The 112,297-nt window shown below is 43.5% G+C and overlaps 5 protein-coding genes and 1 pseudogene across 13 annotated transcripts; 3 read left to right on the forward strand and 3 right to left on the reverse strand.

Moving 5' to 3' along the window:
• The first annotated feature begins 5,429 nt into the window (after nt 1–5,429).
• dnah3 (dynein axonemal heavy chain 3) lies at nt 5,430–56,417 on the forward strand. Its single transcript, XM_014158986.2, has 61 exons — nt 5,430–5,684; nt 6,048–6,149; nt 6,297–6,504; nt 6,660–6,705; nt 6,812–6,980; nt 7,277–7,469; nt 7,740–7,935; nt 8,507–8,632; nt 10,922–11,117; nt 15,668–15,847; nt 16,543–16,679; nt 16,830–16,935; nt 20,800–20,978; nt 21,218–21,402; nt 21,657–21,780; nt 22,109–22,262; nt 22,509–22,653; nt 23,542–23,753; nt 24,061–24,152; nt 24,669–24,783; nt 28,775–28,891; nt 29,153–29,332; nt 29,440–29,576; nt 29,971–30,172; nt 30,261–30,353; nt 30,479–30,589; nt 32,176–32,290; nt 32,418–32,616; nt 32,807–32,915; nt 33,930–34,220; nt 34,384–34,475; nt 34,591–34,810; nt 36,109–36,243; nt 36,388–36,499; nt 36,661–36,902; nt 37,666–37,766; nt 38,091–38,196; nt 38,431–38,560; nt 38,753–38,989; nt 39,462–39,565; nt 39,760–40,054; nt 40,931–41,110; nt 41,366–41,489; nt 43,030–43,186; nt 43,333–43,476; nt 43,699–44,058; nt 44,894–45,200; nt 45,366–45,531; nt 45,857–46,073; nt 46,728–46,910; nt 47,133–47,331; nt 47,564–49,705; nt 49,966–50,191; nt 50,368–50,612; nt 50,862–50,978; nt 51,147–51,304; nt 51,969–52,136; nt 53,473–53,615; nt 54,679–54,883; nt 55,067–55,204; nt 55,277–56,417. The coding sequence occupies exons 1-61, from the start codon at nt 5,619–5,621 to the stop codon at nt 55,628–55,630; spliced, it is 12,192 nt and encodes a 4,063-aa protein (XP_014014461.1). The 5' UTR covers nt 5,430–5,618; the 3' UTR covers nt 55,631–56,417.
• A 2,170-nt stretch (nt 56,418–58,587) lies between these two features.
• Nucleotides 58,588–62,527, reverse strand: lyrm1 (LYR motif containing 1). Of its 2 annotated transcripts, XM_014158982.2 has the most exons (5): nt 62,454–62,527; nt 59,523–59,671; nt 59,374–59,434; nt 59,196–59,227; nt 58,588–59,080 (listed from the first exon to the last, which is right to left on the reverse strand). In XM_014158982.2, the coding sequence occupies exons 2-5, from the start codon at nt 59,664–59,666 to the stop codon at nt 58,967–58,969; spliced, it is 351 nt and encodes a 116-aa protein (XP_014014457.1). In that variant the 5' UTR covers nt 59,667–59,671; nt 62,454–62,527; the 3' UTR covers nt 58,588–58,966. The 2 variants fall into 2 exon arrangements, with proteins under 2 accessions (XP_014014457.1, XP_014014458.1); XM_014158983.2 differs by lacking the exon at nt 62,454–62,527 and having other exon boundaries at nt 59,523–60,116.
• Nucleotides 62,286–73,732, forward strand: dcun1d3 (defective in cullin neddylation 1 domain containing 3). Of its 3 annotated transcripts, none has more exons than XM_014158981.2 (4): nt 62,286–62,352; nt 64,510–64,595; nt 65,143–65,695; nt 71,357–73,732. In XM_014158981.2, exons 3-4 carry the CDS (start codon nt 65,244–65,246, stop codon nt 71,904–71,906), a joined length of 1,002 nt encoding a protein of 333 aa, XP_014014456.2. In that variant the 5' UTR covers nt 62,286–62,352; nt 64,510–64,595; nt 65,143–65,243; the 3' UTR covers nt 71,907–73,732. The 3 variants fall into 3 exon arrangements, with proteins under 3 accessions (XP_014014456.2, XP_014014455.2, XP_014014454.2); XM_014158980.2 differs by lacking the exon at nt 62,286–62,352 and adding an exon at nt 62,726–62,929; XM_014158979.2 differs by lacking the exon at nt 62,286–62,352 and adding an exon at nt 62,750–63,129.
• A 95-nt stretch (nt 73,733–73,827) lies between these two features.
• Nucleotides 73,828–106,355, forward strand: katnip (katanin interacting protein). 5 transcript variants are annotated; one of them, XM_045702531.1, is made up of 28 exons: nt 73,828–74,269; nt 74,727–74,825; nt 77,351–77,430; nt 77,861–77,940; nt 78,326–78,495; nt 78,910–79,025; nt 79,184–79,285; nt 79,565–79,714; nt 80,266–80,521; nt 82,289–82,429; nt 82,536–82,693; nt 82,912–83,018; nt 83,977–84,073; nt 84,288–84,497; nt 85,198–85,335; nt 86,390–87,251; nt 88,045–88,857; nt 89,908–90,122; nt 90,250–90,325; nt 90,475–90,652; nt 93,190–93,355; nt 93,682–93,872; nt 99,751–99,815; nt 100,149–100,259; nt 102,315–102,547; nt 102,930–103,090; nt 103,867–103,952; nt 104,328–106,355. In XM_045702531.1, the coding sequence occupies exons 3-28, from the start codon at nt 77,422–77,424 to the stop codon at nt 104,384–104,386; spliced, it is 4,950 nt and encodes a 1,649-aa protein (XP_045558487.1). In that variant the 5' UTR covers nt 73,828–74,269; nt 74,727–74,825; nt 77,351–77,421; the 3' UTR covers nt 104,387–106,355. The 5 variants fall into 5 exon arrangements, 4 of the variants coding, with proteins under 4 accessions (XP_045558487.1, XP_045558489.1, XP_014014451.1 ...); XM_045702533.1 differs by lacking the exon at nt 77,351–77,430 and adding an exon at nt 76,008–76,049 and having other exon boundaries at nt 77,861–78,495; XM_014158976.2 differs by lacking the exon at nt 77,351–77,430.
• LOC106579343 (cyclin-dependent kinase 5 activator 1-like) lies at nt 91,125–92,347 on the reverse strand (annotated as a pseudogene).
• Nucleotides 106,356–106,433: 78 nt separating the features above from the next.
• On the reverse strand, nt 106,434–109,963 carry cox6b1 (cytochrome c oxidase subunit 6B1). Of its 2 annotated transcripts, none has more exons than XM_014158985.2 (4): nt 109,668–109,963; nt 107,823–107,936; nt 107,341–107,441; nt 106,434–106,671 (listed from the first exon to the last, which is right to left on the reverse strand). In XM_014158985.2, exons 2-4 carry the CDS (start codon nt 107,926–107,928, stop codon nt 106,618–106,620), a joined length of 261 nt encoding a protein of 86 aa, XP_014014460.1. In that variant the 5' UTR covers nt 107,929–107,936; nt 109,668–109,963; the 3' UTR covers nt 106,434–106,617. The 2 variants fall into 2 exon arrangements, with proteins under 2 accessions (XP_014014460.1, XP_014014459.1); XM_014158984.2 differs by having other exon boundaries at nt 109,590–109,922.
• Nucleotides 109,964–112,297: the final 2,334 nt, after the last annotated feature.

A 112,297-nucleotide genomic window follows, 5' to 3' on the forward strand; every position in this document is an offset into this window, starting at 1 on the left:
TGGAAGAAAACGGAAGAAAACGAGAAGGGACTATTCAGATGATGACAGTTTAAAATACAAGTAAAACAAAGGAGAGAGTAGGAGGGAGAGGAGAGGTTCATATAAATGCTGGTTCAGAGGGAGGGTAATTAAATGCTTAGTCATAGAACAGTAGCTCTGGGTTTTTGTGTTTCATTTCCTATTGTATCACTTGAAAAAGAAGAAGAGAAGAAGAGGAGAGCAGCATAAAAACAGGTCACACTTTATTTGGATAATCCGGATGTTCGATCTGTAGATGCTCTACAGATGGTCATACTATCAACAAACTATCTTGATAAGCAACTGCTTGCTAAGGTTACGGTTAGGTTTATAATAAGGGTTAGGGTAAGGGGATGGACTATCCACATGAAGTGTAACCTAAAAACATCCCTACATACCATGGCCCATTCTCCTGAGTGGTGCAGCGGTCTAAGGCACTGAATCTCAGTGCAAGAGGCGTCACTGCAGTCTCTGGTTCAAATCCAGGCTGTATCACATCCGGCTGTGATTGAGAGTCCTATAGGGCGGCGCACAATTGGCCCAGAATCGTCCGGGTTTGACCGGGTAGGCCGTAATTGTAAATAAGAATTTTATCTTAACTGACTTGCCTAGTTAAATAAAGGTAAAAATATATATATTTTGACAGGACTTTTCTTGTTAGCTCGAATGATTAAGTGTCACTCTTTGAGAAGGTATGGTCACACAAATGTCCAAGGTGACGAAGGTCCGGATGGATATTGTCATTTATCAGCGTAGTAACCCCCCCCCCACCAACACACACACAAACTGTCCATGACACAAACTGCTCACACACCTCTTGTTGGCGGAGAGATCATTTTGCAGTTTTAAAACTTATTTCCTGTAATTCTGAACATTTTGCCATGGGGCTGAGCTGAGAGAAAATGTACCCGTTTTAAAAAGAATTTCCTGCAATTCTACACATTTTGCCATGTCTTATGTGTGTTCATATGATCAGTAGCGACCCGTCATTTAGGGCAGGTGGGGCAGGCAATAAAAACAATGCCTGTTTTGCATGTTATTTTGGCATTAATACGTGTCACATATCAGTTTGCAAACAATGTAAAAAAAAAAATAAAGTCATTGAGTTAATAAATCCGCAGACCATCTTGGTCTCTTTTTTGCTTTCTTGAGTAAGGCAGCTCCAAAATGCAGGTGTTTCAGCGTAGCTCAGTTCTTTCTGTTGTGGTGGGGCAGCCAGTGGAAAATATGGAGAGTAGGGGTTGGTAATGTAATCTAGTTGCGCTGAGATTGGCTCATTGTTCTGTCACTCATGGGGACACCACATCACCGCAAAATCTACGGCTAGAGCTCGCAAATTCAAGCCCCTTGGGTGCTGCCACAGCGTTACATTAGAAGTGCCCATCCAAGAAGGCTCAAGGTCATTGGCCACAGATAAAATTACGTCAAATCACGTTATATCTACCGTAGCTTTGATTGGACATCATACTTTCAAAATTTTAGCTAGCAAGCTAGCAGTCATCATCATGAATCAAGTCGACAATCTACTGGCAAATCCTTTACATTCCCTGTCATATGAATAGAAATTATGAACAGAAATTAGAGATAAAACGTATCAGTGTTCATCGGCCATTGGACATAAATATTACACAACAGGTTGGAAATTGCATATTCAACAATGAGTGGTTTGGAAGGAATCAGTGGCTAACTGCAAACATTGCAAAGCAATCACTAGCCTGCTATTCAGTGGAGTGGGTGTGTGGTCCAAGTCTGGATTTAAGCGTCTCTTTTCCAAGTTTAAAAAGATGAACATTCAACACTGGCCATGCTGTCAATCCAGCATGACTATGGCCGCACTTAAAACAACTGGAAACTCAGAACTGGGAAATTTCAGACTTCAGTGAGTTCGAGAAAATGGGAACTCTGAAAAATATGTTTGAACGGTAATCCAACTCGGAATTGCAAGTCGGGAACTCAGGCCGCTTTCTTGAGCTCCGACCTGAAGATCGCTGACATCATCATGATTCGACTTTGTTTTTTTCAGAGTTCCCAGTTGTCTTGTTAGCACCATAAATCCAGAGAATGCCAGACTTTGATGATAAAGTTTGATAACAAAATTTGCCCACGAAGGACCGCCGCGCCACCTTCCTGTTCAAGTAAGTACAGCATAAGGTGAGTCCAAAAATGTCTTTGATGTTGCTGCATTAATTATGTAATATCTCAGGGAGATATGTATACTCTAGTTAAGAAAGTAATACTAAGTGTATGTTGTGTAGTAAGATGTTAGTAGCCCATGTTCCTCATCCTAATCATTTGGTCCCTTTTCCCCTCATAACTTAGCCTACTGTTCTGACTTGGTGATGCACATGTGGCCTATAGCCTGTTTTAGAGTAATGTCATCATCAAATATTGTAAGAGCTTTCATTGTCTACTTATATGCCCCCTTTATTTATCCTACGGTTCTGACTTGGTGTACAGGGAGAATACTGTAAGAACGGCCCATGTTCTGAATTCTGTCGCTGTACATTTCAAAAGTGCTAAACAAATAGTTACGGGTTGCCTCTTATCCGCTCGTCGTCCCCTTATGCCATAGTTTGTACATCTCAATTGCCAGTAGAAACCACATTTGTTTAAGCAAATCAACCATATTAACTATATATTTTTTTAAAGGCAGTAAATGAGGCTGAATGAACTGTTTCGCTGCCAGACAAGGCTCTGTGTAAGGGTGTTTAACTGGCGGCAGAGAAGTCAGATGCAGGAGAGAAATAACTGTGTTTCCAACGGTGCAGTTTATTTACAAAACCCACCGGGAAACATAATAATAAAAATCAATGGGTAACATAACTCGACGCACACCCGTACAGACATACACAAACACTTACAATAAACAATCACCGACAAGGACATGAGGGGAAACAGAGGGTTAAATACACAACATGTAATTGATGGGATTGGAACCAGGTGTGATGGAAGACAAGACAAAACCAATGGAAAATGAAAAATGGATCAGCGATGGCTAGAAGGTCGGTGACGTCGACCGCCGCCCGAACAAGGAGAGGGACCAACTTCGGCGGAAGTCGTAACACTGTTGATAGCCAGGTGCAGCACTGGTAAGGTGTTGGGGCTGTTGTTGTGACTCAGCTGTTGGGACAGATTTATGTAGGCCCTAACAGTTTGTGGGCACCGTTTGTCACCGTTCTAGTGCAATTCATGTATTGTTCAGTGTTGCGTTGTTTAAATCAACAACAAACAAAAAAATGTACATGCTAAAATCGGCACTGCATATGACAGCTGAGTTGCTGAAGCATTACAACAAAGTAAGTATTAAGTTAAAAGCCCAACTGAGTTCCTTAACTTGGGTGTGCCGGGGGGGTTTATTTTTCATTTTAAGACCCGCCGTAAGTACCATAGTGAGAGAGGAAAACCACAGCACATTACCGATGGGGTTCTTCTAAGCAAACTGATTTCTGGTCTTAGTCAATCATCTCTCTCTCGCTCTCTTCAAAACCACAGTTTCCTTATCTTTCTTGCCTGCTCCCTCCCTCCTTCCCTCCTTTTTTTTGTATTCTTCCCCTCATTCATTCCCCCAGGGTTTCTCTGAAATCCCTTAAATAATAGACACAGAGTGAAGGACTTTGGGGGCGTGTGATGGATCGCCCTCCTTCTCTTTCCAGGCCGCTTATATTCTTGTTGTGCTACCTACTACTTATCCATCATCCCTGTAATGCCACATTGCTCTCAGGCGAGAGTGTCTAAAAACCTATATTTACATCAGGCAAGCATGAAAAGACAACTTTTTCCTTATGATTCGTTTTATGGTACATCACAATGAAAATGGGTCATAGGCCTGCTCTGGGACTTTTATTTTGAAAATCTCAAATCCCCTGAGGTCTGTCTCATCTATCATGTTTGTGCATAAAAGCCATTCCCCGACAGACAAACCTGGACGTGCCCATGTATGGCCAAATACTATAGTTGAACTTGAATGAACTCCCAAACTATTACCTGTAACCTGTATGGCCTTAAACAGAACTTTACATGTAAAAGTCACACTCTCAATGTAAAGCTGAGGTATGCTACAATCAGCACTTATTGGCCTCATTGGTCACTCATAATAATGGAAAAATGATGGCGAAATAGTAGTCACTCTTGCTTATATGAATTAAGACTGTGCAAGACTAAAGGAATTATTATCACGAGTTTCATTAAATCACCTGTATTCAACTACCAGTAATTTACACCAGAGGAGCCTGAAGGAACACAACAAATCATGTAATGTCTATTTGTTACCAGTCCAGTCCTCTTCTTTTCTTGTCTTGAATAGAGTGCCACTGGCAGTTATATTAGCTTTGTGTCAGACAAAGCTAATATAAATGTTACTCTATACAAGACAAAGACAGAATGTCAAGTTCCCAAAACCTGCTTTAGTAATTTTTAGCACAAAAAAGAAGCAATGTTTTTCAAAAGTCTAATCAAATGTCTATCTCTGAGTGAATCTAATTTTGAACACAGTTGGAATGACCCTGTCTCGACAAGTTCGGGCAGCATTTGACGTAATCTGCTTGCACCATGTTGGGTGTTGAAGGTGATTTTTTTATTTTTGTAAGAGATTTAGCCACAGGTATCCAGAATGCACAGCACGGGCTGTACCAGAGAGGGGTCAGGACAGCACAGAAAATAAATGTCTCATATTGCACTCACTATAATTTCATCACTATGGTAATTCATCAAAAGCAGCATAAGAAAACCCAAAACATAAGCAAAAGCAGGCATCATATGCCTACCTGAAATGTAGGATGAGAAGTCATTTTTAGTCTACTCTCTCGTGAATTGAGATGCAGGTCTTCAATGTCACTGTGCAACCTATAAACAACAATATTCATCTTCAAATATCCCAAAGTTTGCTTTCTTTTAAATCTCAGAGAACAGTTTAATAAGCTTGTCCTCTGTTTGCCACATCAGCGCAACCAAACCCTCACTGACCCCACTACCACGAACTAGCTTGTTGTGACCCCTAGTGGCCATTAGAAACGTTTGGTAAATCGATGTTTGTCCATGTTTGTCCTTTGTCCATCTCCCTATCAACAATCATCGCATGTTGAAGCGTAATATGATTGCGTTTATGGATGACTGCATGCACAAATAAATCTTCAAATCCCACATGTATGGCTCAGCAAAGTGTATTCTGTCAAGTCTCTCAGTCAGAACAAAATCTTATGACAGGCTAAGAACTGTCTTTCTAATCCAGCTCAAGCACAATATTTGGTACTACTTGCTGGTCATTCGAGTAAAAACATTTGATTGAAACATATACCTAAAAGTTTTCGTGCCTCACGTTGCTAGGTAACGACAGTTGTTACCATGGGAGAGAAGTCCCCGGATAGAGACATTGTAGCTGATTGTAGTTCTTTAACTACAGAATAGTGTCATCAACATTGATTTTCCCATTATTATATTAGCCGGGTAGAATGGTGGACTACAGTAGCTGCCTCGCCTACAACTCCTCATGACAGTGGCTGTATGAGTTGGTGCCAGAGGTGGTCTTTCAAGCGGTGTGGCAGTGGCACTTTGAAAACTTTGTGAGAAATGTCACAAACGAAGCTTTGTGATACATTTTAGGAATGGCATTTGCTAAGAAACGACATGTTGACAGAATGGAAATACTGTCGCGAAAGCACCAGCGACAGGTAGGCTAATTATGACATACTGTAATGGAACGTTTCGTGTGTATTGGAATGTTTCAAATCATTCTGTGTGGATAGAATTGCATCGCACATTGGTGTGCGCAGGTTTTGCAGTGGGTTCGTGTGTTTTAGACATATTTCAAAAGGTTTAGTCTTAAAACATGTTATATCCGCTCTATAACCACTGCCTCTAGCTTGACGTTACTTATTTAATTGACAATTTCCTCAGTTAACATGGAACGCTTAAAAGAGGTAGGCTATGCTTTGTTTTGATAACTAAATTATGCGTACAACATAAGTGTGCTTGTGAATGTAGTGGCCAGAGAGCCTTGCTCAGCTGAGTGAGAGTTTCTATTTGAACTGCAGATGGAGGATGATTCTATATATAACATGAGTCATGCAAGAGGACTACCTGGTCTCCCACCTCAGCCCCAGGCCTCTAGTGAAGAACCGTCAGAGCTTTACCAAGTAAGACCTTTATGTAAAGAAGCCAGTCCCTAAAGTGCTATTGATAGGTGGAAAGGTATTAATTACTGTGTTCCTTTGTGTGCATACCTATTAGGACAATTCCATGTAATTCCTGCAAGTTAACTCATTACTTTTAAATTGTTCCAGATTGTTCTCAGGCACAGCCATCACCCACCCATCCTCCAGAACACCTCTTGGACTCTGGCTGTCCCTTATAAGGAGCAACGGCACCATCGCACCCCCAGTGAGTCCATTGGGAACAACTACAGCCCCCAGGCTCGTCACCTGAAGATCAGAAACCTACAGAGGAGACCTGGAACCGTCAAAGACTCACTTGGGGATGTACCTGCACCTTGTATCCTTTTGACATTTTCATATGCGAATAATTCTTATTCTGATTCATCCCATTGTTGCTACTTTGCTGACCACCTGATCGGTGCTGAATTGAGTGGCATCAAAACAATAATATCCAAAACAAGATAGAACATTTTATCTTAATTCTCATTTTAGCATCTAGCCCAGCTGAGAAGAGGAAGAGACTCGCCCCCAGGGGATGGTAAGATACCTATCAAATACATCAACATTAAGTGTTGACCACTGAAATCTGGACAAAGGGGTGTCATTGAAGTGGTCTTTGTAATGCTTTGTCATCTCAATCCCAGGGATTCAGCTCCTGACACCTCGATCTCACCTGGACTTAAGCTCAGCCCCAGAGAGCCTCTGCCCCCCATCAGCCGACCCCTGACCCCCAAACAGCAGCTGGACATCATGCGGAGCCAAGAGGAACAGATGTGGCCTTTTGAGACAGAACCTACAGAAAGAGACCTGGAGGTAAGCATCCAGAATAGAATAGATAAGGAAATAGAATAGATAGGGAAATAGAATGGAATATGGAAGGAAATAGAATAGATAAGGAAATATTGTATATTATATAGAATTACATAGAATGTAATCGAATAGAGGAGAATAGAATAGTGGGAATAGAATAGAGCAGGCAATTAGAATAGTATAGCCTCCAGTCCATTCAACCAATTTAGTCAGTCAATTGTTCCATTGCTTTCACTCTTTTGGCAGCTTGTTAATTTTGGATGTTTACTTGATGTGAAGTGTTTTGCTGGTTTCTACAGAGGTACGTGTACTACATTAGTAACGGCGTCCACAGCCCAATGCTGGCCCACCAGCCTCCCCAGCAGATTAAGAACATAATGAAGCTCCTGCCCCCTGGCATTCAGGACAGCAGCAGGGACATGGAGATACTGAAGGGGAATCTGCTAGACGAGGTCAACAAAGACTACGGCTTCAGTCTCAGGAAGAGCATAGGTAGCAGGAGGATTTGTTACATGACTGCAATGTTTCTTACATGTACTGCAATACTACTTTCATGTATTAATACACTACTTGTAATGAGTGTACTAATAATGTAGATAGTCATTTTAATTTTACTATCCAGCAACAATTTAAAAGAATATAGCCTACACATATTCACAAACATTCCTATCAAAGCAATGTGGTTGTCTATCAAATCACCCTTCCCCCACTGAAAGTTCCCTTGCCTCCATGTTTTCTGTCTCCCTTCTTGGATCCAACCAGTTGACTACATCCTGAGGGACCCGTCGGAGAGGCAGCGTTTGTTCATCTCCAGCATCCCCAGGCCCTTCCCCAGGAGGGTGATCCGAGGGCCCGTCCCCTGGGTCTGCAACTACAGCCAGGCCCACACCTGGCAGAGCCAGCACCTCTTCACTCTCAACCCCATGATGGTCCACCTGCAGGACCTCTGGGTGAACAGGTAGCCTAGTAGCCTGAGCAAAGACTGGCTTAAAATGAGCATCAACTGTAACCGTCTTCCATTTTGTGTCAGGGTTTGTAGTTCCAGTAAACTAGGTAACAAAATGGTTTGCATAGGTTTACATTCCCCTAAATCACAGATCACATTTGGTAGTAGGTCTATGTGTAGGCAGAATACACAGTTGCTCTGCAAACCAATCTCATAATGGCATATAAACTGTTTACCAAAAAAAACATAATGAAGCAAAACTAAGCTCAGTACCATAAAACAAGCTAAACAATTGTTTAAATGCTCTAAGAGCTAATCTCCTCTCTGTGGGTCAGAAGATGGAGTTTCAGATACAGTTTCTTAATGGACTTGCCTGAGCCTGCATGGTGCTCTGTTGATCTCCTGTTTTGACCTGCATTAGTTGATCAAACCAAGTGAATCACCATGAACCCCTACTGTTAATAACCATGTCTTAAATGTCTCAAATAAGAGTTGATGGGTGTGTGAAATTAAAGTGGACACACAGTTCAGATAATACAAGTTAACTCTTATGTCTCTCTGTCTTTCTTTCTCATCCTTTCAGTTTCTCCTCCTTGAGGTTTGTGAGACTAGGGGACCTTTTCTCTGCCAACTTCCCCCTGCTGCCCACCGAGTTTGAAGACCTGATTCAGAGACAGTGCCAAATCACCAGGGACGACCTGGCTAATAGGTTAGTAGCCTACTGTCTTCAGTCAGTCAGTCAGGCAGTTAATCAAACAATCAGTAAAACAGTCAGTCAGCCAGCCAGACAGATGGGTAGAGAGTCAGTCAAGTCAGTCAAGTCAACCAGATAGACAGACAGTCAGAGCCTGCAAGACAGTCATTCAGCCAGGTAGACAGACAGGCGGGTTGACATACAGGTCGGCAGGTAGGCCAAGGTCTGCATGGCTAATCCCGGTGTTGTAGTGAGAGTCTCATGTTTTCTCCTTGTTCACTGTGTCATACCCCTGTCGTGTCTTTCTTCTCACTGAAGGATTCCATTGCAACCTGCTGTGTTTAGAGCAAGGAACCAGTAAACATGATTTGTGGCTGAAATATGAGCCATTGAAATTTCACAAAAATGTGTTGATTTTTATTCTGAGTTTGTGCCTTCTTGGATACCATTGTTCTCTGATAGTTCAGTCTCCCTTGCCAACCACAGTAGAGCCAAAGGAGATCATGTTCTGGTATGACGCTGTTGAAATGCCAAAACATTGCACCAGTTGCTAGGTTTCGTCCTTTTTCTGGAGGTGGAAACTACGCCATAGAGTAACATACATACAGGGGTATATGTGTAACAACAATAGTACACACATACAGGGGACCAGCAAGCAAGCACCTACTGTATCAGACCACTGTCGGCGTCAGAATGCTGGTGGCAACTTTCCTATCAATCATTGGTGGCAAAATGGTGTCACACCGCTGCCAGAAAGCCTCTATTCAATCACCGGGGGCATATACACTGAACAAAAATATAAACGCAAAATGTAAAGTGTTAGTCCTATGTTTTATAAGCTGAAATAAAAGATCCCTGCCATTTTGTATATGCACAAAAAGCAAATTTCTCTCAAATGTTGTGCACAAATTTGTTTACATCCCTGTTATTGAGCATTTCTCCTTTGCCAAGATAATCCATCCACCTGACAGGTGTGGCATATGAAGAAGCTGATTAAACAGCATGATCATTACATAGGTGCACCTTGTGCTGGGGACATTAAAAGGCCACTGTAAAATGTGCAGTTTTGTCACACAACACAATGCCACAGATATTTCAAGTTTTGAAGGAGCATGCAATTGGCATGCTGACTGCAGGAATGTCCACCAGAGCTGTTGCCAGAGAATGTAATGTTAATCTCTCTACCATAAACCGCCTCCAATGTTGTTTTAGAGAATTTGGCAGTACGTCCAACCGGCCTCACAATCGCAGACCATGTGTAACCACACCAGACCAGGACCTCCACATCCGGCTTCTGAGACCAGCCACCCACACAGCTGATGAAACTGTGGGTTTGCACAACCGAAAGAATCACACAAACTGTCAGAAACCGTCTCAGGGAAGCTCATCTGCGTACTCGTTGTCCTCACCAGGGTCTTGACCTGACTGCAGTTCGGCATCGTAACCGACTTCAGTGGGAAGATGCTCACCTTTGATGGCCCCTGGTATTCTGGAGAAGTGCGCTCTTTACAGAAGAATCCGGTTTCAACTGTACCGGGCAGATGGCAGACAGCGTGTATGGCGTTGTGTGCGCGAGTGGTTTGCTCATGTCAGTGTTGTGAACAGTGGGGGTGGGGTTATGATATGGGCAGGGATAAGCTACGGACAACGAACACAATTGCATTTTATTGATGGCAATTTGAATGCACAGAGATACCGTGACGAGATCCTGACGCCCATTGTCGTGCCATTCATCCGCCGGCATCACCTCATGTTTCAGCATGATAAAGCATGACTCCATGTTGCAAGGATCTGTACACAATTCCTGGAAGCTGAAAATGACCCAGTTCTTCCATGGCCTGCATACTCACCAGACATGTCCCCCGTTGAGCATGTTTGGGATGCTCTGGATCGACGCGTACGACAGCGTATTTCAGTTCCCGCCAATATCCAGCAACTTTGCACAGCCATTGAAGAGGAGTGGGACAACATTCCACAGGCCACAATCAACAGCCTGATCAACTCTATGCGAAGGACATGTGTTGCGCTGGATGAGGCAAATGGTGGTCACACCAGATCTGATACACGCCCCTACCTTTTTTTTAAGGTATCTGTGACCAACAGATGCGTATCTGTATTCCCAATCATGTGAAATCCATAGATTAGGGCCTAATAAAGTTATTTCAATTGACTGATTTCCTTATATGAACTGTTACTCAGTAAAATCATTGAAATTATTGCATATTGTGTATATATTATTGTTCGGTGTACATACAACAATCCCTCATTTGGACTATATGAGACCCCATTGTCTGTGTCTTGCAGGTGGCTGCCACGCTGTGTGTCCCTGTTTGTCACCTACAAGGACCTTTGGCTGCCCCTGGTGCCCCAGAGTGACCACGTGGCCCCAGTCAGTGCTCAGGAGTTCTTCTCCTGCGTGGCCGCCCTCATGTCCCTGCAGCTCCGGAGCTTGATCATTGCCTCCCTGCAGGACCTGCTCCAGTTCTTCACCCTGCACCAGGTCTGAGGTCTAACCACTCAACTCTGTCAGGGTTCAACCACGGTTCAACTATCTATACAAGGGGTGTCAAACATAGCCCATTCAAAACATAGTAAAATAAAAGTCAAACATAGACCATTCAAAAGCGAGCCCATTCAATCCGGCCTGTTATCCCCAGAATTTTTTTCTTGTGGGACGATCTCAATCAACATTCAAATGACTAAAACCAAATCGAAACTGTGTCGAAGTAATGATGGACCTACAGTTGAAGTCGGAAGTTTACATACACTTAAGTTGGAGTCATTAAAAGTTGTTTTTCAACCACTCCACAAATGTATTGTTATCAAACTATAGTTTTGGCAAGTTGGTTAGGACATCTACTTTGTGCATGACACAAGTCATTTTTCCAACAATTGTTAACAGACAGATTATTTCACTTATAATTTACTGTATCACAATTCCAGTCGGTCAGAAGTTTACATACACTAAGTTGACTGTGCCTTTAAACAGCTTGGAAAATTCCTGAAAATTATGTCATGGCTTTAGAAGCTTATGATAGGCTAATTGACATCATTTGAGTCAATTGGAGGTGTACCTGTGGATGTATTTCAAGGCCTACCTTCAAACTCAGTGCCTCTTTGCTTGACATCATGGGAAAATCAAAAGAAATCAGCCAAGACCTCAGAAGAAAAATTGTAGACCTCCACAAGTCTGGTTCATCCTTGGGAGCAATTTCCAAATGCCTGAAGGTACCATGTTCATATGTACAAACAATAGTGCGCAAGTATAAACACCACGCAGCCGTCATACCGCTCAGGAAGGAGAAGCGTTCTGTCTCCTAGAGATGAATGTACTTTTGTGCGAAAAGTGCACATCAATCCCAGAACAACAGCAAAGGACCTTGTGAAGATGCTGGAGGAAATAGGTGCAAAAGATTCTATATCCACAGTAAAACGAGTCCTATATCGACATGACCTGAAAGGCTGCTCAGCAAGGAAGAAGCCACTGCTCCAAAACCACCATAAAAAAAGCCAGAGTCCGGTTTGCAACTGCACATGGGGACAAAGATCGTACTTTTTGGAGAAATGTCCTCTGGTCTGATGAAACAAATATAGAACTGTTTGGCCATAATGACCATCGTTATGTTTGGAGGTAAAAGGGGGAGGCTTGCAAGCCGAAGAACACCATCCCAACCGTGAAGCACGGGGGTGGCAGCATTATGTTGTGGGGGTGCTTTGCTGCAGGAGGATCTGGTGCACTTCACAAAATAGATGGCATCATGAGGGAGGAAAATTATGTGGATATATTGAAGCAACATCTCAAGACATCAGTCAGGAAGTTAAAGCTGGGTCGCAAATGGGTCTTCCAAATGGACAATGACCCCAAGCATACTTCCAAAGTTGTGGCAAAATGGCTTAAGGACAACAAAGTCAAGGTATTGGAGTGGCCATCACAAAGCCCTGACCTCAATCCTATAGAAAATCTGTAGGCAGAACTGAAAAAGCGTGTGCGAGCAAGGAGGCCTACAAACCTGGCTCAGTTACACCAGCTCTGTCAGGAGGAATAGGCCAAAATTCACCCAACTTGTTGTGGGAAGCTTGTGGAAGGCTATACGAAATGTTTGACCCAAGTTAAACAATTTAAAGCCAATGCTACCAAATACTAATTGAGTGTATGTAAACTTCTGACCCACAGGGAATGTGATGAGAGAATAGAAAGCTGAAATAAATCATTCTCTCTACTATTATTCTGACATTTCACATTCTAAAAATAAAGTGGTGATCCTAACTGACCTAAAACAGGGAATCTTTACTGGGATTAAATGTCAGGAATTGTGAAAAACTGAGTTCAAATGTATTTGGCTAAGGTGTATGTAAACTTCCGACTTCAACTGTACATTTATAGTCAGTTCACTCTGTCCCTCTTGCTAAGAGTCATCGAAAGCTAGACATTTGGGGAGTATCAAAAATCCCAAAAGCGATGGATATTGGACTATTTTTAGGCAAATCTTGACGGCGAGGAAATATAACCAATTTTAAATGCATCCCACTGCATCTCGTTGAAGACGAATGCGACGTTTGGGTTAAAATTAGTTTAAAATTAAATCTAATTACATTTTATTGGTCACATACATGTGATTAGCAGATGTTATTGTGGGTGTAGCGCAATGCTTGTGCTTCTAGCTCCGACAGTGCAGTAATATCTAATAAGTAATATCTAACAAATTACACAACATTTAGGTCAGGTGAACAAAAGGACTTGGCATATACAAGATGGCACTGATAGAGATGGCAGCTTCGCTTCAGGTCCTTAGCTGTGGAGTTTTCTGTTTTTTTTATGTATTATTTCTTACATTGTTAGCCCAGAAAACCTGCAATGTTATTACATACAGCCGGGAAGAACTATTGGATATCAGAGAGACGTCAACTTACCAGCACTACGACCGGGAATGTGACTTTCCCAAAGCGGATCCTTTGTCTGTACCTCTCAGGGCATTTGAACTGATTCCAGAGGCCGACCCAAAATAACGCCGTCGGAGGAGAGGGTGCCGGAGCGGTCTTCTAGTGAGGTTTCGGATGCGCACACACCACTCACCGCTTCAGAGTATATTACTCGCTAATGTCCAGGTCCTAGTTAACAAAGTTGACGAAATTAGGGCAAGAGTTGCTTTCCAAAGAGATATCCGGGATTGTAACATACTCTGTTTCACGGAAACATGGCTAGTTGGGGACATGCTGTCGGAGTCCGTTCAGCCAACGGGATTTTCAGTGCATCGCACCGACAGGAACTAACATCTCTCTGGTAAGAAGAAGGGCGGGGGTGTATGTTTCATGATTAATGACTCATGGTGTAATTGTAACAACATACAAGAACACAAGTCCTTTTGTTCACCTGACCTACAATTCCTCACAATCAAATGCCGACCGAGATTTCTCCTCGGTTATCGTCACAGCCGTGTATATCCCCCCGCAAGCGGATACCAAGACAGACATCAAGGAACTTCACTGGACTTTATGCAAACTGGAAACCAAATATCCTGAGGCTGCATTTATTGTAGCTGGGGATTTGAACAAAGCTAATTTGAGAACTAGGCTACCTAAATTCTATCAGCATATCGATTGCAGTACACGAACGAGTAACACACTCGACCACTGCTACTCTAACCTCCGCAAAGCATACAAGGCCCTCCCCTGCCCTCCTTTTGTCAAATCTGACCATGACTCCATCTTGTTGCTCCCCTCCTATAGGCAGAAACTAAAACAGGAAGCGCCCGTGCTTAGGTCTATCCAATGCTGGTCTTACCAATCGGATTCCACGCTTCAAGATTGCTTCGATCACGTGGACCGGGATATGTTCCGGGTAGCCTCAGACAATAACATTGACGTATATGCTGACTCGGTGAACGAGTTTATAAGGAAGTGTATAGGAGATGTTGTACCCACTGTGACTATTAAAACCTTCCCTAACCAGAAACGGTGGGTTGATGGCAGCATTCGCGCAAAATTGAAAGCACGTAACATCGCATTTAATCATGGCAAGGCGACTGGAAACATGATCGAATACAAACAGTGTAGTTATTCCCTCCGTAAGGAAAACAAGCAAAGCATCAGTACAGAGACAAAGTGGAGTCGAAATTCAATGGCTCAAACACGAGACGGATGTGGCAGGGTCTACAGGCAATCACAGATTACAAAAAGAAAACCAGCCCCGTCGCGGACACCAACATCTTGCTCAGAGACAAATTAAACAACTTCTTTGCGTGCTTGGAGGATAATACAGTGCCACCGACACGGCCCGCTACTAAAGACTGTGGTCCCGTCGATGTAGATAGGGGGGTGCACCCTCTGCTGTTTCCTGAAGTCCACAATCATCTCCTTTGTTTTGTTGACTTTGAGTGTGAGGTTGTTTTCCAGGCACCACACTCCCATAGCCCTCACCTGCTCCCTGTAGGCTGTCTCGTCATCGTTGGTAATCAAGCCTACTACTGTTGTGTTGTCTGCAAACTTGATGATAGAGTTGGAGGCGTGCTTGGCCACGCAGTCATGGGTGAACAGGGAGTACAGGAGGGGGCTGAGCACACACCCTTGTGGGGCCCCAGTGATGAGGATCAGCGGAGTGGAATTGATGTTTCCTACCTTCACCCCCTGGGGGCTGCCCGTCAGAAAGTCCAGGACCCAGTTGTACATAGCAGTGTCAGGACCCAGGGCCTCGAGCTTAATGATGAGCTTGGAGGGTACTATGGTGTTGAATGCTGAGCTATAGTCAATAAACAGCATTCTTACATAGGTATTCCTCTTGTCCAGATGGGATAGGGCAGTGTGCAGAGTGATGCCGATTGCATCGTCTGTGAGTTTGATGCCCCAGCTCTATAGTTACACACATGGTTTACCCTAACTCAATTACACCCGTTTGATGAGACCAGATCCACTCTACACTTGATATAGAAACACATACTGTGCCTATATATGTCAATTACATTTACATTTACATTTACATTACATTTACATCAATTAGTTCATTATAAAGAAAACCAATGTTATTGTTTCTGTTCTCTATGATTTGTTGGACAGGACGGGAATGACTTTGGTGAAGTGTTTGACGAGATGCGCTTCGTGCAGCCTCAGGTGCTGCTGGTCAAGCTGAGGGTGGAGGAGCCTCACATTGTCTTCCTGCCCAGCCTTCAGGAATGCTGGGAGCTCATCCACCGGGGCTTCATGGAGATCATCAAGAGCGCCCAGAAACTCCCACGGGTATAAAAAAAAAACTCTCAGCCTTCTGTCCTTTCAGTTCTTCATTATTAATGTTCAGTTGTTTATCTAATCTGTTAAATCTATTTCTGGAATTAAAACATTTCCAATATTAACAGTTTAAAGGGGCAGTGCAGTCCTGTTTTGTTATGATATTTCCACCCTATGAGGTTGAAATAAAACGTTGAAATTGTGAAAAATATGATAATGCCCTTTTAGTGTAAGAGATTTTGAAAATAAATCCTGGAATTTCAGCCTGTTTAGATGGGATGGAGTTTTTGGCCCACATCATGACATCACAATCTGATCAGATTATTCTGACCAATGACCAGTCATCTTTTATTTGCATATGTATCCTCATACTTTGAAGGGGTAAGCGGGGTAGGCTCAGAGTCTAGGTGTTCCTAACCACACAGACTGATAATTTAAATGGCAAAAGGAGGCTCAGGGAAATAAATGATTAAACAAATATTTTGAGTTATTTTCATGGAAAAAACTCACAGTGATTTATTAAACATACAGTGATGATTTAAAAAATGTAATAAAAAAAGACTGCATGTGCGCTTTAAAATCGTTTATTCACATTTGTACACATTGAATGTGACCTCTGTCTACAAAAAATATATATCATTAATCTGTTCTGGTGCTCAGCATGGAAAGGATTGTGACTGACAGTTTGTCTGGTCTTCTCTGTACAGGTGGAGTGTAACCTATTCCCAGAAATCCAGGGACAGGGCCTTTATCTGCACTCCGTCAGACCTGACGAGCTGCTGGTCACAGACCTGATCAATAGAGCCAAGAGCATCTTCCAGAAGAACACTGTGGGACCAAAGAAGTATGGGGACATAACTAAACCTATACTACCTAAATTTCAGTCAACTATCTGACATTCTACTTTCTTCCAATACTTTTATGTTAACCTGTTTGGTGGAGGAAGGCTCTTTTAAGAAAATTACTCATTGCAATGTTTCAATATGATCTCCAGGTACCTGAACGTGTATAAGAAGTACAGCAACCTACTAGACAACACTGCAAAGCAGGATATAGTGGCATTCCTCAAAGAAAAACACTCCCTGCAAGGTTTTACTAAGGTAGATTTGCCTCTCTGCCTTCCTTCCTTCAAACACTACTAGTAGACCTACAGTACCAGTCAAAAGTTTGGACACACCTACTTATTCAAGGGTTTTTGTTAATTTTTTACTATTTCTACATTGTACAATAATAGTGAAGACATCAAAACTATGAAATAACACATGTGGAATCATGTAGTAACCAAAAAAGAGTTAAACAAATCAAAATACATTTTATATTTGGGATTCTTCAAAGTAGCCACCCTTTGCCTTGATTACAGTTTTGCACACTCTTGGCATTCTCTCAACCAGCTTCACCTGGAATGCTTTTCCAACCGTCTTGAAGGAGTTCCCACATATGCTGAGCACTTGTTGGCTGCTTTTCCATCTCAATTGGGTTGAGGTCGGGTGATTGTGGAGGCCATCTGATGCAGCACTCCATCACTCTCCTTCTTGGTCAAATAGCCCTTACACAGCCTAGAGATATGTTGTGTCATTGTCCTGTTGGAAAACAAATGATAGTCCCACTAAGCGCAAACCAGATGGGATGGCGTATCGCTGAAGAATGCTGTGGTAGCCATGCTGGTTAACCTCTTACATCTAGACGTTCTGCTAGCGGAACACCTGCTCCAATATCCAATGATAGGCGTGGCGCAAATTACAAATTCCTCAAAAATCCAAAAACTTCAATTTTTCAAACATATGACTATTTTACACCATTTTAAAGACAAGACTCTCCTTTATCTAACCACACTGTCCGATTTCAAAAAGGCTTTACAGCGAAAGCACAACATTAGATTATGTCAGCAGAGTACCCAGCCAGAAATAATCAGACACCCATTTTTCAAGCTAGCATATATTGTCACAAAAAACAAAACCACAGCTAAATGCAGCACTAACCTTTGATGATCTTCATCAGATGACACGCCTAGGACATTATGTTATACAATACATGCATGTTTTGTTCAATCAAGTTCATATTTATATCAAAAACCAGCTTTTTACATTAGCATGTGACGTTCAGAACTAGCATTCCCACAGAACACTTCCGGTGAATTTACTAAATTACTCACGATAAACGTTCACAAAAAACATAACAATTATTTTAAGAATTATAGATACAGAACTCCTTTATGCAATCGAGGTGTCCGATTTTAAAATAGCTTTTCGGTGAAAGCACATTTTGCAATATTCTGAGTAGATAGCTCGCCATCACAGGCTAGCTATTTTGACACCCACCAAGTTTGACCCTCACCAAACTCAGATTTACTATAAGAAAAATTGGATTACCTTTCCTGTTCTTTGTCAGAATGCACTCCCAGGACTTCTACTTCAATAACAAATGTTGGTTTGGTTCCAAATAATCCATAGTTATATCCAAATAGCGGCGTTTTGTTTGTGCGTTCAAGACACTATCCAAGGGTGACGAAGGGTTACGCGCCCGACGCGTTTCGTGACAAATAATTTCTAAATATTCCATTACCGTACTTCGAAGCATGTCAACCGCTGTTTAAAATCTATTTTTATGCTATTTTTCTCGTAAAAAAAGCGATAATATTCCGACCGGGAGTCGTTGTTTTCGTTCAAAGACGAAAGAATAAAAACATGGAGTCGCCTCGTGCACGCGCCTCCATTCTCTGTTCTCTGATCGACCACTATCTAAATGCGCTAGTGTTTTTCAGCCAGGGCCTGCAAAGCCACCATTCAGATTTTTGCCGCCTTCTGAGAGCCTATGGGAGCCGAAGGAAGTGTCACGTTACAGCAGAGATCCCCTGTTTTGGATAGAGATAATCAAGAAGGCCAAGAAATGGTCAGACAGGGTACTTCCTGTACAGAATCTTCTCAGGTTTTGGCCTGCCAAATGAGTTCTGTTATACTCACAGACACCATTCAAACAGTTTTAGAAACTTTGGAGTGTTTTCTATCCAAAGCTAATAATTATATGCATATTCTAGTTTCTGGGCAGGAGTAATAATCAGATTAAATCGGGTACGTTTTTTATCCGGCCGTGAAAATACTGCCCCCTATCCATAACAGGTTAAGTGTACCTTGAATTGTAAATAAATCACAGACAGTGTTACCAGTAAAGCACCCCCACAGCATCACACCTCCTCCTCCATGCTTCACGGTGGGAACCACACATGCGGAGATCATCCGTTCACCTACTCTGCGTCTCAAAAAGACACGGCGGTTGGTTTCTTTGTAGCAATTCGAACATGAAGGCCTGATTCACGCAGTCTCCTCTGAACAGTTGATATTGAGATGTCTGTTACTTGAACTCTGTGAAGCAATTGTTTGTGCTCCCGCTCCCCCTGTCTGGCATTCGAGGGCGCCAGGCTGCCTTCATTACGCACACCTGTCACCATCATTACACGCTGCAGCGCTAATTGAACTCACGTGGATTCCTTCACTTTGTTGACTGCCCCGTCTATATCTGTCTGTTCCTCCATTGGGTCCCCGTGTCAGCGTTATTGTCATTATTTTTCCCCTGTCCAGACACTTTTCCTGTTCTGTTTCATGTCCGTTGTTTATTAATGTTCACTCCCTGTACTTGCTTCTCGTCTCCAGCGTCGATCCTCACAGAATGCTGACACCACTAAAGGAAGCATCAGGGAGTTTTTGGTTTTTGTTTTAGTTGGTGACGTCGGGTCCTGGTGCGGTCGCCGTTAGACCCGGGGGTGCCTCAGCTAGCTCGTCCGGCTTCCACGCCTTAGCTGGCTCGAGAGGTCTTCTTGCCTCGGTCGGCTCGGCAGGCGCCCACCCCACATCATGCTTCAGCCGGCCCATCAGGCTCCCACGCCTCAGCGGGATCGTCAGGCTTTCACGCATCAGCTGGATCGTCAGGTTCCCACGCCTCTGCCGGCTCGTCAGTCTTCTACGCCTCATCCAGCTTGTCCTTGGACTCACCTGGACTCTTTCACTTTGTTGATTGCCCCGTCTATATCTGTCTGTTCCTCCGTTAAGTCCCCGTGTCAGCATTATTGTTGTTGATGTTGTTATTTTTCCCCTGTCCAGATGTGGTTCATGTTCTGTTTCATGTCCGTTGTTTATTAAATGTTCACTCCCTGTACTTGCTTCTCGTCTCCAGCGTCGATCCTTACAATTTGGGCTGCAATTTCTGAGGCTGGTAACTAATGAACTTATTCTCTGCAGCAGAGCTAACTCTGGGTCTTCCTTTCCTGTGGCAGTCCTCGTGAGAGCCAGTTTCATCATAGTGTTTGATGGTTTTTGCAACTGCACTTGAAGAAACTTTAAAAGTTCTTGAAATTTTCCAGATTGACTGACCTTCGTGTCTTAAAGTAACGATCGACTGTCGTTTCTCTTTGCTTATTTGAGCTGTTCTTGCCATAATTGTGGACTTGGTCTTTTACTTAACAGGGCTAACTTATGTATACCACCCCTACCTTGTCACAACACAAATGCTCAAACGCATTAAAAATCTAATAAATCCCACAAATGAACTTTTAACAAAGCACACCTGTTAATTGAAATGCATTCCAGGTGACTGCCTCATGAAGCTGATTGAGAGAATGCCAAGAGTGTGCAAAGCTGTCATCAAGGCAAAGGGTGGCTACTTTGAAGAATGTAAAATATAAAATATATTTTGATTTGTTTAACACTTTTTTGGTTACTACATGATTCCGTATGTGTTATTTCATAGTTTTGATGTCATTACTAATATTCTACAATGTAGAAAATAGTAAAAATAAAGAAAAACCCTGGAATGAGTAGGTGTGTCCAACCTTTTGACTGGTACTGTATAACGTAAGAAATATTCAACCATTTAACATGGATTGCATTGTCAAGCTGTATATAGAGGCTATTATTCGAATGGCGAATTTGGAGATCGGATGATAACGGCTACTTCTACCTACCCCTTCTCAGAAAATCGAGGGTGTGCAGCAGTTGTGGAAGGAGATTGCCTCAATGCACATCACGGTGCCCCTGTCCATGTTTTGCCTGGACGTTCTGAGCCTGAACAAGGACCTGTGTGACCGCGCTGAGAGGCTGAAGGACAGGCTCATCGTCTTCGAGGTGGACGAGAACCGAGAGCTCAACAAGAGGTGAGAGAGGGACGAACTCCTTATGTTTTAGATAGAACTACACTACCCATAAGGCCACACTTTACGCAAAAATGACTGGATGGTAAATCCACTCATTCACAGTTGACTCAATTATGTAACGCTCCTACTATTGTGTACTAATGTTACTACTACCTTTGAAGTTTTTGACTTATAGCAAAGAGCTAAATCTCCCTTAGTGTTGGAAGAAAATAATCGGAAATCCGATTTTCTTTTCCTAGCATCTGTCACCGCTATGACGAGATCGCTGCAACCATCACAGGGGCCCCAGGCAACACAGAGGAGCTGGTGGCCCTGAACCAGTACCTAAAGCACACCAGCGAGGTTACCGTCCACAAGCTGAAAGATGAGATCAACGAGGCCGCCAACCGCCTCAGCTTCCTCTTGGACTACGCCACCCTGCCTCGTGCGTAATGGAGGACATCCGTCGATAGTTTACATTTGGGGATTTGGGTATAGAATTGAGATGCACTGAGCAGATATGTTGTTTGGTCATGTAGAGTAGAACACCTGTCGTTCTAGGAAACACATTTCTGCATTGGGATTTAAATGGGAAAATCTTATGGATAATGCCTTTGAAGTGTTATTGCTTATTGTGGTGGAGGTTTTGCATGTTTAGTTCTATACCTACCATGATATCTCTGTGCTCTCTCTCTCCAGACGATGATGTGAAGTTGAACAGTAGTGTGTTCCACTGGCCAGAGCAGATCCTGGCTGTGTTTGAGATCAGTAAGAGCCGTCTGGCCACCAGGAGAGAACATGCTGAGGACCACCTCCTCAAGAGGTAGCTACACACCAGTACACATTGACAGTCCTGACCCTAATAAGGCTAATCCTCATCCCGAACCATCATGTCAATTTTACAACTGGAACCTCCAATACTAAACCTTGCATGGAGACATCTTCTCTTCTATTCTCTTTTCTTTCACTTCTTTCTTCTCTATCTCTCTCTCTCTCTCCCTGCCCTCTTTCTCTTCACACTCTTCAAACTTCACCGTAATGCCCTAATACTCTTCACGAAATACTCACTAAACCTAAACAGAAATACTAGACCAAAACCACAGACGTCTTATGTCTCATGCTGAGTCTCCTCTCCTGTCTCTCCTCCTCAGGACAGCAGAGTTTGACCAGATGTTGCAGTGTGTGGGGAAGGAGGTGGAGGCCTTCAAGAAGAAGGAGCTGATGAGTCTGGAGGAGATGAAAAACAACGTGGAGAAGCTCAACGAGCTCACCTCCTGTCTGGACGCCGCCGTCACCGAACTGGACGTGAGTGAAAGGAGAATCGGAAAATGATTCAAACTGAATCGTTTTTTTTCTGTTTATGAATTGTTTCACTTCACTAACTCAGTTTGGACCTGCCTTCACTGAAACTGCTTGTAATGAGGAGCGATATGCAAAACTAATTTGTCAGCCATCGGATCACCTTGTGGGTTTTGTTGCTGTGTTTGCTGCTTTTGCAACTGAATGACTTTCATATGGTATTGGTTTGTCGCCTTCTCCTCTCACCTCCAGGACATCAACAAAGAGGAGACTCTGCTGGAGAAGGAGCAGAGCCAGTTCCCCATGCTGCAGACCCTGATGGGCAACAAGCAGCCCTATGACCAGCTGTGGACCAATGCCCTCAACTTCCAGAACAAATCAGAGATCTGGATGAATGGTACAGAACTACACACTGGCCATGTTGTAAAACATTTATCAAGATGTATCATAGTTTTATGATAAATGTCAACTGCTATTATAACTTTAATTGTTCCACGCATAAGATTTTTAATAGAAAGAACTGCCGTAATAACTACCGTAATTTCCGGACTATAAGCCGCAACTTTTTTCCCACGCTTTGAACCTCGCGGCTTAAACAATGACGCGGCTAATATATGTATTTTTCCCGCTTTCAAATTTTTTTTCTCCAAAAAAACACATTCTGTGACGTGCTCAGTTTTTTGGCGGCATGAAGCTTTCATTAGACCAATGAAATTGCCGAACGGGTTAAGGTCAAACAACTTTTTTGTTTACTGTTTAGATTAAATCGAGCGCTCTCAAACTTCCCATCACTCTGATTACGGTAGTCATTTTGTCACCCTCATCATGGCAAAGACACGGAGAAATGCATATGATGCAGCTTTCAAGTTGAAGGCGATTGATCTGGCTGTTGGAAAAGGAAATAGAGCTGCTGCACGGGAGCTTGGTCTTAATGAGTCGATGATAAGACGTTGGAAACAGCAGCGTTAGGAATTGACTCAGTGCAAAAAGACAACTAAAGCTTACTGCTAATATTTTTTTTTTTTACAAGCTGTGTTTCGTTAAAGCCTATTTATTTTTGTTACAAACCGTGTTTCATTAAAGCCTGTGTAAAGTTCATTTGTTTCAATGTACCAGTAGGCAAATATATATATTTTTTTAATTCAGTGGGTGCGGCTTATATTCAGGTGCGCTCAATAGTCCGGAAATTACGGTATATATTTTGTTTCTACACATTGTGGTCCTAAATGATTGTTTGTTTGTTTACTTGTTTGTGTACTTTCTCATCTTGCGCCTCACTCCCCAGGTCCCTTCCTCCACCTGAATGCTGAGAAGATCTCAGAAGAGCTGATCACAATGTGGAGGACCATGTACAAGCTGACCAAGTCCTTCTCCGACCTGCCAGGGCCGCGCCGCATGGCCGACAGCTTCAAGATCAAGATCGACAAATTCAAGCAGCACCTGCCCATCCTCACCACCATCTGTAATCCAGGCATCAAGGACCGTCACTGGGAGAGGGTCAGTACCCTGACCTTCCCTCTCTGGAGCTCTGAAGCAGAGCACCAACACTGAACCAGGAGACAGAATATAATGTGTTTTTAAGGATTTATGTATGATAACACATTACAAAACACTGTCAGCTTGTCCTAAAATTGGAGTTAGTCTGAAAACGGGACGTTATTATCATTAACAGTCAGTAGCCAAAGTACAACTCTTGTCAGTACCAGACAGTTCAACCTCAGATAAGATGGTCAGTGAGTCCTGCATACCTGTGATCCATGAAGCTGAGATGAATAATTGGTGCTTCTCTGTGTCCTGTTTTCAGATCAGCACCATCGTGGGCTTCGATGTCAAGCCAGATGTGGACACCTCACTGTTTAACATGGTGGAGCTGGGCCTGTCCAAGTTCTCCGACAAGTAAGAACCCCTCATTCCCACACTACACTCTGCCTTAGCATTGCGATAGATAGGAGGGAACTGAAATCCGAATAATTGTTGGTGAGAAACAGGGACTGTATTGGTGGTTTATTACCATAATGAGATTCAATGTGGTATAGTGTTATACCAGTAGCACCTTACTCGTTAATACCGTGGCAAGGAAACAAAACACAAAGCGGATTTTACTTCTTTAGGAAACCAGCCCTAATATTGGAAACAAGCATCATTATGTTGTCATCCAGAGTCACATCCATTTATTTTCCAAACTATAGCACACAATATTTTACATACAGCAGGTTTATAAAGGACCAAAGAGTATAGTCTGCTTCGTGTTTTCATTTTTGCTATGGAAAGAATATTGCGATACTGGTATCGTCCCAGCCCGAGTGATATTACCGTTTTCAGTGTGTTTCTGCTCTTTTCCATAAATGTGTTATGTTGTGATTTGCTACACAATGTGAAGCTGTCTCTGACTTTTCCTTCCTGAACTCTCAGGCTTGAGGAGATAGGGGCGTCTGCTAGTAAGGAGTACTCTCTGGAGAAGGCCATGGAGAAAATGAAAACTGAATGGGCTGAGCTCCGCTTTGCCTTCACTGCCTACAGAGACACGGTAAGCAGCAGCAGGCACGCAAATGCACACACACACACACACACACACACACACACACACACACACACACACACACACACACACACACACACACACACACACACACACACACACATACAGTATTAACTAATTACAGAATTTGTCATCTGGACTTTTAAATTATTAAAAAGTAACCAAGTATGCCAATATTAGATACTATTACACCCTAGACAGGATCAACTTTCTTAAAGGCCCAATGCAGCCGTTTTTATCTCAATATCAAATAATTTCTGGGTAACAATTAAGTACCTTATTGTGATTGTTTTCACATAGCTTCTTAGCGAGAGCAATTTCTCAAGCAAGAATTTTGCTAGGACTGTCTGGGACTGGTGTGAGGGGTAAACTGAAAATTTGCTGTTACAGGCAGAGGTTTGGAACTCTCTTATTGGTCTATTAACTCATTTACCACCTGGTGATGTCATCAGGTAGGCCAAATTTCCCACCAAAACAAACAGCTCTTACACTAAATGGCCATTATCATAATTTTCACAATTGTACAGTATTATTCCAACCTCATAGTGTGGAAATATACAGTACCAGTCAAAAGGGGTTTTCTTTATTTTAACTTTTTTTTACATTGTAGAATAATAGTGACATCAATAATAAGACATCAAAACTATGAAATAACACATATGGAATCATGTAGTAACCAAAAAAGTGTTAAACAAATGAAAATATATTCTTCAAAGTAGCCACCCTTTGCCTTGATGACAGCTTTGCACACTCTTGACATTCTCTCAACCAGCTTCAGAGTCTTGAAGGAGTTCTCACATATGCTGAGGACTTGTTTGCTACTTTTCCTTCACTCTGCGATCCAACTCATCCCAAACCATCTCAATTGGGTTGAGGTCGAGTGATTGTGGAGGCCAGGTCATCTGATGCAGCACTCTATCACTCTCCTTCTTCGTCAAATAGCCCTTACACAGCCTGTATGTGTGTTGGGTCATTGTCCTGTTGAAAAATAAATTATATTCCAACTAAGGGCAAGCCAGATGGGATGGCGTATCGCTGCAGAATGCTGTGGTAGCCATGCTGGTTAAGTGTGCCTTGAATTCTAAATAAATCAATGATGGTGTCACCAGCAAATCACCCCCACACCATCACACCTCCTCCTCCATGATTCACGGTGGGAGCCACACATGCAGAGATCATCCGTTCACCTCTGCGTCTCACAAAGACTAATGTCCATTGCTCGTGTTTCTTGGCCCAAGCAAGTCAAATCAAATTTGATTTGTCACATGCGCTGAATACAACAGGTGTAGCCTTTACAGTGAAATGCTTACTTACAAGCCCTTAACCAGCAATGCAGTTTTAAGAAGAAAAAAAAGTGTTAAACTATTTACTAAAATAAACTGAAGTGGTGCAGCCGTCTAACGCACTGCATCACAGTGCTAGAGGCATCACTACAGACCCTGGTTCAATTCCAGGCTTTATCATACCCGGCAGTGATTGGGAGTCCTATAGGGCCCAGCGTTGTCCGGGTTAGGGTTTGGCCAGGGTAGGCCGTCATTGTAAATAAGAATTTGTTCTTAACTGACTTGCCTAGTTAAATAAAGGTTAAATTTAAAAATAAATATAATTAAAAAAAAATATATAAATAAAATTAGAAAAATAACAAATAATTAAGGAGCAACAAGCAACAAAACAGTAACGACGCTATATACAGGGGGTACCGGAACAGAGTCAATGTGCGGGGGCACCTGTTAGTTGAGGTAATATGTACATGGTGGTAGAGGTAAAGTGACTACGCATAGATAATAACAGAGAGTAGCAGCAGCGTAAATATGGGGGTGGGAGGGGGACAATGCAAATAGTCCGGGTAGCCATTTGATTAGCTGTTCGGGAGTCTTATGGCTTGGGGGTAGAAGCTGTTATGGCTTGGGGGGGTAGAAGCTGGGGGTAGAAGCTGTTATGGCTTGGGGGTAGAAGCCTTTTGGACCTAGACTTGGTACCGCTTGTCGTGCGGTAGCAGAGAAAACAGTCTATGACTAGGGTGGCTGAAGTCTTTGGCAAATCTTTGGGCCTTCCTCTGACACCGCCTGGTATAGAGGTCCTGGATGGCAGGAAGCTTGGCCCCAGTGATGTACTGGGCCTAACGCAATGCGTAGTGCCTTGCGGTCGGAGGCCGGGCAGTTGCCATACCAGGCAGTGATGCAACCAGTCAGGATGCTCTTGATGGTGCAGCTGTAGAACCTTTTGAGGATCTGAGGACTCATGCCAAATATTTTCAGTCTCCTGAGGGGGAATAGGTTTTGTTGTGCCCTTTTCACGACTGTCTTGGTGTGTTTGGACCATGATATAGTAGTAGTTTGTTGGTGATGTGGACACCAAGGAAGTGGTTTCTTTGCAGCAATTTGACCATGAAGGCCTGATTCACGCAGTCTCCTCTGAACAGTTGATTTTGTGATGTGTCTGTTACTTGAACTCTGTGAAGTATTTGTTTGGGCTGCCATTTCTGAGGCTGGTAACTCTAATGAAGTTATCCTCTGCAGCAGAGGTAACTCTGGGTCTTCCTTTCCTTTGGTGGTCCTTGCCAGTTTCATCATAGCTTTTGATGGTTTTTGCGATTGCGCTTGAAGAAATTTTTGAAAGTTCTTTCAATTTTCCTGGATTGACGGACCATGTCTTAAAGTAATGAAGGACTGTTGTTTCTCTTTGCTTATTTGAGCTGTTCTTGCCATAAAATGGACTTGGTATTTTACCAAATAGGGCTATCTTCTCTGTACCACCTCTACCATGTCAAAGTTAAGTTGTAGTCGGCTGCTTTGTTCTGGAAGTGTTTGTTAGAATGGATCCTTCAGACGTTCCAATGGTTGCTTGAAGGGATCTTTCTCGTGTCTTTTGTCAAAGTTCTAGACTACATTACATTACCCAGCTGCAGACTGAGAATGTTTGGTATAGTCTTTGCCTTCTTCACTCGTCGAGTGAATTCAGCTCACGCTGTCGGTCACGCTGGTCTGTATTTAAATTGCAACCATTTCAACGTATTCAGCTCGCGCTGCACGTATACTGGTCTGTTGTAAATTTTGTTAGCAGTCCTTTTATGCACTCGCCTTGGAGGGCGGTTCTATCACGTTGCCACAATGTCTGTGCTCACGTGGGCGTGGTCACTGACTCGGCAAAAGCTTACCTGAAAAACAATTCTCATCTAGAAGGCCAAAATCACATTTAATCTTTTCACAACTAGTTTCATATTTAATCATATGTTTTACAACATTTAGAAGCAAATCTGATAACTACATTGTGAAAGCTCTTGAAGATACAGTTATCTTGCTATACCATCCGTAATGACATCACAAAATGCTAAATTATATAACATGATTATTGTTTCGATCCCCACCAACCATTCCCCACATTGTTTATGTTAGAAATATTGTTTCAATATCCAATCATTTATGTTAAAGTACTGCAAAGTCTCTCTCTATTCTAACACTCAGACATTCCATTCTCAATACTGCAAAGGCAAGAGAGAGAAAGTTTACGATAGGTCGTTAAAATCATAAAACCGCCCCCCCCTTCCTCTCTGGTGGGAGAGGGGGTGGGGGGGCTCTCTTTGATCCTCACTCAGGAGGAAAAGTCATGACAAGGTGTTTGAGAGAATACCAAGAGTGTGCAAACCTGTCATCAAGGCAAAGGGTGGCTACTTTGAAGAATCTCAAATATTTAACACTTTTTTGGTTACTACATGATTCCATATATGTTATTTCATAGTTTTGATGTCTTCACTATTATTCTACAATATAGAAAATAGTCAAAATTAAGAAAAACCCTTGAATGAGTAGGTGTGTCCAAACTTTTGACTGATACTGCATATAAAACACAGGGAAATCATGTTTTTTTACAGCACTGGGCCTTTAATAGGCCAGACTGGTTCAGTTTGATATGTGCTGTGTGATGTTGGGTGTGGAAAGAAGCCATCTCTTATTCCGCATGTGTGTGTGTGCGAGTGTAGGGTACGAGTATTGTATCTGCAGTGGACGACATCCAAGTGCTCCTAGACGACCACGTCATCAAGACCCAGACCATGCGAGGGTCACCCTTCATCAAGCCCATAGAGGCTGACTGTAAGGTAGGATCATCACACTGCCACCTGTCATCTCTGGTCTACTGGATTGGGTGACATCCCAGTTGAGATCATTCATGGCCATGAAAATTGATACTAGCCAATATTCTCCTGTAATGTACGTTCGCATTGTACATTCATTCTAAGGGTTTTTAAATCTTTCTGTTTTTCTCACTCCTTCTTTCTTCTTTCTCTTACCTCTCACTTTCTTTATCCTTTTCACTTCAATCTCAAATCTCTATTTTCCCTTCTCCCTCCCGTTCTCAGCAATGGGAGGACAAGTTGCTGATGATGCAGGACATCTTGGACTCCATGTTGAAGTGTCAAGCTACCTGGCTCTACCTGGAGCCCATCTTCAGCTCTGAGGACATCATCGCCCAGATGCCTGAGGAGGGACGCAAGTTTGCCATCGTGGACCGATACTGGAAAGATATCATCGCCGAGGCGGTGAGACACACACACCCCCGAAATTACTGTGTGTGTGTGTGTGTGCGTGCCTATATGTGTGTGGGGATTTCCTTATCTTGACTAATACCCTGTATGTGTGTGTTCAGATGAAGGACACGCGTGTGCTGGTGGCTACAGACCAGGCCAACATGCTGGGCCGTCTCGAGGAGGCCAATGTATTTCTGGAGGACATCCAGAGAGGCCTCAACACCTACCTGGAGAAAAAGAGACTATTCTTCCCCAGGTAACTCGAACAACTATTAACATTCTCTTTGAAATTGCATGTCACTTTGACATACTCTTAAGTATAAGTATGTTAATGCTCACATGAAATGTGTGTATTTTAGCATTTACGTCAATCTTGTATGTATTCATGTCTATGGGAGACTTGTGAGTTAAGATTGTGCAGCCCATTTAGCCCTTGAAGAGTCAGGCTCTTGGAGAACTGTCAGAACTGTCAACTGATTTATTATTTAACTGGTACATCTCAATTCAATCACAGTGAATGGCTTATGCTCCAATCAAAATGCAATGAGTCAGAGGATGTGTCTGAAAGAGCACCTTATTCCCTTTATAGTGCACTACATAGGGAATAGGCTGCCATCTCGGACTTACCTCTGACTGAATCTAATCCACAGGTTCTTCTTCCTGTCCAACGATGAGTTGCTGGAGATCCTGTCAGAGACAAAGGACCCGAGGCGTGTCCAGCCCCACCTGAAGAAGTGCTTCGAGGGCATCGCCAAGCTGGAGTTCACCGAGGACATGGAGATCACTGGCATGATCAGCTCTGAGAAGGAGTTAGTGCCGTTTAGCACCAAGCTCTACCCTGCCAAAGCTAAGGTACTATTGTAGGACACACACACGCATTCAGGCACACACACACCTACACACACACGCTGATGTGACTGTGTGGTGTGGTCCCATGCAGGGCATGGTGGAGAAGTGGCTACAGCAGGTGGAAAGCATGATGATGACCAGCGTTAGAGATGTCATCCACAAAGGAGTGGACCAGTATGTCGAGGTACAGTAAAGACATAAATCCAATTTAGAAAATAAAAAAATGTCAATTGAAATGTTTTTGGACAATTACAGTTCAAATGTATTATTTTTTATTTATTTATTTTTTTACGCATGATTATTTTGCAGGTCCCCAGGAAAAAGTGGGTGTTGCAGTGGCCTGGTCAGGTTGTTATTTGTGCCTCGTCCATTTTCTGGACCAGTGAGGTCTCTGAGGCCATCGAGACCAATACCCTGCACGTGAGTCACATAATACATAACATTACCAAAGACAGTACAGTATGAAGATAGGCAGAAACTGCATCTCCTATGGAAATCCCTGATCACTCTTGTAGGCAAGTCAAGGCGACGTTGGCTAGCTAAGCTCATGCACAGAAACACGTCGTCGGGTCTAACAGTCGTCTTGCGTCGAACTGCGCATGTGCAGGCCGTCAAATCAAAGGCACACCTTCGATGTAAAGTTTTTTTTTGCAAAAATGAAAACGTGTCAGTTTGTCACTTTCATGAGGTTGGAGTAATAACATGTTCAACTGCTTAAGACATTGGGTCCAATCTAGGTTGTGCCTTTAGATTTCGAGAAAATTAAGTACATTTTTTACAATTAGATTTAACCTTTATTTAACACGGCAAGTCAGTTAAGAACAAATTCTTATTTACAATGACGGCCTACACCGGCCAAACCCGGACGACGCTGGGCCAATTGTGCGCCACCATATGGGACTCCCAATCACGGCCGGTTGTGATACAGCCTGGAATCGAACCAGGGTGTCTGTAGTGACACCTCAAGCACTGAGATGTGGTGCCTTAGACCACTGCGCCACTCGGGAGCCCAAGCAAGAATGTTTCACTTCTCTCATTGACTTCTCTAACCACAAACCCCTGCTTGGTCTGCTTCGCAAGCGTTCCTGGAAGTCTTGCGATGTTGCGCCTCTGTGTTTAGAAATTCAGTGGTATTACTCTACATCCTTATTCACCTAATGTAGCCCCGCCTACTTGACCCAGTTGCTGATCAAACGCCCTTGTCTTTCAACTTCCCTCTAATTAATTAACAGCTTTGCACACTCTTGGCATTTTCTCAACCAGCTTCATGAGGAATGCTTTTCCAACGGTCTTGAAGGAGTTCCCACATATGCTGAGCACTTGTTGGCTGCTTTTCCTTCACTCTGCTGTCCAACTCATCCCAAAACATCTCAATTGGGTTGAGTTCGGGGGATTGTGGAGGACAGGTCATCTGATGCAGCACTCCATAACTCTCCTTCTTGGACAAAAAGCCCTTACACAGCCTGGAGGTGTGTTTTGGGTCCTTGTCCTGTTGAAAAACTAATTATAGTCTCACTAAGCGCAAACCAGATGGGATGGCGTATCACTGCAGAATGCTGTGGTAGCCATGCTGGTTAAGTGTACCTTGAAATATAAATAAATCACTAACAATGTCACCAGTAAAGCACCATCACACCTCCTCCATGCTTCACGGTGGGAACCACACATGCGGAGATCATCCGTTCACCTACTCTGCGTCTCACAAAGACACAGCGTTTGGAACCAAAAATCAAAAATTTGGACTCATCAGACCAAAGACTGCCAAGAGTGTGCAAAGCTGTCATCAAGGCAAAGGGTGGCTACTTTGAAGAATCTCAAATATAAAATATATTTTGATATGTTTAACACTTTTTTGGTTACTACATTATTCCATGTATTATTTCATAGTTGTGATGTCTTCACTATTATTCTACAATGTAGAAAATAGTAAAAATAAAGAAAAACCCTTGAATGAGTAGGTGTGTCCAAACTATTGACTGGTACTGTATGTGTTGATCCATTCTAAGGCCTATGTGGATAAGAGCAATGCCCAAATAGCTGTCATTGTGGAGCTGGTGCGTGGGAAGCTGAATGGAGGGGCCAGAATGACCTTAGGATCTCTCACAGTCATTGATGTCCACGGTATGTCCCACTTTTTCCTTTATATTAGTTCTTCTTCTTCTTCTGAGTTCACCCCAGAGGAAGTCGGTGTCAAATCTCTCACACACACACTTTTTCTCACTCACACACTCTCTCCTCTCTCTCCCAGCTCGGGACGTGGTAGCTAAACTGGCTGAGGACCGTATCTCCTCCCTGAATGACTTCTCCTGGATCAGTCAGCTGAGGTACTTCTGGGAGGACGGAGACGTGCGCCTGCGTATGATCACCACCACTGTCAAGTACGGCTACGAGTACCTGGGCAACTCCGGCCGTCTGGTCATCACCCCACTCACTGACCGCTGCTATAGGTCAGTCATCAACTGTAACCCCGACTTGGTTGACTTACCACTAACATAGTAATGACCATGGTTATAATGCATACATGGGCACAGTTGCTGGACATAACTTTATTCCATATGGATATTGAAAGGTACTCTATGTCTATGAAAAGAGAACAGTCATGTCATGTTGGAGGTTGCATGTTACATGTTCCCATAGGACACTGATGGGTGCCCTGAAGCTGAACCTGGGAGGAGCCCCCGAGGGCCCTGCAGGGACAGGCAAGACTGAGACCACCAAGGATCTGGCCAAAGCTCTGGCTAAGCAGGTACATGATCATTTTTGTATTTTTTAACCTTTATTTAACTAGGCAAGTCAGTTAAGAACGTTATTTTTTTATATACTTTGTTTTTATTATAGGAACGCAAAGTACAAATAAAGTTTAAAAAAAAGAACAACAAAAAAGATCTGTCAGTTACAGTGCACATCATACCTTCATCATATTAGTTACATTGACATCTTTGAATTAGACCTTTTTCAAGTACGAAACCCATTTTTCCCAGTATTCCTGACCTCTCTCCTCTTGTGTTCTTAAAGCAAAGGTCATACGCTCCATGTGGTGTATTTCTTTTACAATGTCTATCCATTGTGTCACTGTGGGAGGGTCTTTTTGTAGCCATTTCCTAGTGATAGCCTTTTTACTGGCTGCCAGTAGGACCTTCAAGAGGTACTTTTCTCTGTTGTCTAAGTTATCAGGTATTTCACCCAAGTACAAAGAAATGAATGTTTGTTCTATGTCAAATCCCATTATTTTTCCAATGTTAGATCTTATTTCTCCCCAGTAAGTTTAGATTGCGGGGCAAGTCCAGAAGATATGAGAGTGATCCAACCTCAGTAGACCGCATTCCCTCCAACAAGGGTGTAGGGAGCCAGTCTGTTTTGATTTCAGTTTAGGTGTTATGAAGAAACATATAACATTCTTCCAACAGAATTCTCTCCATGACCTTGAGTTGGTGGAGCTTTGTTGAGTCTCTAATATGTTAAGAACATTCTTATATACAATGAAGGCCTACACCGGCCAAACCTGGATGACGCTGGGCCAATTGTGTGCCACCCAATCACGGCCGGTTGTGATACAGCCTGGATTCATACCAGGGTGTCTGTAGTGACACCTCAAGCACTAAGATGCAGTGCCTTAGACCACTGCGCCACTCGAGAACCCTACTAATGCATTACTGTCTTAACTTTTCACCCAAAGTTTGTTCAGTCTTCAGGTATCATATTTAATTGCATTCATTCACTACAATTTGATTTGTTATATCTTGTTCTTTGCTTCTCTCAGTGTGTGGTGTTCAACTGCTCTGACGGCCTGGACTACAAGGCCATGAGTAAGTTCTTCAAAGGACTGGCACAATCCGGGGCTTGGGCCTGCTTCGACGAGTTCAACCGAATCGAAGTGGAGGTGCTGTCTGTGGTGGCCCAGCAGGTGCTGAGTATCCAGCAGGCCATTGCTAGGGACCTGAAGACCTTCATGTTCGAGGGGACCGAGTTGTCCCTCAATCCCACCTGCTCCGTCTTCATCACCATGAACCCTGGCTATGCAGGCAGAGCCGAGCTCCCAGACAACCTCAAGGTACAGTACACCTACCACTGACTATAGGATCAACAGTAGTTATTTGAAACTTAAAAGGGATAGGTCACAATTTACATTGTATAGTTCAACTAGTTTTGCATTAGGTTTATTGCAAGAAAAACAATGAGATTGGGAGTGTGGAGCTGTCAATCTTCTCTTGCAGGTTCTTTTCCGTACGGTGGCTATGATGGTGCCTGACTATGGTCTCATTGGTGAGATCTCACTTTACTCTGTGGGCTTTATCGAGTCTCGTAGGTATGAATCATACTGATATATAACTAATCTATTGTGGTTGTCTTGTCATATACATAGTTCTTTAACTTCTCACGTTGACTCAACAAAAAAAAAACTTTCTTGGTGTTCCTATCAGTCTTGCCGGGAAGATTGTGGCAACCTACCGCCTGTGTTCAGAGCAGCTGTCCTCGCAGCATCACTACGACTATGGTATGCGCGCCGTGAAATCAGTCCTGACTGCCGCGGGGAACCTAAAACTGAAGTACCCGAAGGAGAACGAGAGTGTTCTGCTGCTCAGAGCACTGATGGACGTCAACATGGCCAAGTTTCTGGCCCAGGATGTGCCTCTGTTTCAAGTAATGTTGCTTATGTTTCAGGATTATTCAGCTTTGTCACACTGATTTGGTATACCCTGATTTTGTATATCTTATCAGGCTGTTTTTTTACATAATTTCTCTATCTAGGTAACCAATGCCATCATTGTCACACAGCAAATTCTCCAGTGTTAAATCAACACTGAGAGTTAAATTTAACACAGTTCCAGTGTCCATACGGGTCCACACTTTTCAGTGTTAAATTACCACTGCATTTCCCAGTGTGCCTTTCGAGTGATGAGTTACCACCCATGACTGTATTTGTTAGTGAGAGAGAAATGGTGGTTGCATTCATTCATGTAATGTAATGTTCAGTCCTGTGGCCTTTACCAGATGAGATCCTAAGCAAATATGTTATCATTCAAATGTAATTATTACAATAAATATTTCATAAGGCCTTATTTTGAGCGCCTAGTTTTACCTTAATACAGTTGCCTCAAACTCATTGTTTACAGGCCACATCAAGCCACATTATGCTGGCTAGCAACGTGATGTGTAATTCCTATTAGAATCCAGCCAGAGTGGGGATCTAAAATATTTGTATTCACCTACAACTTGCATTTAGAATGACTGCCAGATTTGGGAAGAATAAGATATGAGATTACCTAAAGCATCTTAACTGGAACAACCATTTCAGTAACGGGTGCAACACGTCCAAGTAACAGATTGGATTAGTATAGAAAAATATATGTTATTTATATTTGAGTAGCATACGGCAGGTAGCCTAGTGGTTAGAGCATTGGGCTAGTAACCGAAAGGTTGCTAGATCGAATCCTCGAGCTAACAAGCTAAAAATCTGTCGTTCTGCCCCTGAACAAGGCAGTTAACCCACTGTTCCTAGGTTGTCATTGTAAATAAGAATTTGTTCATAACTGACTTGCCTGGTTAAATTAAAAATTAATCAACCATGCAAAAACATAGATATTGAAATAAACATTTCTAAAAATACACCTGCAATAAGAGAATGCTGGGAAATCTGATAATGATGGGTGTGGTTTTAGTTTAACTCTTGTTATTAAAACCAACACTGGGGTTCATTTACACCAATAAGTGTTAATTTAACATTTACAGTGCTAATTTCACTCCGGTATTAACAGTAGAAATGTTACACTGAAAAATCAACGCTAGGTAACACTATGCACCTATGTCATCATTACAAACTGAGTAATTTTATGCTTCTCCACAGAAGCAAATTCTGTCAAAGCTTTCTTTTAGTGCACATTTAAACTGTCGTATCTCTGTCTTTCACACATGACTGTATTTTTTAATTATATCCATAGGGTATCATATCGGATCTCTTCCCTGGGGTGGTCCTTCCCAAACCAGACTACGATCTTCTCATGCAGGCCCTGAATGACAACATCACCAAGCTCCAGCTCCAGCCCGTGCCCTGGTTCATCGGCAAAATCATCCAGGTCATCCAAAAACAAAATGGCAGCATTTCTCTGTCCTTCTCAGAGACACTGATGCCTCAACCTCACCTATTATTCGAAGACATTGTGGTTGAATAAGGATCAATGCTGTAAGAATTTCTCCCTTTGGTTCTTTCGTGTTGATAGGTGTATGATATGATGCTGGTGCGTCACGGTTTCATGATCGTGGGAGACCCTCTGGGTGGGAAGACCTCTGCCTATAAAGTCCTGGCTGGGGCCCTGGGTGATCTGTTTGAAGGTCAGTCCTACCAGACAGCAACTTTATGACATCGAAAGTCCACATTATCAAGCCATAAGTAGCGTCAGTTTTGGCAACAACAAATAAATTGCACCAAAATATGATTCACACTTTATATTCTATTTTTATGGTCGCCATGTTTCCATCCTCTTTACTCCCAGCTGGTCTGATGGAGGAGTTTGCGGTCGACTACCGGATCATCAACCCCAAGGCCATCACCATGGGCCAGCTGTACGGTTGCTTCGACCCGGTCAGCCACGAGTGGTCAGACGGGGTGCTGGCCGTCTCCTTCAGGGAGCAGGCCGTCTCCACCTCGGACGACCGCCAGTGGATCCTCTTCGACGGGCCCATCGACGCGGTGTGGATCGAGAACATGAACACCGTGCTGGACGACAACAAGAAGGTAAGGAGTTAGCTTCATTAACTAGGTTTCCATTCAATTGGCAACATATTTTCATGCAAATATTCTAAAATCTACAAAAAAGATTTTCCCACCAGAGATGTTTTTCCATCAAATTGACTTATTGGGGATAGAAGGCCAAGCATCGATCATCATGTCACCAGAATAAGACCCTTAATATTTATTGGAAAGGAGCATCAAGCTCATCACCTTGCACTTTCACCACCCTGTGAAGTTCATCATAACTTATTTAATCTGTAGCCTAATAAACTGTATGCTTTCCCGAGTCGTATTGTGATCCCAAGTTTATTATATCAATATTTGCGCATAAAAGCGTTTCCACCGCCATTTCTCGCATTATTAATTTTATCGACACAAAAAGATCCCACCTTGTCTGGTGTATTTTGTTTTGTCGATATTTGGAAAGTTTACCGACAAAGTCGCTGTTTCTATTAAATAAAATGTATCTGACATGTACTTTACTCTCATAAAAAGGTTGGATGGAAATCTGGTTATAGAGAGACATAACATATAAGCTTTATAATATGAAGTTATAAAGGCGCATACGCGCTGATATCAACTACTGTAAGCATGTCGGCTTTGAGTAAATTGAGTTTTCTTTTTACTTCTTCCAGTGACTACAAGTGACCTTTTACCATGATTTGCCCTCTTTGGACAGTAGTACAGTGTCCATTGATTAAATAACGAGTGCCCTGTTTGTCTAGTGCCAAACACTAAGGTAGGTTTTGTACTTTGTTCTCTGTAGCTGTGTCTGATGAGTGGCGAGATCATCCAGATGAGCGCTAAGATGAGTCTGATCTTTGAGACGGCCGACCTGGAGCAGGCCTCCCCAGCTACGGTCAGCAGGTGAGCGGGGGTGGGGGTTTTCGAGAAGTAGTGTCCTCAAATTCAATATGTTGTGGCTTACTGTATTTTGTGACTGGAAGAAAGGAGCAAACCGTTCTGGTTGGTTGTTGAGTCAACCAGTGGTAGTATAGCAAGTTGGTTGCTGATTGTTGATACTTTGATGAAGAAATTATTGTTCTGCTTTTAGGGGTGGATCTTAAGTTCCACTTAACTTGAATGTTCACTTAGTCATCCATTAATGTCAATGGATTTGACTTAGGTGGAAGTTAGGATTTGCCCCTTAATGAATTGCACATGGCTGTCTGACTGTCCTTGTATCTTCAGATGTGGTATGATCTACATGGAGCCTCACCAGTTAGGCTGGGCCCCTCTCAGAGACTCCTACATGGACACCTTGCCTGAGAGCCTGAGCACTGAACATAGAGACCTGGTGAGAACAGACACATAAAAAAAACCACTGTTTTCTTTTTTGTTTTACTTAAGAAAGGTCAATTTGAATATTCCTATATAATTATCCCCATACAGCATAATCAATGATTTGTACCACGCATTGTCCACTGGGTTATAAGACACATTTTGGTTGAATGCATTCAGTTGTGCAACTGACTAGGTATCCCCTTTCCATTGTATTATGTGTGACACACCATCTCGTGTCTTTCTGCAGATTGTAGACATGTTCAACTGGCTGGTCCAGCCCTGTCTGGACTTCATCTCCAGAGAGTGTCGTTTCCTGGTGTCGACATCCCCCATCCACCTGGCTTACAGCCTGATGAGGCTCTACACCTGTCTCCTAGGTCAGCCAACACACAGCTGTTTCATGATACAATGTCCGAACTATGAAGTCCAAACATAAACTGTGTTATATCTGTCTGGAGACGGTTTAGAAGACCTTTCTTATTGATTGATGAACTTGACTGCATGTACTGTATGTATGTGCGTGACTGCGTTCCTTTGTGTGTGTTGCTGCGCATGTACTGCTTCACCAGACGACATTGCGTCATCGGGGGCCGATGGCACGGAGCCCATGTCCAGTCAGCAGGTGACCATGTGGCTGCAGGGCCTGTTCCTATTCGCTGTGGTGTGGAGCGTGGGCGGGACCATCAACGGGGACAGCCGCAATAAGTTTGACGCCTTCTACAGGAACCTGATCATGGGCATGGATGACAACCACCCCCGGCCCAAAAGTGTCAAACTGACCAAGAACAACGTTTTCCCTGAGAGAGGTGACATGACCCTATCAATGAGTTGTGCTGTGACTGACAACCATACCTGACAACAGTCAGGCATTGCTGCTTAAGACATAACTTTTTAGCCGTGCTTTTACCCAGGGTGATTTTAGTTCTCTTAGGCATATGATCTACTTGATTTAATTCATCCCTTTCTAAGCTTCTTATTTTATCGCCTTTTATTTATTGCTGCGTTAGTCTCTCGTAACCACGGTTATCTTACTATTGTTTTACTATTTCAATTTATCTCTTAATTTTATCGGTCTATCTTGATTTTACATTTGCACAGAAACGTTTTTGTTTTATCTTCTTCACGTTGTATTATTTTATTTGTTAAGCACCTTGAAATGCATTTGTTGTAAGAAATGTGCTATATAATAACGTTTGATTGATTAATTATTGTATTGAGCAAGTGAAAGAATCAAAGGTACAATTAGTCATATTTTTCATATTTTTCCCTCCTCTGTAGGCACCATCTATGACTACTACTTCCACAAGCAGGGCACAGGGCAGTGGAATACATGGACTGATTCCATCACCAAGGAGGAGTCCACTATTGCCGCTGGAGCCAATGTCAGTTGTTTACCTGAGAGTGTGACTGCTTGACGGGGTCAAATGGAGCTGTAACTGGGTGGCCATGTTCTGTAAAATCTCTCTTCTCCTTGTCAGTTTACTAGTGATTGGAGGGGTTCAAATGGGAGTAACCAGGTTGTCATGCTCTTTAACTGAAATTCCCCTTCTCTCTCTCTCTCTATTCCCCTTATTAGGTGTCAGACCTGATCATCCCCACCATGGAGACAGCCCGTCAGCTGTTCTTCCTGCAGACCTACCTGGCCCATGAGGTGCCCATGCTGTTCGTGGGGCCCACCGGCACGGGCAAGTCAGTCATCAACAACAGCTTTCTGCTCAAGCTTCCTAAGGAGCGCTACACACCCAACTGCATCAACTTCTCGGCACGCACCTCAGCCAACCAGACCCAGGACATCATCATGGGCAAGCTGGACCGCCGGAGGAAGGGCGTGTTTGGGCCACCCATGGGAAAGAAGTGTGTTGTCTACGTGGGTAAGGAATGAGTAGGGCACTCAGTGGAGCACGTTACTGTGTCCTTGCTACTCAATGCTTAACACAGGTGCGTCTGACATGGCCCCCTATTCCCTATATAGTGCACTACTTTTTCCCCTCAAAAGAAATAGGAAATAGGGTGCCGTTTTGGACACATCCAGTGTCTCCCCTACCATTTCACCTCAAAGAGTGTATGAATCCTCAGTTCCTTGGTTCCTCACGTCCTCTCTCCTCCCCTCCTCAAAACCAATGACTGTATATGAATGGACAAAGCCATTGATCACGTGACACCATTCATTTCTATATAAAGACTCAATAGCGCATTTGAAGCCAAAAAAGTTGGTTAAGATGGCATCTCATGGATAGATAACATGCGCAGTTTGAGCTACTCCAGGAAGTGACATTGCAGGTTAGCTTAGTGCTGCGCCCTCTCATTGAGTATTTTAAGTCGAGTACCGACCAAGGTACTGCAGGCTGCAATTAGCAACTAAATTATCCTTAGAACTTCTTCTGTGTGTGGTTCAAGGACATACATCTGGTGTAATAGAAGCAATTGTTGGTACCATGATTGTCTTAGAATTGTTCATTTATTTACACAAAGATTATCCACGAAGATTGTCATTTTCCCATTCACTATAATGGGGGATCCTGTTTTCTGCAAACAATGCCTGCAGTACCACGGTCAGCTTTGAACTTTGTGGCTTTAATGAGAGGGGGCAGTCGTTCTCCCCTGCTCAAAACGCATTTTTGAAGGTCAGAGAGGAGGAACCTTGAATTTCCTTCTCCAATACATTTTAAAAAGTGGGTGAGGAGAGAGGATGTGAGTAATCAAGGAAATACAGTTGAGATTCACCCTAGTGACCTTTGATCTATCAGATGACCTCAACATGCCTGCCAAGGAGATCTATGGCGCCCAGCCACCCATCGAGCTGCTGAGGCAGTGGATCGACCACTACCACTGGTACGACAAGAAGGACACCTCCAGGATTGACATTGTGGACATTCTGTTCGTATCCGCTATGGGGCCCCCTGGTGGGGGGAGGAATGACATTACAGGTACTCTTTCTTTGCCCTTCAGTACTGGGTGGTGTTCAGTAAGGCACATCAATTTGTGTTTCTTATTGAAAAAGTTGTGGTATTAGCTCTCCATTTTAAAACATTTTCTCACGTTTCGATCGTACTGAACAAGACCCTTTGCTTCAGTGATTTTGTATGCATAAATTGTTTTACCTTTCAAGTAGGTAGGTTTTCTCAAGGTGCATATCATTTTGTTGTAAAAGTTTACCAGTTAGTTTCTCTTTTAAATCATAGGCCGCTTCACTCGTCATTTGAATATTGTTTCTATCGACTCCTTTGACCATGAGACGCTGAGCAAGATATTCACCTCCATTACCGACTGGCATTTTGGCAAGGGATTTGATGCTGCTTTCTATAGGTGAGATGTCTAAAAGGTATTCTAACCTAGAATTGAGAGGCTATGCAGTTCTAAGGCCCATTTATGTTTTAGAGTGATGGACTTGGTGATGAACAGAGACATGAATTAATATCTGTTAAATGAATGAAATGAAAATGATATCTGTTCAATTAAAATGGCCCCTAAAAGGCTTGTAACCAACGATTTATGTAACCAACTATCTCTGTTGTTGAGGAAAGGACATATGTGGGACCAATGGATCATCTCACTCAATGGAATACATTCTGACCTCTGACATACAGTGCATTCGGAAAATATTCAGACCGTTTTACTGTTTATACATTTTGTTACATTATAGTCTTATTCTAAAATGGATTAAATAAAATGAATTACTCATCAATCTACACACAATACCCCATAATGACAAAGCGAAAAAAACAGGTTTGTAGATTTAAAAAAAACAGAAATAACTTGTTTACATAAGTATTCAGACCCTTTGCTATGAAACTTCAAATTGAGCCCAGGTGCATCCTGTTTCCATTGATCATCCTTGAGATGTTTCCAGAACTTGATTGGAGTCCACCTGTGGTAAATTCAATTGATTGGACATGATTTAGAAAGGCGCGCACCTGTCTATATAAGGTCCCACAGTTGACAGTGCATGTCAGAGCAAAAACCAAGCCATGAGGTCGAATGAATTGTCCGTAGAGCGCCGAGATAGGATTGTGTCGAGGGCAGATCAGGGGAAGGGTACCAAAACATTTCTGCAGCTTTGAAGGTCCCCAAGAACACAGTGGCCTCCATCATTCTTAAATGGAAGAAGTTTTGAACCACCAAGACTCTTCCTTGAACTGGCCACCCGGCTAAACTGAGCAATCGAGGGAGAAAGGCCTTGGTCAGGGAGGTGACCAAGAACCCGATGGTCACTCTGAAGGAGCTCCAGATTTCCTCTGTGGAGATGGGAGGATCTTCCAGATGGACAACCCTCTCTGCAGCACTCCACCAATCAGGCCTTTATGGTAGAGTGGCCAGACGGAAGGACTCTAAGAACATGAGAAACAAGATTCTCTGGTCTGATGAAACCAAGATTGAACTCTTTGGCTCGAATGCCAAGCGTCACATTGGGGGGAAACCTGGCACCATCCCTACGGTGAAACATTTTGGTGGCAGCATCATGCTGTGGGGATGTTTTTCAGTGGCAGGGACTGGGAGACCAGTCAGGATCGAGGGAAAGATGAACGGAGAAAATTACAGAGATCCTTGATGAAAACCTGCTCCAGAGTGCTTAGGACCTCAGACTGGTGCGAAGGTTCTCCTCCTAACAGGACAACGACCCTAAGCTCACAGCCAAGACAAGTTGACCAAGTCTCTGAATGTCCTTGAGTGGCCCAGCCAGAGCCAGAGTTTTTGCTTTGTCATTATGGGGTATTGTGTGTAGATTGATGAGGGGGAAAAAAGCAATTGAATACATTTAAAATAAGGGAATAACATTACAAAATGTGGGAAAAGTCAAGTGGTCTGAATACTTTACGAATGCACTGTATGTTGTCTTTGTGTCCAGACTGGGGAAGATCATGGTGCAAGCCACCATGGCTGTCTATCAGGATGCCATGGAGAGTTTCCTGCCCACTCCCTCCAAGTCCCACTACATCTTCAACCTCAGGGACTTTGCCAGGGTGATCCGCGGGGTGCTGCTCAGCCCACCCACGCACCTCCAGGCAAGGCCAGACGACAACAGCTCATAACGTTTATACAACTTCTATATACATTTTTTACTAAATACTTTACCTTATAAAAATACAAATGTATGGAGATTCTAAATGTTTTATATTCATTTATGTATGATCTGTTTCTGTGTGAGCAGGAGGGAGACAAGCTGATCCGCCTGTGGATCCATGAGGTCTACCGTGTGTTCTACGACCGCCTCATCGACAACGAGGACAGAGAGACATTCTTCAACATTGTCAAGGAGAGAACCTCCGGCTACTTCAAGCAGAGCATGGATAAGGTAAGTTCCACATTACACTTTTTATACATTCACAGTTCTTCATTGTTGGATGATCATTGTCTTTCAAAGATTTACCATGTATCTTCTGTCAGGCTTCTGCGTTAGTGTATGTGGGATTTATTTTAAGGGACTGAATTGAACTTAGTCTGATGGTTACTAGTTCAAGAGCAATGCACATGTTATTACCTCTAAATCCATTCTACTGTCCCCTGTTGTATGTAGCTGCTGACCCACCTGACGCCTAGCGGCAAGGTTGTGGATGAGACGATCCGCAGCCTGTTCTTCGGAGACTACGCCAAGCCCGACTCGGACGCCAAGGCCTACGACGAGATCACCGACCTGCACGTTCTGACCAACGTCATGGACTACTACCTGGACGAGTTCAACAACATCAGCAAGGCACCCATGTCCCTCGTCATGTTCAAGTTTGCCATCGAGCACATCTCGCGTATCTGCCGTGTGCTCAAGCAGGACAACGGGCATCTTCTCCTGGTGGGCATCGGGGGCTCAGGACGGCAGAGCGCCACCAAGCTGGGCACCTTCATCAACGATTACGACCTCTTCCAGATTGAACTAACCAAGGTAACCGGATAAAGAAAACTCTGAAGGTTAATGAATGTAGCTTAGTGAAAAATAGCGCCACCATGTGCTGGTCTCCGATAGAGGTGCCGGTTTAAATATATAGGTAAGAGGACTGATAATGACCAGCAGTAGACAGGGATACAATCCACACTTTATTGCCACACCAAATAGACACACAACTTTACAGAGGAGGTGGTAGTGGTAGTGGTTAATGGTCAACAACGCTCTAAACACCAGTCATTGAGTCCAGAAGAAGGATTTTCCATTTGGAAAGGTTCCAGATGTGAGTTGGGGTGGAGGACAGGAGTTTAGAGGTTGTCTCAACCTGCCCTCCTGGAAACAACTAAAGAGTTCAGTGGCAGACTCGGGTCTCCAACCCCAGGCTAGGCACTGATTGGCTGGCTGGGTCAGCTGACTGTTCCCTGGCAACCTGTGCCCGAACACATAGGTTTGAAGTGGCCTTCTGCAGCAAGACAGTAGACACAGGTTGGGGGTTGGTAGCCTACCTCAGCTGTAATGAGTCACAAAGTTTGTCCCTAAATCCCAGGGCCAGCGGGAGGGTTTGAAAGAAGGTTCTGAGAAGTACTCACGGGTAACTGAGGGTTTTCTTCGACTTTCGAGGTCATGCTAATTAGGCTACGTATCTTGTGTAGTCTTGATGATGGTTTGCATTTGTATATTGTATGTATTATATGTATTCCCATTTGGATTGTATGTTAAGCACCTTTAGTGACCAAAGTACAGTCAGTCCTGCCCATTCTTTTACCCGTCTGATAAAGTCCATGAAAGTCTGGAAATAAGTCCATGAGTCCAATTCATTAATTTATTCACCAAGAACTACGGAGTGTCGGAGTGGCGCGACGACCTAAAGCGGTTGATGCTGAAGGCGGGCCTGCAGGGCAAGAACATGGTGTTCCTGTTCAATGACAGCCAGATCAAGGACGAGGCCTTTGTGGAGGACATCAACATGCTGCTCAACACAGGCGACGTGCCCAACATCTTCCCAGCCGACGAGCGCGCAGACATCATTGACAAGGTACAGGGTATCGCACGCGTGGAGGGCAAGAAGATCGACGCAACACCACTCTCCATGTACAACTTCTTCATCGAGCGTGTCAAGGCAAACCTTCACATTGTGCTCGGTGGGTACCTTCAACATTTCATACATTTAGTATTATTACCAGGTTACCCCCCATACTTAATCTCCTTACTGGTAATTGTGATTTCAATCCCACATCCCACATTAGAGTTAACTTGATTTAAGAGTCTTCATGTCTAAACAGTGATGGTGTTTGTCTTTGGAATAGCAATGAGCCCGATTGGGGATGCCTTCCGAAACCGGTTGAGGATGTTCCCCTCCCTCATCAACTGTTGCACCATCGACTGGTTCCAGGCCTGGCCTAAAGACGCTCTGGAAATGGTGGCCAACAAGTTCCTGGAGGACGTGGAGCTGGAGGATAACGTCAGGCTACAGTAAGAAACTGATCCACTCATAACATCCAGCTAGTGTGTCTCTCTCTGTAGATTTAGCTACAAGCTGCGAAATAGCTATTAGCTGCTAGGCTACTAGTAGTCTATGGTAGGCTACTGGACTAGCTAATAGTCAACAGACTAGGTACTTAATATTCAATTTCTCTTCAGGTTTCTGCAAATTGATGACCACACACTTAATGAAAATGTACATGAGCTTGACCCATGTCAATTTATTGTGACCGAAAGGGACATCGTTTAACAGTCACAACTCCCCTCCCATTTCATGGATTTGTTTTACCAAGTCAGTGATTTGTGTGTCTCTCAGTGTGGTGGAGATGTGTAAAACCTTCCAGGAGAGTGTGGGAGGTTTGTCCGAGAGGTACTTCTCTCAACTCAGGAGACACAACTATGTGACGCCAACGTCGTACCTGGAGCTCATTCTCACATACAAGGTCCTGCTCAACTCCAAGAGGAGTGAGGTGGACACTCAGAGAAACCGCTACATTGTGGGTCTGGAGAAACTGTACTTTGCTGCATCTCAGGTAGGATAGTTTAGTGAACTAAGTCTACTTACATAAGTCCCATTTCTATTTGCTGAGTTACAATGCCTTGGTACAGAGTTAACAGACAACTATGGCCTATTTTGACACGTGATTGGCAGAAGAATCCCCATTGTGGGAATTATGAGGCCTCGGTATCCCATCATCACATCTTAAAGATGCACTGTGCAAAAATTGGTCCGCCATTTCATTGTTGCTAAAATGTGAATTTCTGTTTATGTGACAAAACAAGTATAGAGTAGAGAATCATTGTACCATCTAAACATTGTGAAATGTATTTTCCATAACCAAATATATTGTATTTTCAGCTGTTTTGAAGCTGGTGTACAAAACCGAAAGTAAAATATGTTTAAACAAAACTTAAGAACGGGCAGCATAGAAATAACGCACATAGAACAGATATCGCTTCTTAGAGACTTGCTTTTGATGAGAATTACAGATCTATAACTCACATTTCTATGTGAATAAGTTACATATTGCAGCTTTAACCCTTTAACGTACAATAAGGCGTAGTTAATCAATACAAAGAGCAAAAACTCACATTGTAAAGTCCCTAAATTGACTAACATTATGTTACAAGCCTTAAGCACTCTGCCCCTTCCATCTGAATGACTCCACTCCATGTTGGCTCCACAGGTATCGATAATGCAGGAGGAGCTGACCGCTCTGCAGCCAGAGCTGATCCAGACATCAGCTGAGACAGATAAGATGATGGTCAACATTGAGAAGGAGACGGTAGTCGTGGATGCTAAGAAAGAGCTGGTGTTGGCAGACGAGAAGGTGGCCAACGATGCTGCTGCAGCAGCCAAAGCTATAAAGGTACGTCTACACTGTCACTTTACAACACCTTGTATCATTCCGATCGACTCACACTAGAATTATAAAGACGATATACTGTAAATTACATATTTGGCGTTGCACGTTCCAATTACAATTAGCTCGGTATCTGTAATGTTAGAACTGCTAGTAAGGAAGAAAATGTTGACATATGACAGTAGTTTCTATATTAAATGTGAGTGACTGCCTGCTGTTTGTTTTCAGGATGAGTGTGAGGGTGACCTGGCGGAGGCCATGCCTGCCCTTGAGGCTGCCTTGTCAGCCCTGGACACCCTGAAACCCTCAGACATCACAGTGGTCAAGTCCATGTCGAACCCTCCAGGTCTAGTCAAACTGGTCATGGAGTCCATCTGCATCATGAAAGGCATCAAGCCAGAGAGGAAGCCCGATCCTGGTGGCTCAGGTAAGCACTCATTGCATTGTAAAGAAGACACTGTTATTGTATAATCAAATTGTAATGTACTGTATGGGCCTAGTTTAAATGTTTATCATCAAACTGATAATTTATGTAATATTAAATTACACAGATGAAACAGGAAATTATGCACGAAAGCAGATACTTTTCTGTAAATATGTTTGAAAAAACATGGGCTTAATTATGTTTTTTTTTCTATGTTTGATTATTTGTGTTACAGGTAAGATGATTGAGGACTTCTGGGGCCCCTCCAAGAAGCTCCTGGGAGACATGAAATTCCTGGAGAACCTCAAAGCCTATGACAAAGACAACATCGCTGCCGCCAACATCAAGAAGATCCGCGACAAATTCATCGACAACCCCGAGTTCCAGCCCTCCATCATCAAGAACGTCTCCTCTGCCTGTGAGGGCCTTTGTAAGTGGGTGCGGGCCATGGAGGTGTACGAGCGTGTGTCCAAAGTGGTGGCCCCCAAGATAGAGAAGCTGAAGGAGGCTGAGGACGAGCTTGGGGTGCAGATGCAGATGCTGTCCGTGAAGAGAGCTGAGCTGAAGGAGGTGGTGGACAAGCTCCAGGACCTGAACAACACGTTCGAGGCCATGTGCAACAAGAAGAAAGACCTGGAAGAAAACATTGAGCTGTGCTCCCAGAAGTTGATCAGGGCAGAGCAGCTGATTGGAGGGCTGGGTGGGGAGAAGGACAGGTGGACGGAGGCTGCCCGGTTGCTGGGGATCAGGTACACCAACCTGACAGGCGACGTGCTCCTCTCCTCCGGCACCGTGTCCTACCTGGGGGCCTTCACCGTGGACTACCGTGTGGAGTGCCAGCGGGAGTGGCATCTGCTCTGCCAGGCCAAGAAGGTGCCATGCTCCGAGGACTTCACCCTCAGCAACACCCTGGGCAACCAGGTGTCCATCCGGGCATGGCAGATCGCTGGCCTGCCCGTCGACTCCTTCTCCACTGACAACGGAATCATCGTGTCCAACTCACGCCGCTGGCCCCTCATGATCGACCCACAGGGCCAGGCCAACAAGTGGATCAAGAACATGGAGAAGGCCAACAAGCTGGCCGTCATCAAGCTGTCAGACGGCAACTATGTGAGAACACTGGAGAACTCCATCGCGTTCGGCACCCCTGTTTTGCTGGAGAACGTTGGAGAAGAACTTGATGCAGTACTGGAACCGGTGCTGCTGAAACAGACCTTCAGACAACAAGGTGTGGAGTACATGAAGCTAGGTGAGAACATTGTGGAGTACTCCAAAGATTTCCTCTTCTACATGACCACCAGCCTGAGAAGCCCTCACTACCTCCCCGAGGTGGCGGTTAAAGTCTGCCTGCTAAACTTCATGATCACCCCACTGGGTTTGGAGGACCAGCTTCTGGGCATCATGGCCGCCAAGGAGAAACCAGAACTAGAAGAGAAGAAGAACCAGCTGATCCTGGAGAGTGCTGCCAACAACAAGCAGCTGAAGGAGATTGAGGATAAAATCCTCAAAATCCTGTCTTCCTCAGAGGGTAACATCCTAGAAGACGAAACGGCCATCAAGGTCCTGTCTTCCTCCAAGGTGCTGTCTGAGGAGATCTCGGAGAAGCAGAAGATTGCTAGTGTCACAGAGAAGGAGATTGACGACACTCGCATGGGCTACCGGCCTGTGGCCGAGCACTCGTCCATCCTGTTCTTCTGCATCTCGGAGCTGGCCAACATAGAGCCCATGTACCAGTACTCGCTCACCTGGTTCATCAACCTCTACCTGCAGTCCATCGCCCAGAGCTTGAAGAGCGACGACCTGGCCACCCGCATCGAGAACATTGTGGAGCATTTCACCATCAGCATCTATAACAACGTGTGCCGATCGCTCTTCGAGAAGGACAAGCTGCTCTTCTCCTTGCTCCTCACCGTGGGCATCATGCAAGGCAAGGGCCAGGTGGACGACACCATCTGGCGCTTCCTCCTCACCGGTGGCATCACTCTGGACAACCCCGACCCCAACCCCGCTCCTGAGTGGCTATCCGACAAGTCCTGGTCAGAAATCGTAAGAGCATCCAAGCTGCCAAACTTAGAAGGTCTCTTCGAGCACGTCCGAGACAACATTCCCAAGTGGAAGAAGATCTACGATTCGGGGAAGCCTCATAAGGAGCAGCTGCCTGACAGCTGGAGGATGCTGGTGGGGATGCACCGCATGGTGGTGCTGCGCTGCTTCAGGCCGGACAAGCTGGTTCCGGCGGTGCAAGAGTTCATTGTGGACAACATGGGGCGCAGCTACATTGAGCCCCCGACCTTTGACCTGGCCGGGAGTTACAACGACTCCAACTGCTGCTCTCCTCTCATCTTTGTGCTCTCTCCAGGATCTGATCCCACTGCGGGTAATTTATTAGAGATACATGTGACTTTTGAGCTGTATTCTGTGCTTTAACTTAGGTTTTGGATATTTATTTGGGTTTTTTGTGTCCTGCTCACTTAACTTATTGAATTATGATGCATCAATAAATTATTCAAACTAAACTAGTCTTTAACCAACTTTACATACATCTGTTATACATCTGCATTAAAGAGGTCACATCTGATTGGATTTTTCAGTGCTCAAAAGTTCATACCAGTACTTAAATGTTCCTTTGGTCTCCAGGTCTGCTAAAGTTTGCTGACGACCTTGAAATGGGGGGCAGTAAAACCCAGACCATCTCCCTGGGCCAGGGCCAGGGGCCCATCGCAGCCCTGATGATCAATGCTGCCATCAAGGATGGCACCTGGGTGGTGCTACAGAACTGTCATCTGTGCACCAGCTGGATGCCCGCCCTGGAGAGGATCTGTGAGGAGGGCATCACCCCCGAAAACACCAACCCCACCTTCAGGTCAGCCGTTTCAGGGCAGGGGGAGTTTTTATCTATTATAGCCATTGGCCAGGCAGTTGGTTTGTAATACCCTGGTTGTAATATTCTGGTTGCTTATGATCCTATACATTTGTATTGCCTACAAATAAAACCAAGAGCAACAAACTAAACTAACACTATCATTGCTAACTTCACAGGTTGTGGTTGACCAGTTACCCGTCTGACAAGTTCCCAGTCAGCATCCTGCAGAACGGGGTGAAGATGACCAACGAGCCGCCCAAGGGGATGAGGGCCAACCTGTTCCGCTCCTACGTCAGCGACCCCATCTCCGACCCCGCCTTTTTCAACAGCTCCAAGAAACAGGAGGCGTGGCAGAAGCTGCTGTTTGGTCTCTGCTTTTTTCATGCTCTGGTGCAGGAGAGGAGGACCTTCGGACCTCTAGGTGAGACTAACACTCTTCTATGGTTCTTTTTTCTTAAAACAAAATGTCTTCCCCTTCTCAGTCACTGAAATTGTATTTTGGTGTTTTCGCTCATCCTATACCCTTGTTCCTTCTCTCTCTCTGGGGAAACACATTTTCCTCCAATATACGTCATGATGAACGAATGTCACTGCATTGAATATCCTCTCTTATAACTTGAGTTAAAGGGTCAAAACTTGTCATTGTTCTTTTTCCGCATTTGACCCCAAGGTTGGAATATCCCGTATGAGTTCAATGAGTCTGACCTGAGGATCAGTATGACGCAGATCCAGATGTTCCTGGATGAGTATGAGGAGATTCCTCTGGAGGCCCTCTCCTACCTAACTGGTGAGGCTCCCAAAGACACAGCTGTGTGGATTAGTATAGAGGGAGAGGGAGACTGTATCACATAGCAATAAAAGAGGTTCATTCTCTGTTTGTATCAGAGCATAGGAGGGTTTACTAACCTGAACTAGTGGAAGACGGACACATACATTTCCTCTCTCTCCCTTTCAGGTGAGTGTAACTACGGTGGCAGGGTGACGGACGACAAGGACAGGCGTCTGCTGGTGTCTCTACTGTCCATCTTCTACAGCAGGGAGCTGATTGAGCAGGAGGGCTACCACGTGTGTGAGGGAGACATGTACTATATCCCCCCTCACGGACCGTACCAGGTACTACTGTCACCTCCGTCATATCTTTACCCATTTATCAGATGGCGGACTGTCATATCCATTGTCGATGCTATCTTTATGCTGTTGCCCTTAAGGTTCAGATATTTGTTGTCGTCTTAATGATTCAGGGGTCAGGAAGTGCATTGGGGGTAGAGTGATCTGATCCTAGATCTGTGGTTAGGGGCAGTCTACTGGTATCTGCTTAGATTTTGTCACACCCTCTTGTATGGAGCCTCTGGACCACATTGCCAGGTCAAGCATAAATTGGCATTTAGACTGCTAAATAATTTGTGAAATAGTTAAACAAATAGCTACCTGAACTATCCGCATTGACCCTTTTTGCTCTTCACATACGGTGCTGCTACTGTCACTTTATTCCTAGTTATATGTACATATTACCTCAATTACTTCGTACCCCTGCACATCGACTCAGTACTGGTACCCCTTGTATATAGCCACGTTATAGTTACTCATTGTGTATCTATTACTTTTATTATTAAGTGTTTTACTTTTCTATTATTTCTTTATCTTCTTTCTCTCTGCATTGTTGGGAAGTGCCTGTAAATTAGCATTTCACTGTTAGTCCACACCTATTGTTTACAAAGCATGTGACAAGTACAATTTTATTGGATTTGAACTTATTTGTACTGTTTGTCTTTTCAAGACCTATGTTGATTACATCCGCAACCTACCCATCGCGGCGGAACCTGGCGTGTTTGGACTCCACAGCAATGCTGACATCACCAAGGACAACCAGGAGACCAATCAGCTGCTGGATGGAGTGCTGCTGACACTTCCCAGGCAGACTGGAGGCGGGGCTAAATCCCCTCAGGTTAGTTGGACAGTGGACACTAAGGTTGAATGGCGGGAACCCGGTTACTGAGATTTACCGGGATTTACTGTCCAAAACAACTCCCTTTTCCCAGGATAAATAACTGTGAGAAACCGGTAAATTATTTACATGAACAGCATGGTGTGAAATGGAACTGTTAAATAAATGCGAAGTCTAAATCTGGCGTCTCTATGGCCTCTGCATGATGAATCACCAACGCTCAGGGTGGGGACAGACAGCCCATCTCAGTATGGGGCACAGTTCACAATACATGTAGACTTATCATGTCATCATGGTCATTTTCTTGTGACAGGTAAACCTGCATTTGCTGCAGCAAAGCCTATAATACAGAAATATAAAGACCGAATGCTCATCTAATTTACCCATGCCTGGCTTTCGGGGGTCACCTTTATTTCTTAATTGTGAAGATTCGTTTTTTTTAATTGAAGCTGCAGTTTTAAAACAGCGAAACACTTGAATATCGTTGCTTTAAATCAGTACAAGCGCAAGCAATCTCTCGCAGTCTTTCTCTGCCTCCATCAATTCCATTCAAATCGCATCCAAAATAGATCATCCTGTTCTAGATTGATATATAGCCTTATATATAGATGTCCTAGCCTACCTCTTTCAGGTAATACATTTAATGCCGTATTACCCTTATATTCAGCCAATTAATGATGGGTTATGCATAATAAGCTTCTAACTTGTGTCTCTTGCGCAATACGCACGCACCTGTGCTCCGCTGGCCTCTCTCCTTAAAAAAACGCTCCTTAGCTCTTGGAGTCCCGTGCAGGAAAAGCTAGACTAGAATAGCTTGCTGGACATTACTTTTTCTAGCATTTCTTATATCAATAGACTATTTGAAGAGGGACGGAAGCTCTTGTTTGCTGACGGCACAATCATTTGGGCTTTTCTGAGCTTGGGATTATTAAATATCTTTAATGTAGGGCTCATAAAGTGGATTTAATGTATAACTCATCAGTCTCAGGTAGCATCAGGGCTGATTTTTTTTATCAAAGCTCTAATCAAATCCAGAGAGAGGCTTATTTAGATGCTTTATAACGCTTTTTAATGACACTTCCGGTTTTGGCAGGAAATACTACCTAGGAGAAAAGTGATTTATTCTCCGGATGGAACATTTGTAAAACACCGGGAAAATATTCAACGCTAGTGGACACTTCTCTGTGTGATCAAAACCTGTACATTCTCACAGACCGGCACTTTGTGGATAAAAAGTTGTGATGCCTCAGAACAAGCCCTGATATGTCAGCTCTGTACAAAAGCTTCAATTGTTTTGAATTTATTATACTGGTAGTTATATCTCTGATTACTACAGGAAGTGGTTGATGAGCTTGCAGAAGACATCCTGTCCAAGCTGCCAGCAGACTTTGACATCCAGATGGTGATTAACAAATACCCAGTGATGTATGAGGAGTCCATGAACACTGTGCTGAGACAGGAACTGATCCGCTTCAACAGGTAAATATCATGATCTGGAATAAAGAAACAGGGGTCAGGAAGTGTAGCGTTTCAAACTGATACAATGAATGCACTCATAAAATACTTACTCTACATCTGGCCATGGCAATTGGAGTCTTATGGTCAATTGATTAAACGCAAAGTAAAATGTTTTGTGTCCCACATAGGGTTGCAAAGGGAGGGTATATTACTGGTAACGTTCAATGATTTTATAGACTTTATCACGTGACATCTAGTGGCCTTTTTGGATACTTCAGAGTATCACAGGTGTCTGTAATTATCTCTGGCCCTCTGTGTGGCCTTATCTGTCTCACTATTGTTTGTGGAGATATGCTCTGATGAAGGTCGACTGACCGAAAGCTCAGCCTCTATTCAAATAAATGGGCATCTGACTGGAAGTGTGCAGAGACTTTTTTCCCCTGTTTCTCCAGTGTAGCATTTTGCCTCCAGCACCTTCACTAATCGGTTTTGAGTGTGCAGTATTTTCTGCCTATTATCTACATGGAATTTATCATCACATGTAATGTTTATAAAATAAGATGATTTTAAAATTAAAAAATTGAATGACAAAGCTGTAAAACATTATCCTAAATATAACCCATCAACTCAGTCAATATCATTGGTTTTTAATAAAAGGGTTTCAGCATGAAATATCCTTTACATTTTTATACACTTTTACTATGTCAATTTGTCTTTGTTGTAAATATTTTGGCGCTAAACTGGTGGCAGTTGTGAAAAATAGTCTTTAGTTGGTAGTTTCATTGTTGATTAGATGTTTTTTCATTAATTAAGCTATTTTCTCTTGAACCATATGGTCTATCCACTAGAAGTTATTTAAGTATAAATTACCAACGTTGCCATAGATTACAATAGATTCGTTAAATTACCGGTAGTTTTACAACACCAGTCCCACATTTAATGACCACTATAAGCAGTTGATTGGTACTCTGTGTACAGGCAGTCATTACTACACAATCATTACATGCCTTTTTGGCTATGGGGAATTTGGGATTAGCAATTATGTGTTCATAACATGCTGATAATGATGCTTTGACCCCCGCAGGTTAACTCAGGTGGTACGCATCAGCCTGATAAACATTGGAAAGGCTCTCAAGGGTCAGGTGGTGATGTCTTCTGAGCTGGAGAACGTCTTCAACAGTATGGTGGTGGGCAAGGTGCCAACCATGTGGTCGGCTAAGTCCTACCCGTCTTTGAAGCCTCTGGGCAGCTACGTGTCCGACCTCCTCGCCAGGCTAAAGTTTCTACAGGTCAGTTATGATCGCCAAGAGAGTGAGGATCCTGAGCTGCTCAACCCCAACAATACACATTCAAATGTGTTTGTATGTTCAATTAAAAGTTGTTTTGAGGACAGGGATTTTGTTTCCTGTGAAACTGATACTTCTGAAAGACACAAATACTGATTCATGGGAGTTGGGCTGTGTGTTTGACAGGACTGGATCAACAATGGGCCACCACCAGTCTTTTGGCTCTCTGGGTTCTACTTTACTCAGTCCTTCCTCACAGGAGTATCTCAGAACTTTGCCCGAAAGTATACCATCCCCATCGACTTCATCGGCTTTGAATTTGAGGTAAGGGAGTACAATGTAAACCTCATCTTTGTGTTCAGTGAATGCATGGCATGACTTCCCTGTCTCTATCAGATGACCAAGCAAGAGACCCACATGGAGAACAAGCCAGATGATGGGGCCTATGTGAAGGGGTTCTTCCTGGAGGGGGCACGCTGGGACCGGGAGAAGATGGTCATAGGAGAGTCCCTCCCCAAGATCCTCTTCGACCCCCTGCCCATCATCTGGCTCAGGCCAGGAGAGATGTCAAAGTTCCTGCATGAGAACATCTACGTGTGTCCCGTGTACAAGACCAGCGCCCGGCGCGGAACCCTGTCCACCACGGGCCACTCCACCAACTACGTAATGCCTATCGAGCTTCCCTCCGACCGGCCGCAGAAACATTGGATCAACCGCGGGGTGGCCTGTCTGTGCCAGCTGGATGACTAGGCACAGCTCTGCAGACATCTTGCAGGATGTTAGATATGAGAGACAGACAACCAACTCACTCCTTTTAAATAGCTATTAAAGGCAGAATTGTATGCTGGATATTTTCAACTCGATTTCTTGATATTTTTGAAGATTGCACAGGCTGTCATATAGCCTGGGTACCAGTCTCTTTAGCTAACATTCCACTCCTTGACACTCCTTGTCATTGCCAAAGAGACTGGCCTCTCAACGTTCAATATGCAGCCCGATTTACGGCACAGTTGCTGGTTGGTTGTTGGAAACAACATTCATATTTTCCATGACAATGTTATGGAACATAGGGCAAATTTGGCACAATATAGAATTATAATTTAAACAACGGCAACAAACAAAACCGTTACGACCTGCTGCGGTAATTTCCTGGTGAGAAGCCGTGTCAATGCAAGATCATGTTGTTCAAATTGGCTAGAGAGGACTCCATAATGAGAGTGAAATGATGATGCGTAAAATATTAGCCCACAAGAGTCAATCGAGCTATGTTTGCTTCAGTTGCATCCCATTAATGAGAGGAAAGAAACGCAAAACTGGCACCTGTCGTCAATGTTTTGTACAACCAGTTTGGTCACTTATTTTGAGCAACTAAAAAGAATATACACTACCGTTCAAAAGTTTGGGGTCACTTAGAAATGTCCTTGTTTTTGTAAGAAAAGCAACAACAAAAAATGTCCATTAAAATAACATCAAGTTGATCAGAAATACAGTGTAGACATTGTTAATGTTGTAAATGACTATTGTAGCTGGAAACGGCAGATTTTTTTATGGAATATCTACATAGGCGTATAGAGGCCCATTATCAGCAACCATCACTCCTGTGTTCCAATGGCACGTTGTGTTAGCTAATCCAAGTTTATAATTTTAAAAGGCTAATTGATCATTAGAAAACCCTTTTGCAACTCTGTTAGCACAGCTGAAAACTTGGCAGGTGTTGTTACACGTGGTCTGCCACTGCAAGGACAATCAGCTGTCCATCCTGTCTCCCTGGAGCGCTGTCTTAGGCGTCTCACAGTACTGACATTACAATTTATTGCCCTGGCCACATCTGCAGTCCTCATGCCTCCTTGCAGCATGCCTAAGGCATGTTCACGCAGATGAGCAGGGAACCTGGGCATCTTTCTTTTGGTGTTTTTCAGAGTCAGTAGAAAGGCCTCTTTAGTGTCTTAAGTTTTCATAACTGTGACCTTAAGACACTAACAGCTTACAGACAGTAGGCAATTAATGACCATCCACAGGTGCATGTTCATTAATTGTTTATGGTTCATTGAACAAGCATGGGAAACAGTGTTTAAACCCTTTACAATGAAGATCTGTGAAGTTATTTGGATTTTTACTAATTATCTTTGAAAGACTGGGACCTGAGAAATTGACGTTTCTTTTTTTTTGCTGAGTTTATATTAGAGGAAAGAAGCACCTTGCTCTTGCTTGCTGGATATAAAATAGGCTACAGCGTTCACAATGAACTGGTGGGGAAGTTCAGGGCGAGAGCTTCTCTGGTATAATGTCATCACATTAGGGCTGGTGGTAAAAATACAATAAACGGGAATCCTTTGTGCTCCCCGTGCCCAATGTTTATGTTCACAATTAAATGTATTAGACCAGAATGCCCAATGTTACATTGTTTCCAATCAAATGTATGAATTAAATTAGAACGTTTTCCTATCAGTTCAATTTGCATAAACATTGTGATTGGATGATAGCTGTGAAGGTTATCGAATCCTCTGGTCTCCTGGAGCTCATTAATGATAGAACGTTGATATTTGAATATTGCGGAAAGGCCGGTCTCTTTGGTAATGACAAGGACTGGAGTGTTAGCTAATGACACTGGTACCAGGCTAGCGAAGCCAGAAACAAAAAAGACATTACAACCTGTGTTGTAATTACACCTTTGGGATGGGATTGGAACGCCAACTGCGAGCCAGGCCTAATTGCCCAACATCAGTGCCTGACCTCACTAATGCTCTTGTGGCTGAATGGAAGCAAGTCACTGCAGCAATGTTCCAACATCTAGTGGAAAGCCTTCCCAGAAGAGTCTCTGTGCAGGCCAGTCAAGTTATTCCACACCGATCTCAACAAACCATTTCTGTATGGACCTCGCTTTGTGCACTGGGGCATTGTTATGCTGAAACAGGAAAGGGCCTTCCCCAAACTGTTGTCACAAAGTTAGAAGCACAGAATCATCTAGAATGTAATTGTATGCTGTAGCATTAAGATTTCCAGTCACTGGAACTAAGGGGCCTAGCCCAAACCTTGAAAAACAGCCCCAGACCATTATTCCTCCTCCACTAAACTTTACAGTTGGCACTATGCATTGGGGCAGGTAGAGTTCTCCTGCCATCCGCCAAACCCAGATTAGTCCGTCGGACTGCCAGATGGTGAAGTGTGATTCATCACTCCAGAGAACACGTTTCCACTGCTCCAGAGTCAAATGGTAGCGAGCTTTACACCACTCCAGCCGACACTTGGCATTGCGCATGGTGAGCTTAGGCTTGTGTGCGGCTGCTCGGCCATGGAAACCCATTTCATGAAGCTCCCAAATAACAGTTGTTGTGCTGACATTGCTTCCAGAGGCAGTTTGGAACTCAGTAGTGAATGTTGCAACCAAGGACAGAACATATTTTTTTGTGGTTGCACATGAAATCTAAATCAGTTTTACCTTTAAAACTGGAAAGCCGCTAAAAAAAAATCTGGCTTTTGTTTTAAGAGAGTAGCCTACTAATCTTTAACTGGTTATAGTAAGACATTGTTCCTATCAGTTAAATCTAACAGTTGATAAACTGAAGGTGGTGGTAAATGAATAAAACCTTTGTGTGTATGCACTCTAATGCACTTTACTCAATAAATCCTTAAGTCTATTTTTCAACCCGACAAGAGTTCATCTGAATTTTTAGTAATTCCTTGAAAGAATGAATGCAGAGGAGTGGTGCTTTTCAAAACTCAATTTATTGAAATTATAAATATATTCAAAATAGTATCATAAATCTTAATGGCTACCCATCTTACAGGACAGACAATGCTGACATCCACAACAGCTCTTGTCAGGAATCACATGCATAAATATACTTGGTACAGTATACTGTTGCATAGACGTAATGGATTGAATGCTACAGTGCAATTTACAATGCAATGTGCTTGATGAACATTGATTTGCGTGATGAACAATGGAAATAAATGACTTTTTCCGCCAATATATAAGATGGATTTTCAACTCAACTCCTGAGATCAGCCAGTGACTCTCCTCCTGTCCTTGGTAACATAAACCCTTCACAAGAATATAGAGTTCATCTAGTATCAGCTGTAGTATCAGCTGTCCTCATGTGACTGTAAGTAAACTGGCTTGGCCTGCTTCCTCATGCGTTGCTTTGCTTTCAGCTTACCGCCTTTCTGGGTTGCCAGTCCCATTATAGGCAGGTAGATCTGCAATGAAGGGTATAGAAGCAAAATAAAACCATTACATTAGATAATAGTGAAATTACACAATATTTCCTGAGATATATAAACATTTCTTCTGGTTTAGATGTCTGTCACTTACAGGTCTTGGATAGGGATTCCTGTAATAAAGACCTGTGAAACAGAGTGGGGAAAAACATCACTCAGATTCTCACACCAAAGCATTTAAGTGTGAACTCTAAAACATTTCTGATTTGTCCAGAGATTATTACTAAATGAAAGAATTTGAAAATGTCAACCAGGCTTTTCTTGACACTCACCAATTTCTATCCTTGCCTCACATTCTGCTAAGCACTTCTTTATTGATTCCTGATCTGTCAACTGAAAGGGATACACAGAACAACAGATTAATCAAACAGATAAAGATGATACTGAGCTACACAGACAAACATAGGGTATGTCTTTTTACCTGTTGGTTCTGTCTGAAGAGGGTCTGGGTCTCCTGGACAATGTACCTTCTGTCGCTCACAGTGTCTTGTGGGACTGCACCCCAGGCGATCCGAAATACCCTAATATACAGTGACAGGACCTGATTACGTGTGACTGTCGTCATTTGGTCTAAAAACAATACAAAGCAGAGAATAGAAAAAATATATGCAAGGAGTAACTTGCCCTATATAATTAACACCAGACTCAATCAAAGGATCCAGAGTACCGCAAAAGACTGGGGGCCCCGTTTGAATTGATATAATCTCTGATCAAACATCATTGAATAGGTGAAAACATATACGCTGGTATTACATTGCTTTGAATGATTACTTAAACAGAGGTAGGTTTAGTGCTGGAAATGTGGGTAAATAATACATGTACATGCATGTTTCAATAAACCACTAGGTGGCAATATAACATCTGAAATTAAGTAATAGTAGCAGAGACTAGATAGTTCTTATTATAAACTGACAGCTGTGGTATATCAGACCGTATGCCACGGGTATGACAAAACATTTCTTTTTACTACTCTAATTCCGTTGGTAACCAGTTCATAATAGCAATAAGGCACCTCAGGGGTTTGTGATGTATGGCCAATATACCACGGCTAAGGGCTGTATCCAGGCTCTCCGTGTTGCGCATAAGAACAGCCCTTAGCCATGGTATATTGGCCATATACCACACCTCCTCTGGCCTTACTGCTTAATTATACCTTAGTGGACTAAATAACTACTTGCTTCTTCTACAACTACAGCCCTTCACTGGTTTCCACAAATACAAAGTAAGGGAAAGGAAAGGGAAAGGGGGATATCTAGTCAGTTGTACAACTGAATGCATTCAACTGAAATGTGTCTTCCACATTTAACCCAACCTTCTGAATCAGAGAGGTGCGGGGGCTGCCATAATCGACATCCACGTCTTAAACATAGGCTATAAAGTAAAAATGTATGAAAACAAAAATTAACTTTTTGGTCTTCATTTAAGGTTAGCGTTAGGCTTAAGGTTAGCAGTGTGGTCAAGGTTATGGTTAGGTTTAAAAATCACATAGGGTTTATGATTTTTGTGGCTGTGGTAACTAGTGACGACCGTTCCCCGGTGACTGGTTAAAAATCAAATCAAGTTTATTTATAAAGAGCTTTTTACATCAGCAGATGTCACAAAGTGCTTATACAGAATCCCAAACTAAAACCCCAAACAGCAAGCAATACAGATGTAGATGCTGTCTTATGTAGACTAGAATTATGCTGTGTTCAAAACAACCGGGAACTCGGAATCTCCGACTTCAGTGTGTTCAAGACAACTGGGAACTCGGGGAAAAAACAAGCTCTGACTATGAAAAATCGTTTTGAACGGTCATCCAAGTATTAATTCCAACTCGGGAACTCGGGCCTCTTTCTAGAGCGCCGACTTTCCGACCTGAAGATCACTGACGTCATGATTTGACCTAGTATTTTTCAGAGTTCCCAGTTGTCTTGAAAGCACCATTCAACCTCAGGATGCTAAAGAAATGTGGCTTGTCACCTGAAACCCCCACAAACCTTTACAGATGCACAATTGAGAGCATCCTGTCGGACTGCATCACTACCTGGTACGGCAACTGCACCGTCCACAACCGCAGGGCTTTCCAGAGGGTGGTGCGGTCTGCACAGCACATCCCCAGGGGCAAACTACCTGCCCTCTAGGACACCTACAGCACCTGTTGTCACAGGAAGGCCAAAAAGTTCATCAAGGACAACAACCACCCAAGCCACTGCCTGTTCACCCTGCTACCATCCAGAAGGCGAGGTCAATACAGGTGCATCAAAGCTGGGACCTGAAAAATAGCTTCCATCTCAAGGCCATCACACTGTTAAACAGCCATCACTAACACAGAGAGGCTGCTGCCTACATACAGACTTGAAATCATTGGCCTCTTTAATAAATGGATCACTAGTCCCTTTAATGTTTACATATCTTGCATTACTCATCTCATATGTATACACTGTATTTTATTCCATCTTGCCTATGCCGCTAGGTCATTGCTAATCCATATATTTATATATTCTATTCTATTCCTTTACTTAGATTTGTGTGTATTAGGTAGTTGTTGTGGAATTGTTAGATTAGTTTAGATTAGATTGTTAGATATTGCTGCACTGTCGGAACTAGAAGCACAAGTATTTCGCTACACTCGCAATAACATCTGCTAACCATGTGTATGTGACCAATAACATTTTATTATTTATAATGAGCTGATTAATGTTGAAAAGTGTACTTTTCTAGGAACTCGGAATAAAACGAGGTCAAATATTGACTTAGTGATAGTGATCTTCAAGCCGGAGCTCTAGAAAGACGCCAGAGTTTCCAACTTGGAATTCCGAGTTTGATGACCGTTAAATTATTTTCCCAGTAGGCGCTTTTATTTTCCCAAATTCCTAATTGTCTTGAACGCACTTAAATCAGAGATTTCCGAATTCCTAGTTGTTTTGAACGCGGCATATATAGCTAGTTAGTTATCTAATGCCATGTTCAAAACAACTGGGAGCTCGGAACTTCGAAATGTCCAACTTCAGTGCGTTCAAAACATCTGGAAAATACGAACTCCGACTGGGAAAAATCGATTTGAACAGTCATGCATCTTTCTAGAACTCCAAAGTTCAATGACGTGATGATTTACCTCGTATTTTTCCGAGTTCCCAGTTGTTTTGAACGCGGCATAATGGGGTCTGTGCGTCACACATATGAATATGGCTAACGTGAGCTAGCAGGGTAACAAGGCAAAGTACCTGGCTAATGACACGCTTGTCGTTCATTTAAAACGAACGTCTAGGGTAGGAATATCTAACGCTGTATGTTTACATTGCAATAACACCATGTCACAATGCTGACTTATCGAATAGTAGTATTATCTGGCAATTATTACTTGACCTACCTGCTGTGCTGTTAGCTTTTTAACAACATGTCGCATCGAAGTGACGATTAAATTGACGTAATTTGAGAGGTGTGTTCGCAGCAATTAGTGTTGCAAAGTCGCTGCGAAACAATTAAATAGTCAATTTTTCATTCACTTTTCAAAGCCCTTCAGGTTCAACCCCAAAGACGATTTCACCAAATATTATGTTAAGTCCTGTTCGTTGGGTTTTAGCTGTATTAGTCAGGTTGCCAGCTACTACAATTTTTAACTAAATCTAAACAGGGGACCCCATCCATACAGATCAGTGGATGGTATAGTTGCTAGCTGTCTAACTGGTGCTCTGTTGGGAGGAAGTGATGCAGGGAAATCCACTCAATGACTAAAGGGGAAACACAAAGAAACTATAAGCCTTACGTACTGGTTCATCCGACTTTTTTTTTAGTAGTCAATTTAAAGTAAAAGACAGTCGTATAGGGCGGTTGTTTGCAAACCAGGTGCGTTCTTATCAGGCAAAAGCCAACTTAAACGCTCGTTTTTGTTTATGGTGCTGACTTGCTACCTACTAGCATTAGCTGGCTAGCTTTTTAGCTAAGTGGGGCTGATTGTGTCGTTGTGTCCTAAGTTCGCTATTTGTTTTACTGATGTTATTGGAGTGATGTACGTGATTTTCTCGACAATCAACTATTTTTAAGAGGTAACGTTACCTATACTGTTCGTGTTCTAAAATAGTTTATATTTTTATGGCATACTAGATTGCTAACTTTACAGATAACTAGCTAGCTACATGATGACGTGCTAGCTAGCCAGTCGGTAGCTAAGTATGATGATGGCGAAGTGTAACCAGCCACAAACGAGGCTATATTATTAACAGGGAACTTAGCTGCTGTTGTTGTTGTTAGACAGTCAAGTTGATTATGTTACCTGTTTTCTTTGTTTGACCAGCTATGTTAGCCAACGTTCAGATGCAAACTAGAACTGCACAGCTGAGCTAGCTACCAAGTTTAAAGATTCTTGTTGACAGTGTTATTTTGATAAATGGGTTGCTAACAAAATTGTTAAATGGCTAGATATTCCCCACAGTATATACATGCCGATGTGTTCCTAGTCAGCTAACTACAACAATAAAGTCCATCATATTAGAATGAGGTGAACGTGGTTGAAAGCACTGCAGGCTTTCCAGGAGGTGTTTTGCCTGTACATGTCCACGGAAGTTTCATTCCTCATGAATAGTTTCAATAAATGTGATCAGGGGCTTTTCGTTTGTTGCAAAGTGTTTCATCAAATCATGAAAGACAGGCACAAAATAAAACACCAACTAGTTGAACAAGAATGGTAGTATAGTAGTTGGCTTATGAATCTTGCAACAGCTGGAAGCCATCATGAATTCCTCATTGAGTAACAGAATATTTCAAATGTAGGCCTATGTAATTAAAAGGTCTCTAACAAAGGAAAGGGCTAGGCATATTTATCTCTATAGTTTCCTGCATTCAGTGGTGGAAAAAGTACCAAATTGGCATTCTTGAGTAAAGGAGCCTTAATAGAAAATGACTCAAAAGTGAAAGTTGGCCAGTAAAATACTACTTGAGTAAAAGTCTAAAAGTATTTTGTTTTAAACATACGTAAATGTAATTGCTAAAATATACTTGCGTTTCAAAAGTAAAAGTATACCTTTCTTTTCAAATTCCTCATATTAAGCAAACCAGGTGGCACCATTTACTTAGATGTTTTTTATTTACCAATAGCCAGGGACATGCTCCAACACTCCAACATAATTTACAGATGAAGCATGTGTTTAGTGACTCCGCCAGGTCAGAGGCCAGATACCCCAAAAAACAAAAGTAGTACTTTCAAGTATTTTTACTTAAGTGCTTTACACCACTGGCTACTTTCAATTAAAAGTAGTTCATCCTTGACACAATGCTACCCTGCTGTGGAAATGCATGTAGTAAATGACTGCTTTCTCAATCTGAAATGACAAATTCACAGCAAGTTTATACACTGAATCTACATGTGGGCGAATGATACCCCTGTATCACATTATGCTTATTGTGACAAGATGCTGTGTGTCTTTCAGCATTGCCGATGTTAAGGTCACCACGATGGAGCAGAAAAAGATGACACCTTCATCTAGAGTGATAAAGGCGTTCTGAGGAAGTGTCTGTAAGTACTTATTATCAGAACCAACCCATTTCTTAGCTATTGCTGAGCTATTCTGGTAGCGTATTGTGCAGGCCAGTAGTATGTATGAGCCGGACAACGTACATTTCAATTTTAGTGTTTTATCTGGTGGTTGTATCTTCTGGTTTTTAAGGTAAACAACATCTTGTTGTAGCTGTAAGTATTTTAGTCAGTTATATGGTAACCCATGCTGTATTAGGCTCTTCTCTATAAGTAGTTATTCAGCCATCTAGTTGGATATGAACCCTCCTCTCCATGGTACAGTACCAGCTTCAAAGCTTCTATGGTAACTGGGCCAGGCTTTAAACTGCCAGACACTTCACCCTTTTCTGTTGGTGATGTATCCTACTTCTATGGTCTTCATATGATTTTCTTATTTTACAATTTAGCAGTTGTCTTCTCTAGTAATTATTACCTCAGTGTTGTGGCTTTTGACCCTTTGTGACTAACGGGTTTGTTGATTCAGTGACTCATTGTCACTGTTGTTGTTGACCCCATGTGACTGTGTTGGACTCCTCCTCTGTTCCAGGGCCCAAGGGCATGTTGAGACGTCTCACCAGGCCAGAGCAGAGGCGTCTTGGTGGGGCCTGAAGGAGGGGAGGACAGACTGAGAGGACCAGAGAGAGAGACATGGGCCAGTGCGTCACCAAGTGTAAGAACCCATCGTCCTCGCTCGGCAGCAAGAGTGGCGACAAGGAGCAGGGGTCCAAGTCCCACCACAAGAAAGGCGGGGGAGGAGGGCACAAAGAGGAACCTGGCACTGTGTGCAGCAAGGCCTCCAGCGAGCACATGTTCAACGGCACCAAGACCGCCATGGAGGTTACCGTGGAGACCACGGTGATCCCTGCATCGGCCATGTTGGGGGACCTGAGGAAGGAGGACCGCTCGGTGGCGGATAGGGAGGGGCCGTCCTTGCTGCGCATCGAGGACCTCTTCTGTTGCTACAAGGACCCGCATGAGGATGCCATCTTGGAGGAGGGCATGGAGAGGTTCTGCAATGACCTGTGCGTGGACCCCGCCGAGTTCCGCGTGCTGGTCCTCGCCTGGAAGTTCCAGGCGGCCACCATGTGCAAGTTTACAAGGTAAGAGACGGGTTGGGGATGACATCGGTCGGAGTAGGGATGAGACAGACGATGCTTCATCAATGTGTTTTAGCCTGATATTCAGAAAACATGTTCTGAGAAGATTCCTCAAGTCATTTATTGGTCCAAAAGAGACCTGATTAGCCTGTAATATTGATTAGCATGGCTGATTCAATGGCTGATGTTAGACATCTGATCAAATTTCTAAAATGGCTACTGCTGCCCTGCACTGTATGTTTTAGGCTAGCTTCCCCTCTCACTGTGCAGTGTTTCATTTAACATTGGTCTGGCTGGCCACCCCACCCCCACTTCTCTCAGCTTTCAGCAGCTCTGCAGCTCACTTGCTAGCTGACAGGTAGGGGGCACACAGGAAATCGAATCAGACTCTGACACTGCACTCTGTAATGAGTAGGGATTCGACAGTGTCTTTCTCTGATTGTCTATTGCTCAGATGATTTTGTCTTCTCAATTTTCATGTAATCTTCTACCTAGTCTGAAGATTGTACCTATTACCGTCATTTGACCTATTAACAAATGTTCTCATCTGAGCTACCTAGAGCCAGAAACTTGAAAGGTTTACTGTTGCTTTGCTGTTCACACCAAGTCTGATGTCATGTCTGCTGAATAAAAGGGGGTGGAAAAGTAAAGTATATCTGGCCAGGCACTCATGCTGAGGTGACAGCAGAACAATGTGACAGGATGTGGTTAAGTTAGTCAAATCCAATGTTATTCGTCACATGCTTCGTAAACAACAGGTGTGGACTAACAGTGAAATGCTAATTCACAGGCCCTTCCCAACAATGCAGAGAGAAAGAAGATAAAGAAATAATAGAAACACAATGACAACACAGCTATATACAAGGGGTAGGGGTATGAGGTCATTGAGATGGATATGTACGTATAACTAGGAATAAAGTGACAGATAGTAAAGAGTAGCAGCAGTGTATGTGATGAGTCAAGAGTTAGTGCAAAAAGGGTCAATGCAGATAACCAGGCTAACTATTAAACTATTTAGCAGTCTTGTGGCTTGGGGGTAAAAGATGTTAAGGGCCCTGTTGGCTCCAGACTTGGTGCATCAGTACCGCTTGCCGTGCAGTAGCAGAGAGAGCAGTCCTATGACTTGGGTGGCTGGAGTCTTTGACACATTTTAGGGCCATCCTCTGACACCGCCTGGTATAGAGGTCCTGGATGGCAGGGACCTCGGCCCCAATGATTTACTTGGCCGTACGCACTACCCGCTGTAGCGCCATGCGGTTGGATGCTAAGCAGTTGCCATGAAAAGCGGTGATGCAGCCAGTCAAGACGTTCTCAATATGTAGCTGTAGAACTTTTTTTGTGAGCATTAATTTAAAAACCTTTACTGACAATTTAACACCTTTTTGAACATGTTTTCCAAAACAAGTCCTTAAAAATCTCATTACCGCAATGGTCTGAAAACGTCAAGACCATTAGGAAAGTTAATACATTTTCAGATTTTTAAAATGGATTATTGACAGTCATGCACAGTTACTTGAAACTCTGAAATAATATATATTTTTAAATGAAAATTTATTTGATTTTGACTGATTTCTCTCATTACTGCAACACCTTCCGCAATCTACAACCTAATATTTTTGATATTTCATTGAAACCTGACATATTTTCTAAATTATGTGTCAAGCCTGCATTTAAAAGCAAACTACTATTTTTCTTTTCATTAAATGAACACTTGTTGCGGTAATGATACATATGTTTCGGAAATAAGGTTGTTGATTTCGGTAATGATAATAACTATACTAAGACTGGGTATGGTTAAAAACATAACATTTAATGTAGAAGATAAATGAGATAATATTGGCACAATCATGGTTTCAAGTTCAATCAATTTAATTTTGCAGTGATTCAACAGTACATAACATACATAGGCTAAAACAACACATACAAGAACATTAGAACAGCACACGATATCGTCACTACACACACTGTACGTACAGTGTCCCTTGGGGATTATGTTTTTATGACTCCAAGCCGGTGCAGCTCCTTTATCTTCAAGCCAAAGTTTTCATGCGTTTTACAAGCACATGTTTCTCTGTCTGTGACTCTTCGCTGGCCAATCCAAAATGGCTTAAGTTTAAAGAATTGAGCCTTGGAAAGGTTGTGCCTTGGGTTCTCAGACAGAAATCTTCTATAAAGATTTTCCATAGTGTCCGTTAAGCCTCTCTTACAGAATATCTGGCCATTTTTCAGAATTTCTCTGGATTTCACATTTATTACAGTGGAGACTTCATCTTGATGAAGGGAAGCGGCTGACAAGTTTGCGCATTAGTCTTCTCTGGCTGTTATTGGGTAATGTTCTCTAATGACTTCTCTTTGTAGTTTTCTTCTGGACCTCTCTTCCTTCCATGTTGACAATTACCTGCTCCCTCTTGGCCATCATCTCAAGTGTTTTCAGTCTTTTCTTTAGGTTGACCATCTCTTTGGTCCTCTCCAGCAGCTTCTCTTCTGTGTAGTGCAACTTTGACCTCCATTTTGATAGTGATTTGTTCCTTCTGTTCCTCTTTTTGGGTGATTCCTTTGGGGTAGATGTCGTCATTGGTCCTGGTGTCTGAAGAGATGTCTCTCTTCTTTTAGGAGTTGAGTTGATGGCAGGGACATTTATTTATCTGCTGATGTGAGAAAGTCTGTTCTCTTGGGGAGGCTGTGTCTTGAGGATTTTGAACAACTTCTTCATTTTTCTTCTTGAATATGTTGAAGTGTATCATCTTCCTGGCTTGATGGTGTTATGTCCAAAACAGCGTTTAGCTGTTTCTTTCTTCTCTAATACATTTTTTGAGTTTTCCCGCCACAGTTTTTCTTTCTTTTCATGTTGCTTCTTTGTCAGATCTTCAGTTTTCTTGATTTTACAATTTTGCTTTCGTTTTTGATATCTGGAAATGGGATATCATAAGGTGAATGCACCAATTTGTAAGTCACTCTGGATAAGAGCGTCTGCTAAATGACATAAATGTAAAAAATGTAATGGAAAGGAAGCATGACATGAACTGAGCATGTCTCAAAACATGGGAAAAATCTTACTGTTATGGACACGTCATCCTATAGTAGAGACTGAATAGCTTACTGACTGTGTGTGTGTGTCCTATAGAAGGGACTGAATGGCTTACACTTAGACTGTGTGTGGACATCCTATAATATAAACGGCTTACTGATTTTGTGTGTGGATGTGTGCACGCGCAAGTGTAGACTTCCTAACACTGTAGCGCATTGACTTCCTATAGACACTGTATGAGGGCATAGGCTTCCTATATACTATATATATGCTAATTACGCTTGCTGTAACCTCTCCAACCCCTAACCTCTCTCTCCTTCCTTCTGTACTCTTCCAGCAGTTCTGGGTTGGTGTAAACTTTTTCTCAAAAGTTTGTCAGCGTAGCCTTCGCTAAAGTATTTTTGTCACTTGCTGACTGTCTGCAATTAAACAGGACATAAAGCAAAATATCAACAGTTAGTAAATAATATTTAAATTCATATTTAATTATATTTAAAAATATAGTCTGTATGATTAAATTCTCATTACCGAAACAGTTCTCTCTACATTGCAGCATTAAATGAGAATGGTGTTGTGAAGGATGAGGAACCGTAGCATGTTTTGCTAACAATAGAGAAGACATGATGACTAAGCAAATTTTTACTCAATGTGCATAATTAGACATTAATGAAGTATATTTTAATAGAAAATTTTAAATCTAACGTTTTTCTAAATGTGGAAAACTACCTGTATCGGTAATGATAATCAATACTGTCATGTACGCAGTCTGCCAAGAGAATGTTTAACTTTTAACTGGAGATATATAAAGAGATCTACTAACCTGGTAGCCATCTTGAAGGTACTGGCAGATGTGTTGCTTCATTCAAAATCAAACTTTATTTAAAATTCTCTGTGTGTGTGTAAACAGTCCTTCAAGGATGAGAACATCAGTCATGGACACTTAATTTTTCCAATATTTTTTCATTATTATTATACATGAATATTCAGTTAATAATTTTTTCTGTCATTTGAAAACATCTAGTAGAACATCCATTTATTTTTTTTCAGAATATTTTCATTTTACTCTTTTTAATTACAACATAACATACTTTCCAACAGAGCTGGACGCATTGCGGTAATGAGAATTTTAGCAGAAAATGCAATAAAATACAAAATGAAATTACTCTTTGCGCAAGGTAGAGAACACTTATCTTTATGATATTTTGTTATATTACTAAATTACATGTTTATATTTAAAATCATTACTGCCATGGTATTTTAAGGATTTCATGAGAATGACCCAATAGCGAAACAGTCCTGTAGTTTAGCATCCGCTTCATTGGACCACTTCCGTATTGAGCGCGTCACTGGTACTTCCTGTTTGAGTTTTGTAAGCAGGAGTCAGAAGGATAGAGTTATGGTGAGATTTGCCTAAAAAACGGTAAGAGAGAGCTTTGTATGCATCTCTGTGTGTGGAGTAAAGGTGATCTAGAGTTTCTTCGCCTCTGGTTACACAGGTGACATGCTGGTAGAAATGAGGTAAGACCGATTTCAGTTTTCCTACATTAAAATTACTGGGCACTAGGAGCGCCACCTGGGTGAGTATTTTCTTGTTTGCTTAAAGCCCTGTACAGCTCGTTGAGTGCGGTCTTAGTGCTAGCATCAATTTGTGGTGGTAAATAGACAGCTACGAAAGATGGATGAAAACTCACTTGATAAATAGTATGGTCTACAGCTAATGATGTATTCTAACTCAGGTGAGCAGAACCTCGAGACTTCCTTAATATTAGAGATCGCGCACCAGCTGTAGTTAACCTAGACCCCCCCCCCCTGAGCTTACCCGACGCTGCTGTTCTGTCCTGCCGATGCATAGAAAAACCAGCAAGAATATTATCCATGTCCTTGTTCAGCCAAGTTTCCTTGAAGTATAGGATATTACAGTTATTCCGGCCCTGTTGATTTGATCGTAGCTCGTCCAGTTTGTTCTCCTGTGATTGTACCCGTGTGGCTCAGTTGGTAGAGCATGGTGTTTGCAACGCCAGGGTTGTGGGTTCGATTCCCACGGGGGACCAGTACGGGGGGAAAAATGTATGAAATGTATGCATTCACTACTGTAAGTTGCCCTGGATAAGAGCGTCTGCTAAATGACTAAAATGTAAATGTACATTCACCAGTAGAACAGAGGGTAGAGGCGGCTTATTCACTCGCCGCCGTAATTTCATCAGGGTGCCCGCACGTTGGCCTCTAAATTGCCCGTCTCTTTCTCTTCCGCATGTCGGGGATTCGGCCCGAGGTGAGCAGGGGCCCGTAAAACGGCCGCTATACAGTCCAGCGCCATTCTCATCAAGGGGGCTTCTTGCCCTTTCTCTCCTTGTGCTCTAAAGCATGCTCCTCTTTATCAGAGACTTTAAAAGGCAGTTATTTCTGTTTTTACTTTACCTGACTTCTTTATGTTGAGGCCCATGTGATGTTTATCAGAGTTAGCTTAGTTGGGAAGCTTTTGCCTTCTAACTACTTAAAATTGCCCAAGTTGTCTTTGTTGCAAAAAATGTAAGAAACTGAAAGGTTTTGCTCCCTATGACTCTTTGCCCTGAGTCAAAGGTTGATATTATGTTGCGTTCTATAATGCAGCCCTGTTTCTCCCCTCCTGTCTGTAGGAAGGAGTTTGTGGACGGATGCAGGGCGATCCAGGCGGACAGTCTGGAGGGTATCTGCACCCGGTTCACCTGCATGCTGCTGGAGGCGCAGGGCGAGGAGAGCTTCAAGGACCTGTACCGCTTCACCTTCCAGTTCGGCCTGGATGCCGAGGAGGGCCAGCGCTCGCTTCAGCGCGACATCGCCATCGCTCTGTGGCGCCTGGTCTTCACGCAGGACATGCCGGCTATCCTTGAGCACTGGCTGGACTTCCTCGGCGAGAACCCGTCGGGCGTGCGGGGCATCTCGCGGGACACCTGGAACATGTTCCTCAACTTCACACAGGCCATTGGGCCTGACCTGAGCAACTACAGCGAGGACGAGGCCTGGCCCAGCCTCTTCGACACCTTCGTGGAGTGGGAGATGGAGCGCAGGAAAAAGGAGGTGCAGGAGGAGCAGTTGAAGAGGGCAGAGGAGGAGAGGGGATGCACTGAGACCGAGGGCTCTCCCTCCAGCACAGGCGGACTTGAAACAGAGAGCGGATGGGGCTCACAGACCTGGGTGGGCCACTGACTATGGAATTCTGGGAAGGAAGGCAGGTCGGGGTTGGTGGGTTCTGACCTCTTAGTGAACTGTACATCTGTGAATCATTGGATGACAAATTAGTATTAACATTACCATTATTTCTCTCGCTCCTTTTCTGTTGCGGTGGGACAGGGTTCCCTTGCACCCTGCTTTATTTCTGGTTATTGAAAGGGCTCTAAGAACTGTATTGTTTTTAAGCACGTCTATTTAAGTTATTTGTTTTATTTGTCTTTAATGTGCTTTTTTAAAAGTAATTTGGACATGTGGTCCATTTTAATCTTTCCCAACTCACAAAGAAAGCTCAGTATATAAGGTTGCTTTAAAAACCAGGTGCCAGAAAGCCATACCAGTCTCATTTTCCAGCTCGCATTGACCTGGAAACACTGGTGACTGGACCTCTCACCCAAAGATGTAGGCTTATTAAATCCTCATATTGCATTAAGAAGAAGGGAAATTGGGACAATCTATTTGTCCTCAAATAACTCCTTATTACCAGAGACTGAGCTTTATCTTTATGGGGTCAGTGAAATCAACTTGATTGAAATTGTTTTATTTTGGAACAACATTTGAGTGTGGATGAATTGGCTTTCATTTTGAAATGTGGACTATTTAAAGGGTTATATTCTTGGCTTTATTGCCTGTAGTTGTGATGACCAACCAAGATTTGTTCAAGACGTGGTCGTACTCGAGTGTGCATAATGTCCTAAAGTAAAAATTGAAGTGAAGTGACAGTGAAAATACCTTGTTACTATTTTTATTCTATTTATCTAAATAAATTTGTTGAAGCTATATTCCAATAAGTCCTTTTAAATTTCAAGTTGATTTCTTTGAAAATAATCACACCCTTTTTTTCTCTCTCTTCTGCAGTGTAATTTATGAAAAAGTTGTTGAGTGCTCTAGACCGCGGTAGTGTCTTTAGCTTATTCTAACTACCAGGGCTTGGTTCCATTTTGGTCCCTAGCCCCTGTCCCTTTAGTGTTCACAGATCCCAAAGGACTGAACACATGTAAGCAATATGGTATTGGCCACCACCCCACCAAGCCATTCGATGGACTGTGGACTTCTACCTGAAGTTATAGCTTGCACATATGTAGTCATTTCAGATCTGTGAACAGGACAGAATGTGACTGTACCTGGGCTACATTCAGGACTGTTGTGTTAGGTTCATTACAAAGCTTTTGTCCCTACCCCCCTGTCCTTCCATGGAGGGCCGAGTATCTGCGGGTTTTCTCTACTCTCTTGTACTTGATTGATTGAATCGAGGTCACAAATTAGTAAAGAACAACCCTCACCTGGTTGTCTAGGTCTTAATTGAAAGAAAAAAAGAAAAACCCACAGACACTAGGCCCTCCATGGAATGAGTTTGACACCCCTGCTTTAGGGACTCTGTTGTTAGTTAGAATAAGCTAAGACCTTACCAAGTTTGCAACAATCTTACACCATTGGACAGCTATTAAATCTAGTTTTGTGGGCATGTCAAGAATGTGTGTCGGCTGCTAGCGACTGTTGTGTTAAGTGCACAAAACACAATGGCCCTCCTAGTCACCATGCTTGTAATGCTCTCATTCATGTCTGCAGCTTCTAAACCATTCACAACTGTTGAATTATAATGAAACAGAGCCCAGGCCTTTTGGTGACAGCGGATCATTGTTAACCAGGTGTATTGGCTCATTGAGTGTCTGCAACTGAGTCCAGTGTGGTCAGGGGGTGCCCTTGTGAGGTTTACATTTTCCTTTGCCCTTTTTATATAAAATGCATTGATTTATAATGAATAAAACCATGTTCCAACTTTTGACAGTGGACCACGAAATGCATATGGTGAGTTAAATTTTGTTTTGGTGGTGTCATTGTCCTGTTTTGATGGAGGGTTTGCAGTATGGCTTTTGAGGACATTTGAACACGACTCGGGCATCTGATCTGACAAATCTGCTATTTTCTAATATGTCCCAGGATGCTCCTTGCCCTGGTTTCTACTTTTCAAACAAAATGTTTTTCTTTAGAAATATAACTTTTTATTGATACCCTGGTGAAGTTTGAGAAAATTGCAAAAAAATTGTAGCTCTGATATGGCCATAATAGAGTATAATCTATTATGGTTAGTAGGGGTTGCTGGGCAAAGTACAGTATTTGTCGATGAGCTGTAGTGTATTTGCTGTATGCAGGCAGTGTACACACAACATGGTCCTCCTCCTCAGGGGGTGTGTCCAACACAGGGGCTTTCGCTATTGGTGGATGTTTCTCCTGGTAACCAGCATCCACTGTTATCAACAACACTGGACACACGAGAATCGGAAACTTCACCTGACATCGAGAAACAGCGTTAAAAATACCCGTGAAAATATATATGAATTGTGAGTATTTTAAACATTTAACCAAAGTGTACCATGTCTAAAAACAGGAAGTTGATTAAAAAAAATGAGTGGTAAACTACCTTAGCCTAGTCATTCGTTAGCTTAGCTGGCTAGTTTAGCTACAGTTTATTGCTGCAGCCAGCAACATCAGCTAGCGACTTGCTAGCTGCATAGCCTGCACAAATAAAGCTGACTATCTAGCTAGCTATGTTTCTTAATTCACCGAGTGAGCTAACTTCAACATCTGGAGTGCGTTGTTGAAAAATGTATGTGAAATGCAAAAAAACTGCCGTTGTGACAATGACCAAGAATGTAGCCAGGGCCAGAATTTTAGCAGCGGCGTGCAGTTTTTGCTTATGCGGGGGAAAATAATATATTTCTGGTGCGGCAACATTGTTGTCGGACTGTCTTCATAAAAAGGTCATAATCTCGGTTAATTTCTATTTCCTTGCTACAGAGTTGAATTTAGAAAATCATCGTGGATTGGCATCCTCACAAAATGTGGAATTAGGGCTATGTGAAAACCAGTGTCTGTGATCCCACAATGGATATAGTGGTGAGTTACGTTTTATTTTATATTCAAATAATTGGAGAACACAGTAGCTGAGGTCATGTGGATAGACGTCCACTACAAAAAGGGATGGCTTTGCGTCTCACTGCCATGAGACAGTGTGCCTACTACTCCCCACCTCTGAGGTGGGGGATTTTGGTCAGGGGCAGAGGGAGCCTTGTAAAGGAGATGCATATCCTGACAAATATTAAAAGGATGAATAAAACGTTTTTAGGCTTTTAATGTCATGTCTGTGCCTCTTTACCACATTTTTTATGATTTGATTACCTACATTGTGACAAACTCGAGCACATTTAGTATTTTGGGTATTTTGTTATGATCCCAATTGGCCAGGGTGGGGTACACGCAATCTTGTAGGCTATGCTCACTCCATAATGTGGTTTATGGATTTCAATTGATTCGATGTTTGGTGCATACAAGGATGCCAGTCTGTGGGAGTTTCTTTAAAAAAAAACGTATATGGATCTGGAATTACATAAGGTGTGCGAATAACCCTCTTTTCAATAGATGTCGTACATGGTCACTTGCCAAAGTCAGTATTGTACCTGTTATAACACAGTCATATATGAACCAGAATCAGGCTTTATGGTGAATCTCCTTTTAAGCCCAGGAAGCAGCTATTCAATTTGCCATTCACTAGCTTTTCAAGCGTATTAATGTTAAAATGCATTCATTACTCACCAAATATGGAGTTTTGATTACCAACTATAGTCATGTGTTGCCACCACAGCGGGTATGTAGATCCAGAAAAGGTTTAAATAAAAATGTACAGAGAAAAAAATATATACTTTTCGGCACCTCCAATCACTCACATCCCAAGGATCTCGGATTGCTACAACATCTCAATCAATACATTTAAGTTGTCGAAGAAGCATTCTATTTCGGTTGCATGTAATTTTTTACTTGGACCTTTTATGGAAGTACATCCCATCCGTGACAGCAGTATATTAGGATAGTTGCTAATCGAAACACCATATTTGGTCAGTAACAAACTTATTTTGACATTGTTAAGCTTGAAAGCTGTTGAATGGTCGCTGCTTCCTGGGTTTAAAGGAGATTCGCCACATCAACATCTCCTGCAAGACCAGATTCTGGTGGTTCTAGTCATATAGTGCATCTATTCTGCTGTTCTCTTTTCTTCCTTCACCTTTCCCCCTCTTCCTCCAGTGCTCCTGCAGATGTTGAAGCCTAGTTGGCTACTAGACTTATGTAAGAGAGCTAGTGATTTCATCCCCTTTTCGGGTGATTCCATGCCAGCGTAGGCCATAAATATTTTGGGTATTTCTGATTGTTCTGGCAATTCTTACATCAATACTTCATTGGAAGGAAGAATGTTTGACATGCTTTTTACATTTTGTATCACAAATCTGTGAACCATACATGATATAGACAACATATTGGTGTTATACTGCTTAGAGTATGCTCTCAAATATGGAGTATGTCTAGATTCTGAAGGGGGGAAAATCACATTAATTTATTCAACATAAAAATAGTAATACTGTATCTCAAAAGTGCCCTTTTAGATTTTTCATATTTTTAGACATATTGTTAAGAACAATATAGGCTACTCTTCAAACGTCAAATTTCCAGAGTGGTCTCGCTGGTAATTTTAATGATATGACCCATTTTATACATAGGTGAATGACATATAGTTTATATTTCTAAGGCAGCGGGAGCCTAGTGGTTAGAGAGTTGGACTAGTAACCGAAAGGTTGCAAGATCGAATCCCCGAGCTGACAAGGTAAAAATCTGTCGTTCTGCCCCTGAACAAGGCAGTTAACCCGCTGTTCCTAGGCCGTCATTGAAAATAAGAATTCGTTTTTAACTGACTTGCCTAGTTAAATAAATAAAAATGAACCAGTCACAGCCCTCCTTTAGGATTGCACATTCTGCAAATCACCAGCAGACTTCTTTTTTAATCAATTTTCCCATACAGTGTGTTGATGGTGCTCATAAAGTTGATCATAACTTCAGAATGAGCAGAGAGCCCACTCTGGAAATGTGTAGGGTATGTTGTTCCAAACAAATTTAAATTCTCAAAATCCAAAACGGTACTTTTGAGCGTAATATTGTTATTAATGTTTATATTTGAGAACACACTATAAGGAGTATAATGAGACCAAGAGGTTGTCTGTATCATGTACAGTTCATGGATAATAAGGTCTTACAGTGAGACGAATATAAAAAGCATGTCAAACATGCCTCGCAATGAAGTTTCAATGCGAGAACTGACAGAACAATCTGAAATGACCCCAAAATATTTCCGGCCTACGCTGGCGTGGAATCGCCCTTTCACAACTTGCATGAGCCTGTGAATTTGCTAGCTTGGTTATATTGAATGTCTTGCTATTGTCAATACTCAAACCAGAATACAATCCCCATAGCCTATCCATTATCTTCATTTCAAAGATGCAGTCTGATGCTAAACATACTCCCATTCAAAATGGTTGACGTTATCTTATCATTTGACACTATCTGTTTTTGTTTTTCTCATCACATTTCAACTTCAGTAGACTGAGCGCATGACTATAGAGTTCACACTACATTTGCTACCAGAACATCCTTTCTGTCTTTCAATGTTATGTCTATGGTAAGTAAACGTATTGCAGTATTTTAGTGTTTCTTGTGTAACGCATGAGTCTTACAATAAACCAATTGAATTTAGGGCCTATCTCTTATTAATTAACTCCATGCTAATAATGAGTATTAAGTCATTTGTATGGACTTTTAACCGAAATAAGAATTTGTGGATTTCCATATCGATAACCAAATATTACACCCACACTATTTGTCAAGATTTCAACGTGTCATCTCAACCTGGGGTCGTATTTACTCAATTTGAAGGCTGGTCACCTAGGCTATGACAATAAACAGGGTTAATGATTCATCTTGATTCAAGACTCTGCACCTCTTCTCAAAATAATCACTGCAGCGTGACCCAGTGTATTGTGATACTGTACGTGTTCGCATGGCTTCTCTGTCTGACACTGCTTCCTGTTGTTGTCTACCTATCTGTGAAGGAGAACCAGAGGTGTCAGGGAGGCTTGGCTGCTGAAGAGATACTGGATGAATATTTAATCGCCCTTCAGCACAAAAACAGGTGAACTGTGAGGCGGGCACAGGCCTTTGGGAGAGGCAGCTCCGGTTACGCTGAGAGGACACCGTAGCTGACTGTCAATAGGCTTATACTCACACACATAGGGTAGACTTTGGTTGGTTCCTCGTGCTGAGAGATTGAATGACACCAATGATGTATGATATTACATGCAAACTGTATGAGGACAATTTGGTTTCCATGGAGTAGGCTTCGCTCGTTTGACCTGCTTGCATATATAACATAATGCTCTCTCACATGCATACAAAAACCATGAAAACAGACTTCAAACATGTTTTTTTTTCATCTCATTTTCAAGTGTAGATTCATAAACCACTTTTATATGAAAATGTGTGTATTTCCGAGGGATGAGTTGACCTTTGACCCATAGGATCTTAAAGAGACTGAAAACTAAAGAGCCCAAGGAGATCGAGCTAGAGCGTCTGGAGCAGGGCTTCTCCATCTATCTGAACGGCGCTAATGCTAGCAAGCAGACCAAGAGACCCTGCCAGAAGTCTGTCACCTCGCCACCGCCGGCTCTGAGAGCTACACACACGGCTGGTACGCAGCATGCAGGACTAAAATAGATCCGCCAACAACTTAGCACTAAAATATATTATTTCAGTGTCCCATCAGCAACTGAGTATAGACTACAACCCATCTCTGCTACAGTACTACGTCCTTGTTAGGCTATTGTAGATTCTGTCCCTGTTTGTTACTAATTTATGACTAAGCTAATGTTTGTAGCATCCCTGAACACCAACCCCGTCCCTCAGTTAGCATTTAGCATAGTATAATCCTGTACCCATAGCCGTTGAACAAATGACAATAAGTGACAGTTGTAAACCAGCGGCCATTTTCCCTTCCTCTGTTTGTTATGGAACCATCTGTGTCTGGTTCTCCTCTTCCTCTGAGGGCGGACTTGACTGCCCATGTGCAGTGTCTGTGTTCTCACTTTCTCTGACTCATCACCAGATGCCTCCAGAAGGGGTTTGCAGCTAGCAGAGGAGGAGACCTACAATCTGGAGGTGAACAGCAGCAAGAGGAGCCACACCGCCCCGGGAGAAGTGCAGAGGAGAGAATGGGTTCAGGTACCGCCATTCTAGTTAGTCTACACCTTTGAAAGAGAATGTCTAGTCATTATATTTCTATAGTATCTGGTCATTCTACATCCAATGGGTGATGCCGACAACCCTGTTGTGGTTGTAGTGTATGTGTTTTGAATAGTGTTCTATTTTCATCTTTGCAGAAGTCGGTCAATATTCGAACAGAACAAGGACCCTGTTTGCGGATCTCTCCAGAGAGACGGTACTCTGAAGACTTTGAACCCTATGACAGTATAGAGATGGAGGTACAGTAGGAAGAAAACAACGGTCCTTTGTAGCTCAGCTGCATAGCGCTTGTAACGTTCAATTCCCGGGACCACCTATACGTAAAATGTATGACCGCATGACTGTAAGTTGCTTTGGATAAAAGCATCTGCTAAATGGTATATATTATATATAATTCCCACCAGGCTCATGCGTGCGTGGCTGTGCACTGTTCTTCAGCATATTTCGATACAGCAGTCAGTCTGAGTTTGCATGATTTGCATCTCACTCTGCTCTGTCTTCGCCCTGTGCCTCTCCAGCGGTCGAGTCCCCGTTCTCCTCGTAGCCCCCCGCGAGACTCCTGTAAGGTGTCACGTTGGTTTGGCTCCAGGGCTGATGGCCGAGGAGGTAGCCAGGCGGAGCCTGAACATCAAAACCAACGGGTCCTACTCAACATCGACGAGGTCAAGGTGTGAGGTCAACTGTTTTTCTCTCCCTCCTCCGCGGCCTCCTCTCTCTCTCTCTCTCTCTCTCTCCCTCCCTCTTCTCGCTTTCCTTTTTCTCTCCTCTTCTCTCTCCCCTGTAGTGTATTCAAGACACTGATCCAGGCTACCAAAGTGTAAGAAATACAGTCATCTTCACCATTTCCATCTCACCAGATTACATGTCGCAGTAAATCATTGAATTCTATTCAGAGTGCTGACTTAATTTACAACTTTTTTTAATTTCCTCTTACGCCAAGCAGACATTCCCTTCAGAGCAATATAAATCAAGGCACATAAAATGTATAACGGCCCTGTTTCTTCAACCTGCGTTATAGCTCAGTGTTAACCTTGTTTGTGTTACATATGGTGCAGTGGCGTGAGGGTGAGAGCTGAGGCGTTTTCATTTTGGTCACAAAACGGGATGAAAACATATTTTGAAACTGAGGAGGAAAAGCCCGTGGTTGTCTGATAAGAAGACCAGTTTCATTTCCATTTCAACTCAATTGAACATACCCTTGGTGTTTTTTTCTGGTCAGGTGCTTCGACGGAGCCTGGAGGTGAGCGTGCTGAGGAGCAGCAGGGGGTCGGCGGGGGAAGAGTCGGATGAGGAGTGGGTGGAGGAGCAGATCGAGAGGGAGGAGAGCACGGAGAGCCTGGAGGAGCTAGGCCTGCCTCCCTCCTCCTCCAACAAAACATCTACTGACATGAGTCATCCGCGTGTAACTGGGCCCAAAGGCTGCCTTCGCGACCCTGCAGAGCTCATGGTGTTGGACTTTGGGCCCTCTCCTAAAGGTACTCCCAGCAATATGGATTACAATATATTCATGTTATTCAGCCAGGGATGCATCTTAACATTCAACTATAGTGGCTTCCTTTCCTTGTCCCCCCTTCATTTGCACTGATCTTAAATGATAGGATAGGTGAAAGCAATATGTTGGATGCCTACTTAGAATTTACCCATCCAGATGTTTGATGTCATTGCAGTTGAAGGGAAGGAGACATGTAGAAGACGCCTGTTAAAACCTCTCTGGGATATGTGGGACGCTAGCGTCCCACCTCAACAACAGCCAGTGAAATTGCAGGGCGCCAAATTCAAAACAACAAAAATCTCATAATTCAAATTCCTCAAAAATACAAGTATTATACACCATTTTAAAGCTTAACTTCTTGTTAATCCAGCCACAGTGTCTGATTTCAAAAAGGCTTTACGGCGAAAGCATACCATATGATTATGTTAGGTCAGTGCCTAGTCACAAAAAAAACATACAGCCATTTTCCAGCCAAAGAGAGGAGTCACAAAAAGCAGAAATAGAGATAAAATGAATCACTAACCTTTGATGATCTTCATCAGATGGTACTCGTAGGACTTCATGTTACACAATACATGTATGTTTTGTTCGATAAAGTTCATATTTATATCCAAAAATCTCAGTTTACATTGGCGCGTTATGTTCAGTAATGTTTGCCTCTAAAACATCCAGTGATTTTGCAGGGAGCCACATCAATTTATAGAAATACTCATCATAAACATTGATATAAGATACAAGTGTTTTACATAGAATTAAAGATACACTTCTCCTTAATGCAGCCACTGTGTCAGATTTCAAAAAAGCGTTACGGCAAAAGCACACCATGCAATAATCTGAGTACAGCGCTCAGACACCACAACAAGCCGTACAGATACCCGCCATGTTGTGGAGTCAACAAAAGTCAGAAATAGCATTATAAATATTCACTTACCTTTGATGATCTTCATCGGAATGCACTCCCAGGAATCCCAGTTCCACAATAAATGTTTGTTTTGTTTCGATAAAGTCCATATTTATGTCCAAATACCTCCTTTTTGTTTGCGCATTCAGTTCACTATTCCAAATGCAGAAGTCCAGACGAAAAGTAAAAAAAGTTGCATTACAGTTTGTAGAAACATGTCAAACGATGTATAGAATCAATCTTTAGGATGTTTTTATCATAAATCTTCAATAATATTCCAACCGGACAATTCCTTTGTCATCAGAAATGAAAAGGAACTCGGCTCGCTCTCACGGCCGCGCGCATGACTGAGCTCATGCCATTTTTCCAGACACCTGGTTCAAATAGCTCTTATTCTCTCCCCATTCACAGTAGAAGCCTGAAACAACGTTCTAAAGACTGTTGACATCTAGTGGAAGCCTTATGAAGTGCAATATGACCCCACAGACACTGTATATTGGATAGGCAATCACTTGAAAAACTACAAAACTCAGATTTCCCACTTCCTGGTTGGATTTTTCTCAGGTTTTTGCCTGCCATATGAGTTCTGTTATACTCACAGACATCAATCAAACAGTTTTAGAAACTTCATAGTGTTTTCTATCCAAATCTACTATAATATGCATATCCTAGTTTCTGGGCCTGAGTAGCAGGCAGTTTACTCTGGTCACCTTATCCATCCAAGCTACTCAATACTGCCCCCAGATCCCAAAGAAGTTAAGAGATTTTATTGAGATGCAGCCCGGAATTTGCTTCATGTTGTCTCTATTCCTTTACCTTTCGTAGACCGTTTCTTCCATTATGTTACAGGCCGTAAGATCGAGCGTTCGCTGTCGGCCAAGAGGAAAGACAACATGGAAGCCTACGTCCCCACCAAGCCTCTACTGGTGAAGAGCAAAACTCTGGACAGGCCCTCTTCAAAGGAGTGCAGGGATGGCAGAGATCCTCAACGTATGTTCTGTTCTTCCCTGTATGCGTGTCATTCATAAACCTCAGAGGCCTCAAGAATATGACTCTCTTCCTTTCTCTCTCTCTTCCCCCACCCTCTCTCTCTCAGGGCCGAGGAGTCGCGTAGAGCGCCCCCTGTCTGCAGCAAGGAAGGCCTCCCAAGAGGAGCGCGACTCGGAGGAGACGGCGTGCAGGGTGCTCCAGGCCCTGCAGATCGAGAACAGCCCACTGCAGAGCCCCGAGCCCAGGGCCTTCAGCCGCACCCCGGTAGGATAGATAACAACCATAGAATGTAATTCTATATCTATAGGCACAATCAGGGGTGTGTTGTTCTAATCTGTCTGCTGTAATGATTCATGTTTTACATCCTAGCCTAGCCCTATCTCTCTTATTTTCTAATCTTTTCTACCTTTAGTTGAACCTGGTTAGGCTACCACCCTATCTTAAGTCTAACTCCGTTGTGCTCCTCCATTCTAAATCCACAGGTGAGAGGACACCAGATGATGAACGGCTCGCTGCGTGACGACGATGACGACAAAGATGAAAGTGGGGTGTCCAGAGCCATGCAGAGAATTACCCTCATGGGTCCCAGGTAGTGTATTGCAACGTTACACGCTAGTGTCATTGCACACGATGCGTTAGGTGTTGATCCTTAATCACTATATGGAGAGGAAAGGGGAAGTTAAGTCTATACCAGGGGTGTCAAACTCATTTTGTCCCGTGGGCCGCATTCGGTCTTCACCGAGGTCCGGAGACACACTGGAAATGTGTTATATTTTCTCAAAATGTGCAAAAAATAGTCATCTATCCATCATTTTTTTTTATTTTCGACGCTCCCTGACTATTCAGCTTTCGTTTTGGTGATTCTTAGCAACCTGGAAAGAGGGTAGAGACTTTGTAAATGTAAGTCCAACATCATTTCTACGCAGTGACGGTTTGGTTTGAGTCATTTTAATGTAGACTGATGTTTTTACTCAAACCACCCGCAGGCCGCATTGAATGGGCTCGTGGTCCATATCTGGGTCTATACTAATCCTTTGACTATCACAAAGGAAAAAACATTGAATGGCTATGTTCCAATAGTGTCCACACTAGCATACTACAGTGAAAGAAACCATCTATAAGGTATGGATATCGGGATGTGGCCAAACGTAGTCTTGTCTGGTAACAGTTCAGAATGACACTGGCATCGCTAACTCCCTCATGCCTGTGTACTATGTCCTTTCCCTTGCTGGGATGAGAACGCCATGTACAGACTCTGCAGTACAGTAACAAAAAACGTGTGGTAATGCAGTACGTCTTGGATGGCCGGCACAAGAGCACCAGTAACTGTATACTTCCGACCGAGGCTCTCTAACAATCAGAAACGTGTCGTGGTAACCTAACCGCTCTGACCTTGAAGCGGGTTTAGTCAGCAAAGCTGTAGGGAGTCTTCAATAACTGTCAGTGACCGTGCATACATTTCCATAGATGATCAACAAGAGCAAGGTCAAAGACTATTGATGTGGTGAAAGACACAATACAATTGAGGACTAATCATTTTCTTCCAGGCAACAGCAGAGACTACTGAAGGCGTTGGAGAAACTGGAGGCAGGCACAAACTTTGACAGCCCTCAGACAGTGAAGACAGACAATAGCAAACCACCGGTGAGTCACTCCATCAAATACCAGGGCTAGGAATGACTAAGCATAAAACAACTAGGCGAGACAAACAGTGAGGCTCAACATAGAGAGAGAGAAAGACACACACAAAGAGAAGATCTACCAGCGTTCTAATTATATTTTGATGATGCTAAGAATACACTGTATGAAGTGACGGCTTGACTCGACTCATGAAGTTCTGCTGTTGTCATGGTGGCAGAAGAGGCGCGTCTCGGCCGAGGCACCGCCCACCGTATACGTCACCATGGAGATCCTAAGTAACTGGGGGAACAGGGGCCAGGTGGGGCTGACGGAGATGCAGTTCTTCGGCCCAGGGAACAGGAAGCTGTACGTGTCGCCACACGACCTGGACATCCGGAACGCCGACTACCCTGGGAACCTTGGAGCGCTGGTCAACGGGAAACCTAAGGTGAGTTGAGCTCTGCCCCCAAGCCTTTCTAATAACACTAATTGAACTATTTGGAAAGGTTTTGGTGCATTGTATTTACTATTCATGCATCATTTTAGAGGGATTTTTGGTGACACTTCTTGAGTAGATACCCTCTTCGTAATCCATTTATAAAGGCATTAGAACACTGCTTCATAAGGAATCATGAGACAGCTTATGAGCTGTTATTAGCCTATGTCGTGCATGACAAAGCATTTTGCATTGGTGATATAAATACGCTTTATACCCATTAAGCGCTGATCATAGTCCAAAATGTGTATGTCCACACGGAAATGTTCTAGAATATTGGACCGTTGCTTTTCGAACTCTCAGCGCGGCTCAAGCTATTTCTCCAACCGTCACCCCATTCAAATGAATAGAAGACGCGTACGAGGAGCCACGTTGGTTGGGAATCTTGGGGAGGTGAGCGGTCGTCCCCCGCGGACGGTGTCTCAGTAGCTACAAACAAGGTTAAATAAATAAAAAAGAAATAGCTAGCTCACAATGGGCCGCCGGACTATCGTGGCTTGGGACTCCGAATTATACTTTGGGAAGAGGGCCTTCAAAGTGTTACCGGATTATATTGGGTCTCTGGTCATTTTAAGGGAATGTATTCATCTATTTTCTGACTTAAACAGACTTCTTTTCTCTATATGTTGTTGCGTATTGTTTTGACCGCCAGACCACGAAGGAGCGTCATATGTGGACCTGTCCTTTCCATCCTCCGGTCCAGCTCTACTTCATCATCAGGAACACGGAGCGCTCTCCGGACTTTCAGATATCCCGGATCAAGATCTGGAACTACAACAAGAGCATCAATGTAAGAGACCAGACTGACAGGTTGAGTATGAAATGGCACCCTATTTCTCCTTATGTCGTGCACTACTTTTGGCCTGAGCCTTTGCGATAGAGGTTGCCGGTAGGTTGCCAGTTCTAGTGAAAAGGGTTGCGTTAGGTGAAGATTCAAATGGAATCTGATAGAAATGGTACATAAGTTGTTACCACGTGCTGTGTGTGCAACCCTTACATATGCAGCCTCTGATTGGTTCATCACGCCAGTCCTAGTTCAGGGGTTACCAAAATACACTCCATCATTTGTTAACAGTTGCTCATAAATCCAGCTTGCTTCAGCCAGCCCCAGTCATTCTAGAGGGTGACCACCATATTGGCAGCAGGGTTTAGGAGGGAGGGTAGTTGTGTTTAACCAGTGGCTGTGTGAGCTGCCAGTCAGTCTAAATGTGGAACAGTGAGAGATTAACCCTGGAGGATTAGCCCGGGTTACTGCTTCTGCCTCCCGCCCTGCTGCTGTCACGAACGGGACTGACGGGGCACGAAGCCCAGGCAACCAGGGCTCTGTCTGGAACTATGGATGTTGATATTAACAGTGTCTCTGTTCATTGAGTCCGTTGTTAGGGTACTGGCAGTGGGTTTTAAGCTGCGAGGTAAGGATCAGTGTGATACAGTTTGATCCGGTGGGTGGAGATGCAGTGATTTTAATGAACAGGGACTGAGGAGATTTGAGTCTGGTTTTAGCCATCCACTATGTCTGTCTGTGTGTTAGCTTTACAGTTGACTATGTCTGCACGGTTAGCTTGGTTTCCCCCAGGTATGTATGAACATTGGAGCCTACAACTAGGAAGCTCCTTGGTTAAAAGTACGGTATCACTTTCAGTTTCAATGTTGATCTAGCGATGTCATGGTAACTTGAATATTCCGTCTCTTTGACATTTCCCTCTTCACCTCTGCATTTAATTTTTTTTTAAATGTATTTGACTTGGAGTTTGTTTTAATGTTTATTTTCTTACATGATATCAATGCATTAACTAAATATTGCCCTGCTTAGAGCCTGAAATAGCCGTACTGTTCTTTTTCAGGACCTGGACATTGGCGCCCGGCATGTGAATCTTTACCTCAACAGCACGCTGGTGTTCGAAGGCGAGCTGGACAAGGGCTGTGGCAACCAGGTTTTCGACTACAGCACCAGCATTGCCCTCCAGGCACTCCAAGTTCCAGAATCTTTCTCTCCCAGCCCCATGGCGTCTGGACACGGTCTCTGTGGCGCCAGCCCACAGCGCCATTATGACAAGAGCGTGGAGGGGAACAACGGAGGGCACCATCGTGACCCCAACCACGGACTCTCTCTCGCTGAGGGACTAGCGCCGGTCAGAATAGACTTACAGGATAAAACGTACAACCCCGCCACCCCCATGTCTACACACCGTCCCCTACAGAAGGACTCCTTTGACATGGACCCACCGGAACCGGACCTCCCCCACCCCCCTCTGAAACAGCAGCTGGAGCAGTCGGGTCAACCCACAGAGCGCACAGTCACCACCCAGCCTTCCTCCTCCAGGACTCCCCAGTGGCTACAGCCCCTGGCCCGGAGCGCCCCCGAGGGCTGCGAGGCTGGGAGGGAGAGGCCCCTCTGGCTAGTTCCCCAGCAGTCTGTGGAGTCCAAACCTCCCCTCCCCCAATCCTCCCCCACCTCGGTGCTCCCGGAGCTGGGCTGTAACCCGGGGAGGGTGTGTCGGGGGGTGGAGAGGACTGTGAACGGGGGCCAGGGGAGTGCAGACTCTCTGGACCTGGGAGGTGACCTGCTGGAGGAGCTGAGTGACCAGCAGCGCCAGAACCAGCCTGTTAGTGGACGTAGGAGCTCAGCCAGGCACAATAACACTACTAGTACCAGCAGCAAACCAGCAGTGGAGCACCAGCATGGAGCCATTGGACTGTCCACAGGTAGCTAACCCAGTGTGTATGCTATGTGCTCATACCTGTTGTGAGCCATTCCATACCTTTCCATACTTTTGCAGCTCTTTTATCTACTCTGCATACGTTCATTTGATTTCATGTAACCGTCTTAAGGTCGGAGACAGAATGATCTCTAGTGGGAGACTGTTTGTCTACTTGCCTTAGTCTTGCAACTCAATAATGACCCCCCCTCGGGATCTGACATTAGTTTCCCAATGTTCTTGTCAACGGCATACCAGACATATCTTTGTTTGTCCCTAAATAAGATTATAGAGCAGACAGATTGCTTCATCACATGAAATCTACATCCTATAATAATCTCTCTCTATCTCCCTGACAACCTACTCCCAGCCAGACCCTTGAGTTATGGGTCATCCCCCCCGATCTGGAAACACACAAGGCACATGCCAGCTGGCTCTGACAATATATATTGTGGACATATCACCCTGAAGTGGGTCAAAGACTCTTTGACCAGCATCACACCAGCTGTTGGAGCTGGGCTATTCAGTGTGAAAATGACATCTACCATGACTTTTAAAAAAAATACAAATAATAATGATTATTGCGAGCCATAACTTTAGTAGTATAAATCCTACTTTCAAAATTATATATAGTACTACAATGTATAAACCAGGCCCAAAATTATATAGAGTAGTACTACAATGTATAAAACGGCCCCAAAATTACCTTGCTTTCTTCCCTATTGCTCTTAACTACACTTGTATTATGTACTCTGCACTGTCTTTGAGGTAACATGAGAGTGTATGTGTTGATTCCACAGAGGAGCCAGGTTCAGTATCGGGCAGCAGCAACCGGAGGCAGCAGCGTACCCCCCGGGCCCATCTCCGCAGCCAGCAGGACCATGACGACACCCTCATGGAGTCCTGGGACTCCCTCACCAAGTTCAACCAGTGCCAGCGTGGTCGCATCTCCAACATGAGCTTCGAGGGCGACATATTTGACGAGTTCCTCCAGCGTTCCTCCAGAGCCGCCACTATTGCCATAATCCCCTCCCCCGGCCCAGGAGCCTCCCCCTGCAACCCCGTCCCCCACTCCTCCCACCTCTCCTCCCCCGCCCCTCAAGGGGGCCTCTGCAATGACCCAGAGGATGACCTTTCCGCCGAGCCAGAGCGCGAGGAGGAGTTTGAGATTCCGGTCCTCCCACGTGGTCAACGTCTGGTCATTAACATCCTGTCCACGTGGGGCGACCGCCACTATGTGGGCCTCAACGGTCTCGAAGTCTTCAGCTCCAGCGGTCAGCCCCTCCTTCCCACCCGCATCCGCGCTGACCCGCCTGATATTAACGTGCTGCCTGCCTACGGAAAGGACCCGCGTGTGGTCACCAACCTGATCGATGGCGTCAACCTCACACAGGACGACATGCACCTGTGGTTGGCACCTTTCACCCAGGGTAGGAGTCACGTGATCTACTTGGAGTTCGCCGGGCCGTGTCAGGTGGCCATGATAAGAGTGTGGAACTACAACAAGTCCAGGATCCACTCGTTCAGGGGGGTGAAGGAAGCTGAAATGCTGCTGGACGGGAGGTGCATCTTCAGGGGAGAGATCGCCAAGGCATCAGGGACTCTGTCTGGAGGTAGGGGAGCATTAGTGAGGGACAGGCTCTCTCCTATGACACCCAAATGGGTAGTTCTATTTCATTTCAGCAAGCCATGACACCCACCATCTCAGATTGTTCTGAAATGGTTTCTTTAGTTAGAAACGGATAAGATAAGCACTCTTGCAACATTACATTTGAACTCAGAGAAATTCAACTAATTGATCACACCCAAATTGGCCATTTCAATTTATAGGATTCATATAATATTCAATAAATATAGTACCCAACGTCCGATTTGGACCAAACCTCTTAACTATGATTAAGCCACCCACTGACCCCCCCTAACCCCACGCCAAGCCCACCCCAACATCCAATATACAGCATCAGTTCTCTATGTTTGACAAGTAGTATTGTGGCTTGGAGTATTGTTTATTCATACTGTGTAATGTATTCTCAGTGAATTTGGTGATATTTTTTTCCCGTTTAGAGAAATTATATGTTGAAGTCGCTTGCATTTCCCCCATAAATGTGTGCTAAAGTACCAGGTTTTGCCCACTAGATGCCGCTGTTTCTTCCACTGCCACACCCTTTTATCCACGTTGCTGGTCTCTTGTATTTATTAAATGGATCACAACATTGTCTTTGCAACTTTGGGTAGAAAACCAATAGCTTTTGCTCATGATGAAAATAAGTGGTGTTGTGATCCACACAATTCAAGCCAGTCCTCCATGAAAGCAATTAAGTTTGTCCTTCCATTAGTCTTAATCTGTGTCCAGGAAATGGCCCCTCTGTGTGTAGTTTATTCCCTTCAAAAAAGGTCTGTATTAGACCATTCCAGGTGAACTGAATTGCTTTCATGGAGGACTGGCTTGACTTGTGTGGATGACCACACAATTTATTTAAATCACCAAAATGCAATCTGGGAATGACAAGAACATTAGAACTATTACGTTAGATTATAGAACTAGAGCATTTGTTTGGTGACAAAATAGGTTTAGTGTCATTTGTTTGCCTCTAACATACTGAATTCTACCTCCACTAGGGATTATTCATGCCTATCCCTAACCTCCACTGCTCTCATCTTAGGTCTGGACCAGTTCGGGGACACCATCTTGTTCACCACGGACGATGAGATACTGGAGGCCATGTCGCGCTACGACGAGACGTTCTGCGGGGAGGCACAGGGCTCCGAGGGGCTGGTTGGATACGAGGAGGAGCTGCAGAGGCCCCGCACGGCCGACGGAGAGGGGGAGGAGAGACCTTTCACCCAGGCTGGCTTCAGACCCGAGGACGACCTCACGGTGAGTCTGACCGACTGACTTGGACTATACAGTGTAAACGTGGAATGCCTTGATTCATACAGGACATGCAGGTTTTGTTCCAGCCCAACACTAACATTTCTGATTTCTATTCACTGCCATTTTTCAGTTAAACCTCCATCTGAACCCTACTGTTGGTCAGTCTGAGACCCTGGAGCAGATCCCAGGAATGTACAATGGAAAGTGTGAGTACTCCCTTCTAAATTAGTCTAAATTAGTCAATTCACACATTTTACATACAGGACTGGCTTTTTATGTCTGTAAAATATAGCTAGCTCAGCTTGTTCCACACTGACCCTCCAAGCTCTCTCTCTCCCCCTGTCCCTCTTTCCAGGCCTTAGGATAGAGTTGAGTATGACATGGGGGGACTCCCACTACGTGGGCCTGACGGGGTTAGAGGTGGTGGGGAAGGAGGGGGACAGCCTGCCTCTGGACCTGACCATGTTGGACGCCTCGCCACGAGACCTCAACGACCTGCCTGAGTACGGCCAGGACACACGCACCCTCGACAAGTCAGTACTGTGTGTGTGTGTGTGTGTGTGTGTGTGTGTGTGACCTCACAACGCTGACAATGTAGATGGATCTAACTGCGTACCCTCTGAGGATGTATTTTAAGACATGAAACGACAAAGTGATCTAGTTAACTTGTCAACGACAACAGCGTTGCAAGGGATTTTATTCAACTGACTAACTTTTATGTGTCTATCATGTCAATGTTTATTATAGCTTTGTTTCGATATATAGCAGTGGTCGTCCATGATAGGACGTGATATCCTTCCGTGATAGGCAGGCACACCGTAGACAGTCAGTAAAACAGTCATGGGTGGCTGGTAGGCCCTCATATTAACTCTCATAATCTATGAATCCCATCGAAACTTCACCTCTACCCTTTCCTACTCCCTCAACCAGTCCTCCTCCCTCCATTTTGAAATGCCAGACTGGAGTAGGCCCGTACCCTCTTCTGGCCCCGCCTCCCGGGGCCCCTCACCAGTCCAGACCGATGAGCAAGCGGCTCCTCTCCTCCTTCTTCTGGCTCTCGTTATTCAGGTCGGAAGAAATAGTGCTGGTCCGTGTTCATCTGGAGCATGTTGGCACTCATTAGGTTGATGATGTACAGGAAGTGGTCCTAGAAGATGTCCCTGCAGCTCTCCACCAGGAAGGGTCTCACTGGGTAGGAGATCTCGTTGCCCATGTAGGAGCAGGTCAGGTGGAGGCAGGTGATCACCACGTCCTGCAGCTGGTGCTCCGTACCCTCAGAGGAGACCACCTTGCGGTATAGTTAAACGCCATGTTGGCCGGGGTGAGGGTGCTCTGGTTCCCCCAGCCGTGATCAAGCAGGAAGCGGTCCACGCTCTGATGCTCCAGCCCTGGGTCGTTGGGGGACAGGTTCTGGAGCCGGTAGCAGTGCTGGCACAGGAACTCACCCAGACAGCGCAGCAGCTCGCCAGGGAAGGCCTTGACCATCACCCTCTTGGGCGTGTCGGGGGCTGTGTTGGAGTTGGTCAAGGGGGTCTTCTCGACTGGCGAGGCGGCGTTGTCGGAGCTCTCGATGAGGTCTGGGGGACACTGATCCTGGGTAAGGGTGGACAGGTTGGTGCATGACTGAGGCTTCTCCAGGTTCTGGTTGTTGAGGTGAGTCACACTGTTCTCTTTGGGCTGCACCTTCTTGGAGCCCTCCTTCCGCTTCTTGTTGATAAGCAAGTGTCGCTTCAGGTTCTTGTCTTTGGCGTTGTTGTAGTTCTGAACGGCCGTGTCGTGGCCCACCGTGACCGGCCCATCTCCGGCCACCTTCTGATAGCTGGGCGAGAAAAACTGCACATTTCTCAGGAGTTGGATCAGGATGGCTCAAGAGGCAGTCTGAGCAGATTATGTCATCAGAAGGGGCAGTAGTGACGTTGGAAAACAAAATGGAAACTTTTTAGCCATTTGAAATGCATGGCAATTTTCCCACTCAGTCAACAGCATTGTGCATCGGTCAATATTAGGTTTATTAAGTCGTTATGTCGAAAATCCAAAGAATTTAAAATAGTTTCTTTGTTGATTTGAAATATAAAGACGCTTTGTTTAGCCGTAGGCTTTGGTTTCAAGGCGGTTATGGTTGTGTACATCGGCTGCCAATCAAGGTTCTGAGATGGAGTGTACGCGTCGCAGTAAAGAGGCATGTCATAGAAGCGATGCTGTGAAAGATGAAGTGTGAGGTTCGCCATTGTGGCTAACGTTGTAAACGAAATAACTTAGCTTGTCGGTGGCTGCTAGTGCTAGCAAACCTATAGTGTTGCAATTCAACGCGTCAATGGACGGATAAAATGTTTTCTGACAAGTTCTTGCATTGATCTGGGTCAGTGGAACCTCCGTTAGCGTCGCGCCTGCTCTGTAAATGCGCTACTAAAGTAAATTGCCTTTTCATGTCAAATGCAACATGAGGGGAAATGAAAACTTTGTGTGTCCTCAGGGCTGAGGGGTATACTACAAAACCGCTATCAAGGCGTTAGCCAGCCAACTTGCCTAAATATACTGGTATAACTTTTTATTTTGTAGAAAGATAAGCTTGAAATGGAAATGGTCTAGTTAGTTTCACAAACCAAAGTATCTAAGTTTAGCTTTTTTTAGTAGTCATAAAATTAATGTTTTTTTTCTGGTTGCTTATCAAAGTTGATTCTGCTTGTAGTATACCCCTCTGTAGCAACAACAGTGCACAACAAAACCGCCACTGAAAAACGTAAACAATGTCACATGGCGTTTGAAGCAGCAGCAGCTCAATGCACCATCATAAAAAAACGAAATGTAAACGTTTTTTTTATGTATTTCAAATATCATGCTATATCCTTGCATGGAACAATTATGTATTTGAAAAAGTTTTTTTTCTTCTGAAATACACACTGTAAAAACAAAAAAAGTGAACACGTACATCTACTGCAAGGATAAAAACAGTCTGAAGTGCCCCAAGTATAACAAAGTGTCTCAAAAATACTAGGTTTTCATGTCCATTATGCTGCAAAATGACATGTACATAACCAGTGAAGTGTCTGTCTCTCTCTCCTCTGTCCAGACTCATTGACGGCCACAACATCACCACTGAAGATCAGCACATGTGGCTGATCCCGTTCTTCTGTGGCCAGCACCACACCCTGACAGTCAACTTTGACAAGGCCCATACGGTGGCTGGCCTCCGCATCTGGAACTACAACAAGACCCCAGAGGACTCCTACAGAGGGGTGAGAGAGAGTCACTTGTTTAATCACTGGGATAGAGAACTTCCTGCCTTTTTAGTATTCTGGTGGAAGTGTCAATTGAAATAGAAATATCTGAGCCCTGTAGGTTGCCTTTGTATTTCGGAGTTGTCATTAAATGTGCGGTGCGTTGTAGTTGTACAAATCTATGCGATGCCCCATAAGAGTGCATATGCAATAACTGCCATAGATCTTTAAATAGCTCTGAATATTGACTGAGAATGTTGTTTAAGGGGTGAATCCCTATTCCCCACAAAAACACAATTCTAACCATGATACCCATTTATTGTCCCTATTCCTGTGGTCTCCAGGTAAAGGTGATCCATGTGTCTCTGGACAATACACTCATCTCTCCAGCAGAGGGCTTCCTCATCAGGAAGGGACCAGGGAACTGTCACTTTGACTTTGCTCAGGAGATCCTCTTCATCGACTTCCTCCAGAACCCCACCACTGGCCTGGTCAACAGCAAGACTACAGCAGAGGACTCGGCTTACACACTGAAGTGAGTACTTGTAGGCTAGTCTGATCCCAGATCTGTTTGTTCCGTCTTGCCAATGACCAAAAGAGTTGGCTAAACAGCACAAACAGATCTAGGACCAGGCTACTTCTAGGTCACATCCCAGTAGGAAGGTGTTTAAAGTAATGGCTCTGTTGTGATTTCATCAGACTGTTTTAAGGGGTCCGCATGCTTCCCAGCTGTTCGGTAGATTTGGTGCATATATTATGACAACATTGTGACGTTTTTGTTCGTTTTGGACTCCGGCAAGGGTTTTGTCGGCTGTTCGGGCACACAAAATTTTTTCTGGAGGCGAGCCGAAGTCTACGCCCCCTCGACTATGATTGTTGTCATTCAACGAGAGACGACTCGTTTAAAAATTTTAATTGGAAAATATCTGTCAGATTTCTTGAGTTATCTTCGATTAATTCAGACTATTTTGAGGAAGTGTATACTGGCTAGGGCGCCTCAAAATGGACAAACAGTACTATTGACGCTTTTTTTACTAGTTTTTGAAGCAAAGGTCTTTCAAGGGAGTGTTCAAGCACACTCGTTCTGTTCGGCCAGACTGAAGCATGCTGATGCCTTTAGCGTCTCGTAAAATAGCATTCTGTCCATTATCCGCACTGTGCCAAACACTTAGTCATGCATCAAAAGTATGACGAATTCATATGATAATTCACACAGAGTGGCTACAGATAGAGTTTCTGTATCCCAATTTGCCCAGGCTAAAAACACAGATGTTTTTTTACAGAGCTGAGTGCCCACTCTGCTGCCTACGTAGCTGCTGTGCTGAGTGCCCACTCTGCTGCCTACGTAGCTGCTGTGCTGAGTGCCCACTCTGCTGCCTACGTAGCTGCTGTGCTGAGTGCCCACTCTGCTGCCTACGTAGCTGCTGTGCTGAGTGCCCACTCTGCTGCCTACGTAGCTGCTGTGCTGAGTGCCCACTCTGCTGCCTACGTAGCTGCTGTGCTGAGTGCCCACTCTGCTGCCTACGTAGCTGCTGTGCTGAGTGCCCACTCTGCTGCCTACGTAGCTGCTGTGCTGAGTGCCCACTCTGCTGCCTACGTAGCTGCTGTGCTGAGTGCCCACTCTGCTGCCTACGTAGCTGCTGTGCTGAGTGCCCACTCTGCTGCCTACGTAGCTGCTGTGCTGAGTTCCCACTCTGCTGCCTCACGTAGCTGCTGTGCTGAGTGCCCACTCTGCTGCCTACGTAGCTGCTGTGCTGAGTGCCCACTCTGCTGCCTACGTAGCTGCTGTGCTGAGTGCCCACTCTGCTGCCTACGTAGCTGCTGTGCTGAGTGCCCACTCTGCTGCCTACGTAGCTGCTGTGCTGAGTGCCCACTCTGCTGCCTTCGTAGCTGCTGTGCTGAGTGCCCACTCTGCCGCCTACGTAGCTGCTGTGCTGAGTGCCCACTCTGCCGCCTACGTAGCTGCTGTGCTGAGTGCCCACTCTGCCGCCTACGTAGCTGCTGTGCTGAGTGCCCACTCTGCCGCCTTCGTAGCTGCTGTGCTGAGTGCCCACTCTGCCGCCTTCGTAGCTGCTGTGCTGAGTGCCCACTCTGCCGCCTTCGTAGCTGCTGTGCTGAGTGCCCACTCTGCCGCCTTCGTAGCTGCTGTGCTGAGTGCCCACTCTGCCGCCTTCGTAGCTGCTGTGCTGAGTGCCCACTCTGCCGCCTTCGTAGCTGCTGTGCTGAGTGCCCACTCTGCCGCCTTCGTAGCTGCTGTGCTGAGTGCCCACTCTGCCGCCTTCGTAGCTGCTGTGCTGAGTGCCCACTCTGCCGCCTTCGTAGCTGCTGTGCTGAGTGCCCACTCTGCCGCCTTCGTAGCTGCTGTGCTGAGTGCCCACTCTGCCGCCTTCGTAGCTGCTGTGCTGAGTGCCCACTCTGCCGCCTTCGTAGCTGCTGTGCTGAGTGCCCACTCTGCCGCCTACGTAGCTGCTGTGCTGAGTGCCCACTCTGCCGCCTACGTAGCTGCTGTGCTGAGTGCCCACTCTGCCGCCTTCGTAGCTGCTGTGCTGAGTGCCCACTCTGCCGCCTTCGTAGCTGCTGTGCTGAGTGCCCACTCTGCCGCCTACGTAGCTGCTGTGCTGAGTGCCCACTCTGCCGCCTTCGTAGCTGCTGTGCTGAGTGCCCACTCTGCCGCCTTCGTAGCTGCTGTGCTGAGTGCCCACTCTGCCGCCTTCGTAGCTGCTGTGCTGAGTGCCCACTCTGCCGCCTTCGTAGCTGCTGTGCTGAGTGCCCACTCTGCCGCCTTCGTAGCTGCTGTGCTGAGTGCCCACTCTGCCGCCTACGTAGCTGCTGTGCTGAGTGCCCACTCTGCCGCCTTCGTAGCTGCTGTGCTGAGTGCCCACTCTGCCGCCTACGTAGCTGCTGTGCTGAGTGCCCACTCTGCCGCCTTCGTAGCTGCTGTGCTGAGTGCCCACTCTGCCGCCTACGTAGCTGCTGTGCTGAGTGCTTTGCTGCCACTCCCCCCTCCTCTGTCGTTTTTGTCTGGTCACTGGTGCAGTGGCTATTTTAGCATGTAAATCTTGGTTGGGCAAAAAAAAAATACACAACACTAAACAATACATTAATTGCGCTATAACGGTGACAAACAGTGCCCACAAACTGCCTACATAATTCTGTCCCAACAGAGCTTTCTTTTCAGCACCATGGAGTGAATCCTTACCACCGCTACACCTGGCTATCAGCTGAGCCTTGTCTGGCAGCGAAACAGTTCATTCAGCCTCATTTACTTCCTTTTTAAAAAACAGATGATATGGCGCACTTGCTTAAACAAATGTGGTTTCTACTGACAAATGAGATGTACAAACTATGGCATAAAGGAAACAATGAGTGGTTAAGAGGCGACTCATAATTTCGATTACGACATTAATGAGCGAGCTAAGACGGGCGTAGTCAGTATAACTATTTGTTCAGCACTTTTGAAATGTACAGAGACAGAATTCAGAACATGGGCCGTTCTTACAGTATTCTCCCTGTACACCAAGTCAGAACCGTAGGTTAGATAAAGGGGGCAGGCATATAAGTAGACAATGAAAGCTCCTACAATATTCAATGATGACATTTCTCAAAAACAGGCTATAGACTACATGTGCACCACCAAGTCAGAACAGTAGGCTAAGTTGTGAGGATGAAAAGGCACCAAATTATTAGGGTGAGACACATGGGCTACTAACATCTTGCTACACAACATACACTTAGTATTACTTTCCTAGCTACGGTATACATATCAACCCTGGCGTGTTACATCATTTATGCAGCAGCATACAAGACATTTTTGGACTCACCTTGTTGTGCTGTGCTCACTTGAACAGGATGATGGCGCAGCGGTCCTTCTTGTCGGCAAATTTTGTCATCAAACTTTTTTATCAAAGTCTGGCATTCTCTGGATTTATGGGGCGTTCAAGACAATTGGGAACTCTGGGGGGAAAAACAAGGTTGAATCATGATGTCAGTGATCTTCAGGTCGGACCTCTAGAAAGAGGCCCGAGTTCCCGACTTGGAATTCCCGTTCAAAACGTATTTTCCCAGTTGGAAGGTCGTTTTTTTCAGAGTTCCCAGTTGTCTTGAACTCAATGAAGTCTGAGCTTTCCCAATTCCAAGGCTTCCAGTTCTTTAGAACACAGAAGAAGCCATGCTGGATTGACAGCCTAGCCAATGTATTCAACCTTTTCTGGCCCATGGTGTTTCATGTGAATGTTTATGCTTTTAATCTTGGAAAAGAGACCCTTAAACCCAGACATGGACCACACACCCACTCCACTGAATAGCAGGCTAGTGATTGCTTTGCAACGCTTGCAGTTAGCCACTGATTCTTTTCAAACCACTCATTGTTGAATTTGCATTTCATACTTGTTGTGTAATGTTTAAGTCCAATGGCCGATGAGCACCAATACGTTTTATCTATAATTTCTCTTCATATGACAAGGGTTGAAAAGGATTTGCCAGTAGATTTGTCAACTTGATTCATGATGATTACTGCTTGTCTAGCTTGTTAGCTAGGATTCTGAAAGTATGATGTTGACATGATCAGTCCAATCAAAGCTACTGTAGATATAACGTGCTTTGACGTAATTTTATCTGTGGCCAATGACCTTGAGCGTTCTTGGATGGGCACTTCTAATGTAAATCTATGGCAGCACCCAAGGGGCTTGAATTCTCAAGCTCTCCGCGTTGCCTGAGTGACAGAACACTGAGCCAATCCCAGCGCAACTAGAGAACATTACCAACCCCTATGCTCTGTATGTTCCGCTGGCTGCCCCTCCACCACAGAAAGCACTGAGCTAGGCTGAAACACCTGCATTTATTTTGTAGTTGCCTTACTCAAGAGAGCAAAATAAGACCATGTTTCTATGCAGCTTTATTAACTCAATGATTACATTTTTTTACATTGTTTGCAAACTGATATGTGACACGTATTATTGCCAAAATAACATGCAAAACAGACAACAACAAAAATAAATCCCATTATTATTCGTTTTTTTGTGGCTAAATAGGTGGGGCTCAAAACAGGTGTGCCTGCCCTGAATGACAGTTCGCTACTGCACCAGTGTAACCTGCAAACTTCATATTGTACACAAAACTGTTCGGGAGGGGTCAATGTAAATTGCCCGGTGGCGATTTTATTATTGTTCAGCAGTCTTATTGCTTGGGGGTGGAAGCTGTTGGGGAGCCTTTTGGTCCTAGACTTGGCGCTTCGGTACTGCTTGCCGTGTGGTAAAAGAGAAAACGGTCTATAACTTGGGTGACTGGAGTCTCTGACAATTTTATGGGCTTTCCTCTGACACCGCCTATTATATAGGTCCTGGATGGCATCAAGCTTGGCCCCAGTGATGTACTGGGCCGTTCGCACTACCTTCTGTAGTGTCTTACGGTCAGATGCCGAGCAGTTGCCATACCAGGAGGTTATGCAACCGGTCAGGATGCTCTCGATGGTGCAGCTGTTAGAACCTTTTGAGGATCTGGGGACCCATGCCAAATCTTTTCAGTCTCCTGAGGGGGAAAAGGTTTTATCGTGCCCTCTTCACGACTGTCTTGGTATGTTTGGACCATGATAGTTAGTTGGTGATGTGGACACCAAGGAACTTGAAACTCTCGACCCAGCTATTTGCATGTTTTACACAAAATACATTATCGACATGTTCGTACAAACTTTGTTGTCAGTGTTGCAGACATAAGCACGACACTAACAGGCAGTCTATTGATTTCATGTTCTTCTTAGCCGCTGAGTTACATGCAGCTATTTACTCTCGCCACGATATCAACATATGGCGTAACTATGGCACCGGATGACGCAAAACGAACTTGCCCATTGTCAAGACTCTTTTTACCCTGTCCGGATACACGCTCGGCTGCCTAGAATGTTCGGCTGCCCAGAGGTGGAACATAGCAAGACACAGACACGCAGTCTAATTAGCGATTGAATGTTCATTTTTCATCAGCATTGGCTACGCAGGAGGCAGACAGGTGTTCCTTTTTCACTAACTACGATATGGTAGCAACTATAAAGATTACACAAAATGGGTCCAAAGTGTAGGGACTGAGTCCTGCTTGTGCAAACCGTGATAGCTGTCACAAAAGACTGACAGAGAAGATTTGTAACTTTCATAATATATATGTTCGTTCAAATCTCCTCAGGGTTTTTACTTCAGCTGTTCAGAAATATGAAGGGAGGGGGAGCTACGTTAGAAAAACCAATGTGTGCATAAAATAACACATGGGCAGAACGTGATCCGGATCCTTACCTTTAAAAAATATGTTTCTGGAGGGGCGGGTGGTGCGTGGGTGAAAACTCTGTTTCCGTAGCCACGGCTACAACTACAGTACTGCTATACAATATGAGATATAATCTTAAGGTTTGTGTCTTGTGTGGTTTTCAGAGCTGGTTCCAAAAGACAGGAGCACGCCAGCATGGACTACGAGGCCCCCATCATGCCTTGTGGATGTATCCTTCCTCCTGCTGCTCACAAGAAATAGTCCCACAGAACACAGTATGCCTTTACTAACATAACATGTCTCCTTACATAGTCCCCTTACATGGACATGCAGAAATAATGTGACCAGTGGATAGAATTGACCCCAACAATAAATAAATCACCTTATAGTGGATAAAATTGACAAATATTATTATTGTTTTGCTTTTCGTAAATGTCATTCCAACCAGTTTTGCCTGCTGGGATACTGTGATCTGGACAGTCACTAAATTACTTGATGACTGCCAAAGTCCTGAGTGTGTACATGGCTCCACGTCTCTCTTCCTTAACCCTTGACCCACCAGTCATCTTCCAGCTGCAGCTGCTGACCACCTGGGGTGACCCCTACTACATCGGTATGAACGGCCTGGAGTTCTATGACCAGAACGACGAGAAGATCCCCCTCAGTGACAACAGTATCTTACTTACAATGTAAACACCACACACACACACACACACACACACACACACACACACACACACACACACACATACTGAGAACCATCACTGCTGCATTCTGCACTTGGTGGTCGCTAGTCTCACTAGACCTGACTGGCTGAGCTTCACTATATACAAAAGTATGTGGACACCCCTTCAATTAGTGGATTTGGCTATTTCAGCCACACCCGTTTCTGACAGGTGTATAAAATTGAGCACACAGCCATGTAATCTCCATAGACAACATTGGCAGTAGAATGGCTTTACTGAAGAGCTCCGTGACTTTCAATGGGGCACCGTCATAGGATGCCACCTTTCCAACAAGTCAGTTCGTCAAATTTCTGCCTTGGTGCTATGAAGTGGAAACGTCTAGGAGCAACAACGGCTCAGCCACGAAGTGGTAGGCCACACAAGCTTACAGAAAGGGACCACCGAGTGCAGAAGCACTTAAAAATCGTCTGTCCTCGGTTGCAACACTCACTACCGAGTTCCAAACTGCCTCTGGAAGCAACGTCAGCACAATAACTGTTCGTCGAGAGCTTCATGAAATGGGTTTCCATGGCCGAGCAACCGCACATAATCCTAAAATCACCATGCGCAATGCCAAACGTCGGCTGCAGTGGTGTAAAGCTTGCCTCCATTGGACTATGGAGCAGTTGAAACGCATTCTCTGGAGGGATGAATCACACTTCACCATCTGACAGTCCGACGGACAAATCTGCCTGGGTTTGGTAGATGCCAGGATAACACTACCTGCCCCAATGGATAGTGCCAACTTAAAGTTTGGTCGATGAGGAATAATGGTCTGGGGTTGTTTTTCGTGGTTCGGCTAGGCCTCTTCGTTCCATTGAAGGGTTATCTTAACGCTACAGCATACAATGACATTGTAGACAATTCTGTGCTTCCAACTTTGTGGCAACAGTTTGGGGAAGTCCCTTTCCTGTTTCAGCATGACAATGCCCCCACAAAAATGGTTTATCGAGATTGGTGTGGAAGAACTTGACTGGCCTGTACAGAGCCCTGACCTCAACCCCATCGAAACACCTTTGGGATCAATTGGAACACCGACTGCGAGCCAGGCCTAATCGCCCAACATCAGTGCCCGACCTCACTAATGCTCATGGCTGAATGGAAGCAAGTCCCTGCAGCAATGTTCCAGCATCTAGTGGAACGACTTCCCAGAAGAGTGAAGGCTGTTATAGCGGCAAAGGGGGCACCAACTCCATATTAATTTACATTTTACATTTTAGTCATTTAGCAGACGCTCTTATCCAGAGCGACTTACACTAGTGAATACATACATTTCAATTCATACATAAAAAAAAAAAATTCCCTTACTGGCCCCCCGTGGGAATCGAACCCACAACCCTGGCGTTGCAAATACCATTGCAAACACCATGCTCTACCAACTGAGCCACAATGCCCATAATGCCCATCATTTTTTAATGAGATGTTCAACAAACAGGTGTCCACATACTTTTGGTCATGTAGCTAGCGTGATACCTCGAGTCTGACCTGAGACTGGTCACCAACCCTGGTCCTGGAAATCCACAGGGTGTATAGGCTTTCGTTATAGCCCAGCATTAAAACACCTGATTAGTTGAATCCGGTTTGTTTAGTGCTAGGGTGGAACGAAAGCCTGCTCTCCCTGTACTGTCGTCACTATCTGGCCAACTTGCAAAGTCGAAAACCCTGCCTAGTTCTACAATTGATCTTCTTAAATTCTGATTTTAGACCTAACCTTAACCACACTGATAACCTTAAATGAACACCAAAAAGTGATTTTATTATATATATTTTTTATTTTCATAAATGTCTACAATATAGCCAATTTTGATCTTGCAGCTTGGCCATGAAGTAGGAACCAAAGCCGGGACCAAGTTTGGTAAAATTTTACCAAAATCCCAAACAAAAAATGTACCCTGAAATTATTAAAGGGGGTCCTCTAGTGGAGGAAATGGAAATGGCAGGAGTAAAGCCATAGTAGACAACACAGATTGGCTGAGTCCATTCTTTAACAGTGCTTCTCCTAGATATCGCTGCATTCCCAGACAGTGTGAATGTCCTGGACAGTGTGAACGGCGATGTGAGGACTCCAGATAAGCTGGTAGATGGCACTCATGATGGCAGACACATGTGGCTAGCACCGGTGCTCCCCGGACTGGTGAATCGCGTGTATCTCATATTTGACCAGCCAGTGACCGTGTCCATGATCAAACTGTGGAACTACTCCAAGACACCACAGAGGGGGGTAAAGGAGTTTGGGGTAAGTCAGTCTTCTGTTCTCTCTCCTCCTTAGTATGGTAACACTGACCATGTTCATCAGAGAGACCCAGAATTTAGGACTTTGGAACAGAGCAGAATATTAATAATTTCTGACAACAACGGACTAATAAAGTGCTCTTATTATTCTTACTATAAACTCTTCCCTAGATATTTTATGTAAACAATAATATGTTCTCTGTTTAACTTTCTGGGTGAAAATCAAAGCGAATAAATGAATGACTTACTGTTAGAACCAATAGGAACGTCTGTCCTTGAAAAGACACGGGAGTTCCTCCACTATGCTTCCCACAGTCTCCTGTGGGTAGCGCAATGGACGCCTTTTAGCCTTCCTTGTGTCTTCCTTTGTGTCTTCCTTCGTGTAGCTGTTAGTCGATGACCTCTTGGTGTATAACGGCGTCTTGGACAGCGTGAGCCAGGCGGCGCGGGGCATCCTGCCCACCTGTGACCCGGTGTTGCCCTACCACACTATCCTCTTCACCGACAACGCCCGCATCGCCCACCGTGAAAGGAACACCGTAATCAGGTAACCCAGCATGGGATTGGCTGCTGTAGCCTGATATCAGCAAATGATTTGCTCTGCTGCCTGTTCATCAAAATTCACACAGGTGCAGATTGGTTTGGCTGCTTGGCCAACAATTTGCACACATGCTTATTGGTTCTTCTGTCCAGCTGTTGTCAACGTGTTCATAGTGGCAGAGTATGTGAAGTAATTTACCATATTCATATGTTGTTTACGAAGCATGTGACAAATAAAATTAGATTTTAAATGAGTTGTTTGAAATGGAAGGAGACTGTGTAGGATAGTGGAGGAACTGTCATGTCTTTACAAGGACGGACATTCCTATTAGTTCTAACAGTGAGTGATTGGCACTGAAGTCTTTTTCTTTGTTAAACGGAGATGTGCTCTCTCTACTCCAGCCCCCGCAGTAGTAGCAGACATCACGATCTGAAACAGTGAGTAACAGAGTCCCAGATTGGCCTTGTGTCAGTCAGCCCTCCCTCAGGTTGCGTTCATATCCCCAAGTCACCCCAGTCATCCCAACCTCCAACCCACAGCTTAGCTTGTGATGCCAAGTCCTTCAAGTTCCAACAGACCTCCTGGTCCCTTGTCACTCCACCTCTCTGTAGCTTCTTTGTAGGACATAAGACTTGGACCTTCGAGCTTGCTTGTCTGTCCGTCCTCCATTTTGTGTCCTCCGTGGCTCCTGTGCTCCAGCCTTTCATATACTTGGCCAGATTATGCACGGGCAGAAATTAAACTGGTTTGTTTTCCCCTCCTTGTTTTGTTTTGTTTTGCAGCAACTATGTGGAGGACCAAGATGTGAAGATGACCAATGAGAATCAGATAGTCCATCACAACAAGAAGAAACAAACAGCTGATCCAGGTAGCCAATGCAATTCATTCAGAATTTCTTTGTTCAGTAAATATACATTTAAAATACCACGTGTAATACAATAAACAGTGAGAAGCAAATTAAACAAAAAGCTTTAGCTACCTTGTTACGTTATCAATATTGTTAGAGGTGATATTTCTACACTATTATTGACCCAAATGTTTCGGTGTCTTTTAAACATACCAAATACAACAAAACATCTGTGTGAATGTCCCCCCTGCCTGCTGAAATGCAAGGGGAGAAAATGCATTTAAAAAAAACAAACATGGAATTACTGATGTTTTGTGTATTTTTGTGTGTGAACAACCCTTAACTTTTTTGGACACTATAATTAACCAAAACCATATTTGGTTTTCCATCTTGCAGCACTTCGGCCTAAAACCTGCATGACAGACACTGGAAAGCTGGGGAAAAGGAGGTACTGACAGACGGACTGACAGGCAGACGATCAGAAAGGCAGATGGTGGTTGGTGTCTCACTGGTTAATTGTAGGGAACAGTAATGAAGGGATGAGGATTTACTGACTATCTGCACTATCCCACTCTGGGGACTTTTAACACATATCCTTGACCAGCCGAAAAGAAAACAACTCCCATTGTCTTCCATCAGTCATTGCACTATAGTGTTGCCTAGTGACAGCTCTTGTGTGTGGGGTGGGTCTACTTTTGAAGAGGCTTGTACAGAACACATTGGGTTTGTATCCATCCGCCCACAGGATTGGCCTTCCACTTTCTGGTTGGATTGGTTCTCTTGTCACTCCGATCTCTCTAGACTCCTACAGGTGTATAGTACCTGTGTAATACTATATCAGATTAATAGTACCTTTGAGGTACTACATCAGATGTATAGTACTTGTGTATTGCTAACGTTACATCCGATTAGTAGTCCCTGTGTAGTAGTACTACATCACATAATAACTGTGTAGTACTACATCATATGTATAGTACCTGTGTAGTACTACGTCAGTACTGCATCGCACACGTAGAACCTTTTTGTAGTAACTCCAGTTGTGATTGTCCTTTTCACAGTGTCAGAGTGAACCTATATTAGGCTGCTATGTCGGCCATCTTTGTGCCTGGTGATGTTACTACTCCTGTCTGTCGCTGCTCCTCTTGATGTTGTGCTGCGTTCTCCTGCCACTCGTGGTGCAGAGCTACTCAAAGATCAACTCCGTGGCAACAAGTACGCTCTTAATAGATGGGATCCAGATCCTACATTTATGAATGAGTTGTGTTGATGAAACGCTTAGTTTTAATAGCCCCTAGCCTAGTGGCATAACACATGACAATTGAGTAATGCACCTGCAATGTGCACCGACCCCATCTGAATGCTATGCAGTAAACCAGTTCATATTTTCTCTAGTCTAATATCTCACAGTCAAATGATTTTTCTAGGTGTCTGTGGTGTCGGATGGAGGTTTAACCTTTGAAAGATTTATAACGCAGGGTGGATAATATGACTGACTGTCTGTTGCATAAAGTAGAATCAGGCATCGGTACTGAGTATTGGTATGAAGCAATAGTTCGGATACAGTTTTAAGCCATCCTAGACCGCTGCATTTGCTTAACACAAAAACAGTACACTTGCTTAGATATACATTTTGCAATCCTGAATATATTAATATATAATATTTTTGATTAAGTAATATATCAGTGAAACTATAGACGTTCAACACTATGTATTACAAAGACATGTTTGCAAACTAAGTGACCTTTATTGAAGTTGTTTGATATGCAAACAGTTATTTGAGACACCCACTTGTAGCAATAGTTGTAGGCTAAAATATTGTTGTTTAGATATATTATCAAGATATACAATACATTGTTGTGTAAACAACATTTTGGCCTTTAGTTGAAAAACACCTAAGAATATGTAACCATATGTAACCAGAAATATTTAATATGCAAACACTGAAAACATACCTCAAATAGGTAAAATGTGATCTTTACAAAGGGATGGATCTTTGCTGAAATCTTGAATGTTTGAGTATAATCGATAGTTGGCGTGGTATACCTTATACCCAGTAGTATTTTGTTGCATGGACAAGTTACCACAGTTGTGGCTTCTGTTACAAATTTAAAAAGGTAGACCCTTGTATTTTCAAAAGAATTTGCTGCTTCATTGAGCCACAATATAGCCTATTTCTTACTAAATACTCTTGTATATGATAGAGGAGTTACATGTTTTTTTTTTTAAATGCAGTTTTATGTATTTGATTTTAAAATGTCATTCTGTGGGTATAGGCTTCACACTGCACCTCAGTCATGCTTTGAGTGACGGTGTTATTACTGTTAAGTGTGACATTCCGTGTTGAAATATTTTTATTATTTTTTTAATCTTGTTCAAATAAGTGTATTTTATTTGAATAAATAAAATGAAATCCTTTTAAAAGAAGTGACAGTGAGTTGGTGTCATGATGTCATGTAATGCTGCTTCTCTTTAATGCCCCCCAAAAATATATGGACTCTTCAATTTGATAAATATCACCCAAGACACTTTAATGCAGAATCTGCAACACAATTATTCTCTTTGATAAGGAATGACTACGGTATTCAGTTATAATCTGCTCACATTCCAAAGGAGTCGTGGACGACCGACCTGGAGTCCTACTCATACAAACATATTGCCATGAAGTACACTTCTTTGGAGATGCCATTCAAATTTTCCCTGGGAAGGTCCCCTCCTCCCTCTGGTCGTCCCATTTCTGGATCTGGGGGACAAACGGGTAAAATAAACATTTACTTGACAGACCAGACCGGTTAAAACCCCTACATGTTGACGTAGTTGTAACAGACCAATTATCCTGCATGATTTTTATTAGATTTGGATTGGGTATAGTAATACAGTATCTCATTTTGCGAAAGGTCAATGAACTCTGAGAGGTATCACATGTTTGAATATTAACTCTGCTGACTAAAGAGTTTGCCTTTTTGTGGCCACTATTTGCTTGACTTGATAAGGTCGGAGTCATGTATAGCTCAGAATAGGGCTAACTGAATAAGGCCTGAGCTATTTTCTCCAATAATGCTTACTGTCTGTTGTACCAGCAATAGTTGACGACAGACCCCCTTCAAATGATGTCTATAACCCTTTGAACCCAGTAACCTCTTTAATAAAAAATAAAAAAGCCATGCTTGAAATTCAGTTAAGTGTAGCAAATCACACTATGTACCATAATAGCCTGTTGTTTTGTTTTTTAAGTTAATAAAAATGTGTAAGAGGATGAACAATGGACATGACCTCAAATGACCTCAATGTACTTATAGACCAGTCAGTCAACCCACAGTTTGTTATCAATACTGTAGGTCTACTTCAGAAATCCTATCCAATTCACTTAAGGACTTTTAGCTAATGAAAAATAATATCTTAAAAGCATTACCCAGGAAATGGGGCACAGTGATTTGTAGACCCTCTTATACCAGTCACACGGGGCAGTGTCGACTCCTTTGGCATCCAGGGATTTTTGGCAGCGATGATAATCTATAAATATAGCAACAACAATGGGGATGTTGGGAAAAAATGTGCACGTCAATGTCTACAGGGCAAGGGTTGTGGTCTTGTCACTGGTCTTGTGTAAATATACAAAATTGGATTACAGTCCTCTAAAAAGGTTAAGATCAGGGTCTTTAATTGTAACCCTTATTTTACCAGATAAATTAATCACCTTTTTGACACACATTCTAAAATAGAAGTTTTCCACAAGGACATGGTTCTGTCCCACAAAATTAATTGGCACACACTAAACACATTCACAATTAAGAAAGGCACTGGATAAAGAAAGGATTTATCTGTACTTGCCTACGTGACTGGTATGACGACAGGACCAGAGTCCTAGACTTTGACCTTGGAGTCTAGACTTACCCAGATAGTTGTAGAAGCAGTTCCTTGTCTGATTTTGATTGGGGAATCTGGCATCGAAGGGAGCAGTGCGGTAGTTCTGGAGCTTAGTCGCAATATCCTCTGCCATTTTTAGTTCTGTCGGGAAAACATGCTTGAATGAGGAGGATGCAAGAAAATGGAATAACCTCTGTCAAAAGCCTACAATGACGCTATCAATTGAAGGCAGGGCCCACCCCCGGCATAAGCGACATAAGCAGTTGCTTAGGGCTCCCGGCAGCTAGGGGGCCCCTGACCAAAAAAATTATATATATATATATGCATGTATGTATGTACGCACACACACACACACTATATATTATATATATATGTGTGTGTGTGTGTGTGTGTGTGTGTGTGTGTGTGTTTATTATACATTTTTGGCAACTGTTCTCACCTTACTGAGTGTAAGAATAATTGAATATAGCAGGTGCAATTTCGAAATGTGGTTGTGCATCAGCAGTTTTTCTCGTATTATGTCAGTCACTAACAGTCACTCAATTAGCCATGTCAGCTGACAATTTTTTGATTGGTAGTTAGTTTAGCCAGCTATCTAAACTTGTAGTAATCATGGCCGAAAACCGACTTTATACGCAGGGCACGTGTCCATGGGCCCTAACCTCCAGGGGGCCCATTTTAATTTTGTTCATCATTCTCACTCAGATAGCATAGTAACATTGCATAAGTCATGGCAAAATGTTTGGAATTGCAGGAAACTAGCTTTAAAACTGCAAAAAGTTCTCTCCACCCCATGGCAAAATAGGTAGGATTGCAGGAAATTAGCTGTAAAACTAAAGAACAAAATGTCTCTGCCCCATGGCAAAATGAGTAGAATTGCATGAAATGTGTTATAAAATTGAAAAATGTTATCTCCCCCCATGGCAAAATGTGTAGAATTTCCGGAAATTCGCTGTAAAACTGCAAAATCTTTCTCTCTGCCCCATGGCAAAATTAGTAGAATTGAAATTCAGTAGAATTGCATGAAATGTGTTATACAATTGCAAACTGTTCTCTCCGCCCCATGGCAAAATGTGTAGAATTGCAGGAAATGTACTTTACAACATAAATGTTTCTCTTTATCGTCAAAAGGGGGGGCCACTAAAATGTTTTTTTCACAAGGTGCCCCCCCAACCAAATCTCGCTTTGGTCCCCAAAAGGCTAGGGCCGGCACTGAATGAAGGTGACTATAAAGCTCCTTAGCACGTATGATGAGGCTATGTTTAGGCTACACCACAGACAAAATAGTCTCATTTCAATTGTCTACGACCTAAGTGTCGATTTTTAAGGAAAAGAACCAATAAATATAAGTGGGGCGTGATATAAATGGGGCGCCACAAGCCTAATGCAATGGCCACTTTTCTACATTACAGAACTAAATTAGACGAATTGGTATTTAGGTACAATAATACAGAAATAGAATAGGCTAATAGGAACGCCAATACAATGTTCATAAGCATAATCACCCATATCTAAGAAGTAGCCTTCTTTAATCATAATCACTAATGAATTAGTTCTAATTACGTTTTTTTGTCTGTTAATTGAGAGTGTTGTATACGATAAATAAGTCACTCGCAAGCAAATTAGGAAATAAAAAAACTAGGCTAATGATCGACTTGTTTGCTCATGGTTTCATTTTCAGAAGCTTCCCACGATAATTAAAAAACTATATTCGTGTTGCATAAAATATTGTGTAGGACCTAAATATATGCAGATTTTATTTAGGCTTATACTAAAAATGTAACAAATATTTACCTTTCTGGCAAGTGCTGCGTTGTTCAAAGTGACTATTGTACTAACGATGATGATACCCGAACACCACGCGTGGGTTACCTTGGCTGATGACTGGAGTGCGCCCTGGCGCGCGCGCTGGTCTTGTGGATGTTGTAGCCGTGCAGTCCTATCAAAACAGTATGGCGGACGCAGGTCACATTGGAATGACTGAGATAGTTTAATCATGTGCAAGATCGATCACATACAACTAAGGATAAATCACTGGAAACCTTTTGTTTTCCCAAAAATATGGTAATTGCCATCATTTGTGTGATATTATAGGTGTATGGCAAAACATGATAGCCTACATTTTGCAGTTGAGGAAGTGGCAGTTTAACAGGAATTCTGTCCGCCTGTTACTAGTAGATAATTGATATAGGCCTGGCCTAATGCCAAAATAGGTTAGATAAGACAGAAAAAAAGTTTGTATTTGTAAATAATAACTGTAATCTGTATCGAATGTTACACTGATAACTTTTGGGGAATTAATTTCATAAAGATAGGCTAGGTTGAATGAGTAGAATTTTTATTTTATTTTGTAAGAACTATAGCCAGCTGTATTTGGGTACCATTTTGGGACATGGATGGATGCAAATCCATTGCCAAGTTAAAGTCACAATTGATGCTATCCAGATGCGCCTATTGATCAATCGATGGATGTAGATGGACAGACATCCATCAACACATGCGCGCTATCATTCGTATGTCTGAGCTGGTTTAATCGCTCTGTCGGTTTGTAAAACAATAACCCTTCCCTACACTATAAAGATCATTTTCAAATGAACCCAAACAAACGCCGAGACAACCGTCACTGAGCAACAGTCTCCACCTCTTCAGACATTGAACTTTCCCTTTTCTAGACGAGTCTGCTCTAGACCCGAGTCTACGGCGCTGCATCTCAATGCAAGAGGCGTCACTGCAGTCCCTGGTTCGAATCCAGGCTGCATCACATCCGGCCGTGATTGGGAGTCCCATAGGGCGGCGCACAATTGGCCCAGCGTCGTCCGGGTAGGCCGTCATTGTAAATAATAATTTGTTCTTAACTGACTTGCCTGGTTAAATAAAGGTTAAATAATAATAAATAAAATGCAAAAGAATGTCTAACAGCTTCGCTCTTTGCCACCCCTATAGGACTCGGTCTAAAACTCCGCGAGGAAAGATGTTACATTCTTCTCCTCAAAAAGGATCGGAAAAAGGATCGGATATCTGTATCCAAATGCCTATACCCAATGCAAGTCATGGGGAAACATATCATGCCAACAGACACAACCGCGGTGAGACGTGAGCGCTCGTTCTCCCTCCCAGCACCATGCATAAAGATTATTCTGCGCATGCCAGTGCTCTGCTCAGTGCGGAAACTATAGCCTACAGTTCTAGGTATATCATTGGGCGCGTTTGAGTGGTAAACCGAAAGTAGACTGTAGACGGAATTCGAGGAGTGAATTCGGGGGAGGTACATATGCAACGACAGCAAGTCAGACAACTTCTGCTGTTCTAAGAAACCTGACCGTTGTAGACATGGCATTCGTCTTTGTTATTGTGGATGATATCAAAATTCCACTTCTCCGACATTAAACTGAACATGATCAACAGGAAATTAGATACCGGCCCAAGCTCTTTAACATTCACAAGACTTGTTTTGTGTTTTTGTGATGGTTTTCTCAATATATAACCAGGTGGAATGTATAGGCTACTAGAATGAGAACATGTGTTTTTGCAGCATATGGGATATGCTCTGTTGATTGCCATTATTTGTACCTTCCTCATTAGCATTTGTGAATTGTAACAGGTCGGATTAGATGGAGTCCATAAAGATTCTTAGTGTGTGGTAATTGATTGCATGTCAGCATCACTACAGGCTGGAGTGTAGTTCCTTAATTCTCAATGTTTACGTTGCTTTTGTCAGTAAGCATGTAAATAACATACTTTTATTCAATCACATGAAGGACGAAACACTCACTGTACAGAAACAGATTAGACTATACATGTACATCAGCTCTCATACTGGCTAAACAATATGAAAAGGATTAGACTATATGTATATCAGTTCACATAAATTACTGGGTAAACAATATGCCAAGCAGACAAATGCACTTGGTATTGACCCACGAGTGGTGTCTGGGGTACTTAAGGGGCTCATTAAGGGCCAGTTTCCCAGACAGATTTAAGCCTCTAAAATTGCTAGTGTAGAAATCCCCTACAATAACCCATGTGTAGTCTACAATATGTTTACTGAACAAAAATATAAACACAACATGCAACAATTTCAAAGATTTTACTGAGTTACAGTTCATATAAGGAAATCAGTCAATTTAAATAAAATCATTAGGCCCTAATCTATGGATTTCCCATGACTGGGCAGGGGTCAGGCCCACCCCCTTGGAGGGAATAGGCCCACCCACTGGGTCGCCAGGCCCAGCCAATCAGAATGAGTTGTTTCCCACAATATGGCCTTATTACAGACAGAAATACTCCTCAGCACCCCACCCCCCTCAGCTGATCCCGCAGTTGAAGAACCCGGATGTGGAGGTCCTGGGCTGGCGTGGTTACACGTACTGCCAAATTCTCTAAAACAATGTTGGAGACAGCTTATGGTAGAGAAATTAACATTCAATTCTCTGGCAATAGCTCTGGTGGACATTCCTACAGTCAGCATGTCAATTGCACACTCCTTCCAAACTTGAAACATC

This window comes from Salmo salar, chromosome ssa19 (genome assembly GCF_905237065.1).
Source record: "Salmo salar chromosome ssa19, Ssal_v3.1, whole genome shotgun sequence".
Lineage (NCBI taxonomy): Eukaryota > Metazoa > Chordata > Actinopteri > Salmoniformes > Salmonidae > Salmo > Salmo salar.

What these genes read in the sequence shown, in the direction of transcription:
- cox6b1 (XM_014158985.2), bottom strand. Translation starts at nt 107,928, where the DNA reads ATGGCAGAGGATATTGCGACTAAGCTCCAGAACTACCGCACTGCTCCC. An exon ending in CTGCTTCTACAACTATCTGG is followed by an intron (nt 107,442 to 107,822) that starts GTAAGTCTAGAC and finishes CTATATTTATAG; the next exon opens with ATTATCATCGCTGCCAAAAA. An exon ending in CACTGTGCCCCATTTCCTGG is followed by an intron (nt 106,672 to 107,340) that starts GTAATGCTTTTA and finishes TTTGTCCCCCAG; the next exon opens with ATCCAGAAATGGGACGACCA.
- dnah3 (XM_014158986.2), top strand. Translation starts at nt 5,619, where the DNA reads ATGGCATTTGCTAAGAAACGACATGTTGACAGAATGGAAATACTGTCG. An exon ending in AAGATATCATCGCCGAGGCG is followed by an intron (nt 29,333 to 29,439) that starts GTGAGACACACA and finishes GTGTGTGTTCAG; the next exon opens with ATGAAGGACACGCGTGTGCT. An exon ending in GAAGTGTGTTGTCTACGTGG is followed by an intron (nt 40,055 to 40,930) that starts GTAAGGAATGAG and finishes TTGATCTATCAG; the next exon opens with ATGACCTCAACATGCCTGCC.
- katnip (XM_014158976.2), top strand. An exon ending in CCCCATCATGCCTTGTGGAT is followed by an intron (nt 99,816 to 100,148) that starts GTATCCTTCCTC and finishes TTGACCCACCAG; the next exon opens with TCATCTTCCAGCTGCAGCTG. An exon ending in GGGGGGTAAAGGAGTTTGGG is followed by an intron (nt 102,548 to 102,929) that starts GTAAGTCAGTCT and finishes TCCTTCGTGTAG; the next exon opens with CTGTTAGTCGATGACCTCTT.
- dcun1d3 (XM_014158981.2), top strand. Translation starts at nt 65,244, where the DNA reads ATGGGCCAGTGCGTCACCAAGTGTAAGAACCCATCGTCCTCGCTCGGC. An exon ending in ACCATGTGCAAGTTTACAAG is followed by an intron (nt 65,696 to 71,356) that starts GTAAGAGACGGG and finishes TCCTGTCTGTAG; the next exon opens with GAAGGAGTTTGTGGACGGAT.
- lyrm1 (XM_014158982.2), bottom strand. Translation starts at nt 59,666, where the DNA reads ATGACGACAGTCACACGTAATCAGGTCCTGTCACTGTATATTAGGGTA. An exon ending in TGAGGCAAGGATAGAAATTG is followed by an intron (nt 59,228 to 59,373) that starts GTGAGTGTCAAG and finishes TCTGTTTCACAG; the next exon opens with GTCTTTATTACAGGAATCCC. An exon ending in GGAATCCCTATCCAAGACCT is followed by an intron (nt 59,081 to 59,195) that starts GTAAGTGACAGA and finishes CCTTCATTGCAG; the next exon opens with ATCTACCTGCCTATAATGGG.